The 144,179-nt window shown below is 39.8% G+C and overlaps 1 protein-coding gene across 1 annotated transcript; it reads left to right on the top strand.

The window, feature by feature from the left end:
* The first annotated feature begins 44,589 nt into the window (after positions 1-44,589).
* Positions 44,590-119,766, top strand: vstm2a (V-set and transmembrane domain containing 2A). Its single transcript, XM_070985953.1, has 5 exons — positions 44,590-45,314; positions 46,485-46,651; positions 99,966-100,016; positions 102,046-102,382; positions 117,270-119,766. The coding sequence occupies exons 1-5, from the start codon at positions 45,236-45,238 to the stop codon at positions 117,344-117,346; spliced, it is 711 nt and encodes a 236-aa protein (XP_070842054.1). The 5' UTR covers positions 44,590-45,235; the 3' UTR covers positions 117,347-119,766.
* The last annotated feature ends 24,413 nt before the right edge of the window (positions 119,767-144,179 follow it).

Raw genomic sequence — 144,179 nt, 5'->3', positions numbered from 1 at the left:
AACTATAAAAATGCAAAGTAACCAAGTACAGTCTTTGATTTGAGATTTAAGCATCCGTATGTGTTCAAGAATGCTGAAGAGTTAGCACTCTTAACATTTTTACCTCCCTTCACTTTAAATTATAAACAACCAAGTCTCAGAAAGGTTAACCCTGCAGTGTTGTATTTTCTAAATTATTTGATTCTACCCACACTTTCAGCAGAACAGACAAGAGATTTCTATCAATTCGTCTGAACTGAAAGATGCTCTCGACTCAATGCCAGAAGAAAAATCATCAGGTTTACATAGCGATCCACCGCAGCTGCTTTATGACCCTGTGGGAATTGTTTGCTTAAATTGTGTTATTGAATTTTATTGAATATTAACTTCTCACTTGTGGTTGAAAGGTTCCACAGGATAAAAAAAATGCACTTAAAAAAGAGCGAAGATCCTATGGAATGTTCCAGCTATGGAAACGAATCAATTTCAATCAAACTGATGTCAACCTGTACGCAAAGGTCTTATCAAGATGTCTGGACATGAACATGTCTGTTAAGTTTTAGAGTATTTAGGACCCAAAATACCACACTCAAACAGGAGACTGATGAAAGGTTAACAGTTTAATAGATATTCAAAGAATGTGCAATAGGTGAATCCAGGCAGAGAGTCCAGAGTAACTGAGACCAGGAAGTGACAGATCTAGTTTCTTTGGTGAGAGCAGACTGGCAGCTGAGCACAGACACACACACAAAAAGGAAGGTTAGGAACACAAGTAGCGGATAAAGCAAACTGACAAAAGGTACTTAGCAATTTTCTTGATCATTACCACACAGGTAGGCTAACGATTTGACGAATCCTGGCTGAAAACCTGGTGCTTAAATACTGTATAGGCAGAGGAGTCTTGATTGCTTGATTGAGCGAAGCTGTGCTCAGGAGGAGAAGAGGCTGGGCCCCACCTGTTGACCACGTCCCACAGTGACACAGACTCAGACCTGACAAACAGGGGACAGACAGACATGAGACAAAAGGAGAGGAATAGGAGCACAGCGAGGAAAAGCAGGGGAGACTGCAGATCCCCACAATATCATCCTTAGTTCACCCTGACCAAGCTGGCTTTATAAGTGACAGCTTCCTATGCTCCCTCTCTCACTTCCTTGCAAGCTTTTTCTAAGGATTTAGATGTAGAGATTTTCTTTGGAAAGAAAACTTAATACATTAATATTTACAATACACTTTTTCAATAACAGCAACATCCTCGTTAACCAAAATCACAATCTTTTCCTAAACTTAACCGAGTAGTTTTGTGTAAGATCTCACACTGTAATAAAATGAAATTCTGTGAAGACAAGAGAAGTTAGGAGAATCCAACACTCTGTCACGAGTAATGACAAAAAGGAACTTCAGAGAACTGATTAGTGCCCTTAACTGTTTGGCAGCATGTCTCATGTAAATTGTGTGTTTTATGTAGAATTTGCAGCCAAAAGTGCCAAATTACTGGACATACTTGACCAGCAGCTACACTTTCAGCTTTTGTTCTCAAATACATAACGAGCTCAGGCCCATATACACTCACTGAGGAACATACAATAATCTTGGCCAGAGATTGATTGTTGGAGATGCAGAGGAAACCAAAACCATCCAAAAAGACAGTGTGGAGAGCCTAGCAAATTTGATGAGTGGTCAAAAAGTTGACATCAGGATAGTGCTACATACCATCAACCTCCCCAGTATATACACAAGAGTCATCATCAGTTGTGATGGCACTGATGTCCTTGTGTTGCTCCTGCATTGCTGAAGTTGCAGCATATTTGGCTCAGCTTTGATCCTAATACACAAAGGCCATACAGGCAAAGATAGGTTTGTGCCAATCAATAAAATCTGGAGAAAAAAAAACAAAAAACTGGGGAATATTAAGATACCTCTGCCTCCGCCACCCCTTTCTTGTGAGTTCTCCCCTTGGGCTCTATTTTCGACTCCAGCGCAGGCGCGGCGCAAAGTCAGGTCCGCTGCGCCGATGGGGCGTGGCGGCGCAGACTTTGGTATTTTCGTGAGCTGCGCCGCCGGCGCATTTCCTCCTCCTTCTCATTTCAGTCCCACCCAGCGGCGCAACTCGGAAAGAGGGAGGGGGCAAGGCGTGGAGTGGGTTTGACACAGCCGAGTCAAATCTTCACCAATCACAGCAGCTCCTCGGCTCATCTTTAAGAATGCCGCTGGCGAGGCTCATGGCAAGTTTCCAGGAGACCGACGTCACTCATGTCTCCTGACATCCCTTTGTATTACTTTGCACACCCGTTTGTATATACTGTTTATTTTCTCAGTATATATATATATATATATATATATATATATATATATATATATATATATATATATATATATATATATATATATATATATATATATATATATATATATATAGTGTTCTATATTTTGTGGTATATTTTGTTTATATATTTATATTTTCAATATAAATATTTTGTTTTTATATTTGCTTTTTATATATATAGTTCTCTTTCTTTTCTTTCTTCTCTAATTTTATTCTAATTCTATTCTTGTAAGGAGCACTGCAACAAAAACAATTTCCCCTCGGAGATAAATAAAGAATTTCTGATTCTGATTCTGATGTCTAAATATGAGGTCCTTAGATGGTAAATCCTCGGCCTCCTCTTCATCCTCCTCAAAACAATGATGTACTCCATCGTTGCAGATAACGTTAAGCATTACAATGATAACATTTGTATTTGGAATGAAATGACGTGGGTAATAGCGGACAACGATCATCACTTACGTTTTTTCATGTGTCTGTCTCTCTCTGTCTCTCGAGTGCTCTGAGATAGATGCAGTATATATGCTCTGTAGGATGCCACGACTGTTTCTGGTTGGCACAGCGACGTTAACCGATTAGTTCGCATCCCTGTTTCACCTGTGTACATTCGGTCAGGGTGAGTGACCATTACGCGTGCCGAACGTGCTTGTATGTGCTGACTCAGACAGTTACATTGAATCGTCGCTGTTGCTAATTATTGATCGCAGTGTGCGTTCGATGACTGACCGAGCACTGCTGAAAACACCGTTAAAACCACGCTGCCGTCTTGTTGACGGTGTGATATATGGCGTCATCACGTTTTCAGTGGATAGCCGTGATTACCTAGCAGCCACACATCCAGAGGGGTGTCCCCCTGAAAGACTGTAGGGATGCTAGAATTCGCCGGATGAATGAGTCATGTGCCGACCCGGGGAAAGTGGCATATACGTTTGTCACCAGGCAATTTGAGTCACAGATCACCAGACATCCCTGTGTCACCTGTGTACATTCAGTCAGGTTGAGTGACCATTACGCGTGCCGAACGCACTTTCGATGTGGTCAGATGAGATACGGATCAAAATATACAAATTTAGGTCTGACTGTATGTGCTGACTCAGATAGTTGCATTGAATTGCGGCTGTTGCTAAAAATTGATCGCAGTGAAATGCCAGACACTGTGGAAACCTGACTGTGAGGTATTGGTGACGTGAGCGCACGACTCCGCCGGTTTACAAAAATCCACTTGCGCCGCCGGCGCACAGAGTTGACCAGGTCTGAGGTGGCGAGCTTTCAGCGCACTTTTACGCCGCCGGCGCAGACCGAAATGGTCGAAATATTCCAATACGCCGGCTCATTATGCCGACACCTCCCCCCTACTGCGCAGCAACGCCCATCCTGGCTCACCTCTGTACGCCTCGGTCTACCAAAATACCAAATGAGCCGTGCGCCTGCCTGCGCCGCTCGAAAATACCACTGCGCCGGCGTTGCAGCCTGCGCCGCGCTGGCGGCGGAGTCGAAAATAGAGCCCCTTGTGTCTATCATTGTTTATGTGAGTGAATATCCAGTTCTCCTTACTAGTCCTTTCCAGATTGTTGCACTCTCTAGCCTGATAACACGTCTCAGGCAATTCAGCTCTCAGTGCCTTGTTCTTTGCTGAAGATTTGCCTTGCCTTTTTCCGAGTGTCTAAACTGTGTTCTCCTTAAACAGGGAGAGCCCCTTGCCAGTGCCATCCAATTTTCCATGCACTCACAGTCTGTGAATATGATGAGAAGTTTTTTCAAAACAGTAAAATCAACTCCTTTAACCAAACTTTAGAGGCACTTGCAGAATTTTGATCAGTCATTGCCTGTAAGACAGACATTACACACTCATTTTGTATGGCCAGAAGATCAAGAAAGGGGATCAGTGTATAAGTCTGAAAGAGATGAGCTATGTACTGGCACCCAGCCTGCCTCTAGACTGTCTCAAAATGAAGATTCATTTAGGCAGTATGTACTTAGAGACATGTACCAAGCTGCTGTTGGTGCCACAGCCATCGCAAAAAAAAAAAAAAAAAAAAAAAAAAAAAAAAAAAAAAACAGCAACAGTGCTTTGGAGTCCTGTGGGTGAAGGCTGGAGGTTGATGGAGGGGGTCATGGAACCAGTGCTGTATGAAAAAGCAGTGCAAGATCTTACAGACTTTGATGGTAAGGACAAACAATGCAGTTAACAGAAGAAATGGCTTGAATTCAATGCATATTCTGTGCCTGAATCTAGAATTCTATGGAATTAGATCAGTCTCAGTACACACAAAAGGATTCACAAATTTCAAATTTCAGGATCTGTATATAATAAATCTCCTGCTATCTGTTTTTACACCGTGTGCGTGTGTGTGTGTGTGTGTGTGTGTGTGTGTGTGTGTGTGTGTGTGTGTGTGTGTGTGTGTGTGTGTGTGTTTATGTATGAAACAAATTGGCCTGACAGAAAGCCATGAATCTGTTTTTAAGCATCTTTGATTTATAAATGCTCAGACTTAAGCTATGTTTCTAAGGTGAAAAGTGAAGCTTTTGGCACCTTGTTGATGTGGGACTTGAAGTTTAGATAACATCAAGACTCATAAAATCAGATTTAATCCAGGGAGTTAATCTCCACAGATTTTGAAACAGTATCTCTCTTTCTGATTTAGGGCTGACTACTAGGATTTCAGTTTTGTCCTCATTTAAATAATTGATCATCCATTTATTTATTACCAAAAGTCAGTTAGTAATGCATAATGATGGAAACCTACATTGTGCTCTACACCTACCAATTACCAAGCGGCAATATGTATAGTGAGACCAGTAATGGGCCAAGACAGCTGCCTTTTGCAACCCTGAACATGATTTTTAAGACTGAACTCTCTCCCTTTGATGTATGTTGTAAACCAGCTTAACACACAGTCAGAAAGACCGACCAAACTGTTCAAGACAATTGATTGACATATCATGATCAATCATATCAAATGTTGCACTTAGGTCTAAGAGGACAGCTGTCTAAGAGGAGAGCAGTTTCAGTGCTGTGGTGTGTTCCAAAGCTTGCTCTAATATCTTACTGATAACAGGTTAGTGACTGCATTCCAATCTATGTTGGGTTCCTTTAATAATGGTTTTACAACAGCCTTTTTAAGGCATCTGGGAAGATGCTTCTTTGCAGAGATATATTTATAATTTTTAGGACATGACTTGAATGACTGCCTAACACCTGCTTTAAAAATTATGTAGGTACAGGGTCAACACATGAGGTGGATGAGTTAGACTCATTCGCAAGGTTTGTTAGGGTCATCTGTGTTTACATCAGCAGCAATGCTGTCTCGAATTCAGGTTATTTAATTATTAAAGAACGATGGAAGTTCTTCACAGTTTGATGCAGAGAACTGTGGATGACTGGGGGTAGCGTTGAGGAGAGAGTATTCTAGAGTTTCCAGCATTCTCTGTAATAATGTTGGAAAAGTAATCCTTTCTTGCCACGTGCATGACTTTGTTATAGACAGTCATGGCTTCTTTGTATATGTAGGGGGAACTAACTTAATTTGATGTTGCATTCGTTGATAAAATGACGGGGCACCACCTTCTTCAGCTAAGAGGGACGGCAGAAATTAACTGCTATAACGCTGATAAAATACTAACGGTAAACCAGTCTGATAATCTGAAGTGTAAACTCTAGATACAGGGATCATATATTCAGCTCAGAAGGACACCATCTAACCAGGACTTAAATCAGAATTTCATTTATTAAGCACAATTATGGGTAGTGAATAATGTATCATGAATGGTACGACAGAAGATATGAGCTGATATGACAGAACACAAAAGAAACTTATGGCCACGCAATGGCAAAACAAATTTGGTGATAGTGAGAAGTAGTTGAAAGGCAATAATAGGGATGCAAACATAAAGTTAAGGGATTAAACCAGTAGTTGAGAGAATTTGGATAAATTAGCAGTATCTTAACCTCACAGACCAACTCTTATTCAAACCCGCTTAGCATGCCTACTTGGTTGATGACGTCCTGGTAAGTTCTGCTCCGAACTAGCTCGAAGATGCCCAGGTGCTCGTCCGTGGCTCGATCTGCTCGGTGGTCCGGTGGAAGGCCCAGGCACACCAAGGTGGAGAGCTGATGTTAGACGGTGATGTCTCTCGAACTGGGTTCTACGGTGTCGGTTACAGATAAGGGACGGCTCCGGATGGTTGTTAACCCAGACCAAGGATCAACAGCTGGCTGCAGGGTTTTGGTTCGGTTGAGTCCGTGGAGGATTATTTTAGACTGATACAGTAGTAACAAAATTGATAGTCTCTTCGATGGCCGATCGAAAAGGGCCTACAAAATTATTATTATTTGACTAAAATTTACAGATACTAAAACAAAACGTGTGACTTAGAAAAATGAAAGTTTACGGCAAAACTATAGAAACACGTCTTCTGAAAAATCGAAGACGAGAAAAACTTAAAGAGCAAAACGACTGTACAAGACTAAGACAACTAAGAAGTAACAAACAAAACTAAAACATAATGTAACACAACTTAAACTAACTTAAAACAAAACTGAGTAACGCGCACTAAATTCATGCTGCAGCTGCAGACATTTAAATCTCGCTCCAGGGCGTGTCTAATGGGCAGGCCGTCGCTCACGTAGGATGGTTTGTGGCGCGCGATATAATCTCGCCTCATGGAGCTGGAATTAATTAATGATTCATATGAGGGGCTCATCTGCTTCTCACTATGGTCAATCACATATATTTTGAATGGACGATTTTCAATGGCATTCCAACTTTGTTCACAACATGGGCAATTAGGCAATTCCTATGAGTGGATGACAACATTAAACGATAATCATGGTAACACTTTATAATACTCATCCTAAAATGTATGATGACTCAAGGTATAACTAACACAAAATTAAGAAAGGCAGACTATATTTGCCCAAAATGATTATCACTATTACGGTTACTTATTAATAAATGTATCACGTCAAGTGTATTCAACTTGCCTGTTATGAACCTCTAGATGGCAGTATGGTTCCATGGTAAAAATTCAGACGAACTTTATAAAACATTTAAAATCACAACTTTGTCATTTTTCAAGTTAGGAAAAACTGGAAAAACATCAATATTATACATATTGTGGGTCCTATAAGGTGAAAACATCAAAATTTAAGTTCAACATAGAAGTTTGGTTATACTGGTGTATTAGGAAAAAGCACACAAACATACAGCAGAGTTTGCTTCAGGAATGTCTAGTTTACAACCCATCAGCATTATCTGATGTTTGTAGGTTCCTCTGGAGCCTGGCACCTTTCATTCGGACAGTTTTAATGTCCCGATCTCTCATGGGGTTTTCAGGAAAGAATTAGTCTTGCCATGAGAAACATAGAGAGGAGAAGGCAACCTTTGATGTTGAGGTGTCTGTGTCTCTGGCTTCCCCGAAAAGAAAACATGGAGATGTCTCTTGGCCAGACATCTTGTCTCTGAAATTAACACCTTCCCTGTAAACAGTTCAAATGGTCAATAGCTCTTGAAAGTTGGGATGCTTTACAACTCCATTTCTCCTGAAGGAATGCAGAGAGGGTAAGAGAGGGTCAGTTAGAGGCCAGTTCTGCTACATATATATTACAGTAAACTGTGAGCCCAGTTTTCCTTCATTGTGTTTCAGCTGCTCGACAGATTCTCTTACTCTCATCAACACTGTTATTGTTAAACCATGAGGAGATTCTGTCAGTCAACCCCTTTTTAACCTGTAGTGGAGCAACAGTATTTAAGGTAGATGACATGGTATTGTTGAAATAATCAACAATGTTATTTTAAGGGCTGTGTAATTCAAATAATAATGTAGTTGATGATACGATTCATAATATTATATGACTTAGCCTCAGCCTTTGCATCAAAGTCTCTCATTTGAACCAAAAATTCTCTTTTAGTCTTTGTTAAGATGAGGTCAGAATCAAGTGATAACTCTCTTGCATGATTGAAGAAGAAGAAGAAGAAGAAGAAGAAGAAGAAGAAGAAGAAGAAGAAGAAGAAGAAGATTTACTTTTATTGATCACTGCACACATGTTACAGGGAGGAGACTGCACACACGCCATGCATTGTGAAATTGTGACCCATCTTGGTCTGTCGTTCCTCCGCAGCAGACCAGGAGCGGTGGGCTGCCAGCCGCCAGCCAACGCCGGTGCCCGCGCCCGGGGACCCATCCTCTTTCGTCACCGTTGGTCAGGCAGGTTTTAGTGGGGGTTATTTAAGGAGGAAACCCCGGGTAAAGTTATATAATTTGTCCCCAGTGGGGGCAACCAGTTGCCCCACTGGGGACAAATAAAGTGATTGATTGATTGATTGATTGATTGATTGATTGATTGATTGATTGATTGATTGATTGATTGATTGATTGATTGAATTTAATCATGCATGACAGAAGACAATCACTTCACCTGTTGCCAGGTGCCAGGCAACTTTTTCACATTTGTTCTCTCCTCATTTTCTAATTCTCAACTGCAGACTGTGCAGATGTAAAGCTACATAATCACATTAAATTACATCCTCAAATCTACACTTATGTGATTGGCTGAGGTCAACGGAGCCATCTGATTTGGGGCAGCTGTGGCTCAGGAGGTTTTCTGCAAATCAGAAGGTCGGTGGTTCGATCCCTGGCTTCGGCAATCCACATGCTGAAGTATCCTTGGGCAAGATACTGAACCTCAAAACTGCCCCCTGATGCTGCGCCATCGGTGTGTGAATTCACATGTACGTCAGCTTGAATAAAAGCATCTGCCAAACTACTAATTGTAATTATAATCTGATTGAATACAGATAATTAATTTCCTGTAATGGATTTTTTTTTTATTCAAGTACCAGTACTTCAGAATTCAGCTTGTAATTGCCATCAGCTTACGTGAACAAATATAGGTACATTAACACTCTTCACTGCATTTCCACCTGGCTGACTGCTGTAGATTTAGTCATATTCCAGGAGTAACTGTGTGCTCTTGTACTTTGTATTAACATGCAAGATAAGCTGTCCAGATATGGATGGATTTCAATGACAGGTGTAAGAGGGGTCATGTTGACAGGAGCAATATTGTCTGGCAAATATTGGAGCTGTTTAGCATACACACTGTTGCTCTTGATTTCTTCTAGCATATCATTTCTTTGCATGAACTGAAGCAGTTTTAAGCAATTGTGTCATAATTTAAAACGTTGCAAACGAAACAAAATACCTTGGTGCAGTAGCAGGTTTAGAAGCTTTGTTGTTGCACTAACTTCACACTTTTACCACTACATGGTAACCTTAAAAAGAGTGTCAGTCTGTTGGATGTCATAACCATGGAGCCTTTGGGGGCCAGCAGTGACACTTTGAAACTGTGAAAAACATGACTACATATGTGTGCGCACACATTCATGCAAGCACATACATACATACAGTACACAAAATGGAAAATGCAAGATACTTAAGCAATCAAAGAAGGATTTTAAGGCTGCGTGGAAACAAGTTGTGAACACAACATCTGGGGCTCTATTTTCGACTCCGCCAGCGCGGCGCAGGCTGCGCCGCCGGCGCAGTGGTATTTTCGAGCGGCGCAGGTAGGCGCACGGCGCATTTGGTATTTTGGTAGACCGAGGCGTACAGAGGTGCGCCAGGATGGGCGTTGCGGCGCAGTAGGGGGGAGGTGTCGGCATAATGAGCCTGGAATTTTCGGCCATTTCGGTCTACGCCGGCGGCGTAAAAGTGCGCTGAAAGCTCGCCACCTCAGACCTGGTCAACTCTGTGCGCCGGCGGTGCAAGTGGATTTTTGTAAACCGGCGGAGTTGTGCGCTCACGTCACCAACACCTCACAGTCAGGTTTCCACAGTGTCTGGCATTTCACTGCGATCAATTATTAGCAACAGCCGCAATTCAATGCAACTATCTGAGTCAGCACATACAGTCAGACCTAAATTTATATATTTTGATCCGTATCTCATCTGACCACATCGAAAGCGCGTTCGGCACGCGTAATGGTCACTCAACCTGACTGAATGTACACAGGTGACACAGGGATGTCTGGTGATCTGTGACTCAAATTGCCTGGTGACAAACGTGTATGCCACTTTCCCCGGGTCGGCAGATGACTCGTTCATCCGGCGAATTCTAGCATCCCTACAGTCTTTCAGGGGGACACCCCTCTGGATGTGTGGCTGCTAGGTAATCACGGCTATCCACTGAAAACGTGATGACGCCATATATCACACCGTCAACAAGACGGCAGCGTGGTTTTAACGGTGTTTTCAGCAGTGCTCGGTCAGTCATCGAACGCACACTGCGATCAATAATTAGCAACAGCGACGATTCAATGTAACTGTCTGAGTCAGCACATACAAGCGCGTTCGGCACGCGTAATGGTCACTCACCCTGACCGAATGTACACAAGTGAAACAGGGATGCGAACTAATCGGTTAACGTTGCTGTGCCAACCAGAAACAGCCGTGGCATCCTACAGAGCCTATATACTGCATCTATCTCAGAGCACTGAGAGACAGAGAGAGACAGACACATGAAAAAACGTAAGTGATGATCGTTGTCCGCTATTACCCACGTCATTTCATTCCAAATACAAATGTTACCATTGTAATGCTTAACGTTATCTGCAATGATGGAGTACATCATTGCTTTGAGGAGGATGAAGAGGAGGCCGAGGATTTACCATCTAAGGACCTCATATTTAGACATCAGAATCAGAATCAGAAATTCTTTATTTATCTCCGAGGGGAAATTGTTTTTGTTGCAGTGCTCCTTACAAGAATAGAATTAGAATAAAATTAGAGAAGAAAGAAAAGAAAGAGAACTATATATATAAAAAGCAAATATAAAAACAAAATATACCACAAAATATAGAACACAATATAAAACAATGTATACATATATATATACTGAGAAAAATTAAACAGTATATACAAACGGGTGTGCAAAGTAATACAAAGGGATGTCAGGAGACATGAGTGACGTCAGTCTCATGGAAACTTGCCATGCGCCTCGCCAGCGGCGTTCTTAAAGGTGAGCTGCTGTGACTGATGAAGATTTGACTCGGCTGTGCCAAACCCACTCCACGCCTTGTCCCCTCCCTCTTTCCGAGTTGCGCCGCTGGGTGGGACTGAGATGAGAAGGAGGAGGAGATGTGCCGGCGGCGCAGCTCCCGAAAATACCAAAGTCTGCGCCGCCACGCCCCATTGGCGCAGCGGACCTGACTTTGCGCTGCGCCTGCGCCGCGCCAGCGGCGGAGTCGAAAATAGAGCCCCTGGTTCTTAAGCTACAAAATGCTCCACTATGTTCACCGGATGATCTCTAACTGTCTGCTGTTTTAGCTACTTTAAGCATGAGGTGTAGGTACTGTACATCACTTCAAGAGTTCCCTTTCACATGGTCACTTGATAAATCGGTATTATAAAAAAATATTGATTAAAGCTGCTTTGTGATGTGTGTGATTTATGTTTAACATCTTGCCATTTCTTACATGCAAAAGCTTCTGCAATATTACAGATTTTTTCAAGATTACATATTTTTTTCTTTTCTTAAGCATATGCACAGATTTTTTTTTAACTTTATATATTTATCTACTGTGCAACCATGCAAAACACTGTACTTAATTATCCATACCATAACATCTGCAATTTTCAATCATTTTTTATACTCCTTTTTGTATAGAATGTAGATTTATTTATTTACTATTTGTATGTTTTACTCTCCTCTATGTCTCTTTTTTTTATTCCTGCTGCTATTGCTGCTGTCTGTAACACCCTTATTTCTCCGGTGGGGAATTAATAAAGTTATATCTTATCTTATCTTATCTTATCTTATCTTATCTTATCTTATGCATCCATAATGGCTCCAGTGAAGCTAATTAAGACATAGTTACAGGCTGGCTGAATTGAGCAACAGTTTGTCATGGATTTTCTGTAATGTCCTGGAATTTTGTGAGTTCTATTCCTGACAGAGAATATCAGAAAAATTCATCATTTACATACTTTACAAGAATATTGTCAGAATACAATATGTTCCCACTAGTGCTGTCAATCGATTAAAATATTTGATTGCGATTAATCTCATAGTTAACATGTCATAGTTAACTCGCGATTAATTGCAAATTAATCACACATTTTTATCTATTCTAAATATCCCATTAATTATCATTTTAATACTGTTATCAGCATGGAAAAGTGGATAGGCTTGCTTTGTGCAAACGTTTTTTTATTGAAAACAGCAATGTGTAGTGTTATATTTCACACTAACATTCTCACTTTGAGCAGTCATTCACATTTGAATAAATCAAATCTCACACAATTTGACACTGTCAGTAAACAGATGACAAAAAAAAATAAATACTTGGTTACAAAAAAGCCCCTTCAACAACCCTTTCTAAGGGATCAAAACAGGGTGATACAAAATAAAGTTACAAAGTGCACATCGTTGTAAACTAGGACTCAGGCTATAGTGCAGTTAAACCATGGCTTAAACTTTCCTTTCTTAGGTTTCCTCTGAACATACAAGCAGTCAGACTATGATGCTCTTCTGTTTATTCACCAGAGGCTGATCAACGCAGCCTCTTATTTCTCTCCAGAAACAATGAACATTACTTGGCTATGGCTGCAGTAAGCTTGTTCTTAGTTGCGGTATCCATATGCCTCTGCCGAAAGCCATACATTGTCACCTGGTTTTGACAAGGAGGTGGTGCAGAATTCGCATTAGCCGTGTGTTTGGCGATCAAGTGGTATTTCAGACTGGATGTGCTGCGGTGATAATTTAGTTCACACCGACAACACACACAGATAACTTTGGTCTTGTCAGTTGACCCATCTGCCAACTTTTTGAAACTAAACTTTCCATTCAGAATCTTGTTTGCATCCATTCCAGCGTTTCGTGCTTGACATCCACACAAACTGGTAGCCACTCTTTGACAGCTAGCGAGCAGACAAGACCAAACACATGCGTGGGGCATGCCTATTGTTTTGTTTCCGGTTTACAATCGGATCCTGTAGTTTTTGTAACGTTACTAGCAGTGGCCACAGCTCATAAAAAAACTGCAAGTTCACTAGGTCACAAAGAACGTTAATCGCACGATAAAAAAATGACGCTGTTAAAATTGATTTGCGTTAACGCCTTAATAACGCAATATTTTTGACAGCACTAGTTCCCACTAATGGCAATGTATTGCCTTTCCCCATCACTATTCTCTGCTTTGAAAAGGACAGAAAACACCAATGAAACCAGGTGAAGATTGAGAAAGCACAAGGCTTGCATTTTCATTTCTTTTTTTTTTTTTTGACTTTTTAGCCAATTTTATGATAATATCATTTTGCCTGCTAAATGTGCATCGTATATGGACATTTCTAGCCACTTGTGTATCCACTTTCAATTGATTCCCTCTTTTATCCCTATTTGTATAATTTGATTGGATTTGATTTTGATTTGTTTGCTTTTTTACCTCCACCTTTGACTTTGTCCCCCCACCACCAATGTGGGAAACTCGAGCTAATCACTGCTAATTGTGAAGTTGACTATAAATACCACTATAAATACTGAGAATATGCATATAGATGGCGAAAGTGTAGAATATAAATAAACATGAATATAGCTTTTAATATTCATATATGTAAATATATAATAAACTCTGAAGATACTTTCTAAATACACGATGAGAGAAAACATTAACTTTCTGTGGTGCTCTTGTCAGTTTTTATTGAACTTGGACTGGAATTCATGCTGTGGTTGCATTGTGTTTTCCAGCAAATAGGTCCTACATAGAGTCATCCACAAGCGTCTATTTGCAAAAAAAAAAAAATAATAATAATATAATAATGTTTAATGTTGCAATGCTGAAACATGCCAACACAGCAGCTGACATGTCATAAACATTTAGAAATTTACTTTGGCTTGAATATCAACAATTGATGAGCTGAGGCAATGGAATGTTGGAAGTGTGCATGTGTGTTTATAGGCACTGGCAGACCAGTATCCTGTATATTATATCAAGACTGGACACACGATTTACACCCAGTACCAATATTCAGTGCAAATGCAACTTTTATAACAACCCATCACTGTCAAGAAGTACAGTTTTTCCCATTTCCTAAACTCAGCCAAGTGTTTTATTCATCTAAGCATAAGCATACCTTAAGGCTGCAGTAGGTAAGATTGAGAAGGGAGCAGACTTAGCCTGAAAATTTGAACCAACACAAGTTCCATGTCACTCCCCGTCCTTCTCTGCTGCACTCATGTCCTGCCTCCAAGCCCCTCCTCACTGCGGCTGCCGTAACAACCAGTAATGTTAGCCTTAGCATCAGAAACAGGCTAACTCTGCCCAGCCGCTACATCACAGTCGCTAACATACCGCACATGCTGCGGAGTGTTACTGTAATAATCACCATATTAGCTTTATGGTTATTTATTGTCTTAGCTGTAGATGCTGTTGTTGGCAGCGTGGGTATGGGCAATTTCTCCTTTCGGCAGCATGAGCAGAGGGAGGGGGCGGTTCGGCGTGTGTGAGTAGTGACTGACGGATGTCAGACACTCCCTCAGATGCTCCTCTGGCTCTGATTGGTTGTTTTGCTCCAGGCACCGCGCAGTAGGAGATGTAGGTGGGACCAATGGAGCCATTTTTTTTCACAGATTACACGACTGTTTCTCAATACCAAGTATGCCAAGTTTGGACTTATGAACTTGGCAGTTCGGACTTAGCAAGTTCGACCTGGTAGTACAGTCTCTCCAGGATGGGAGGACACAGGACGGTCATTCTGCAATTGGGATGGCAGCATACTTGATGACGTTAGCAGGACGACACATAGCAAATTTTAACATCCACCTTCCCACATAAAATAATCTTAAAACCACATTCCGTACTACTAAAACAGTAGTATTTCGAAACTTGTAACTTATAGTTGTGAGTCCTCTCCTCCGCCATCGTTGCTATGAAATGCATTCTGGGATATGTGGCTGCCTCAAGTCACCACCTGAATCATCCTTGATAAAATGGGAGGGGCAAGAACACATCCGGGTATTTGACTGTACTTGGTGAGATGCGGACTTTTGAATTGGAACAGTACTTGGACTGAGACCGATGACGTTTCTCAAGTACACAAGAACCCAAGTACAGAGAGGAACGCGTATTGAGAAAGGCCCCGTGCTTCATGTACTGCTGTCTGGGCATAGGGACAGTTTTTGCAAATATGACAAAAAAATTACTTTTATACAAGTTACCTACTGCAGCTATAACCATACTTCAATACATTATTTAAATGCATCTTTTCATTGAAAAGGTCTCCATTAAATGTTAGAAATATTTCTGAATGTAATCTAGGTTTTTGCTGAATTAAACATTGTGGCAGTAATGCTGGCATAATGATACTGGCATGCGTTATCCTGCCAAAAGCATGAGTGGTACTGAAAGAAACTAGATGTTCACGTTCATATTGTTTGAATTATTTTTGCTTTATTACTATATCTCTCAGATCTTGATTAATACACAGCTTTGGAAAACCATTGTTTTGTATTTCCCTGTATTGATTAAACACAAAAGCAAGTGGTAGATGCACCGCTGTCATTAGCAGTGAAACTCAGTTCCTGCCAAATATTAAGACTATCAGTGAACACACAGACACCCACACAAACAAACCCACACACAATACCATCAAGGTCCAACGATAGGAGAGAAGGAAACTCATTTCTCTCTGGTAAATATGAAATCTTGAATGTGTCACTCTGTCTTGTCAGCCGTCCAGCGCCTAGCATCTGCCGACGTTGTTTACATTACTCACATCTATCCTCCGTGACACAGCAGCCTGAGTGAAATAGGGGACATCATTTACATAATGTGTCATCTCATCTCAGCACTAAGACAGTCGTCGCCAATCTGGCAATCTGCATTTTATGAGATCCACTTTTCTGGCTCCAGCAGGCCAACTGGCTGGGAGGTTCCCTGACACAGACGAACACACACTACCGTACGACACAATAGTTCACCAGTAACAACACTGAGCATCAGCCGCATTTTTACCTTCTAAATTGGAGCATTTAGCTGAGTGGCTAAGACTGCATCAAGACAATGAATTTCTTGTTTTAATTAATTCAGCAAGCACATTAAAAAGTGTAAAAATCAGAGTTGAGCTAGCCAGGTAGCATGTGCAGCCGTGTTAAGGCTAAATAAAAGGTGACCTTTTTCTGTCATTGGCATTGTCGTTCTAATTAACAGCTGCTGACTGGCTGAATCCAGGAGTAGTTATTGAGCTTGCTTGGTTAAGAGGCAAGGGTCATGTGATTTGGCTGAAAGGTGAGGGGGCAGTGACTGCTGGCAACACCACTGTCATGAAGAACAAAGACAAAATGATATGATGTGAAAAAGTAATGAAAACATATTTTAATAATGAGATTTTAATGATTTCTTACATCACTTCACAAATTCTAGATTAACATATAGAATTATGTAATGTATTTTTCTTATATAATTACTTATTTATTATTTCATACTGAACACTTATGGGCTCTGAATATGGCAGGCTGTATGGTGAGCCAATCAATGAATGAGTATGTGTGTCTCCTTTCGCTCTGAGAGCTGCCAAGTCAAGGTGGTTCAGACACATGGTAAAGCTTCCCATGGGTACCTCACTTTGGAAGTGTTCCAGGAATGACCGGCTGACCTCAGGAAAGACCCTGGACAGGCTGGAGGGATTACATTTGGTCTGGGATCACTTGGGGATTTTCCATGAGGAATTTGAAAATGTTGAAGAAAAGAACATTTGAGCTGCTCTCTTGGTGCTATTACCACTTTGTCTCCGAATGGAATGGATGGGTCATGACAAACACTTGGCTTTAGAGTGCACATGTTGATTGCCTCACTTGCAAATGCACTGCTAAGTCAGACAAACATGCTAGTTTTGCTCATAAAAAAAGGAGATAATGTAATGAAAGATAAAAATGCATGATTCTGTGTGGAGGATGCAGTGAACAGCACTCGGTGGGAAGTGTGTGCATCTCTCCAGGCGCTGCTGTGTTTTTCTCTATCTGACACTGACATTGTGCACTGCAGTTTAAGCTGAGACCTTGGAGCGCCCAGGGCAGCGCCCCAAAACACAAGACACATAGCTCTGAGGAGTCACACGGCTGCCGCCAACCAAGCATTCAAAATAACAGAAAAAGACTCAGATGTGTTCAAAAACAGATCTCGTGTCAACACAGCCACACAGACTCTAAACCAGCTGATTAACAGCTGATCCATACAGTAATGCTGTAAAGCTTCGAACTGTTTCATGACATTTCCTGAAGCAGTTGTGGTGTAATTTTTATTTATTTATTTTTAAACAATGCACATATGGTGGCATACCACGTGTGAATAATGAGCATTTCAAGCTACTGCATGCACTGCAATTTTACACCTAGTTGCACATCTGTTCTAGAAAAGGTTCTAGAAAATTATCCAACCAAACAAGTCACCCAGAGAATCATTATTGCTCTTTTCCGTACCTCTCCCATTCTAAAATAACCCCTACAATGCTGTACTGATTGCGATTAACTGCCTCTCTTGTTTTAGAGAGAAGCATGTGCTTCCTCCAGTACATAACGAGTCACCATCTGCTTGATCCCAAATACCAGTGAGGAGTATCAGGGAAAGAATAACTTATGCGCAGAGGTGCCTGACCAACCAGTAGGAGTCACTAGAGCAGTGACGAGAACATGATTCCCCACTGGCTTCTCGCAGTTTTGTTTGTTGGGGTGACAAGCTGGAAGCAACACCTGTTGTTGTGGAGTGTTAAAAGTGGGAACATACTAAGAAGAGTAAATGTGAGCTGTATAAACATTTAAGGCTCTGTAGCTTTTACAGATGATAGACTCCAGCAACACAACACTAAGGCCTTTGAACTGGAGAAATTCTGTTTCAGACCACTTGCTTGAAACATTACACAAAGGCCCTAGTCACCTAGGCCCTCCTGGGGGCCTCAACAGCACATTTTGCTGGAAATTAGATTCTAGTCATCTATATTGTGGAATGTATTTTCATGTTTGAATGTTAAAGAGTGAGGAACAACACATAAAATGTGACCTACAGTGAACTGGCAGGTGTTCTGCTGCTGCTGCTGCTGTTATGCTCCATATTTGAAATGCCTCTTTTATGTCTTGTGTCCTTATTCATCCAATTGAAAATAAGTTCTGCTCTGAAACAGTCCTTAAAATTCATCACAACATCATAGGGCAGTTTGGACATTTGCTTGTCTGCTGCTATTATACAGATGATCTCAGTGTACAAACTGTGAATCTGACAGAAGAGCTCACCATTGTCAGCAGAGCACACAAAGTCAGTTAACCGTTAAATCATGGTGGAAGATTTAAATAATTAATGAAAATATCCACACTGTGCCAGCTGTGCCTAATATTAGTTTTGCAGGTGTGTGTGTGTGTGTGTGTGTGTGTGTGTGTGTGACCTGGTATTTATCACACTGTGGGGACAAAAATCGGTTTACACAGTCACATTGTGGGGACTCACCTGCCTTATGGGGGCAAAATGCAGGTCCCCTTAATGTAAATCATTAAATTTTAGGGTGCAGACTGAAGTTAGGGTTACGGGTTAGGTAAGTGATAAAAACACAGTGTGTGTGTGTGTGTGTGTGTGTGTGTGTGTGTGTGTGTGTGTGTGTGTGTGTGTGTGTGTGTGTGTGTCATTGAGTTGGTCTGTGTAATCTGTATGTGGCACTTCATTTTTATTCATTTTATTTTCTAACATTCATTTACTTCCTTTCTATTTATGTATTCACTTGTAGTTTTTGCCTGTACAACTATGTGATTAGCCTACTGGTCTAGTCGTATGTCAACATGTCAGGCTGGGTCAGGTCTAGAATTGATTTGTGATAACTGTGGGTAAGGGATCAGTTACAATCTGATCTTTGCCGCAGAACTAGAATCAAAGACAAAAAATGTCTTCCCATTTTGTAAATTTGTTCAAACACTGCATATATGCTGAAGAGGCGAAAGAAAATGCACATTGTTATATGTGCTTCTGTTTCAGTTTATAGCTTTTTTGTTCTGAAATGAATTTCCCACGCCACATTAAAATCAGTCACAGCGCAGAGGAAAGTTAAGGGATGTCTTGCATTACAGAGAGAGAGAGCAGCATGGATGTGCCAATACTAAATACAAAGCACTGTCATTAGTTTTAATGAGGAGATCCTGGAAGCTTTTTGTTTTGGAGATGGAAACATGTTGTCAATGCCAAAATGAAAAACAATGAACTGTCCAACTGTTTGATTTGTTTTTGTTTCAGCATTTTAAATCTTCCATATATTCAGGTATATGGGGTGAAAATCTGTGTCCGTTCATGTGTGGCTGATGATGGTTTTTTTTTTTTTTTTTTTTTTTTTCCCTGCACACTGCTCCTAACGTTCACTACCTGTCACATTCTGGAAGAATGACTGCAGGAACACAGATGAACAAATTGGTACCTCACCATGATAAACTACTTTGATGGATTATAACATGCATCTGACCTCATGAGTGAAATACACACAGTACCTTTCACCCCAAAACTGTGTTCATTAGATATTTTTTGTGTGAATCCAAGATCCCACAGCAGCCACTGTAGGCCTCTCACAGTAGCAATATGGGCCCCTTTAAACATCTGCATTGTCAATGAGGAGGGATTTTACCAGTAACCAAACCTCTCTCATCCCTCCAGATGAGTCCATTCATGACTCCATCTTTGCAGTTTCCACACTAGTAGTTATGCGAAAACAAATAAAGTCCATCCCCAGTGCCGCAAACAAAGTGATGATTACATTGTGGCTTTGACATTTGAGGCAGCCCCTTGCCAAGTCAGCCCAAAACTCATTGCTCACCCTGTTCATTACCTCCCATAATGACCCTATTCAGAGACAGCGGGGCCCAGCCTCGGCCCAGGGACCCGGCAATAATCCCCTGCATTAATTAGATGACCCCCAGAGACGGCTGCTGCTGCATTTGTGTGCACAATGACAGGCTCTCTGCTTATTGTTTATGGCTGGCTGTAAAGTGTCCAGCAGTGGGAGAGATGAGAGAGATCAGGGAGAGGAGAGGAAGTGGGTGGGGGTGGTCGGCAGGGGGCCAATCAGGCCAGAGTGAACAGCATTGATCTTTTCTTTCTGCCACAGTGATGGTTTGTGAAGTTGTGACAGCCAGTTTTGCTCTTTAAATAGAGTACTTATAATCATCACAGTACAGTACACAGTACATTCTTGTATTTTGTTGAATTTGGTTTTGTTTCCTCATGGTGTGGGGTCCCATAGGCCCTGCTGCTGTATGTTGAAAATATTTGCTAAAATCAACCTTTTGTTGTCCTGTTATTATATTTTTCTTTTCTTCCTGACCTCATTAAAATCTAATTTGCAGAAGTACTAAAGTGATCACTCTTCCCTTCCACTAAGGCTTGTACATTTTATTTAGGAGGGTAAATACAGAAATACCCATAAAGCATTCTTATAACACCAAATAAGGAAATATTTGTTAAATGGCCAGCATTTATACAGCACTTCACAATCCATCCCTCATTCATACACACACAGACAGCAGCCAGCTATCATGAAACACAGGCTGACCATCGGGAGCAGTAAGGGGTTCAGTTTCTTGCTCAACATCAGCACTGATCTGCAGTACATTGCACAATCAGAGTGGACTGAGTGTTTCTGCAGTTCCCACAACTCCAACACAGAGATACGTCTTCTCTCTGATTAAGGCATGTCAGTTTCAGGAGAGACATCCTCTCAGTTAAACTTTCCATGCACCATATTGATAGTTTAAGATGATCAGTTTAACAGTTTTGAACCCGGACCTTCTGTTTTTGGATTAAGTACCTCAAGAAAAATTAAGTTTGGCAAATTTAGTAGTGTACAGCTGTTATTTCAATGTGCAGCACAGACATCTAACAGATTTCTTTGACATTTCAGACATGTATTCCTGGATGAAAACTGCTCTAACACCGGTCACAGATATAGAGCATGTGGAATCCATTGTATTTAATCATGTTTCACATGTGGTGCCTCAGCAATGTAAGACCAATCAGCAGGGCACAGAAGCAGCACAGCTCAGCAGCCAACTTTGTAAAACGAGTGCAGATTTTTAATTGTGTTACCGTAGTTACATCACAGGAAGGTACCTGACAAAATGAAACCAGAAAAGAATATTGAATAATAGAATGATAGATTGGTTGGTTTTCAGGGAACACTGGAATATGCTGTCTGGAATATAAGAAAAGCACATCTCTTAGATATATAGTCAAATGTTACCCTAATGTAAAAAGAATCCAATTTTAAGAGCTAAATCATGGTGTGGTCTTTCAAGGAAAGAAAAAGGGAAACAAAATGATGGATTACAGCTGCAAGGCTCCCGTAAAAATAATACTGAACTGATATGGTAAAACCACATGCTGTATAATTCTGATTACTTCTGTTTCTGGCCCAGAGATTTGGATTTGGAACCATCTCTAATACCTAACACATCCTTGAAGAAAGGAATATAAGAGCATAGAAAATGGTAATTGGCCTCATTGACCAGCTTTAGTTGAGAAAAGTGCCTGAGGAGAAAGCGGATGTAAGATTTGTAAAACATGCATAACCCTTTTATTTTTGTGCACACCCTTAAGCAAAGAATGGCAAAATGTTTGCAGAAAAAGTGCAAATACATTTCAGGATTAAATGTGATAACAGTATGCACACTGAGCTGAATGATGCCCATTTAGTCAAAACTGTGCTGCTATAGATGGATTTCCTTTTAAAAAACATTTGAGGATCCATGCACGGTAGGCAGCTACAGAGCTCATGGCCAAAATGTCATTTTGCCTTGTATATGGACATTTTCAGTATTTAGAAATAGAGCAACTCCCAAGAAACCAGTGAAATTGCTGTTAAGAAGTGAAATCCAGGGGTCTGACCAAATCACTACATGCTAATAGCTAAGAATAGCTAATCAGAGCTGAAAGGGAGGTTTACATCTGGAGATAACGAACATTTTCCATCTGTTATTTTTGTGATTCATGAAGGTGCTGTTGCTCCATTGTCAGCAGTTGCCTCTTTCTTATTGCAGAAATTTAGTTACAGCTGAAACAAACACAGCGTACAGTGAATATCAACAAATTACAGTCTCAGATCTCATGATTTACTACCTGGGGCCTGAAATGAAAACTCATTAAAAATGTTGCTCAGTCTCAGTGATAATGTGCAAAAAATAAAAACAAGTAATCAAGGTTAAAGCAAAGGCCATCCCTTTTTAAAGATTAAAATTGGAAAACTAAACATCTTCCTTGAGTGCACACCTCACGCAATTATGTTTTGTTTTTGTGTTCATATTTGAATCATACCTGCATTTACAAGGTATTCACCCCTTCATGCAACATTACAAGTGCTTCATTTACTTCTCATTAGGGATCATCAGAGTGAAACACACACATTCACAGAGCCGCTCGCAAACACACACCCAAACACACACTTGCGACTCCGACATCCTCATAATTCACTACTTATGCTATCCATCAGTGCATTATCATGATAGGTGGCAAAGACTCATTGAAGCATTAATATGAAGCTGTGGACTTGCGAAACACTCAATGACATTTGGTGGTGCGTCCCAACATAATTGGATGTACTCAGAAATCCCTCTTCACAGGCTAATAAAGCACAGAACAGATTTTTGACACATTTTATGATTACATTAAGTGGAAAAAAATGCTTTATGGTTGCAGACTAAAGCCATTAATTGCTCAAGGTTTCACCTTGCAGAAATGAAGTCTTGCAGAGTTTAATGGGCCCAGATCTGCAAATGTTACAGCGGAATAAAATTGGAATGTAATTATTTTGGCCCAATTGAAATATGGCCAAATTATTCTGTTGAAATTAGGCAGTGATATTTGAGAGCCTGGAGAGGTATACAGCTGAGGCTGAGGATTATGATACGTGGCTGAAGTAAAACCAAGGTAGGCAACTGGCTCAACCCAAGACTTCTGTGTGCACCAGTCCCCCTTTTTGCATAAAACGCAGGAAGAATATCAAATTGAAATGATCTTTTTTTTTCTTTTTCTCACACGTATACTCCTTTTCAAAAAGCCAAGTCCATTAGAATATACCATTTGTTTGTCAAGCGTGGAAAAAACATTTATATGCCTCCTTTCATACCTAAAGTCCAGTTCAAGGTGTTCCATATGAATACTGAATCAAAAAGGAAACAAACAAATTGAAATGATGGAATTGAAGATAGGAGGGTGTCGGTTGTTTTCAGGGTTATAACAGGTGTATTCAAAATCTCTTCAGCAGCTTTGTCAGGCAGTGTGAGACTGATCAAGGACACATAGGGTTAAGGATGTGAAGCAACATGCACTCCCACAGTGTTCCCCAGCAGCAACCTGAAAGCACTTCTCAGTTTGCTTTCTCTTTAGAACTGTAGGCCGAGCACCTGTGCCTGGAAAAAAGGATAATACCAATAGAATTGAAAGTTGGATTAAATTATGTGAAGTGTAGCATTAATTAAAAAAAATCAGTCCCTGAATATAGATATATTCATATTTCTGTACCTTACAAATATATTATTTTAGATTATATTATTATATTTTATTAATATAAATCTGAGATGTAAATATATTTAGATAGATTAGAATTAAGATAAAATAGAGCTGCTACAGTGCAAATTAAAGATGAATGTGTGCAGTCATTCAGGAAAATAAAAAAAAATGTGCAAAGATGATGATACGCGATAGATTTATGATATAAGGATTTTCACAATAAATGATGCAAGAAAATACATGCATAATAATATGTAGGTGATGTTTTGTACCTGCTGTAAACCATCTTCACACCTGATATTCTGTAACTCTTTCAGTCTCTTGATTTGACACATCATGGTGGAGACACAACAATGCTCAAACATTAACCTCTATTTAAAGCCTCTCAAAAACTTTTACTTCTGTCTCCTTTCATTTTCTCTTTCATGAGCAAACAGTCCGACATTTCCCTGTGACATCAGAGACCCCCTGCAGCTCACCTGTCTGTGTGTCTCTGTGCTGCTCAAACTGCTGCTGGCAGGATTTTCCCGACAAAACGATTAATCAGTTGGAAAAACTGAGGCTAATTTACCTCATGCTGCATGTAAGGCAAATCATTTACATAATGACCGATGCAAACAAAACTCAGCTCCTGATCCAGTCATGAGAAAGAAGGGATGGCATGAGCTCAAGACAAATGTTTGGACTGATCACAGAACAGATAAGATGTCGCTGACACTTCAGAAAGCATTGGGGGCATTTTTACCTGATATAGTTGTTTGATGAAACAATACGATTGCTTTATGATAGTGATATAGTCCATAAAGTTGCCAGATCATCAAGTCAGGAATCCTCCATATTTCACTCTTGATCACACACTTTTTGCAGAAAACACACAAACCTGGCAGCTCTGCACAGAACTTATGATGATAAAATCTTTAGGGTTTGGTAAGAATATTGATCAGGACAATTCAGCAGCATCTTTACATTGGTACAGACATGTCGCCTGCGCCCATGACTGAACAGTCTGAGCTAAACTGGCAAAGCAAATGCACAAATATAGATGGCCAGCAATAACAGAGAATCTGCTGTCAGGAGTTTATCAAACTTCTCTGTTTTCTCATTCGGTTAAAAGTATCTTTCCAGCAGCTCAACACTTTTGTCCAGAGTAAGATTTTGTATGTTGATGGCAGAGCTGAGGGGAAACAAGGTGAGCGGCGCCTGTTCAGGCCTGAGTGAACTGACCAATTAGAGCAGCTTTGAGGAGGAGTGGAGCTGAAATGGAGCGTTTCAGACGGAGACAAAAGCGCCATTGTGACAATGGACAGTATGAGCATAAAAAATATCTCAAATAAAAGTAATAAAGTATGAAAATGAGCATGACATGGCCTCTTTAAATTTCCTTTATTATCTTCGCTAAAAGAAATAAGAAGGACAAACCTTCAGTGTCCTCAGTGGTAGCTATGGCCCTCATTCTGTGTTTCTTAGAAACCACATGGCTTTTTTACAATATTAATGCAACTTCACAAATAACTTCATGGCAGTTTGGGTACACTAATTATTAGCCAGTTATGCAATAATGCAATCAATATGTCAGCATTGGTAGTAATTAAAAGCCAATTTTCTGCCTTTCTTTTTCTTGCTGGTGGTAATGCCTGGGGTGTTCTGGTGTAATGGTTTAATTTCAGATTAATTTCCAGCCTGTAATTTTTTGGGGTACCAAACTGTTCACGTCTGTTGTCTGCTGCTATAAAATTACCACATTTTTGTATCCTCAGTGTATCAACACTGACATTTTGTTCAGTCTAGTATGTGTTCGGTACCATAGATCATTAGAGGAGCCAGACATTGTTATTACAGCTGCAGAGCCAGACCTGGGACTGTCTTTGTAAGAGGCTGAAAGATTAAGCTGTTCGTGATTATTTTTGGAAGATTCAAGTCAAACCAGGGAGGATTTAGACCATAAACTTAAGTACATGCCACATTCATCTGCCACAGTATGAGGAACAGACACCTCAGGCCCACCTTATCTGAAAACAACTTCCATTCCATAGATCCAACCTTTTAGTGCCAATGGCACATGGCCATCAGGATAACAATGATCAATTCAGCAGCCTAACCCGATGCTGCTGGAGATGGCTTATTGATGTCTTCACATCGCGTGTAGCAGAGATGGTGCTGCTGGTGATTTAATGACAGATTGACTCTCAGGTTGAAGCTGGATCCTTCCAGAATGCTAAGTGGTGCAGTTAACCTTTTCACGGCAGAGTTTGACTTTTTTTTTTTTTACATGCACAAAATTCTTAAAATAAATCTCAAAGTTCCAGAGGCAAAGATTCAGCATTAATGAAACAAGGCACTTTCCAGGGAGCATGGCAAAAGGACAGAAAGGCTGTGAAGGCAAGAAAGTCACTTACAGTAATTGCAGCATGAAGAAATTAACAGACGTTGGACTGGAATACCTCATGAAACTTACAGCTGGGCAGGTTGTTATTTTCTTAACAGCAATATTCTGTCATTGTCCTCCACTGTTTTAAGGTGAGTCACTGCCTGGTGTCATGAATCATCCTCACATGCCCACACACAGTACATACACATATACACTCATCAGCCTTGGATGTTGTAGGTCCAGAGCCACTTGTTTTAAAGTCAGTGCTGTGTGCTTATTATCGTGCCAGGCTCTTCTTACCAGGCTGTCCTCCCTCTAGTTTTGCCAGCATTCAATCACAAAACAAGGTCCCAATCTGCAATCTTGCAGGGCATAATTACCATGGCCCCTGTAACAATCAGTTTGAGATACAGTGGCTGAGAATATGTTGGACTGTCTCAGTGTGTGTAGGTGTGTGCTGATGAGTCTCAAGGACATAATGCTGCTTCTTGGTTAAACTTTAATTTGATAAAATGAAATGATGGGTTTATGTTAAATGTAATGTCACATTATTTGACAAAACTTTTCCAGAACCCTACAGCCTGAGCAGTTTTGCGCTTTGTAGCCTACAAAGGATTTACTTCACATATCACATAGACTGCTATGATCCATGGTGTGCTGCAGTGTTTGGCACTGATCGTTGATTTCCATTCATTTCCAAACAGTATGTCATCAACATACATGGTCCAGACCAAAAGACACTTTTGCCTTTTAGGTCTGATCCATTTGTTCATGTTTGGTTTTTCACACACAAAAAAACAAAAAAACAAGAGGAGTAAACATGGAATCATGTGGACTGAAGGCTAACTCATTGCTTGTACAGTTGACGGCTACATAGACCCATGTGTGGAAATCACAGTCTTTTTTTTTCTTTTTTTCAAGTACATCATATAGACACAGAATAACTAAGGTAGGTTTAGGGAAAATCGTGGTTTGGCTTTAAATAAGTTTGGGTATAATTATGGTCATGCATAAAAAAATAAAGACAGAAAATGCTAACTGTCAGTCCAAAACTGCAAATGTGCAGTGGTCTCCTGTTACCTGTTAGTTGCTACAGCCAATAGGGGGCGTTGTCACTTGAGGGTAAACAGATGTATTTGGCATGAAATGATCATTCCCACAGTGTCAAAGACTGACACTTTGTCACGCACCTCTGTGTCTCATACAGACACACAAGTAGCCTTTAGCATCTGTAGGAGATGCCCCAGGCTTTCAACTGGCATCAATGTAAACCCATCCACGGCAATATTAGACATTCATATAGACGATAAAAGTGACCATAAGTCTGTATGAGATGGAGACGGGCTTGACAAAGCATTGGAATTTGACACTCTGGGGATAAGAACAGGCTTGAAATGATCAATGTTGTCATTCTTTTTGGACAGTCTGGAAATCAGATTCTGGTGAGTGGCATCAAGCCATGCTGCACTTACCTGAGCCTTCAGCTCTTTGGTGTCAGGTGAGTCCTGATTACTCCACACGATGACAGCCAGATTGAATTTGCTTTGAATTTATTCTGCCTCATATTAATTAGATGACCTTAAAATAATGTCAGTGGAACAATGGCAGAGTTGTTCAGTTGAAATGTAAACTGTGACAAATCATGCTTTTATCAAGTCTGGGGGAAAAAAAGAACAGGGAAAAAAAAACAAAAACAATTTCATATTGAGTTTAAAACAAATTTCTACAAGTGTGTATGTTCAGATCAGATTTCACATTGTCCTGCTAGATGTATTTGGGTGCTGATGAAGTCAAGTAGAACAGGGAAAGTAATGTCTTGAAGGCAAGATGCTTTTGTAGACACAATGTGAATGCATTTAATCTTCAAACAGCAGTGGCTGAAGGTTTAACGGTGCATGATGTAAGGAGATAAAAAAGGGGGCTGCACTCGAGGCACAAATATTATTTTCAACTTTTTTTTTTTTTCAGTATATTAGAGGCAAGCTTTATACTGATGGGGAACAATGTCAACAACTGTTGTAGCATTTCAGTCATAATTACTGTTTCAAGCCTTGTATATGGAACATACCTGGTGAGCCTAACTCAGTGTGGAGTGACCTGTATTTTAGCATTTTTAGCATAATTAAATTAAATAATAATTCAGCCTGCTGGTGGTGATCTGTAAGGCGACTGACCTTTTTCTTTTGCTCTGCCCCTTTTAAGGTGGAGATGGAGGGTTCCTGATGCGTTTGTTACGCCAGATGACTTCTTGCCGTATACTGTCATGACTTTTGGAATGCATAATGCGCCAGCCACATTCCAGCGGTTGATGAATGTAGCGCTATCTGGTTTGTCTTTTTGTGAAGCCTATCTTGATGATTTGGTTGTTTGTTCGGATTCATGGGCCAAACATATGGATCATCTGCAGACAGTGTTTTCCCGTCTGAAAGACGCTAACTTGACAGTTAACCTGTTTAAGTGTGAGTTCGGGCAGGCCACTGTAACTTATCTTATGAAGGGGGGAGGTCAGGTTCGTCCTGTTCAGGCGAAGGTGGAGAGTATTCTAATGTTTCTAGTTCCAGCCACCCGAACTGAGCTCCGTCGTTACTTGGCCATGGTTGGTTATTATAGGGGCTTTTGTAACAATTTTTCTGCTCTAGCCTCTCCTTTGACTGACCTGCTGAGCCCGAAAGTCAGTTTCAAGTGGTCTGATGCCTGCCAGTTGGCTTTTGAGTGAACTAAGAGTTTGCTGTTGAGTGCTCCGGTTCTTGGCGGTAGATGCAGGTGACACCGGTGTGGGCACTGTCCTTTTGCAGGAGGAATCTGATGGGGTAGATCATCCAATTTCGTATTTTTTGAAGAAGTTGGACCGCCATCAGAAATGGTATTCCACAATCGAAAATGAAGCGCTGGCACTAGTTCTGTCGTTAGAGCACTTCGAAGTTTATGTTGGTTTGTCCAGTGTTCCTGTAGTCGTTTACACCGACCACAACCCTCTCGTCTTTCTGCATAGAATGCAAAATAAAAACAGGCGGTTGATGAGTTGGAGTTTACGGCTGCAGGCCTTTAATGTGGAAGCGCGACATGTCTGTGGCAAAGATAATGTTCTGGCTGACGCTTTGTCGCATCTATAGGCAGTTTACTGAACAATGTCTACAAAAAACTAACATCTTTGTATTCGCATTTGTCTTTCTTTTACAGGGCACATTGTCCAGTAACTTAGGGTGGGGGTGTTACGCGCTCCTCAGCCTGCTGGTGGTGATCTGTAAGGTGACTGACCTTTTTCATTTGCTCCGCCCCTTTTAAGGTGGAGACAGAGGGTTCCTGATTGGGGGCAGGTCTTAAAGGTGCTGTGGGACTGGTCTCACTCTCTCTCCTTCTTGGGAAGCAGCAGGAGCTGCAGCAGATTTAAGTTGTACTGCTTACGTTGTGTTCTGTTTGTTTTCTCTGATTGGTAAGTAGTCTTGTTTTCGTGGCTTTAGTGGTTATGTTCGTAGGGTAGAGGAAGGATCCTAGATCCGATGGCCCTGTGTGGGCTGGTCTGGAGCTCTTTCCTTCCTTTTGTTCAGTTTGGCTGGCCCATCAGTCTTTTTGTTTGGTTGAGGTTGTTGTTTTTTTGGTGGATTGGTTTATTTGTATTAATAAACTTATTTTTGTTGCTGCTGGTGGGGGAAAAAAAAAAACTCCTCATTTTATTATGTTAGACCTCTTTGGGTGAGCCATTTCTTTGGGGGTCGTAACAATAATAATAATGATAATAATACATTCAATGTAAAATATAATTCAATTGTATTACTACATAATACTTAAGTAGGTAATTCTCAGTGACTCAGAATTACTGAATTACTTGTAACTTTACCCAACTTTTGGTTATAGTTTATCATATGACACAAGTATGACATTGGGGACTGCTTTAGTTATAAATTCAATAAAATCTTCTTGGATTCTATGTATTTTACCAACCAAGTGCATGCATGCTATCCAAAGGTTCTTCAGATAAAGATGAAGAACTCGACAAACAGGAAAGTTTTGGACAATTGTTCAAAACCATGAATTTACATCAGCTGTAATTTTTTTCTTTTTTTTTTTGGAATCCTCACTTAATATTTGTGCATCTGTATGCTTAAAGAAACATTGTGGTCACATCAAATTATCTACAGTTGACTTACAGCTTGGCAATTAAAACACTTGGTCATTGTTAAACAGAAATCAGGGTTATGATTAAAGGGGTAGTCCAGTGATTTTAGATGTACATTTGGGTGAGTCAAATACCCTACCCTAACCCTAACCCTGACAGTCAGAGTCAAGAAACTGATATCTCTAAGAAACAAAAATGAAGCCAGAAGAGACAAAGAAATACTGACTTTCAGTTCCTAGTAATGTCTGGGTGAAGCTTCTACATTTCCCACGATAAAACTCTTTCATCAGCTCTTTCCTGCCTCCTAAATCCCAACTTCTTTCAAAACCCACACCTCCACTTTGCACTCAAGGCTTTCTGTTTTTTCTAAAGAAAAAAAATCTTTAGTACATGATGATGACTCATTGGGGTTACATCCTGTCTTAAATCTGAGTGCCCCTTGAATAAGAGGGTAAATGCCAATTGCAGGCCTGTGATGGGACATAAACTGCTCTTCTACAGTCCACTACCCTGTCCTCCAGACCCTTACTTTCCACTTATCTACGCACAGTAAGAATTAAGCCTTCCTGTGATACAGAGAGTGTTCAAGTATAATGGGGTATATAGGCATGCCATGCTATGATAGATACATAGAGATAAGGTTCATGATCAATGATGTGGTCCTTTAAGTCCTCTGTTTCCAGTTCTCGAGGGGAATATTTCCTACTAGTGACAATTCCTATACCAAAATTTAATGTGAGCCTATGACATCTGGATTAGCAGTGATGGGTAGTGTCCTTTGTACTGTACAGACTGATTAAGGTCTCTTTTACATAAAGAGAATCTTGCCTGGAGTGCATCTTTAACTTTTTGCCCGATCCACTGAATCCTTAGTTTTAATGGACAGCAGGGGAGGCAGTGTGTTCAGCCTGTATCTGCCGACAGTCTTCCATCTGTTTATCTGAAGCTGTGATAGATGGGCTGTGGAAATTTCCTCCCCCTTGTGTGGCTGCAATCAGTCTCCCCATCACCACTGATAACACAGCATGCCAAAAACACAACCTCGCAATGGCAGCAGGTCCTCACAACAAACTGGGTTAATGATGCAGGAGGACTGCGTGTCACCCTCTGGACTCACACAGGTCCAACCTCATGTTTGTCTGTCTATCACAAGAATTTGGTTCTCTTCCCCTGTTAGCCTGCAGGCGTGATAGAGGCAAACATTAGAGCTAGGTTACAGTAGAGGAAGCCTGCTAACTCTTTACTGGGGCACGGACATATCTGCTCACACAGTCACATACTTGGACTCAGAATATTTTAAAGGAAGTGAAAAAACATAACTAATGCAGATGCTTCCATAAAGAGCATTGAATGGTTTTGATGAGTATGGAAATGACATGAATTATATACTCTAGCCTTCACAGTCATCAGATCTCAACTCTGCTGAACACCTATGGGAGATTTTAGAGCAACTTGTGAGACAGTGCTCTCCACCACCATCATCAAACCACCAAATGAGGGATTCTTTTGACAGAATGGTGTTGATCTCTTCAGCAGAGTTCACAGACACAGAATCAGTGACAGGCAGCACTGAAGCTGTTCAGGAGGATCGAGGTGGAACAACACCTTCCAAGATGCTATATGTTGGGTTTTATTTTCATTTGGCACCCATCTGTACCTTCCACTAAATAAAAACCCGTTTCTGCCTCACATGACACTACTTGAGCAGACAATATTGCTTATGCTCAAATTATTTTTTTTTTACTAATTTAAGTTTTAGGTATACTGGAAATATATATGATTCTATATATTTTACACACGATAAGGAAAGACCGCAATGCCTCGAATGCTTTTTTTTTTTTTTACAGTACTATCTATTTTCGCTAGTTTTGCACCAGTTTCCAGCCTGTCAGGACACAAAAGCCCATAGTGCTTGCTTTTATTTTATTTTTACTTTATTTTTCTTCAGTGGTAAAATACTTTGATTTCAATTGTACTGCCTGGTTTCTGTTTTTCACTGCAATGTGCTAACACCAACACATAACTTTATTTTTTTTACCAAGCTCATATTTATGGTCCGAACATGGTCTCTCTGCATAGACGTCCTCCTGCAGAAGGACATTTGCTCTGTCTTTTTACTGCTTTTGTTCATCAGGAGAACACCTTCAACTAAAAGAGCTGCAGAGCACCAGACTTTAATAATGACTGATTTTTGTTGTGGACCTTTAGACAGTAAGAAACCTGTGAGCATTTATGAATGACTTAGTGTTCAACTATTTAGAACTGCAGACGTGATGGCTTGTTTGAAAGTGAAAACCTCAGGGACTATGTTAATGACCATAACCAGCATGACAGGACTGTTCTGCAGTCCACAAGTTGTTTGCATTAAAGTATTATAACTCATCTATGAAACAGTAAATGATTTATTAATCATTAATAAAGTCATTAGTTGAACCTTATACAGAAAACCATTTCTAACAAGCACTATTAGAAAGTCTACTACACACACACACACACACACACACACACACATATATATAAATATATATATATATACCTCTGGAGGCTCAAAAAAATATCTTCTCATCCTTCTAATATTGCTCCATATTATTTCATTAAACACACAGAAAGCTGGGGCCTTTGGTTTACAGCATGAAACTGTCAAAAAATTTAGTGGGCTTGCTGAAATTCACTGTGGTGAGGCAGGTAATTAGCATTAACAAAGAAACAGCGCCATGATTTTCATGCTGCTATCATTTACCTCATCACATGCATTGGCAGGGAGAAGCATAATGCCTGAAAGTGTCTCTCTAAGTTTGCTGAAGAGATTATTTATCATCATGGGTTGTAATTATACCTGGGGTTCAGCTCATTCAAACGGATTTGCCGTGGTGCTGATAGCATAAATGTTTGATGAGATGTTTTCATTGATGTGTGGCTGGCTTTGCATTATGTCCAGAGAGAGGCTACAGTTTCTCTCATCACTGATAGTGTTTGCCTCAACTCCTGTTGATAAGATCAAAGACTGGGGGAGAAGGCTTTTCACAATATACCGATTCCACAAATACTTCATTTGTCAATGGTCAGCTGTGTGAAAGAAGGAAAACCAGCTGCAAGTAGCATCATCATCATCACGACCACCTGAATCTGACGCCTGGCCAAAAAGAAGCTGTCCCAGCCATTGCATTCGAGGATAGTGTGATATATGTGTTCAGTGCTTTAGTATGGCCCTCAAAGGATGTTATAAAAATTGAAAGGGCCCTTGATAGGAAAAATGTTCCCACCCCTGTTATAGAGAAATAAAGGGACATTGGGCCTGATGTAAAAACTGCTCACATGAATAGATTTGTTCTTAAGTGGCACATATGTGTGTGATTCAGGAGAATTTGTGGCATTGAAAATTTTCTTGTATTTAGAATTCTCTCTTAGATGAAAGGGAAATTCATGAGTGGTCCAGCACAGAGTGGTCCAGCTTAACCTTTGTGTTTTGTTGACCACACTGCTGTATGAGAAAAAACTAATAAAAAGTAAATAGAAAAGGAAAAGACAACAGATACCTTTGCACTTATTATCGTCTTATTAAAACACAGTACTTAGAGGAGAATTGACACGGTAAAAGTCCTGAATTATCAAGGTGATAGAGAGAGAGGACCATGACCAGGACCCCAACCAGAGCTTAAGGCTTCAGAATTACAAAGCTTGACCCTGAATGAATTTGGATTATGAAAAATGTGCCAGAAACATAAAAGTACATTTTGAAAACTTTCCATTCATTTTCTGATCATATCTATGTGATGTGCACCATTGCTTGTTGGACCACAAAACCTCCTCTATATCACGAATACCTGGAAGGACAAACACATATAAAAGGCACGACATACCAATACCCTTAACACTGAGGAGAAGATGGAGCAAACACAGAGGGACTCCTGTTTTTATTGATTTTAATTACATTATAACCAAGAACATTGGACTCACCAAGGTGACTGCTGAAACATGGAGAAATCTCAACAATGGCAAAAGAAGAAAAGATAGACAGGATGTAAACAAGAGTGAACAACAGTCTGGACAGATTATCTCACTTTACCGTCATTGTTGGAAAACTGTGTGCGCACGGTAAATACTGTTGGTCAAATAGGAAGTTGGCTTGTCAACTGTTTACAGTGGACAGTTTGGGTAATAAGTTTATTGTTGGACTTTCTTTCTCGGCCAGTGTGACTGCTGTCTAGCCCTCCCCACAGACCTGGGCAATTACTTATTGTGAATTCAGTGTTATTACTGATAGACAAAAAGACTTATGTGACATATTGAAATTATCCATCTTGGGTCATCATCAGCCTTTGCATGTTTGAGTAGAAGGAGAAACTGAGTGGGTAGTGGGTTGAGATGTAGGATTTAAGCAGTTCTATATGACTTCATCACTGTAAACCAAAATAATAAATGGAGTGAGACATGATATTTCAGGATTAGAAAACACATCTGAGGCCCATGAATTTTAATACAGTCGCCTAGGATCCTTTTAGACCTAAGCACATTGCTCAGAGCACACATTCCTTGTTCCCTTGATAATCATGATGACCTGCTTGATCATTTATCAGCGACTGCTTTGCATCTTAGCCAGAGATCTTTTGCAAAGCCATGCAAACATGCAGAAAAGGGATGCACTTGACAGAAAAGATATGTTCAAGCATTTCTTTTTGAAAGTTAGACAAACTATAAAAGCCAGTCAATGTGAGTCAATGCACTTTTTATATTTTGAACAAAATTGCATGTGTGGAGTTGCTCAGTTAAATGTGGGTTAACTCATTCAGCATTCTATCTGTGATTGTAGGAAATGTGGTGAGGTGCTAAAATTTAAATCAAAACTGAGCATTACAGTTTGGATTCCAGTGCTTTTTCTATTTACTGACAAAGTGCACCATTACCATTTCACCCTTGACTTTTAAAGTTGCACATTATCATGAAGTTTTCTTTCATTACAGCATTGTTTCTTTTATTGCTATGCAAACATTCCATGGGAATTTTGCCATTTGAATCCTCAATAGAGTTTGTGACTTCTGGGTTGGTCGCCAGAAAAACAATGTTGGTGGACTTTGGTGTTTTTGACCAAAATTAAAGATACACTAATTAATTTTTATTAACAATAAGTCAAAAGAATGTACCTGTATAACATGTAATTATTACTCACTCTGCAGCTCAGCTGTGTGAAGCATTTTATCATTTTTATTTTAGTAGTATTTTACACCTCACAAAATGAATGGTTTTGTTCACTCTCACAGCTCAGGTAGCAGCAGCAGGCAGCTGACTCTCTGGAAAAAGCTCTTATAAAGCCACTGCACACTACCTGTCAGCGCAAAACTGCAGAAAACATAGTTAGAGACCAGATGGTGAACAAAGTGTAGCAGTTACCGATAAAGCCAGATATTTTTCTCTGGAGTTGGTGGAGATCAAAACAAAGCTAAAAAAGAGTAAAAAATGATAGATGAGAATGTTGTTCTGTAAATAAGTAACATGTCCACCACAACAACTTCATAAGATATGATTTAATAATATGATTATTAATATGTGATTTCAGCTTCTCCCACTGCCCCAAAGTGACAAAAAAAGAAAAGAAAAGAAAAAAACCTAAAACAAACATAGGCTGCTTTAAGCTTTTAAGCATCAGCTTCAGATGTTACTCTCTGACATGCCTTTTCTTTTTTTCTAATTATAGACATGGTTTCCACATCTAATGAGGCTTTTATTTATTTATTTATTTATTCAGCTGTTTGGTATTCCACTGCTTTGCCATCATGCCACATATGAATATACCTACTGACGGTAGCAGGAATGTGTAGTGAGTAGAACAATTGAAGTGATGGAGTCATGTGGTGCCTGGAAGCACTGACTCTGTCTTCAATATAAACCCTACCAATGTCCAGTTTGCACAGGAGACTAGTATTGACTAGTCAGGTAAGCTAAGATTTGTTATCGCCAGAGCCTCACAGGTTTAAGAAAAGTATTGATAAAGACCAGCAGACCAACAGTGGTTTTATGCTCTTGATAAAGGAACAGTCTACAGAAAATCTGTCTTGACTATCAAATGCACTAGCAATCCCTGTAGGGTTGACGGGTGGTTCTAAACTGTTTGTAGCACCGTGCATTGCCATGAATCTACAAGCATGTCAGTGTATGCTCGTGGCAAAATGGGAGTACTGTCTGACATTTTCACACTCAATCATTCTGCAAAGAGGACTGAACTAACTTTGACCTTACTGTAGGTAGTCATGCTTTGTTTTTGGCAGGTGGTGAGGCAGGCGAATACAAAGTTTGTTAGTGGTCTTTGTTCCACTAATGGGATATAAAGTGTAATCATCCATCCATCAACATATTTTTATGTGCATTTTGAAGTGACATTTAACTCACATTTAACTCAGCTATTTCCATTGTTGCCATCATCTTGGTTAATCCCATAATCGCAAGAACATGACTCGACTCACTTTGTTTCTTCTTCTTTGTCTTCTTTGAGATTTATTGGTGGCTGGCAAACAATTGGTTTTGTTCCCTTATTACAGCCATCTGTGGCCTACACTGCCAACTTCTGATTATGCCATGCGTAGCCTAGTTTATTCACTCCAAACCAGTTGAGGGAAAATGGTTGATCTGTTTTTTTCCCTTTTTTGCAACATTTCATAAGTTTGTTTCAAATTCGCTTAACAGTGCAATGGAAACACAGTTACTGAGCCACACTGTTGCACTGGGTGACATATTCCTTTATTACCATGAATATACTAATGGTAGCTTATTTTGACTTGTCCCACATACGCCATCCTGCTGCCCCAAATAATCACTAGGATTACTCCCCTGCTGAAATTAGCCTACAAACACTACAGACCTCCTTTGAGCAATGTTTGTAAAAAAAAAAAACCTACTCTAATCAGCTGTTTTTAATGATTTAATTAAATGGAATTCTTCTTTTTTTATGAACCTGTTTATTTCTGAGCTGTTTTGAAAGATTTACACCTTCAGCATCCTTAAAGTGTGCTGTGTTCTTTGATTGGCAGGTGTCAGCCTGTTACTGTCAACCTTGATGGTTTTTCATCCCACCCAGACTTCCTCCCTTCATGAACCCGTGGGTGAAATCCTGTGAAACCACAGACAGGATTTCTACAGTCTAAAGTTGCACTTATCTTGACTAAAGCCAACCACAGGTCAAATCCCTTGTGCCTGAGTGGTGCCATTTTGTAGCTGATCCTGACCTCTGGCCTGCCTTTTGAAAAGCATGAGAAAAAACAAAACAGCATTTCCCTACAGGGACAAATAAAGTGTTACATTCTATTAAAAGTTCATTGGCCTCTGTCAGACAACACAGACTCAACTCAACTATGCCTTTCATTAATGACATGAATTCTTGCAACATCAAAGGTAAAAAGACACCTCATACACCTCTCACACTGTTCACTGCTCATCACTGTTGATGATGGGAAGAACTGAATACCACCCAGCTTAAAAAAAGAAAAAAGAAAGATTAGAGCAGTGAAGCACAAAATAAGCAGTTCAAGTAAATTCAGATGAGCTCCACATTAGAATTATAGCTATTGCTCACTGCGCACTACAACGCTGGCTACTGGGGGCTTTGGGTCTTATTGACATGCTAGTTGTTCTCCACAACCAGATATTATAACCGTGAAACCTTGAGAAGCAAGATAACGAGAGATGAGACAGTTTAGTAGAAAGTATTATTATTGTGGCAGTCACATTAATGAACATTACTGAATGCAAAGGCAATTAATTACTGCTTGCATCATCACCCTGGAAAAAGTGTTTAATTATTTTTTGATGCACTCTGTTGCACTCAGCGAGCCTGGTAGAGTGTGCTCAGGCTGACAAAATGGATGCTGGCAGGGAACCAGCTAAACTGTGGTTTCACTGCCTAATGGCTATTGTACTGGCAGGGCAGATGGTATTTCTTGACAGTGGAGATGCATTGAGGTCGGCCGTAACAGAGGTGACATGGCTTTCTTTTAAAGGTTTTACTTTTTTCCAAATGATCAATGTCCGCAGCAGCTAAACATCAGCACCCCAAAATGTATAACACTGTAGCTATGGAAGCTCTTTCACAAACAGATTAAAAGCCTTTCCAAAAATGAACAAAAAGTCTCCCAAACAAGACACAAGCCAAGATTTTTAGAAATAATGAGGTCAGCTGTCCAAGTCTCCTCTATTTCCTGGAAGACACAAAAATTAAAGTCTGTAAAGTGCTTTATTTATTCGGTTAATTAGCCAATTATAGTGTCTGTAAAGCTTATTTCGTACCATAAAGGTCAATAAGGTTGAAGTCTTCCACACACTGAGAGGAAAAACAAATGTGGTGATAAAAGTAGTCAGATTTAAATAAACTGAATTTTTATGCATCCATCTATTACCTACCCACTTAATTGGGTCTGGGTCAGGGTGGAAGCAGGCTGAGCAAGGTAGTCCAGATGTCCCTCTCCTTAGCAACGTTTTCCTGCTCCTCCTGGCAGATCCCAAGGTGTTCGCAGGCCAGATAAGATATATAATCCTTTCAGTGTGTTCTGGATCTACCCCAGCGTCTCCTACCAGTTGGACATTCTCAGAAAACCTCCAAGGGGAGGTGCCCAAGAGGCATCCTGATTAAATGCCTGAACCACCTCAGCTGGCTCCTTGTAATGCAAAGGAACATTGGCTCTACTCCAAACTCCCTCTGGATGTCTGAGCTCCTCTCTCTGACTCGAGGTCAGCCACCATACAGAGGAAACTCATTTCAACCATGTGTATCTGCAACCTTATTCTTTGGGTCACTATCCAAAGCTCATGACTATAGGTGAGGGTTGCAGCTTAGATCAATGGGTAAATCAAAAGCTTTGCCTTCTGACTCAGCTCTCTCTGTTCCACAAAGTTCCAGTACAATGCCTGCATTACAGCTGATGCCACATCAATCGCCTGTCCATCTCATGCTACCTTTTACCATCATTCATGAACAAGACCCTGAGATACTTGAACTCCTTCGCTTAGGTAGCAACTCAACCCAGAAGGAGCAATACAACTATTTCAGCAGGGAACTGAGGCGTCAGATTTGGGGTGCTGATTCTCATCCCATCCACATCACACTTGGCTTCAAACCGCCCCAGTTTTTGAGGAAGATTATGGTTTGATGAAACCAGCAAAACCAAATCATCTGCAGAAAGCAGAGGTCCCCAATCCTGACACTCTAATTCGTCAGCTGTGTCTTCAGATATATTGTTGAATATACATGGTCAAATATGTTGAGTGTAAAAAAATAATGAAATCAGTGGGTTGGAATAATTTAGATACACATCAAGGGTTGGCTTTTAAAGGTAAAATGTAAACCACCAAAGATTCTAAAACCACCAAGTTCACCCCCAGATATACAGAGAACATGACCTCAGTGTGCGCAACATATAAAGTGTGGCCTTCAAAGATCTCAACATATGGCATTCCTTTCATTTCACACTGGCTGCTGCTGGTTAGCCAAATACACCACAATCTCCAATCTGGTTGTGTTGCAGTGTGGGTAATGTAGTTGTAGGTGTAGGTTCTGAATAAAAACAATGATATCTGCAGGTCCGCTGCTTTGTTGCAACTTGGACAATGCTAAACTGGTGGAGATATTCTTTTAAGGGTGGATTACCAACTGGGTAAGAATGGCAACTTCCCTGGGACCCAAGTCCCTCAGGGGCCCCAAAAGTTTCAAGTTTGCTATGTGATAATTAGTTTGTGATTTGATTGAATGTTAATTTGCTTTGTACTGCTGGTACCACTGAAAGAAAATGCAAAATGTTTCAGCAAGACTGATAGTATTTTTTATTACAAGAAGATCAAGAAGAATTCTTGATCACTCAGTTTGCAGGTCCTGTGTTACAGAAGTGCCACAGGATAAAATCTATTTTTAAGGTCTTTATTATTTGAGATTACAGTGTCCTTACAAGCTACAATTTCTTTCATACATTTGTGCTTTATTTACATAATGTACTGATCCATACAAAGCAGTGTTTGCTGCAGTGTTTTGTAGCTAGGCTGCCACACCTGATAAAAAAGCCCAAACATGACCTCTTTTAAGACCGTAAAGAAAAATCAACACAGTCTTAGGAAGAGTTGTGGTGTTTGAAGGGATCTTGGTGACTTACCACCTCCACCGAATAATTTTGAGTGTATGCAGTGCAAGAGAAGGAAGGTCAGCAGAGGCCCACTCCTTTTTGCCTTGGGGCTCTTTTGTGGGTTAATTTAGCTCTGGGTTTTATGGCTCTATAACAATGTGTCGCTACTTCTGCCTTTGCTCATGACAGAAAAGAGTCGTAATTCACACAGCTGCTAGATGTCCTTGTGAGCTAAACATAAATATGTCATATTCAGGCATTCAAACAAACAACTGATGCAGTTGTTTTTCTTCTTTAGTTAGAAAAAAACAATGTACAGATGAAAAGAGGGATTGAAGCAGGGAAACAGACATCGGGAACACTAACCAAATCAAGTGTTATCTGGAACACAGTGGCTCTGTTGTTATGGTTTGTTTGCTTATTACCCAATACTGAGTCACTCCTTTAATCAAACAAGTACAACATGTTGTATCAGAGTATTGGCATACAAAATGAGATTTACATGTGATGGTCGAGGAGAGGCTCTCTTGTTCTCACAGCAGGGCGGTCAGATTTTTATCTGTCAATCATTTCTTACATCATCCATAAATGATTTGATTTTCTGTAATAGTCACTGATTCTCCTGGAGGAGATTTACAGCTAATGAAATGTCAGGCTATGTACAGAGACGTGCGCAGACTCATTTAAAAGGTCCTTATGTATTCAAATTGATTTTGGCCTGTAACCTGTTCCAAAAAAAATTATGTTAAAAACTCAACAAAATATTCCAGTCACTTCAAACAAAACATCACAGTTACAACGCACAACCATTTTGTTGTCAAACGCAACATCAGGGTCAACAAACCCTCAAATATCACATGCTACTCCATTCAAACATATTCAGATTTTTTGGAGTGTGAAGAAGACGAACTCCATTTACTGGTGAATACCACAACAAGTTGGTTTTCTTTCTTTCTTTCTTTCTTTCTTTCTTTCTTTCTTTCTTTCTTTCTTTCTTTTTCCCCCAACATTTAGGTATTTGTTGTTCTCGACTTGTGTATTTGGAGGATTTTTCAGGCACTGAAACAAAATCAGTATCAAAAATTGTCAATTGTTGTATTTAAAGAAAACTAACTTTAATACTGTTAATGGCTAAATGATGAATGATTTCAGTGTTAACTTATAAAATCACAATATCAATATAATTAATTAATATTAGAGAAATCCAAATTTTTTCAAAATTTCTGTTGAATTACAACAGTGAGTCAATTAATCAATATTAACAAGAACAGCAGAGATACGATTTGTCTTCAATCACAATTCTTAAAAGAGAAAGTCATCTGTATGAAAGAGTGCTGTATTGAACTGATAAATAAGCAGATAATTCTCTTTTTACAACATCTGTTGAAATAAGAATGTGTGAAAAGCAAAATTAGCTACACTTTAATGAGTCAGATCACCAGATGAAATAAAATTACAATTCAGTGCAAATTCTTAGGTAAACATGGTGGACTTCATCTTGACGATGTCAGTGTCACTGTGCATTTGTGGTTGATGCTGAGGAGTCACTTGATTCCAAGGTGACTCCTGAAGTGCCCTCATTACACTGAGATGTGCCAGGCCTCTGTGAAGGAGGAGGAACCACTGGCTATCAGATGTCAACATCTGATTTCTCTGTTCCGATGACTTTGACATGACAAGAAGCAGACGCTGACCACACCATGGCCTTCATGTGCACACATAGCTCACAACATGACAAAACATGAGAGATAAACTGATGGGTTGTGATATATTATTAAGTTTTTATGGATTATTGGTAGAGTTTACATGTGTTTGAAAAAGAAAGAATTCGTAAAACTGGCCAAAAAATTCACATATTACTACTGTATAACGCTATTTGGCTTAATCCTTTAATGACATCTTTAATATATAATTTATTCATAAAATAATTATGTTCAGAATTAATGTATAAATTAGATTGAGAACATTTTTAAGGGACTCTGAAATTGATGTATTTTGAAGTTTGGTTTGACTTTTTGGGAAGCCTTTATATGGCCTGGTAGAGGATGTGGTAGAGCCTGTCTCCACACTTCCAGGTGTTGCTATTAAAAGGCAGCTCGCTAATCGAGTGTGTTCTGCCTCAAAAGAGTGCTGCAGTGATGGTTTATTTTTCAAGGCTGATGTGTATAATTCTGTCATTACATGTTCTCTGCTGCAAACACATCAATGTGGTAATGTGCTCTGGGTGCAGCCTCCCTGGCAGCAACTTATAAAGTAAAAGATTTGCTAATACATTGTAGGAAAAATATTAGAAATAAATATAAACTGTATATATATGTAAAATATATGACATTGATATTATAAATCTCATTCTGCACTCATGATTTTCACACTGAATTTATTAGATTTGAAGTCCTAGCTTATGTCCATAAAATGCTGATAACCAAAAACCTTAAGGTACCTACATTTCTTGTGTATTCCCTTTCAAAATGGCTCATCATGGAGTTACCTGATCTTCTAAGTGTTTCAGCGGTTGATAAATAATACCTGGAGGTGGTTTTTCCCTTAAAACCTCAACATTGATAGTTGCCTCTAGAGTTGTGAATATATTGGGTAAAGATTTGAAACCCAGTTTTTAAGGGACTTTAAAAAGTCTTTATAACCACATCACTTTGTTTTTTCTCCAGTTAGCTGGAAATTCGAATTGCTGACAAACGAGAATTAAAGGACAGATTCGCATTTTTTTCGAATGTATCTTACTGACATGCCAAGATAGACATTTAAAGGGTTACTGATTGCTTTTTGATTGATCCTCCTGTCCACACAAAGAGATCCCTCCCTATAGATTTTTCAACATAAATGACGGGAGATAAAATGGACTGTGCTTTTTTCCTGCAAAAATGAAGAAAAGTTGAGGTGAAGCTTATGATGCCTCTTTATGTTACTATCCCTCTGCCTCGCTTCAGCAAGAAAACACTTTCCATTCAATGACAAAAGGGGACTGTTGGACCTTGTGTGATCTCCACTTGAATGTTAGAATCAGACTGTGGATTTTGTCCCTCATTACACTGAAATTGATTTCGGAATTTATTTTTACTCAGTATAGACAAGAGGAGCAATTCCACTTACCAATAACTCTTTCAGTGTACATATGGCCATGGGGGTATTGCTTTAAGATAGACTCGAAAAAATGTGAACCCATCCTTCAAAATGCTGATCATGTAACCTTAATGCCTCACCAACCTTTCTTACATCTCATCCCTCATTGCTTCATCTTCATTTCCTGTCACATCTTAACTGTCCCGTCAAAATAAAGGCAGTAAATTCCCTTCTCAAAAATCCTTAAAAACAATAACTGATTGACAGTAAAAACTAGCACAAATCTATAGACAGACTGAAGATGGCTCTGGATTCTCATGAAGAATTTTAAAGAATTTTTAACTCTTCTTTCCTGCAATAGAACACATATCAGATATTGAGGAGGCACTGACAGTGGGAAAATGTAAGACTGGTGTTGCAACAGCTCTGAAACAAGAAAAAAATAAATAAAAATATAAATCATTCTCATGATTTGTTTATGTTTTCCAGTTTCAAAGTGTGACGTTGGAATCCAAGCTCTGTTTATACTATTAGTTCATTATTATTACGTTTTTCTCACTTTCAAAATAGTGCATCCAGGTGAGTCTTTGTGTTTTCTTTATACCAGCGAGATCACGATGTGTTATTTTAAGTGTTTCAAGGTGTAACTTTAATACTCAAAGTGCAGTGGTGAGTCTGCTGTGAACCAGATGACACCAGGGACCAGTGATTATCCAGCTGACTTTAGACCAGTCACTTTAATACCTCTGCCCACAGATGCTTGTGTTGATGGAAGAGAAAAGTGCCTGTCCCAAAAGGATGATCCCTGACTGGCCTCGAATCAGTTAAGAGCAAATATTAGGAGTGGCACAATTTGTGCCCATCGCAACAAAGGGCAAAGTGTTCTCAGTCTACCCAGGAGACTAATAATATTCCAGCAGGATCTCTTCTATCTTAATGACTCAGGACATGCTGTGCTTGCCCCCCCCCCCCCCCCCCCCCCCCCCCCGTTTGCTCCCATCTAATGCTACAATATTGTTTTATAGCTTCTAAGGCTGACTGCTGAGTGACTCTGACTGCATGAGTGTTGGACACTCCCACACTAAACACGCACACTTCTTTAAGCTCTGCAATATTATGCGTTTAAGAGGGGGACGTGTTCCATTCTGCTTGTGTCTCTTTTGTTCATAAGTAGCTTTGGAGAAGGGCCTTTAAACATCCGCCATAAAAAGTGCAGCATTAGAAGTAAATAGCAAACTCCACATCATTTGGCGCTCATTATACAGACATTTCAAAATAAAGATCTCTTATAAATATGCAGTCAGCCTCTGTGCGTTTGCCGCTGAAATGTGCGGCGCATTTTTAAATCAAGCGGTCAAGGTGACAGAGAGGGGCCGGATGAGGACTAGATTTGCAGAGGTGTGTAGTGTGTGTGGATGCCACAGTGATCCACGAGACTGACGTCTCTCCGGTAGCGCAGACGAAGACCGCAGCCCGGTTATTTTACAGACTTCAGTGCAGCCAAGCAGTCGACAGTCTCTCCTGCAGAGAGACAGAGGGGAATAAAAGAACTTCACCAACGACAGGCTGTAGTTTTGCAGCATGTTCCACCTTCGGCAATCTCCGTTTAAACACACTCGCCCAGCAACTGTTTGATTTTGCTGGTGTGTGGGCTTTTTTTTTTTTTTCTTTTTTTTTGGAGGGGGGGAGAGATTCGTCTTTTTCCCCTTTCGGCTGATGTAAAAAAATCAACCCCTCTAACATTGGAATGATGTGGACCTCTCATGATACTGTGGGATTTGTTTTCTTTGCCGGATTTTGTGTGCAATTCGGACTCTCCTTTGAAGGTAAGAATTGCATCTTTTCCTCACAGTGTATCTCGGTGTCATCGTGTCGGGCTCGCTGCCCTGCATGGTGGAAGCCGCTCGGTAGGAGAAAGTGTTAAAAGTGCGCAGCCTTTCTGGAAGAGCAAAGGCGGCTGTTTGGAGGAAAACAGGACATGTTTGAAGTGAGATGGATTGTGATAAAGCCAGAAAGGAAAAGCAAGCACGCGCTGGAAGATGAAGGTTGCGTTTTTAACCCCGTGATGACGAAAAATGCAACTGGTGATTGTTTGAAATCAAGTAATTTCACATCGTGTGGAGGACAGCGGGCGCCTTTTCCCTCCATCGCATTTTCTTTAGATCGGCTGTTAAAGAAATGGAACTTCTTTCAAGAGGCTCGTCGCTTAAAAAGTGAGCTGCAGATTTCAGCACCGCGGACAGCTGCTGCATGCGGCTGTCCGCGGTGCTGAAGCGACGGTCCACATTCCGTCCGCCCTGCTTCATCTCACTGAGGTTACACTTTCAAACTGCCCCTGTGCTCCTCTTCCTCCTTACAGCTGCCTTTCCAAATCACTGGTAAAGGCGCGTGAACCTAAAAATAGTCTGTAGTTTCTTGTGCAGAATTGAAATGGTGGTTTGCGATGAAAGTTTGCATGCACGAATATCCTCACTCTTCTTCCCATCGTCGCCACATCTCCCCTTCAGGCTATATTCCCTTTTTAGCCTCCCTCAAACCAAACTCATTCATTATTGCGTGTGCTTTTTTGTGTATGCCCCCATTCTGGCACAGTCAAGTTTATTTAGTATTTAATCGCGGTCACAAAGAGTGAGACAGCGGCGACACGAAAACGCAAAGGGAAATAGAGAAAACTCCCATAAAAAACTGAAACATCCGAATAATGTAGCCATGGCGCGAATGTGCGTTATGTAAATTCCCGATGAAGACGCGTCAGTATCTGTGAAGGGGGGAGCCCCCGCCATCTCCTTCAATTAAAACAAGAACGCACCTTTATCAAGCGCTTGCTTTCAGTAACACAGCTGCCGTGACCGCGTCCCCGCTCCACTCATGACTGCAGCCACAGGCACACCATTTAGGTGATTAATTCATGGGTATTTATTTGCGTGCAGAAATCACTCAGCTGTCTCCATCATTTCACCCCCCCACACACACTTCCTCCCTTCTCTCATCTGCAGGTCGCTTCACGGATCTGCCCTCCAACATGACGGTTAAAGAGGGACAAAACATAGAAATGGCGTGTGCTTTCCAGAGCGGAACCGCGTCTGTGTATTTGGAGATCCAGTGGTGGTTCGTGAAAGCGCCGGAACCCACTGACAGCGAGGAGGACGTAGATGCTGAAGAGGTACAAAGGACCTTTTTTCCCCCTTTCTTTTTTTTTTTCTTCCCCACCAAGAGCTGTGCGAGTTGTCTTTCAAGCACACCCACTCAAAGGAAATAAGAGTATCCAACAAGTATCCGCGCTATTACGCACTAGCGCCTTATGTCATCTTCATCGTGCTTGTGCAGCAGCCCTGGAGACAATGTCAGGCACTCATGGTAGAACTTTTTATTGGCCTATTTCATCCAAGGACCAACGAGTTATGACCTTCAAAAGAAGCCAGCTGCTGCCTGGAAGTGATCAGACACTTCCGGCGCAGTTAGTTGCTTTAAACTTTTTTTCTTAAATATATCTAAGTGGAATCCCTCTTATGAGTCGGAACCACTGTTAGATCTGTATCCACAAGCAGACAGATATCGTAAGAAATCATTGACTTTCAATGTCCATCAATTCTCCCTAAATGGTGGATGTGCAACTCAAAAGTATTTCATATTTGACTTGATAGTTCACGCCTGAATGTCCCTTCTGTCCCTCAAATAGCTAAAATAGTCCATCCAGACACTGAGCAGGGAGCAGTCCCATCAAGAAAAAATAAGAACATTAATCAAGGAGTTCTGTGGAAAAAAGAGCCCGTTCTGGATATTAATTGCATAATAAATGAAGTAAATGAGCCTGACTATTCATGAATGGATAAGAAGTGGCTGAATCAATGCAGCCAATGCATATTCTTGTATATTGCCTCATTAAACAGTGAATTGGAAGTGCTTTGGCATTTTGTTATGTGTTGCTGTTGCATTAGTGCAAGCTATGACAGCTTCCCTTGCCCCAAATAATGATTTGCTGCTTAGTGGATGAGAGCATCTAAATTTGTTTACCATTCAAATGGATGGAAATGACTTGCTTACATATTGTATGGTAGGTAGCTGCTTGTCAAGATTTGAAAGGGTTGGTGGATTGTCGTGACAGACATCAAACGGTGCTCTTTCTTTTTCTGTGACAAAGAGGAAGAGAGATATGATGTGTGTGTGTGTGTGTGTGTGTGTGTGTGTGTGTGTGTGTGTGTGTGTGTGTGTGTGTGAGAGAGAGAGAGAGAGAGAGAGAGAAACAGGGGGGTGGCTGGATATCCATGTGGCTTTAATTATTGTTCCATTGTTGCTGGGCTCTCATAGTGGCATCGGCCAGGCTTTGATGTGGATTTGATCCCACATGACTCTTGAATGTTGGGCTGAAGTGGCCTATTGATGCAGACATCACATTGTTACCCACATTTCTTATCAGGGAAGGCGGTTTGAAATGAAAGCTGCTGTGTGTGCGTGTGTCTGTGTTTGTCCTGCAGTGTTGCAGTTTGAATGGGAACTGAGTCAAGACTGTGTGAGGGATGCTACTTGGGAAACAGCTGGTCTCCTGGAAATTTACAGGAAATGAGTGCAATGTCTTCGAATGCAAATATTTATGCAAATATCAGCTGTCTGCATGAAAAGTAAGAATTGGACCTTTGAAATAATGACATGAAAAGAGGAACATCCAGAAAACAGACCGCAGTTTCTCATACAGCTAGCGCAGCAGAAGGAGAGTAAGTGTTGGGTGGATGGCTGGGATACTTTATCTTCAGCTCTGAAGATGAATATTCTACAGTGAGACTTTATTATTTCTGATGACTTCATTTAAAGATTTTCAGTTCAGTTCAGTATCAGAAAGAGAAATTTAGTCCTCACCGGAAAGACGACCCTATAGGTTGACCTTGCAAGTAGGTTATCGCAACCCATATTTACATTTATTGATAAGCGGCCAACTCTAGTGCCCGTAGTAATTATGATGGAACACATGTGGAAGTCAGGCGACGTAGTATAAAGAGCAAGAAAGTCTGCGTTGTTCACGTCCCGTGTGAAACTCAAAGTCAGCATTAACTTATTTTAACTTAAATGAAGTACTTAAGGTACATCATATATGTAACAGTAACATACTTATTTTAACCATAATCTTTTCTGATCCCAAGCAGGTGCTTTTGGTGCCTGAGCCTCAGCAAACTATAACCGTTTCACAACATTAATGATGTGACACTCCTAGCTATATCTACAGTTAAAAAGGGGGAAAAATAGTATATATAATATACAAGTAGAAATTGGATAAGTGAGTAAATTATACTTGATTTTTTCCTTTCACGCATGGCTCCATTTCCTTGTCTATGGGAAGTATCTGATATGACATAAATCATGCATATCCAGTATCCCTACAAAATTAGTAGAACCATGCAGCAATGAAAAATCTAACATGCTCCCATACAATCATGCTAAACGATCTATTCAGCTCTTTTCATTTAATGAAAATTTATGAACCTTTATTGATCACTCATGTCTTTGAAGTGTGCCCAGGTCCACTCAAGTATGAGAAAAACGCATATGTAAAAAGAAAATATATAAATAAATAAAAATGAAAAGAAAGAAATAGGTAAAAAGATACTTTACAAGACCTGCACCAACACATGAAGGAGGCACCGATGGAAGCTTTATCTGATACTAAGTCGATGAATCACTTTTTATTAAATTAACTGATGTCTTGAGTTTGCAGAACAAGACTGAATACCCTGTTGAGCATTAGCTCAAATATTCTGGAGATTAATACCCCAATAACCTTTATTCCCAAGCCTCTTTGAGATCCTTTGTGGAGGGGTCAGTTTCATCTGAAAACAACTCTTCAAACCTGGATATGAGGCTCTTAGTGTCTGGCTCTGATGACATTTAAAAAGCTGTTCATTAGGTTTATATATTTCAAAATTGGGAATATTAGTTTTGAAGTAATTCATTGTAGGTAGCAAAAACAAAAAGAAGTAGGATATCAATCTAAGTTTATGTCTGAGCTGAGAGAACGAGGTAAGATGTTATTAATATATAAATCAACCACAGTTACAGTCCTTCATCTCCTCCTAAACAAGACTGAGAACATTAAATCTTACCGTCATATATAGGTTTAATGATTTAAATATTGGGCTTTTGACTTGGTACAAAACCATTTAAAAATATTTGCATACACAAACACACAAATACTATGTCAATGCAAACATTGTCATGTATAATACATACACACACACAAACACATGCATTTACACAGTTGTTTTTTTTCTGATTCTGTTGCTTTATCTTGAATATAAGCATGTTTGAAATGTTTGTGTGTGAGTGTGTCTATCTCCATTTATATATATAATGGTTTTAACCAGAATTAAACACCTTCAGCTAGATGCCTTTTATATCTGTTTGAATTGTCTGTATTGTCCCTGCACATTTTCATCAGTTGGAAACATTTTAGGTGTCTTGAGCATCTTTTTATACACATTTCCCACCCAAATCTAGACATTTGGCATCTATGAAGACACTGAGACATTAGTAGGGTAATATCACAGTCTGGGTTAAAAGAAGCCAATGTTGACTACAGGGTAGTCAAACAGGAAGAAAATAGTGCTTTTGTTGGGGACTGTTTTCAGCAGCAGGTTAATCCACATTTGGTACTCCGGTGAGTGTTGACAGCAGCAGGAGTGGGATTAAGAATTCTTAGAATTTGCCCAGTTGACAGTACCAAACAGCTCCATGTAGTTTTTGTACATGATGAAGAACATAAGTGAATGAAATGTTTAACATATGACGTTTTCATTAAATCAGATTTGTAATGGGGGAAATGAATGTTCATAATGTTGCACTGTTTGTGCTCATTTCATAAAATTCTATGAGACTGCACTGGACATTAGAGAAAGAGAGAGAGAGAGAAACAAAACAAAACAAAACAAAACAAAAAAAACACCAAACATGTCAATACAGAAAGCTACTATTTGGCTCCAGCTTCCACAAGTGGTAAATTATTCTCCTCCCTGATTATAAATGACACACTGCCAGTTCATAATTATGCACAAACACAGAGAGACAGATACAAAATATTCACACCTCCATGACAAAGAGGATTCACGCTGCTGACGGGATTTGCTACACTTGTGATGTTGTTGATTCAAGTCAAAGATTAAAGATACACAGAGAGGAGGAGAGTGATGGTGGAGCGCGAGTGTGAGCTAAACATTTGCCGTTACAGACCATGAGCAGATTGCAGTGGAAGCAACGGGTCATCACTCTATATGCATTCTGACTGCAGATTTTTTACTACAAACTGAAGCCGTGTGGGGCTTGATTACACATGGTTACATAGTGTCTGATGTTCCGCTGTGTGCTCTGGGACCGTTTCTGGTGTTTTGGATTAGAATCCACAAGGTAGCTCTCAAAAGACAGAAAGAATATAATTTTGTGCACCATTATTTTATGGTTAAGATGTTAAGCCTTAGAGTGGGGATGTCATTTGTTCGAGGGCTTTCAGAGCCCCTCCGTCATTTAGAGAGCATGAGAAGCATCTTTGATGCTTGTCATATTTTAACTCAACTGTCCAAGATGACAGTGAGATGGATGAGGACTATAGTAAGAGGTGGAGGAACACTTTATTTTATGAGTTCTGTCTCTGCTGATCCAGTAAGCACTTCACTTCTTTTGGATGTTATAGGTCTGTTTTTGGTAACCTCCTGGAAGACAGAGATCCAGGTTGAGTTTTGCAATAACATGAAACTGTGGCATGTTATTGCAACACAACCTGGCATTGCCACACGACTCTTTTTCAATAACTCTTGTTGTGTAATGACTTTTGGCCCTTTTGCCTTCACCAGGCTGGCTTCTGTAGTTCTAGTTATCTTGTATACTCTATTAGTCAAGTCATCTGATTCATTGTCCAGTGGTTCCCAACTTTTTAATGTGACCCCAATTACTGTCTGCAAATATGTTAACTGGCAAAATATTTTTCAGTCAAGGAAGTGCTGCATTCTTGTACTGCTAGTGAGGTGGATGAATGGATGAATGAACTTACAGAAGTCAAGACTTTGACAGTGGTGATCAGTGTTCAGAGTCTAACAGATGGCTAGGTTTAGTCAACCAAAACGTTGCTTCCAATCAGGAAAAGATCATGATTTTAGTTAAATAAACAGTAAACATTTCCTGTATTGTACTTCAAGACATTGTTAATGTTCTGCAGTTTCTCCCTAACAGTGCTTGAGACCCCTCACATCATATGTTGTGTTGTAGACTGAATTTCCCATATAAAAGAGAAAATCTTTCCTCATTTGGTGCAATAATGCCTTATGGTTATTTACACATTATCATCAATACTGAAAATCAATACAACTTTAAATCCACAACCGACTTGACAGACAAACAAAATGACAACAATTTTTTCTGCTTTTTTTTTTTTTTTTTTGCATGTGTCTTACTGATGTCATTTGTCTTATGTCTTTGATTTTCTGTCAAACGATCATGTGGGTGTCACACTGTTCCCCGGCCGACTTGACGCCTGCAATGATAAACTGAATAGTTACGGCCAAAGATTGTAAATCCGTTGCTGGACATTGTCAACGTAGATCAACACCGTCTATTCAGCTGATCCTCAGGCCGCTGCCTATCGGACCACATATCAGTCAAGTGCGTAGGTGCTCCTGTATTCTCATACATAAAAGTCAGAGGTGAACACATGGTGGAGGTAATAAATACCTGAACGCTAAATACTAAGCACACCCTGAGGCTGTGGATTTCTGCTTTGCTGCTTTGACCTCCATCATAGAATCAGAAAGCATTGGCAGAACAGAACACAGCCTCCTGGGTAATGGTATTAGCTGAAGGCTATGTCACACATGGTGGACAAAGAGCCTCATTTCCATGTATTTCAATTTAAAAATACATTAGTGAATTCCCTCTTTGGTTTCAAACCCTAAATCCCTCTTATTTTGAAGAGGTGGATTCGATCCTTCTTGGGGTTTGATCTCTCTTTTTTATCCAGCTAATCCAACCACTATTGTTTGCCATAAGATCAATTTATTGAGTAAATCTTTACAACCCTGTCCACTGGTAATTCTATTTGGTGTGGGATTATGTTTGGATATAAGGGAAAAAAAAGGAGAAAAGCCGAGTTATATCTGTGAAGGTAACTCTTCTGATCCTTTCAGCCACTGCTTAGTGAGCTTGCAGACACATATTTATATTCCACCCTAACTTGAGAATAAATAGATGAAAAATAAAAACAGCTTAGAATCAATTTAAAGCTCTCTGTGAAGGGAAAAAGAATCGCTGCATATCTGGAATATCAGAAGAGCTACACCTTGACAGAATGAATTTCGAACCTGGATCAAGTAAAGGCACAAAGAATCAAAGATGATGCTGGAGACTTGACGCAGATGTGTGCTGTTTAAAAATTCATACTGCATTTCATTCCTGAAATACCGCCCGGAGTGCACGAATGGCTAGACTGCTGCTGGATTCATACCTGCATTTATCTGACCCAGGATATGCAAAAAGACGGCATGATGTGTCTGTAAAAGTGAGATGAATTAAAAAAAGGTAAGCAGACACGATGCGAGGCTGCCCTCGGCCAGGCCCGGCAGCGAAAATAGGTATCAGCTGAGGCCTGCGGTCAGAATACAAATACCCATTACATAAAACATCCACCGCTGCACTTTGACCAAAATGCACTCAAGCCACAGCAAGCTTTACCTCTCTTAACAAGTGAGTTTATAAATCCAGTGGGTGTAACAGCAAGGAAGCATAAAATCCATCGGCTGCTGTACTCTTTGAGTGACCTTACTGTCTGCCTCTCCGCCCCTCCATCACTGCTTGACTGCAGCTCGTGCAGCCTCCTCTGACACTCTTGCTGAGATAACTGCACCAGGAGTCAATATGATGCACCAGGCACAGGCCCGTTAACTGCTCTCATCAGGCCCGACGCCTGCCTATACACACACGTCTGTAATGATTGTAATGGTTTCCAAATGGTTTGCAGTGAATATGAGTTCTTCACAGGAGGTTGCTGTTTGTGTGTGTGAGCATGTACCCACACGTGAAAGCCTGCTGCTTTCATTTTAGATCAGCGGACTGTGGACCACTCGCTGTCAAGCCCCACTACAGTCATCAGGCATGGAGGGAAGGCTTCCTTTGAAATCACTAAAAGCTGCTGCATCATTGCATCGTGCTGCTGGAACACTGGCCTTGTGTTCCCACATTCTCACCATTTCTTTCAAAAAAAAAAAAAAAAAAATCATATTCAATGTTCAAACTCTAAAATAAAATGACCTTTGCTTCCCTCGGCTTTACACCTTCAGACCAGCCAGTTTGAATACAAATTTCTGATCAATAAAACTCTTTTGCAATATTAAAAAAATAGTCATCAAATTGCATGAAAATGACATTCACCAGAAATCACAATTAGTCTTCAAGTATAATGCCAAAGTGACTTCTAAATTAAGTCATGTTTTCATTTTTATTGAAGGGAAGAAAATTGGTTCGAAATGGGAGATTAATTATAAATGTTAGTCTCCAAACCTCTGAGTGGATGTCTGTGTTTGATTGAAGGCTGGCAAGGGCACGGAGAGCCACTGTAAACAAACTGGGAACCGTAGCGCACAAACCATGGACAGACAGCATTCAATTATCAGCAATAATTTTTAAGCTGTTACAACTGACCCAATTAGCTACAGCCTGTAAACTGAGCAGCAGACTGATGTCTGGCTGCAAGTGTGACTGTCAGTCAGACTGCAACAGAATGATGACATTTTATGCAAATATAGGTCAAAATAGAATGATTTTATTGCCTACATGCGAAGAAGCTCTCTATCTGGTATGCAGATGAGGAACCATCACTATGCTGATTAATGCATGGACACAGTGCTGCTATGAACCCCCCCCAAATTTAAAACATATATTTCCCCTTTGGGTAGTGACCACAGGAAATGTAATTTACAGAGAGCTGATCTCTGTGCTGGAGCAGGAAAACAAGCAAAAAAAGAAAAAAGACTAGTTTTTTAGCAAATGTTTCTAAAACAGTAGGGAATAGTGCATTTCTTGGGGACTATTTTCAATGGAGGATTAATCCACATTCGCTCTAGTGAGTATTGGGAGCAACAGGATGGTGTATATAGAATTGAGTCAAAATAAACTACAATGTGTGTATTCATGTTAATGAAGGAACATGACAGTCAGTACAGCAGCATGGCTTACTGATTTGAATAACAATGGAGCTCTATGGCACAGAGCGAAGCGATATATCCCATGCAGTTAGTTTGTACAGTATGTTTCGATCTTGGTCCTGATCCTTGGTTGCCAGCAAGCTCAGCAGAAGCCTGAAAACGTCCCATTCATCAGCATAAGGTGTGCTGGAGCAGGAGAACATCTAAAACATGCAGGGCAGGGGGCCCCAGGACCAAGACTGTAAAACACTTTGTGCCTTCCTGTGCTGGTCTGGGTCTTCTTGTGGTGAATAAGTGACAAAAAATATAGTGAGCGAATATGACTAAACTCATACTAAATAAATAAAATTGTTAAAAGTGTATTATTGCATGTTCACTTGGGAATAATGGACAAAGGCAACATTGGAAAAAGGTTATGTCAAAGGTTTGTAGTTAGAGGGCATTTATTCTGTCATGATGGCAATGAAGCAAGCGTGATGGAATACGACTGACTCTTCTGGTTTCAGAGAGAATGACAGATGGTGCTCTGTCAGCTGACTCCAAAATGCTATACTTCTCCATATTGATAAATCTGATTCAGATGCCTGTCTGCTTTTCGCTTCTTTTCTCTTCTTTGAAAACCAAAGCACTGGAATGACTCATTGGTCTGCCACGCAACACAAACATAATGCGTTTGGAAAGGTCGCAGAGAGAATTTTAACTCTTTAAGGACTGTACTTGTGTTTGGATTTGCACATTTTTAATTTGTCTTCCTTTTATGGCATTATGGTACTCCTCCAGACCTGCAATTTATGTGCTTTTTTGCACTGCAACAAAGCCTAATCTCACAAGAAGATAAATATGTTTAGAAAAGCATGTGTAATGATTAATAACTAAGGTTGCTATTTGTTGTTTTTCTATGTCTGCAAACCAAACCAGTCTCTTCTTCTGACCTCGCCTTTCTAACATGCTAAGAAAACCCTGATGTGGATCTTTAAATGGCTCTGTTGTGGGATCCAGGGCAGCTTCATGTGCTGCAGAGGAATGAGATGGTGGAGGGAGGGATGAAGGGACTGGCAGATGGAAAAAAACATATGGGAGGTGTGATGCAATAAGGATACAGAATGCCTCTGGGGAAATATCTGGAAGAGATTCATACATGCATGCAAAACCAACCCTCATTTACTGCCCCATGTGTATCTACACAGCTCTGTATACTGGCCAGACTATTTGCCATGAACAGAGTAGACTCACAAAGCTGGGACTTTGTTTCATTGAGGCAATCTGTCCATGCTTCGTATTCATGGTGAGGGTAGGACAGCTAGCAGTAACTAGTTAGCATAGTGACTCATCTCTTGAACAGTCATTTCATCTCATAACAATAGACTTTGAAACCCCTGAGGTTTTTATGCCTCGAACAGAGACAGGAATTATCGGACCATACGATTATTAATTATTGTAAGTACTGTTTCCTTAGTTATCTGTTTTTATTCTAATGCATTAAACACTCAAATCTGCATTAAGAGACAATACGGTTTAACTGGCACAGCACTGCTTTTATGCTTGAACAATGATCTTGATCAGCCTCCAAGCAGTAACTGGACTATGCACTTTGTGCTCAACATATATCTACCCTCTGATCCAGCAGGACGCCTTACACTGTAATCATATCATGTTACTTGTCTGGCTGCCAAGACTGAATCTATCTCCAGCTATCTTATATTTTAAGCCAAATAATTTTTATTACTATTATTATTACATACTCTTCATGGGATTCTGTTCTTGGCCCAGTCTCATATATTCAGCGCCTCGGGACAAGTCCACTTTGAGCAGTTTTCCCCTAAAGGAAGTAATTAAGTAAGTAAATCAAACTTTTTATATATAACACTTTTCAAAACCAGTCACAGAGAGGTGATCAAAGCATTTGAATAAATAGATACAACAAACATTGCACCTTAATTAAATTCTTCTGAGAATTTCATTCCATAATCTCAGGTCAGGGCAGAAAATGTGCAGTCACCATGAGTCTTGAACTTTGAGTGGGGCAGAATCAGAAGTCTGTGTTCTGTTGACCTAAGAGGTCTTGTGGAGCTATAAGGGTCAAATGTAAGGCCCACTCTGTGTTGTACCTTCAAAGAAAGGACAAAGCTTTTAAATTCAGTCAGCACCAGGGTAATAGAGAACTGTGAAGTCTTGGAATTGTGCAGCAGGATTGTGAACTCACTTACTATGGCTTCTTGCATTAAACAAGACCACAGTACATTAGTCAAGACACAGAGACAAAATAATGGATGGTTTCTTGGAGCTGTTGGAAAGAGAAGAAGGCATGCAGTTTGGAAATGTTTCTTAAATGAACACAACTGGTTTGAATGACTGCCTTGAGATGTTTTGCAAAGTTCAACTGGGAGTCAAAAATGATCCCTTGTTTTCTTGAAACCAACTTTGAGTTAGAAGCCGAGGGTCCTGCCTGAGACAGTACAAGAAATGTAAATATGAAACTGACATACTGTCTCCTTATACAGTTGTGTTAGCAAACTATTGTCCATTTACACAGAAGCATCCACATTTATTTGAGGTTTCTGGTGAAACAATGAAGTCTGTTTCTTCTTCTAGTGCCTTTTTGCATTTTCAGCGTCTGGCTTTAGCTGCTAAATGTCCCTCTATCTCTACTTGCTACTTGCTAACTTTGGTGCTGTTTGGCACTGAGCTGATAGTGTACAGTATGATGGGTTTATCAAACCTATCAACTGAAACAGTGAAGTTGTGGATTTGAAAACCAAAGCAATGAGAGAAATACTCCAAAACACATCTGTAGAGCTGAGAAGAGCTGCGGAGTTGGTGTTGGTTCTCTGTAGTTCTTCACAAGGTGATTTCCTTCCATTATTAATATGAATTACTGCAGCTTTTAAATATGTGACCCGCCACGAGAAAACCAGCAACAAATCCGCCCAGCGCAAGTTTTGTAAACAAGGAAAAATCAATCTTTTTTTGAAAAAGTGATTTTCGTTTTTTTGCAGAATATGTAAGTTGAAATCATGAAGAAGCCACTCTATGTTTCAAATCACAGTATTGGGGGCCTTAAAACCATTAACTTTGTATTTGAATTTGGGTTGTTTTGGGTGATGAAGTCCTCGTTGGGTGATGAAGACAATGAAGAATACGATGAAGAGTAGTAGTAGTGATGGCGGCGCGTGCGGACGCAGCGGCTCCTCTCTGTCCTGACAATGTGGTGTCTACATGTTTGTCTTCATCTGTGTGTTCGAGTGATTTTATGTTTTCGTTGCGCTTGTTTGTCCCAATGTGCACATACAGCCGTGGGACTCTTTTTGACATCGGCAACACAGCAATCTGCAAATTAAACCCGGCAAAGGCTAAGGAGTTACTCGACATTGGCCTACTCCGATGGCCCAACCCCCACTACTGCAGCGCACCCGCAGAGGAAGCGCCGCAGGCGCTACGAGAGGAGGCGGAAGTGGGGAAAGCACGGGGTATCCGGGCCAGGATAGCAGCAAATCCACACAAGCCAGCTATATCATCTATTGTACTCGCCAATGTACGCTCCTTGAACAAACAAGCTGGACTATATACACCTTCTGAGATCGACCCAGCAGACCGTGAGAGAGTGTTGTGTTTTGGTTTTTACGAAAACATGGCTCAATAACAGCATACTGGACTCCACCATCCAGCTGGACCGGCTAACATTCTACCGAGCAGACAGACCCGTGGCGGCGAGGTCTGTGTTTATATCAGGGATGTTGGTTTCAAGACGCTGTGGTGATTTGTGGACACTATTCACCCCTCATGGAGTTTATGATCATCAAGTGCGGGCCTCTGTTAATGTCCTGTACATATAGCAGCATTGACAATAAAGTTGACTTGACTTGACTCATTCAGCTCATTCAGCAACAGACTGATCCATCCCACTGCAGCAGAGTGACAGCATTGATTTTATTTAATATTAGAAATAAGTATCTACATTTGCTTCTTATAACTCTTAAGTATATTACCTTTCTTGTTTTTCATTTTTATTCAGGGGCTTTTTGTAACAAAAGAATTTCCACTTCTATAAATGAGATGCAATGAGCAGCAGTGTGTTACCTGACTCCCCTGGTAGGTGAGAATCTTTCAGGCTGGATTTCTCACTAAACTAGTTTGAGAAGTGCCTACATTCAAATGGCCACATCTTCTTCAAATATTTTCAGATTTCCATGTGCTAGACATCATTGGAAAGCTTAGAAACTACACTTTCAGAATCTGTAAATAACTCGCCCCTCGGGAGACTTGTTGCTGGTTTTCTCGTGGCTGGTCACATATCATCAGACCAAGAATGTGATCGTAATTTTGCTCTGTTTTAGTTTTCTTTTTTTTATTAGTTTTTGTTTACTTGTTTGCAGATCAAGTGTAAAAGCTTTCATGGGTGTCAAAGGCAGTCGATGTGGACATTTATTTTGGCCAAAAGTAAAAATAAAACTTCAGACCTCTCAAGACCACTTTGAAGACACCCGTTACTACAGATCATTGATTCTGACACATCTATCGAGTGCACATCAATCACTGCTGATTTCACATGTCTATATATTTACTGCAGCCACTATATTTACCAACAGCTTTTCCATAATCCGCCATATTCCTTTTGGTGCTTTAATCAGCAGCAGATAATGACCAGTGATGGCAGAAAAAGGGCTTATATACATCACAGTGGGACAGGAAATTAAACATGGATTAGGGAGATGGTTTATCCTTGCTGTTTGATAGCAGAGGCAGATTATAACACATGCGCAATGATGGAGGTGTTAAGGTTGGCTGTGACTTTAACACCGTGGAAATCAGCTTATTTACACTGACTATTTTCCTAACGTTGATCTGAATGCACAAGCTCTATTTTATATATTTTATTGCTGATATGGCCATGAGGATTATATTGAAAATAGGACCGACTTCTGTTGAATGGTGTAATGCTTGTATTCATTCAAAATATCAGCACTTCACTTTTACGGTGGCCAATGATTTTTCACACGTGTTTTCAACCTCCACTTTGATTCAAAAGTAATCCCTGAAGCTCCATCATATTCATTAATATAAATAAGTTTTAGAATGCTTTTTCTATGCTGCTTGTGGGAAATCTCAACATACTGAACAACGCTCACCCTTACAGGACACAGACTCGTTATTTTCTTCTTGAAGCGTGGAATTATATTTGTCCTCCTTGTACACAAGGGTGGAGAGTCCACTGTCACAGATACATGGTCGTAAACAGCAAAGTCACTTTATTGCTTTTGATGTCAGCACTGGTAGCCGCCATGCATGGGCTCCACCGCCAGACAAGAGGGGGGCTGGAACTCATATCTGCCACTGCAGATAATTCAATCAATGGATCCTTTGCTGTCACTGTTCTTCTTGACCCCACTGTTACACTGTCACCAAAAGGAAACTGAACCCATTTGGTGTCACAAAAGCAGTTGTCAGACTCAGAGAAGTACTTTTAAAATTGAATCAGAGGCTTCTCCAAATGCCTACAGATGATGCCTTTGATGTCAGCTCTGTTGGAATACTCTTCCATTGTTGGAAACATATGCAAGTTGCAGCCCTTTGCTTGCTCTGTCACTCTGTGCTGTACTATCTGGCACAGGAATATATTTTTTTCTGCACATAGGTTCTTTTTTTTGTTTTAGCAACTTCATTTTTATTGACATTTTCATGCCAAAAGAGGGGGCTGACAGAGCCAACATTATACTTGTTTCAGGAAAAGGGATTTTCAATTACATATGTAATGGGTTATGTCTTATAGGCACATACAAGAAATACATTTTATTTTAACATTTTAGATCTTTATCATATCATATGATCATAGACATTTACCTCATAGTCTTAAGGTAAAGGTCAATTTCTCAATACAGTTTCTTTCATTAACAGATGCAGTCCATTCTTCCTTCGTTGGAGGGTTTTGCTGGAGCCATTTGCATTTGATTGGCTTTCGTGCTTGAAGCCAGCTCCACTTAAAATCGATTTTTTAATCCTGTTAACATGTCCATGTAGTGGTTTTTAATGTATATGCCTGAGCATTTCCACCTTGGAACTGCAACCAATGACAGTCTCACAAACACAGAATCAGACAGCCAGGGTTCCGTATGTCACATATCTAAGGCATCAGTAAGGCCCACATAAGGGACCAATCCCGTCAGCATGTGGGATGGGGCTATGAAAAGAGGTGTATCAGAGGGGAAGCATGGTGCAGCTATGTAGCGGTCGTTTGCAAGCTGTTTCACTATTTTCAAAATGATGACTTCTGCTTTCTGTTGCAAAGTTGCAAAAGGAGCAATAATAATCTTTCATTTATCCAGTTGCCTTTTTCCAGAGCACTGTTTGCCATATAACTTATACTGAAGGCCAACACTCTTCCATCTATTTATCCTGGAGACACAGCGAGTATGAGCCAACATGTTGGTCAGCTAGAAAGTTTCTGGTGTGTTATTCATTGACTGTGTCCAACAAATCTGAAACATGCTAGATAATGTTAGCTAAAATTAGTAAGTGACAGTTTACAGGATGATCAAGATCAATGTAATCTGTGTAAATCAGTTTTAAACAACATTCTTCAATTATTGTCTCCAAGCTGGAGGAGTTATGAGCAGGTGTGCTTTGTAATTTTTGTTACCTGGTAACATTTGTGTGAGTCGCCTTTGGTAACTTTACTGTCAGCACAAGTTTTTCTTATTAAATTGGTGGTGTTTGTCGTGCCAGTGGCATGGCGGTGCTTCATGTTTTGCAGACTGTAAATGTAGGCATGCGGCTGTAGCAGTGAGGAGGGAGGGGCAAGCTGCACCTAGACAGAGAGAAAGTATCACTTGGAAAGATTGTTTTATGACAGCTATACAAATTTGTATCAAATTTCATACAGAATGTGAGAGGGTGTACCTGTGCAGTGGATCTGCATTGCTGTCTGATTCCGTCATTTGAAGACATTAAAAATAATACTGCTTCTTCTTTGTCTGTGGTAAAAATAATTCTCATACATATTTTTTACATTACACATACACATTTTGGATGCAGCAATGAATCACATCAGGCATGGCGATGCTGCTGCACTATTCTCTGGAGTTTAAAATTCTTAAGCAATTTGCACTTCGGGCCACACCACACAAACCATCTTAACTTATACATTTACCAACCATGCTGCTGTGGTTGACAAAAGGTCTAAATGTGTTCAATATTGACTTTGAGGCTTGTCAGACTGTATGAATTCCTGGTACCTCTGCAGTGTAAAATAGAAAGAAACGGAGCGCAAGCAGAGACACGTTATCAACTTACAGCAACCATTTGCATCACTCTCATGTTTTAATTTAGCCAGAAAGAAGCTGTCTGGGACAGTCCAAAATCAGCCTGTACATAAGGTCCCTTAGTTGAAAGTATTTTGACTATTGTTCCAGGGATCCATTAGTTTTCATTCCATTCATTCTAAGCTTGGAAGGTCTTCTTTTACATGTGCTGCTTGATATTCACTGAGTCATTTCCAACAGATGTTGCAGAGTCCTCATTAAGAACATGATTAATCTTTGCTGCACATGTTGTTGCAGTGATGCTCTTACTTAATATATTGAGGCTTTTAATAAATACTTGATCTATTATATATGAATATACAAAACGATATTCTATTATTATATTATACTAGTATCACATATATTATTTAACATGTATTATCTATTATAATACACATTATATAACTATATACTTTTATTCTCATCCTTATTCTTCTTTATTGTATATATTTTATGTTTATATGTATGTTGCTGCAATAAAAGCATTTCCCAAATTGGGATCAATAAAATAAAGTCTAAGTTTAAGTCTAAGTCTTGCTCAGCTGATGTATTTCTAATTATTAGGATTGTAATATAATATTATTGCTTGCCTTTTTGTGTGCCAGCAAAGACATAGAAGAAGAAGACCTATAGCAGTGTAAAGCAGTGTAAGTGCTACACAAAGGCGACTTGCTTGAACCTCCGAAAGGCTTAACCACAGAAGCCTCTTGGATGAGAGGAGAAACATCTTTTAGAACCTCAAGCAAGTCCAGTTGCCTTTGTATAGCATTTAAAAATACCACGAGCTGGATAAACGAGAATCTGGATTGAAACAAAAACAAAATTTGAACCACAGATCTATTTAGAATGTATAAATAGCCAGTCTGATATTATCACATGAATGATTAATCCTGTGTTTCAGAGTGCAGGGAGAGTGTATTTTTGCATTTTCGTTTTTGGAGGAAAAAACATCTGCTATCACACAATATCATGTCCTGCCCATTTTACCTGAGACAGATCTCTCTCTCTCTCTCTCTCTCTCTCTCTCTCTCTCTCTCTCTCTCTCTCTCTATCTATCTATCTATCTATCTATCTATCTATCTATATGTGTGTGTGTGTGTGTGTATGCATGTATGTATGTATGTATGTATGTATGTATGTATATGTAACATCACAAACATCAAAACAAAAAATTATTGCAAACTAGTCTTTACATTCAAAGCAGTGGTAGGACAATGTGCAAATGACGTGTGAACGCAGGCGATTCTTGTGACAGTGTCAAGGTTCCCGTTGGACTCACTGCTGACACTACAGCCCCATCAAAAATATACACAGACATGGCACGTACACTTTCACAACTTCGATAGATGCAAGTCAGATTTGACCCAGAGCAGCTTCAGTGAACAAATGTGTGGCACCTGTACAGAAAGTATATTCTTAAATATTTAGATTTTTGTGAATCTTGGGTCACGTTCGGAAAAGTCATCTATTTCAGGCTAAAATAATTACATTTACATTTTACATTTAATACTGTCCAATGTTCAAAGGGGTTAATCATATACTGCAAGATATCATATGATTATATAATTTGAACATTGTATTTTTTTCAAACTTGTGTTGTGCATAATAGCATTTCAACCTTTATTTTCCAAAGCGTGACCACGTCCTTAGCTGTATGTCATCCTCTTTATTTGAGTAACAACTTGAGTGACAATTAGAGAATAAACAAAATGAAGAAAATTTCTCTCACTTCTATCCGTTCCACATGCTCTGTCTTTTGTCTGAGATCGTGTTGGCTCTCTTTTCTCTATTTTAAGATGAATAATAAATAAGCCCACTGTATAGTGTAGAGTTAAAAATCATCGTATCAGAGAGCTCAAATGAAGACAATCATTTTTGCATAAGACTACAAAGAGTGTTTGGTCTTGAGGGTGTGGAACACAGGTGGAAGTTGGAGGGCAGGGCGACCATACTATATATAAGGAAGTCAGTATTTCTTTGAGTTTTACTCTAGATCATAATGGCAGGAAGTTATTGCCTGTGGAAGGGCGAAGGATGATTTGTTTCGGCTTACAGGGCTCATGGCCCATAATGCTTTCCCTGAGGAACTTAGATCTAATGTACTGGACTTTTATTGGCTGTTATGATTAATTTCACTAATTGCTTCCAGTCCCCTCATTCACCTACTTACATGCCCCGTACCAGATTTGAAATATGTACTGTATTGTTTCCCTTTTTTTTTTTTAGAAAGATTTACTTTTAACCATTTCCACTTCATTTTTTTTTTCTTGATAAAGGCCTAAAATGATATACCCACAGTAAAACAGCTGCTGAGCCACAGAGAATGGAGGCGTACAAGCTCACTGTTACAGGTTCCCGTGTGAAGATTTGAATTCTTTGCCCAAACCAAACAGACATCGTAGTCCACATAATTATCTCTGGCTTGTCTGGACAAGTTGGGACCACAGTGGAGCCAAAGACAAAATTTCCAACAATAGCTGAGTATATGTCTCAGTGACTCAACAATGAATTACCAAATGTTAGTGACAAGATGAAGTCATTACGAATAATTACCAATATCAGGGCAACAAATGAGCTGTCAGCTCCAGTTTCTGGACTTCTCAGTCTAGTTTGGTCACTTCTGTGGGTGTCACTGAAAACAAATACATGATTCAGACATGAAGAGAAAATAGACTCTGAACGTGCTTAATGGCATGTGACTTCTGATTTCAAAAGTCAGAAGTCAGTCAAATAACACACACACAGCTACAATCAGCAGAGCTCAGTGTTTTTAATGTGAATTAAGAATGTACAATGCCCATCAACAACTAAAGTGCAAAACATTTGCTACAGATTTCTTTCACAATCACCAGATTTTCACCTCTGCAGTGGTGGTGCAGAAGGTTGTTTCGAAAGTTGCAAATTTAATATTCAACTTTTCATCCATTTTAACCATATTTGTTTTGCTGTGGAGCATAAAACTTGACTGTTGCACATTTATTACTTTCATCTAATGATCAGATATTGAAGCCTGGTGGCCTAATGAACTGAAGTTTGGGACAAAGAGAGTTTTTCAGTCAAACTGATTTTGCACAGCCTCCATTCATACAACCTAATAAGTTATTATGGCACATTCATTTTCAAAACCTTCCTTATATTTTATGATAGACACTTGAAACCACCAGATCATGCGTTCTGCCCCACTGAGCTATTCAGACTGTTGAAGCTGCTGCTTCAATTTCAGTAGCTTTGTGTAGTTGGTGATTAGTAATTTGTTTGTGGCAAGTCAAATTTATCAAATGCACCATATCAACACAATACAAACTGACATTAAAAAAAAAAAAAGCCTTAAAACTAGATGTAAACTCAGGGCCACTCTTAATGATGTGGACTCAAGGTTGGGTAAAAATGCAGGCATTGCCTCCAGGCCCCTATCACTTCAATATACAATGTGCTTCAGTGGTGGATACAGTTTTACCAAACAAATTTGGAATGAATTAAATTACCATAGACTTCAAACTCCTTGCCCCCTGAAGATCTGGAACCCTGGGACAGATGTCCATTGGTCCATTGTTTGCCCAGTTTGTAATCCTGATGTAACAGTGGTTACTGGAGGCTTTCATGTTTCATGTAGTGTACTGTATCAATTCCAGCTCCCACACCATAAACCTCCAGTTTCTTTCTCCTGATATCAATAGGGGTAGCATGATATATTTGTAATTTTGTAAACCTTACTGATGATTTTCAGATTGCTGTGAAATACTGCAGTCAATACATCTTATTGCAAATACCATGAATCTCCGTTTTGGACTGACAACAGAATACAATGGCAGAATTTTTAGCTAATTATTTTCTGATTGATGTGATAGCTGCAGCAACAATGTTACAAAGGCTTTACAAGTTTAAGGTTGTCAGTTTGAGTACTTAGTTCAGCTGAGAAAAAGAAGAAAAAGAAATCTGCTGATCTGCAGCTAGAACAGAAGGTATTTGTCACTAGTTTGCTCATTGTGAAGCGATACATTTGGTCTTGTATTGACAGCTTAGACTATCATATTGTCAATGAGCTACCGGTGTCAAGCAGGATGTTTTCCACAATAAATGAAGCATCATGTTCACTACAGATGCTTGTCTAGAAACAAGACTCATATGTGTGGTGACACCGGCAGGCTGCAGGACCTGCTAGACTTCATTAAAGCAACCTACTGACAGTCAAGTGACAAAAAATAAAAAAAATAAAAAACATGTAGGGACTCTGCAGGAAGTGTGACTTCCTCAGGCAGCATCCTCATCAGTCAGCCCTGTCTGTCTGCTGGCATTAAGCTTACTAACCAGCATAATGTGGATGGACTGCTTAGACAAAGCAGCACAGGTGAACGGGACCAGTGTATCAGTTATTCCTCTTTGAAATTTGACATTGAGTACACTTGTTAATTTTTTATGTACACGTTTCAAATAGCTCATTTTCATTTCAATGTATATGTTTTATCAGTAGATGTAGTTAGAGTGGATTTACCTTCATTTGAATAAATACATTGCAAAGAACTTACAGGAAGATTTAGGGATTTTCTTATATCATTCATGTAAAATACTTCATAAAATAGAACAAATGACAATGACAAAGGACTCAGTAAAATAACTTGAGAAAAAAATGCTCAGACTTAGCATGTCAAATGCGGCCCATTCGACAAAATAATCAGGCACCATTGGGCCACCACTGAGCATCTGTGGCTGATTGCTGCGTTCAGCTTTGGCAGTGTGCTTGGCATAGTCTGCTGGCTGTAGCTGGCCCTTGTCATTGGTTATTTAGGCAAGTCCTTATGTTGAATCAGCATCAGAGGCAGCTTGTGAGAGACAGCTGTCTGACTGTCTGTTCAGGCGGTGACAAATGATAGAGAAAAACATAATAAATAAGTGGAGAAGCACAATTAATACAGCTTCTTCTACACACGAACTGTAATGCAGGTGCAGAACAAACCTCCATGTTGGCCGTTGCTGGCCGCTGGCTGTAGCGACTGCAGTACCTTCACATGTTCGCGTTTACTTAATGTGGAGAAGTTCTTTCAAGGAAATACCTGAAACTGCTCATACGCACAAAATAACTAAACTCTGACCAAAATAAGTGTGTAACTCACTCAGCTAATAAACAGTACCAGGGTGCAATATCCTTTTCAAAAAACTTCTAAGGAAATTAGCAACCTGTGAAATAAGCATATTGTGACACTGTATTTAATTTTCCAACATGAAGGTCTAAATAAATTATTCCAGTTCAGGTGAAGAAATACTGGTGGAAGAATACTGGGTCTGAAAATACAAAGGTTTTTAAATGGAGAATGAAAACTCCATCCACATTGCTAAAACCCCCAAAATCCCTGAAAAAAAAACAGACATGACCTCAGTGTCCTTGTTTGGTTGGTCGACTTGGTGTGCACTTGGGGAATGCACTTCTGAGAGATTTATTTTAGATAATTTTAAGCTTACTGTAACTACAGTGGTCAATGAAGCAAAGTATTATGTGTCAAAATGAACAAATGCAGGCAAAAATCATTTTCACCTGTGGTACCTTAGAGGACTAGAAGCACCTGAGCACATTAAAGAATGCGATTAGATGAAAGCGCTGTCGCTGCTGATGTGCAGCTGACATTGATGGGGTGGATTTCAGTGGTAAAAGACTGATGCTGACAGACAGGGAGACAGAACGAGCAGAGGCAGGTAATGAAGGAAAGAGTAAGAAAATACCAGAAGGGATTATTTCAGTCTGAAAGACGGTAAGAATGTTCTTGGAAAAAAAGAAGAGGAAAATTTCTGAAAATGTTAAAGGTTGGTGTATTATATGTGTGATAGTGCAGCGGTGTATCTACTCCACTGCAGATAGTTAAAGACGGATGAGAGAGAATGTGTGACCGTGTGTGTGTGTGTGTGTATGCGTGTGTGTGTGTGTGTGCACCAGGCAACACGGAGAGAGTGAAGCCGAGAAATGGGACTCCTATATCCAGGGATAATAGAGCTGTCACTGTGTTTTGACTCAGGGCATTGATTCAGCCTTTAATTGCTTTAGGCCTCCGCCTTCTGGATAGCAGTCCGAGGATATTAAATGTAATGTATTGTTGCACTAGAATAGTTATGACACTGATCACACACTGATATGTACTCATGTGTTGTCAGTGCCAATAATCCTTTTATCGATTGGGGCCACCTCCAAACAATTACAGTGATTGTTGAGGGGCATAACTCAGCGCTCTGTTTCCATCCAGCATTGGTATTTTATTGAGCCAAACTAATGATTTCCTGCATCCCTGCCCTCCTCTATTTTGAAAATGATTCTTTGTCCACAATGATTTTCAAAGGAACAGGCCTAGCATTTATTTTCAGGAAAAAGTCAGGATCAAATACCTCTGGTGCCTGAACCATTTGACCAAAAGACATTTCTATTTTCTTTCAATTCATTGTTTTTTCTCAGTTAGCTCTGCAATGATTCAGTTTGCTAAGGATCTACTAGTACATTTACGAACACAGTCTAAAAGTCGGCTTATGATTGAAATTAAATAGTTTGTCGTCCATGTCTAACGGCAAAAGAGGTTATACTTTCTCTGAATGTCTACACTCAAAGGCGGGGTGAAAATCCTACTGTCAGATTGTGGTGAGATGCAAAAGTCATTCAAATGTTCATTAAGGCGTACACATTAGGATAATCACTGCTTAGTCATTCACGGTGTTTCACTTGGTTGTGAATGTGAAAAGCAACTTCAGTACTTGTTCTAAGAATGAAAGCTTGAAAGACGAGCGTGAGTTCTCCTACTATCCCAGCTCCACACAGCTGGAGCGCCACACACTGTGTAGTCCGAGCATGCTTGTTGGATTGTTGGTTTGCCAAAGCTCTCAAAATTGTTGCATGTAGGCCTCACAAATCCAACCACAGGAAGGTGTAATGGGAGGGGGTTTCAGATGCTGTAATAATGACAAATACTTTGAATTACACCTTTAAACATTTTAATATTAGATTAAAGCTAAATAAAGGTGTAAGGTTTGCAATGTTGCTGTTTTCTAAGCATTTTTCCCATTGGAAATTTTCTATTTGAAAGTAAACTTTTGTGGATAGCAACTTTAATTTGAATAGTTTTTAAGATACATGATTTGTAACAGGCACAGTTGCTCAGAAAATGCTGTATGGGTTATTTTTAAAGGGAATGCAAAACAAAAGATTCTTGGTAAGATAGTACAATACATTTTTTTTTACTTTTACATTTCTACACGTCAGTAAAGATGAAAGGGGCAACAAGAACAGCTTAGATGTTGTTTAAGGCCATAATTTTTCCCTTTGCAGTCTTGCTGTTGCTTCAAGGCTCCATGTCAAGCTCAGTCAAACATCTGTTTATTGGATGCACAGAGATGAAATTATATTGATCTTCTTGTCTGACTGTGGGTATGATGGCAATCAATGTGTAATTCCCAAAATGTCAGTTTATTTTAAAGCTGTGCTAGGCCATGTCTCACTTTAGCAGCTTTAACTGACAGCTGGAGATGGCAGCTGGTGTTTTAAAATTCTTGATTAATTTTATTACCCAGAACTGTGAGGTTATTATATGTTCCCCTCTCACATTGTGTCTAGTGCCAATAGCCAGCATCAGAGTTTATTTTACATAAATGGGGTGAATCCACTGTGTACTAGGCTGGGGAGTAACTAGTTACATATAACAGTTTTATTTAATTAAATTACAAACTAAATATAATTGTAATCTGTTAATTACTGAGATGAAATATGTAATTACATCCCTGATTCCAAAAATGTTCTGGGTGCTGTGTAAAGCATAAATGTGATCATTTGCTGATTACCTTTTTCACATTTTTACATGTACATTTGAGAACAGCACAAAGACAATATATTTAATATGTGACACCATCATTTTCTATGATATATCTTTTGTAACTATCTGCTTATTCTCATTCCAAAAACACCTGTTTGGAACACGGTAGGTCAGCAAACAGGGGGCCGTCTCTATGTCAGGCTCCATTCATTGAACAGTATGCTCTCAGATTGTGCTCAACGTTGCTTTTGATTGGTTCTCTTGTTTGAATTTGCCTCTCATCTGCCAAGCAAATCAACGTGCATTGCTCTTGGCAACAGTCTGCCATGCCTGCGACCAGCCGAACACATCAAGGCAGGTGGCCATGTTGTTGGACAAGAAGGCCTTTCAGTGCATTACTGCACAGTGTAAAGCTTGTTAACCAAAATGCTCGATATATCTTTTTCTTCCAATGACTACAATGCAGCTTGATTTGATCAGCTGTTACAGTTGTATGTTTCAAACCAAGAGTAGACTGATCAGAGTGCTCTGCATATTGGCTTTATTTGTGTTTCATTAGCCTTGAACCTGTATAAATGTGTACTAGGACAAACCATGTGGCTTTTTGCAGGATGCAGGTGCTTGGAAAAAGAAAAAAATGTATATGTGGGAAATCAGCTAATGCTCCAATCAACTACAAGAATCTATGGTATATATTAGAACAAAAAATATTTTTTTGTTTATTAAGATTAAGGGATTTTTGTAGCCGTTGTGATGTCTGAGTGCTCATTCCTGTACAAAACTCTTTAGTACTGTTTTCATCATGCTGGAATGGATATTTTACAGTTCATAATTGCCCTACGCTGTTACAGGCTAATTGTTAACTGTAGTTAGCTAGGGTTAATGTAGCTTTCTAAATGAAGCTTCTTATTGGTTGTTGCACATTGTTTACAGTTACAGTGCCTAAAGACAGGAGGCAGAGAAGACGAAACTGAGGAAATGGAATCACATGGATAGACTGTTTGCAATGTATGTATCAGCTTTTTGACGTATTGGGTTGTAACATGCAGATTTTGTGACTAAGGCTTACCTGTAACATCCTTCTCTGCACAGATCCACACAGATATTTACATGTGTCACTGCAGAATTATTTAATTCTAGCCTAAGAAAGCTGTGGGACATCTCAGTAAACTAACAGAAAATGGGTGCAACCTTTTGAAATCTAGGAACATCAGTTAGGCAGGTCTAAAGTTCTCATCCACCAACCCATAATTCTGAAGTTTTATTCATGTTAGCAGCACACACAGATTGGTTGTGCTTTTTGTCAAGCGCACTTGACAATGTCATGACATGTGTGACTCCAACTGGTGGTTATTTCCAAAGGGACAAAACAGTAAAAAACATCTATTGATCCGTAGGTCTGGCCACTTGGTGACTGTAAACACAACATGGACACAATAGCACATCAGTAAATATGACAAACGTGTTAGCAAACAGTTATCTAGTCACACATCCAACACACATTAGCCTTCATAAGGTGTCATGTTTCTGGAGAATGTGTGCCCAGTGTTCACTCTCCCATTGGAGAGTGAATGCATTTAGCTCTGTGTGAAAAAAATATTGAATGTCTTTTAAGCTGCAAAAGCTGCTGTGTCTGTAGGTTGTCTAAAGTGAGTTTATCAGAGCATTTGGATGAGCTGTTAGATACAACATTGATGTGTGACAGCAGTGAGAGTGACCCAGATCAGTAAAGTTGGAACCATAAAACCATAAAATAGAATGAGCAAGAAGTTAAACATTTTGGTAGAGCTGAGGGGAGCTGTAGAGTCTGGTCATAATTCTTTTTTGGATTGGACCCCATTCACATTACACATAGTAATTGGATCCATTGTTAAAAATATTGCTGAATGCATCTTTAAGTGATTATATATACTAAAGCATATATGTTTGTGAGGGATGAAACCAGACCCAGCCTCTACGCCTTATTTCCAAAGGTTATTAAGCTATTTTGCATTTTTTGGGGTTTTTTTTACAACTGACTTACTTCCACTCAGAATGTCTGTGCATGACCCTGCATACAGTCTGCAGGGGCCAGAAAACCCCTAAACATGACAGTTAAATTGGTTAAAAGCTACATGGAGCTGCAGAGTTATTTCCAAGTGGGTTAGCAGCGGTGGCAGCCCTTCCATATTACAAGTATTTGATTTTATGTTAATATCAAAATATTGCTTAATGGAGTTTTAATATAATCCGAATGAACCTTGACTCAATAGGTCAAGGTCACTTCAATCACAGCCTGACACAGATCTCTGTATTTAATATCGCTGTAGTCATTATGTTTGCTTTTCATATTCCGGCAAGCCCGGATGGCCTCATTTAAAACCTATTTCATCCTGTGACACTGCCTCATCACCTGAGTCTTCACACTCATTCCACTCTAACTCCTCACACCTAATTTAAATGGCCACTTAAATCTTAACTCATCCTGTGGGTTTTTGTTTGAATTACCTTCAGTGTCTGTTTTTTCTTTCTTTCGTTCTTTTTTTTTTTTTTTTTTTTTTCTTACCTCTTTGTCTGGAGTAATAATGTTACCATGGCAAATGGAGTAACTGTCTAGGAAAACAGAGGGAGAGAACAAAAGAAGAGGACTGCTGTTGGTGTGGAGGGAAAGAGGAGTTGTCGCAAGCTTGTGCAACAGCTGGATTAACATTTAGACAATTTTCCATAGCATGCTTAAGGTGATAGAGCAGCAGCACTTTTGCATTCAGGGCCTGAAATTACACCCCCAGCGATGCTTTATTTAAGTATTATCTGTGGTCTCCACTTGCATAACCCCAGATGAGATGCCATATCACTGACATGTGTGCTGTCAAGGTGCTCCTGTGGTGGGGAACGTGACTGTAAATCACACAAACCACATGACATTGCATTCTGTATCTACGCAGAGAAAATTGAAGGAATAATTCAACGCAATAAGATAAGATAATACAATCACGTCCTCCAGACCTTGTTTATTCAAAACCACAATTGTGGCGAATGAGTCGTGGCTGGCTTATAGAAATTGAATACTCCCACACTGCAGGGCCCTATCAATCTCAGGTCAATGACAGTCTGAAGGCCAGCATAAACTTAAAGGAGGAAAGGAAGAAATTCTTTACATTACAAAGTGTGTGTGTGTGTGTGTGTGTGTGTGTGTGTGTGTGTGTGTGTGTGTGTGTGTGTGTGTGTGTGTATGTCTGTGGGTAGGGAAGGGGGGCAGGAATGACTGATTCAATATCCTCAGGTGGAAGCAGACAGAAAGCACTTTGGGTGAGTAAAGAAAGTCATTTCAAGCTGTCAATCAAAGAGAATCGCTGACATCTGCTCGAAGATGGAGGTATCAATCATTCAGAGTGCAGCAGGGTTTATACTGGTAATGCAGTGACATTAGACCCAAACTGAGGACTGATTACTGGGGATCGCTTTCTGTCCATGAGGGAATTACTATCAGTCTAGCTGCAGTCAACTTCTTCATTTTATTCAATTTCGTTGTTCCTGCTTTCAATTATCTGTAGCATTTTTTTTTTTTTTTTGTCTATGTAAAGATTCAGCATTATTACTGATCTACTCTCATCAAAACACATTACCTAAACTTATGAAAAAATACTCCGTTATTCATTGCCTCCACCCGCAACTGTTCCATACAGCTTTGCATGCAAGTCTCACATTTTACTTGATGTTTCAGTGCCTTTACTGTTATCTTACATGATCATCATTTTTGAACATCAGATTTCCAGAAAGTCAAGACAAAGTGAGGGTCTGCAGCCATGCTAGCAGCTCTGTGAGGCTGAACTAGGCACAGAGCTAAATGTTAAAATCAGCATGCTAACATAATGACAATCTCAATTCCAACATGCCGGTGTTAAGCAGGTACAATCTTGGTTTAGCATTTGCTAATTACCACAAAACACAGTGTACAGCTGAAGCTGATGGGGATGTCAGTGGACTTGCAGGGATGTGGTCATAAACCAAAGTATTGGACACATTTGGACATAGAAGTTTTGACCTCATGATGGTGCTAGACAAAAAAACAAGGTGATTATGGGGGGACACAAATGTCTGCTGCATGTTTCATGGCAATCCATCCCATTATTGTGAATGTTCACTCAAAACCTCAAATGTCAACCTCATGGTGGCACTACAGGGAAGGTCAGGGGATCATCAGCATCAGTAGAATACATAATCTGGAAACCATGGATGACCTTACAAAAATTCATGACAATCTGTCCAATAACTGTGAAGATATTTCACTGAAAGTCCAGCGTTATTCCTGAGTTCCTATCATCTATCAGTGATACAATGCCAACACCTTGCTCAGCATCTCTCCTGACTGGGTCCTGACAGTGTTGATAGTCAGTGATTATTACACTGGATGACATTAAGAGGTACCATGGGTGACTGTGGCTCAGGAGCAATTTAGCCAATTTCGCTTGCATTCAGTATCAAAGTGGCAAAAACAAGGGAAAACTTACATCACTCTATTTCCCTCAGAGCAAGGTTTTACGCAAGTCATTTTGAGACAAGACTTGGTTTGTAAAAGTCTATTGGCGGCCAAGCTGTTATCTTCTACTGCTCCCTGGATAATGACACAGGCAAAAAAAGAAGTTAGATGCTTCACCTTGCTCTTGCCTGATGATTCAAATCATCAGTGTTTAAGGAGACTATGTATGGTGGCACTGTGTCCTGATTTAAAAAAAAAAAAAAAAAAGTCTGTATAAGAGGGAAGTCCATTATTTTTGATTCATTAATTTCAATGAAGGAATTACAAGTTAAATAACTGTTTCATAATATATAGACATTATTATATACATTATTGCATGCAGTGATCAAGTAAATATTCTCTGATGAAATGCAATTAAAAACACTGAATAAACAGGCCAAACGTTGAATTCAATTAGAAAAACAAATGACATTTTCTGTCATTTGCACATAATAGCGCTAAACATCAGTATTATGATATGTATAGGACCCCTATAAGCACACAGAGGTCACTTGCATATTTGAAGCTCTTCTCTGCAGCATTTAGAGTTCCACCAGCACTGCTGTTGCACATTGTTTTCTACATTTTCCATATTTGTTTTTCCTTTTGTCCCAACAGTAACAAACAGATGCTGCCTTTAAATACTAGAATGTTTTTTATTAGGGTAATGATGTGTGCATGCACTTGAATAAGTCAGTGAAGTGGTAAATACAAATGGGAAAGCTGAATTTTATGATTCCCAAGATGCCAATGTACATCTTAGCCCATCAACTTCAGTTTCAAGCCTTTGCAAAACAGATGTTAATATTGCAGCACAAAGTAGACATTGCTTTGTATTTAAAAAGTCCCCATCAAAGCTTCTATTTTCAGTCCATTGTATTATTCTGCCTAAAATCTATTTTTGATTGATTAGTTCTATTTATGCCTTTCAAACTCAGAATAGATTTTTGTCTGAGGGACAGCCACAAGACAGTCTGAAATGGACAGAACACTGTCAAAATGTGACACAGCGAGAAAGGTGTTCAACGGGGTTGGAGGAAAATAACGTCAAAATAAAATAAAACCTGAAGTGTTGCTGGAACACACAGTGAAGTAAACAAACAAGAAGAGCTGGAGGATGGAAAACTGCAGCAAAGTTTTTGATTCTTTTGAAGTGAATGTTAGTTAATAAGGCTGTTTCCTGTTCAGAGATTAAGGTTCACTTTTGTTAAGATAAGGGTGCAGCATCAGATGACTGCTGACAAAATGATGGCGCTGCTGACAGTGCGAGGAAGGCAAACAACAACAACAGCAACACAAACCACAATCTATGTCAAGCTCTTTTCTCACTGTCCCCAAAAACAAAATTGCATTTGTATGAAACCATTGCCAAAAATAATCACTTCTGTTGCCATGTTAGTTTATGTTGTAGAGGTGAAGAGAATGGAGGGAAAGGAATAAACAAAGGAATAGCTTTTTAAAACACGAGTGAAAGCCTTAATGCCCAGGCAGCAGCCAACAATGTGTCATGGCAACATCATATTTTCATGAGGGCACTAAAAACCAGCACAAGTTGAGCTCTGACACTTTGGTTTTTCTTTGATTTGAGGGTGCTGAGGGAAAATAATGGAGAGTCCAAAAAGGGTTCATCCTCATGGGTATAAATTTTGTAAAATTCTTCCTATCAGATTTTAATGTAGTTTCTGTATGTGGGGGACAAGAGGGAATTCTGGCCTAATGCTGGCACTCGAACATTGCGACTGATCCTCAGGGGGGCATGAACATCCACAGAGCTACCACGACATGGCCCATGTTATCGAGAAGAGAAGTGACCCTGATTGTGGTGCCGTAGGGGAAAAGTCAGGGGAATCCCCAAAGTTATTAGGAATCACTCTGTGTGGAGCATAAAATGTCAAATATAAATGAATAAATAGATAAATCATGGACAGTAGCTGTTGAGATATCGTGCCCTGGACCAACATGTGGGACAAGCCAACAGACAGACTGGTGAAGCTGTCATATAAAAATGTCTTCCTTTAAAATTCAAAGGGAATCAGTATTTTCAGTCAGTCCCTTCCTGTCACAACTGCAAACATCTGCAATGCAGTTCATTTTTGCACAATTTATTTCTCTCCATCTGCTTTTCCGGCATCCACACCTAAAACGTCTCAGCTGACTGCTGTGATCGTTTACCTCATAAAATTGATTAAGACACTAATGCCTGCCTGTGAGAGAGTTGAAGAAGTTGTCCAAGGTTGCTCCTCAAATTGAAACACTATCCATTATCCACCAGCAACATGCAATTAAACTTTACAGATAGATGACTGTCAGGTTGATGGGCACAAGATTTGTGGGTTGAGGCTGTGGAGGCTCATCTCCTGTGATAGCTGAACTGCATGAAAGCTTTAATACTGGCAGTATAAGAGTGCATGCTCAGATTTATGAAAATGTTTTACAAATAATTTTTTAATGATGTAATAGAAGCCTGATATACTTTATCCACTGAGTTAATTCTTGCATGAGAAATCAAGCTCAGTTTTAGCTGTTTCACAATCCTTTTAAAGGAATGTGACATCTAAGTGCAATTTTTCCCCTCCATGCTTTCATTTCTCCCTTTTAACTTTGGGAAATTTTGTGATAACTATTTCATTACCTTCTGAAGTCAGGCATCTGAACTTCAAAGCTGATATGGATTCATGGCAAAGTATTCTGAAGAGACTCTCTGTCTCTGTCTCTGTCTCTCTGTCTCTGTCTCACACACACACGCACACAAACTTTTTATCTGATTAAAGAGGTCTGTTGCTTATAGAATCAAAGCACCGCTGGAGCACAGCCTCTCAATAATGCAGCACACACACACCTTCCTTGGCTATGGTTCACTCGAGCAAAAGTGAAAAGGTTTGACTCCAAAACCCCAAAGCAATTGTTAAATAACATTCATTTGAAGCACCTGCGGTATTATTGCTTTCATTTCCACTACGACTGACAAAATACAGCGCTGGTTTTCCACACCTCTGACACAACAACTCTATCTCCATAACTCCAAGCTTGTCAAGATATTAATATGTGACTCCCTGCTGTCAGCCAGTGCTAATCGCATGATAAAAATCATTCTGTTTTGAATAATAATTAAACCTGTGATTGAATATACCATCCATTAATACTCCTGATATGGAAATGACAAAAATGGAACCCCTGAATACATGATTGATGTGCCAATTAATTTCCATCAAATAAGACAATATCTTACATTGTTATTGTACTCTGCATAAGTAATAGCTATCTCATAATTCTAGCAATTATTCAGCATGGATGTGGAAAGAACACACGTCCCTGAAAATGACTGATGAGGCAAACTTCCTAGAGTTTTACATCACTTAAGTAGATCACAACAGAGGAATTATCCTCTGGTCTTTAAATGTAGCTTGAATGATTATTTTGATGCTGAAGGAAACTTAAAAAAGTGATGACTCTCATTTAAGTTGTGGAGTAATAAGGATATACATTTTTCTATGAATTCTAAGCATGTTTATTGGCGTGTAAAATATGTGAGTCATGTCTGTGTGCTCACATTTGACTGAGTTATGTCTCCGAAAAGGAGAAGAATTCTTTACACAAATTGCAGGAATCAGGTACTGAGGGTTTCAAAGTACCTTAATAACCTTCATGAGCTGTGCGTCACAGCCGCTGCTTGGAAAGCCAGACAAATCAGCCGGAAACACTACAATGACTATCTGTTATTTTTAGACCACCACCTCGCATGGAATCTTTACCTCATGTCTTTCCCTCCATGCCCCCCTTCAACTATCCCGCCCCACCATGGGGAAGCACGTCTCACAGTTTGACATCTGCTCTAGAGTCTGCTGTCTGATCATGAAACACACACATTAGAGAGAGACAGAGGTTTTTCTGCTGTCACTCATTGCATCCCCTCTGATTGGCAAACTGAAAGTTGGTCACTATTCACCCACTGATAGACATTAGTTTGTTCTAGTTTGTGTGTGTGGGGGGCGGTTGTATATATACATGCACATGGAGACTGAACACAAACACACTATGGCAGCGACACTATGTTATATTGTTATATAGCAAGTCATGGATGGCTGAGCAGCATAACAGACGCCACCTCATTCTTCATTCCAGTCCTGAAGCAGTGCCGCTGGCCACAGTTAACATACCTGGTCTAAACTCTGCCAGCACACACCACCTGATGACCACCCCTGGTCCCCAAAAACTGTTCCAGGTGCCAGCAGGTGAACTGAACAGCCCACACAGGTGTGACTAGTGTTGCCAGGTGTCAAACATCAAATAATCGGACAAGGTCTCCTGAATTATCATAGCTGAGGTGTGTGCCGCAGCCAGAAATGAGTCTGAAACTTATCTCAATTTATGGTAAAGTCAATTCACAATATATCCATGAGTCCAGCAGGTTCACCATGTAATCGAGGTATAACCGCAAACAGTGTTTTTTAGTCTGTACATTACATGTTATGAAACACTGCACGAAGAGTTGGCCCACGACATTGGATCATTTGTGCCATATCCAGGGGCAGCTTTCTGCAATACATTACTTAAGTTAATGTAAGATGAATATCAATGATGGTGATCACTGTCTGATGGCTGATATATTTGTTAAAAACTTGACAAATGTTGACAAATCTTGCCTTCAAAGTACATGCCTTCACACGATAGGTAGCAAGAGAGCGCTAGCTATCACTGCTATATCTTTGGCATAACATATTCTCTGTGGCAATATTAGCTTAACTTATGATTGGTTTGGACAGGACATTTTCTGATGAGCTTTATCAGGTGCGTGTTTGGTTTTGAACATGGTGCTTATAGTTTTAAGCATTACTGTGGTGGCTGTTCAAAATCTTTTTTTTAATAATGAGGTGTATTACTTTGTAATTAGGAAAAATAATACATTACTGAAGTACCTTACATTTATAATGTGTTACCCCAAAACTGTAAATCACAGCCCATAAAAGACTGAAAGGAAGTGTTAACTATGGATAGAATTACATATAATAAGGCTAAATCCAGGTCCATATCGGGGCCATCTATGGACCTGGAGGAAAAGTTAGCTTTAGTTAGCTCCTGACTGACACCTTGTTTTTGGTAACTTTGGTTAAAAACAAGTTTTATAAAAGATATACAACATGGAAATTTTGAAACACAATGACTGAAACAGAATGAGTATGAAATCCCACAGAGTTTGGGTACAGGTCTTGAAAAAAATGGGTGAATAGGATCCAAAATTTTAAACCTCATTCAAAACAGACCTGCTGTCCATAAATATATTTCCTTAGGTAAAAAAGAAAAGGACTCAGGGTCCAGAACCGAGAGGGACCCTAGGACAATTGGAACTGATCCCTAGGATTTTCAGACCCAGTCCAAAGTACAGCTGGTAAGGAAGCATAAGGATAATAAGTATAAGGAGATATTGACCTGCAGACCACAGATCTGCGAGACTACAACAGGATCCCACCTGCTCTGACTAGACTGATCTGATTTGACCAGGATGGACAAAAACTCTACAATTAAAAAATTAAATTAAATTAAACTCCTTCAGCTGTCAGTGAATTAAATTAAAATTGTTACTCCAGAGGGACATGGAGTGATGTGTTAAGAAATTAGACTAAATTTCTTTCAAGTACCATCCATATTTTAGTGGATAAACCATCCATCGTCTGTTATTTTACTGAATTCCCCGTAAGAAAAGATAGCTAAACATGTCCTGATGCACAAAAGTGAGCCTAACCACTGGCCACAGATCCTCCTACTGAACACCCCTTAGTGATGCATGACACTCCACATATGAGAAATGGGACACAATAAAACACAAGGCCTGGTTTTGTCCATACAAACTCACATTGTTGGATATGACAACTGCCAGGAAACCTCCTCAGAGAACAGAAAGTATTGAAAGAACACATTTTATGAGCAGAACAGAAAAAATATGATGTATGAAGCTACCTTAGAGGCAGATATTTTCAGTTTTTGTGGGAAATGATAGATGATTTGCCTCTCTCCTCCCTTTGGTACCCTTTTGCTGTGAAGCACGACACATCAACCTGGTTGGTAAACAGGGGCATGCTGTGTGCAGTATAGTGCAGTTGTAATTGATCAATTGTGAAATTATTTACACCTTTTGCATGTTGAAACAGCTAAAAAGGCACAAAAAATATTGGGATAAAAATGTGCCAGGCATTTCATCCTCACTTCTCTCAAGTTACTGTCAGGTATCAAATGCATCAGGGATGTTGCTATACAGTAGGTAATGCTACAGGACCCTGGAGGCACACTACCTTTTATGAATAGTGCCTTTGAAGGAGAGTTGGAGGGGTTTGTTTCATGAGACAAAATGGTTTGGTTAGAGATTTAAAAGTACCACAGAATATAGTATATTAAGTTAGAAAACAACAGAAAATCCTCAATAACTCCTTGTAAAAGTGAAGTGCCTGAACAGATCTTATTGAAGTTAAAGTAACATCAGTTTAGAATATGAACCTAATCAGCAATAATCTACCATGACTTTTGAGAGATGTGGTACTACATGAGAGTGACACTACAAATATATGATGATCTAAAAGACTATGATGCATTGCTGTAGATTAAACTACCCAACATCTGCAGCAGAAAAATGCAACATGCACATTAATGCAGATGTAAAATTTATCCAAAAACATCATATATGATAATAAAATGTTGACAGGGAGCATGTTGCTGCATAATAATTACCACTTTTTTGATAATTTAAGTACATTTTGCTGATAATACTTACATTATCTCACTTAAGTTAGGTTTTGAATACAGTACATGTAGTGGAGTATTTTCACAGTGTGGTATTTAGTATTTAAATAAAGGATTTGAAAGCTTCCTCCACCACTGCTACTTGTTGTTGAGAAACAAAGCTAATGGCCCTTTGAACAAATGCTGAGTTTGACTTGTGTGAAAGAAATTTTGCATATGTTGGCTCCTGGTTTGACCCTTTGTTAATGATTTCTTGTGATCATCATTCACTCGATAATTCCCAACACTGGTTGGATGCCTCAATGGGATGTGTCGTGTCAGCTTTGCTGCAGATGTGGCTGATGTTCAGACTTGTTTTCTCAGACCTGAGAAGCACAATTTGCATCTGAATTGCCAGTCGCACTAGCCACTAGCCAAACACATTGTGTGAGCATCGTTAAATCTCACGAGTTAAAAAACACTCACATACATGTTCATTGGTTTCAAAGTAATATTATGTTCAACACAAAGCAACTAGATTCTAGTATCTTTCAAATGCTTCTGTAAGACACCCATGGTTCAGCTCATCTCCATGTACACTGCTGAGATATATGTTTGCACTGATTGCAACAAAATCAAGGTCAGGTTCACTCCGTGCAATTCTACCCTTGATGCTCTGCTGGTGTGCTGTATGATGTCATGAATATTGGGCCTTGTTTAGATTTGCTGCTTTGGGAGGTTGTTTAAGAGGATTGGCTTTGTCTTGTTTTTGATGAAACAACTCTAATTATTGAATAGTTAAGGATAATGATAAAACTAAACTCTTTCAAGAACAACATTGTGTCCTTCTGGCCTGATACTGCCTGCTACATGACCTAAACATGGACAACACACAGATGCCCTATGTTTGCCAACTGTTGCAGACATTGTGGTTGAAGACTTCATTGGCTTTCTCTGAACAGAAATTAGCTTGGATGGTTAAATATCATGGATTATGGCCTATGATAGTATTCCTTATACTAAGTATGTGCATCTTTTTCTAAACTTAGATAGAACAGGTTTCTGAAGCTTTTAGAAGACCTTTCCACAATTTGTTTATTCATTTCTCTAAATTATTGAGGTTACAATTTGGTATTTACCAGACCCTGTTACAGTATCTACACTGACCTTGAGCTTCTATTTCAAGGTTCTAGGTACAGCTTAAGGTTCATTTGTCATTCAACAAAAGGTTTGCACAATGAAAGTTGTTGGCACACAAGGAAAACTATTTGCCACCACTGTCCATCTGTGACAGTGAGAATGTCATTGTTTGGCATTGAGTTTTTTCTCAGCAAACATTAAACCTCTACTGCCTAATTGAGGCACAAATGTACCCTCCTTAATAGTCTCACAAATCAGGCTGTGCATACATAATATGGAGTGCATTTTATAAAGATTAAGTGCAATTTGTGCTTTCCAGTGATTGCCATTTCTCTCATTTTAAGGCTATATTGTCCACATAGCCGTATTAAAAACACCCAAATGGTTTGAAGGGGTTACGAAAAGTTACAGTTCTCTGTCAAGTTCATACAATTTGTCATCTAGGTAAATATATCCTGGACAATATAAAACTTCTTGTACACTTCTCTGCTGACACATATACTCCTAATTGTCATTCAACTTGATTCGACACACTCGTTTGGCTGCATTTGTAATTGTGATCTAGTTATTTCAAAGACCTTTTTCATGTGCTGCTCCTATTATTGCACCACCCCTGTGGGTCTTTTTTTTAAACAGTCTCATACCATTACTGTACGCAGACTACAGCCATCTGTAGTGCTTTGAACAGAGACTATTCTTCTCCCAAAGTCTTGTGGGGTATGTTTTGAATCTTTTTAAGTTTTTGTGAACTCATTAGGAATCCATCCTGTGCACCTCAATGCGTTTGGAACATATTGTGCTAAGATCATCAGTAAGTGAGTCTGAAATACAAAGTGATTTCATTAGTTTTTTGCTCAACTGAGATTGTGACATACTTAAATATACATATTTAAAGAGAACAGAAGAGCTGATTGGATTCCTCATAGAAGCAGAAGCATTTGAAGTTGGAATGCTTGACATAAAGCTGTATTAGGTAAAACACTGATGTCAAAGTGATCCTCCTAAATCATAGTGGGGCTGGAAGAGAAAAGCTTCCTATTAATTGAGCTGCTGTTATTTCAGTCTTTTTGCTATTCCCCTTGTTGTCACTGATGTAAAAGTCTGTGAACAGGAAGCAAGAATTCTAAACCTAAAGGTTTCTTCTACCGTACAAACTGTAGCTGTGAGCAATGCACGGTCAAGATAACACTGGACACACCACTGGCTGATGTCATCTTTCAAAATTTCTGGTCATATCAGTTCAGTTTTTTTTAACTGTTGTCAGTAGGAGCTGTCAATGTACAAAATAGTCTAGTTGAGCTTTAAAAACTGGACTCAAGCTGTCACATTTCAGTGTCCTCCTCAAATGTCTCCTCTCGGCTCTCATTAGGCATTCCCATTGCGAGTAGTAAGTACTTTGTCATTCTGCTAGTCGTTGCCTTGAATTGACATTTCACTCAGTGTTTCTCATTTCATTCGGTATTCTTCGGAGACTGCCTTTGCCTATGTCCACTCATTTTCAGCCATGCCATTTCCACCTTTTTGTCTCCCTGGAAATGGATAAGCCTGCCAGAACAAAAATTAAACTGCCAAATCAATTAGGGCACCTCGAAGGTGCAGATTCATTTTCGTGGTTGTTCATCACGCCCTTTTCTTCGCTTGTCTGTTTTCATCCTTGGATTATGACTTGCACTTTAGCTATATGCCAAACAAGTTAGACATTTAAGTGGAGATGCTGAAATTGCAGAACCTTTTTACAGTTGCATTTGCAAATGACTTACAAAAAACAAAAACAAAAAAAGGGGCTGCTTCACACACACACACACACACACACACACACACACGTATCTATGTACCTATGTACGTATGTATGTATCTATCTAGATAGATACATACATACATCATATACACACATATCTATCTATCTATCTAGATAGATAGATAGATAGATAGATAGATAGATAGATAGATAGATAGATAGATAGATAGATAGATAGATAGAGTGGTTTGTTGCATTTCTAACACCGTAGCTTCAAGATGTTTCTCCTGCAGTGACAAAGCCAGAAATATTGTGATGGGTAACTTCTATGAATGGGCTTGCGATAAGCATCGAAGAAGCACACACTCAGTTATGTACCAATGATAAATGTTACTTGTTACTATTAGATGGCTCGATGGTGCAAGATATCAAGTTTTGGTCTTTAGGGATGCAAAAATGTCATCGCAGTGATCTGGCTTTGAAATGAAAGTAGTGATATGCAGTTGAGACGACTTGTCAGCATGAGTGTCCTGTTGATTTTTCATTCCCTTCATGGTGGAGAACAGGAATCAGCATTCTCCTCCTTCCTCTTATGTGCTGTGCACAGTCGGTCAATTCAGGAACTGTGGTTTGGTTCTGTAACTGCATAATATGCACTGGGCTTCTGCAAAGTGACTGCGTGGAAATGTAGCATAAAGAAAACATAAAGAAAACAGTTTATCCCGTCTATAGTAGTCACCACACTTGCTCAGTGTCTCACCCACAGCATCTCATTGGTTACAAGTCACGAGTAATGGCCGATCCACGTGAAAGCTTCTATATCTATGGTGTCACAGACAGGTAAAGAGAAACATATTTGGAGTTTCTCCAGTAAGTGAGCAAAGCTGATGGATTAAAAAATGCCTTTTCTCCTTATTAAAGTAACACTAGTGATTGTTCAACCAGTGAATATCTGGTCAGACCATAGCATATGGACAACCAACCAACCAAACAGAAGTAACCTGTATTATTACCGCATCATTAAATCACACTTTCCATTACCACCAGTAACCCCATGACCTCAAAAATTAAAACTTCAGAAAAGATATTTTGAAGTTCACTAACAATTGATGCCATGTTCATGATGGTGACAACAAACTACATATTTTGTCATTTAGTTTGGAGGAGTTGCTGGAGAGATAGAGAGGAACATTGTTCTGTGTTCCTGTATGATTTACTACTTTTCCTCTGTTCATACTTGTTTGAACATGACAGTTTTATCACTTACCGCTAAAGATTAGCTCTTTTTGGATCTAAATGATTTTGCTTATCTGCATTATCAAATGTATCTCTTTTTGAGATTTTTACCTTTTTTTTGACAGGCGACAGTGAATGTAAACAGGATATCTGAAGAGACAGAGGGGAATGTAACAAAGGTCCCCATCTGGAACCAGACATCGCAATTAGGTTTCTATACCCGACTATCCCTTTTCGGGGGTGGGGGGGTGGGGGGGTGGCTGGAGCCTATCCCAGCTGTCAACGGACGAGAGGCGGGGTACACCCTGAACCGGTCGACGCATAAACAACAAGCCACTACAATACAACTTCACAGCACTTTCTATTAACAACAATGACATCTTCATCCTTCTTCCTCTTCTCCTCTTTCTCTTATAGTAACAACTACAGTATAGGTAACGCTTTGCTTGACATGACACCTGTCACGAACATGAGGGAGTCTTTACGAATGTTTCCGACTGTTTTCATTAAGTGTCATTCGGGCAGTTATGAAACAAAGTTGACATTGTTTGAGATGTATTTGTTGTGACAACTTGACTTTAATAAAGACAACAACGTGTTTGTGATGACAAGTTGACCTTAACCACGACAACAATGTCATTGTTATGACAACTTGACATGAGCCAAGACAATATAACCTCTCATAAACATCCCATTGCATTATGAAACTTAAAGAATATCATGTATTATTACATTAAACTGTCATGTGTGGTTTGTTTTGACATTGGCTGTCATGAGACCACAACAATTGTGTCAGGAATATTTCTTGACCTTAACTACGGCGGTATAATTTGGACTAGTCATTAAAATGTCATTAAATTTTATTAAACTGTCAAAGGCTTTTGTAACAGTGTCATGAGTAATTTCCTTCACTTCGACTACAGTGTTAAAATTGGAACTTGTCATAAAGATGTCATTAAATCTTATAAGGCCAGTTTGATGACAGAAAATACATGAACTTTACCGAGGTGATTTTACTTAGTTTCCTGATGGACATATAGCTTTATTTGTTGTAGGTAGCTAACAGCTAACAGCGGCTAAATGTACCATGGTTCAGCAGCCTCTCACTGAACACAGCCAGACCTGGACCAAACACAGCCTCTGAGACCAACAGAGGCCATTTTGACAACAGGGAATACAGTAACGTTATAGAGGCGATTTACTGAGTTTCTTGATGGACTGATAGCTTTACTTTTTGCTAAAGCAAGATAACTGCTGCTAACTGCAGTTGCTATTAGCTGGTATACCTCCGGTAACAGATAGCACTCCTATTAAGATTAGCTGACTGAGCCTCAGGGTGCCATTAGCCAAACTTAGCCAGTGGCACGGTGGTAACACTGTCACAGCAAGAAGGTCCTGGGTTCAATTCCCGCTGTAGGTGCTGGGGGCGTGTCCTCCACCACCTTCGGTGCCTGCTCGAGGAAAGGGGCCCTTCTGCGTGGAGTTTGCATGTTCTCCCCGTGTTCACCTGGAGTATCCTCCATAAAAGAAACCCACTAAAACATGCAAGAAGATGACCACCTGACCAATGATGACGAAAGAAACTGGGTCCCCGGGTCCTGCTGTCGGCTGGCAGCCCACCGCTCCTGGTCTGCTGCGGAGGAACGACTTTCCAGGATGGGTCAAATGCAGAGAAAATAATTTCACTAAGCATGGCATGTGTGCAGTCTCCCCCCCGTAGCATGTGTGTGCAGTGATTAATAAAAGTATATCTTATTTTAGAACAACCTCCCTATTGTCAGACTGGCCTCCGTTTGTCTTGGAGGCTGTGTTTGGTCCCGGTTTGTACAGTAGTGCTATTTGATTCTGTGTATTTATGTGTTTCCTGTAAAAGCAGGAAACAAGGGAGAGACTTATCACAGCTAGGTGTTTTACTTTCCCTTGCCATCCAGTTGGCCAAGCTAACAGCGGCTACAGTTAGCAGCAGTAAATGGTTAGCTTACTTTAGCACCAAAGAAAGCTCTGTCTCCATCAGGAAACTCTGTAAATCACCTTGTGTTCCCTGTTGGGAACTGGCCATATAACATTTAATGACACTTTTACAAATTAAGTGTTATCGGATTATGCACATTTTGAAATACAAAATTACTGTGGCTGACAAGAATAAATGCATTGCAGATGCCAAAACATTTCCATGAGGAGAAACAAGTGGAAACTTCAGAAACAATGCAATTCAAAAACTAATACAAAAATCCAAAACAAACACAACAGTGGAAATATGCTGTAAATGACAAAATGGGCAGCAGAATGCCGAAACAAACACATGTAGAACAAACACACTGCATATTCTCCAAAAACAAATGCAACAGAAAAACGCTGTATAGCCAGTCAACTCAACGAAAGCTTCCCAGGCCTCTTGAGGGAGTGCTAAGTGGAACTGCTACGTTTTCGACCAGAGAAAGCGTGAGACCAGACGGTAGTGTTTGTTTTCAACACTGGAAGAGTAATGCTAAGGCCAAATGTAAAAAAGGAATGTGTACCTTTTTATGTTAAGTCACTTTTCTACTCCACTTTTCTTCCCACATCAAAAACAAACATGGTGAGAAAAGAGGACAAAGCTCTGATTTTTGACCTCAGCACTGCACAATGGGACTGATGGGTTTTTTTTTTTCCTCATTTCAACATTAATGCAGCTGCCAAAGTTTGCGTGGGTGTCATGAATAGCGCTGAGATGATAATAGTTATGCAGTTCATGTGACTTTATGGGACTCTAAGTGTCACTCTTTCAGACCATCTCGTACCTCTTCTTTTAGTTGTGCTTTGAGACCATTTCACAGTTTAATAAGAGCGCTACTTTGGTCTTTAATTCCTGTAACATTGGCTTGTCCAAGGATCATTTCCACGTCACTGGATAAAGTAATGGAGTAATTGTACACAATCCAAGCACTTTCATGTTTTCTACACGCACAATTGCAGGCTTTACATGTAATTAACATAGCTCTTGTCATAAACCAATGGGCTGTGAAGGGGATTAGTGTTTGCATGTGAATAGGACCCCTGTCAGCTGTGGGATGTAATTAGGGTTAACAACTAAGCTTAGACCCAAAACATCTTCAAGCGGGAGTCAGAAAGTATTGTAATTAGGAAGCACTTTTTAGGGTAGTACTGTGCAGCGTGCTACTGTGCTGTAAGCACTCTAACTTTACACCCACTATGGCCTCACTTTGTTCTTAAAGAGGGAGCACACTGTTACTGAGGGCCTCAGCTGGAGGAGAGATTGAATTTTAAATGATTGTAACATTCATAACTCATTATCAGATATGATTAAGTTGTCCTGGCTGTAATGGATCTCAACAGCACCAAACACCAAACACCAAACACCAAACACATCCATCATAATTGGAGATGTGTCATTGAGTATCAATACACTGTCAAAGTGTAGGTACATTACACATGCAGTCTTTTCTCCTAGATTTCATTGACCTGGAGGTTTGTTGATATGTATTTGGCCAGATGAAGGATGCATTGAACTGAGGCTGGATCATAGGAGTACTATGAGTTTAAAGAGTGCTACTGTGATTTTAAGTTGAGGAAAGAGCACATCAAATCCAACTTTATACAGTTCACAGGATTTTACATGGATGATTTCCCAGTTATTTTGAGGAGGTAAAAGACGTTCAGTCTCACAATGACAGAACAAGTGTAGCAAACCTAAACCGTTACAGGTTTAGAAGCAGAAATGGTAAGGTTCTCTTTGGTATACTGCTGCTATGACATGGAAGAAACAGCCTATTGCACTGACAGGTTTGCATTTTTTCCATACTGGCTGTGAAGTGATCCTGTGTACGCTGGAAAAACAGGAACAAAATCATTCCATGAAAAAATGCTTTCTAAACCTTAACTGAAACTAATACAAAGCTTCAGCAGTCTGTCCAAATCAAGTAGACAGACTGCGTGTCATAGTAGGATTCAGCCCAACATCCTACGAATAATGTCCATATGAGGTATTCCCTCACAATTTATGTCCAATGACACATTCAGTTGCAACGTAGGAAGAAGTGGGCCCATATGTAGTGGGGTGGAAAGTAAAGGTGTGAGTTTGATCCTACTGGCTGCAAACCTGAAATGAGCTTTTTTTGCAAATGGAGCTACATTCTTTGTGTAAGCTCACCTGAATATTTTCGTTGTCTAATCATAAGTTCTTGATGGGTGATTAAGATGGGTTTGATTGATCACAAGACAAAACACGCAAGGATCAGTCTGGATCAGCACAGGTAGTCACTGATCAGTCACATCCTAAGTTTGCATCAGCAACTCTGACAGAGCCACAAAACACTCTCACATACAGAGAATTTCATACTCAAGACTGTAGCCATGGGTTATACCCAATTGATACGCATCTGGCTGACTTTGATTGAATTTTAGAAAACATTTTTTAAACAAAATAAGGACTATGGAATTCGTCATGTTAGGAAGGAATTGCTTCATGGCCAGTATGAGAGCCCTGTCTCTCAGGATTATATTAATATACAACTAATAAGCAACAGCAAAAAACATTCAGAAGGAAGCATAATTCAGTTACAATTTGTGTTGACATAATGAGGATATGTTGTTAAATAATGTACCTGGCATGTCGCAAAACTGTTGATACTGAACCTATGTTTACTGACAATGTATTTCATTTGTTTTCCACCAAAATAGGCAATCTCGCATTACACTAGTCACTCATAGTAACTAAAACATTATTCATCATTTTTATGGTTATGTTTAGGCAATACAGTATGTACTGTTTTAAGATTAAAAAAACAAACAAAAAAACCTCAGCCTATCCTTTGAGACCACGTCAAACCCAACAGTCTTCATAGCAGCAGGCATAAAAAGGCTGTTGGAGTAAGAATTTGATGTCTTCCACAGTGTATTATGTATAATGTATATTTAAGATGGTGATCAGTTGTGCTTTCTGACAGACGGTCTCTTTCAAGATGATGAAATGTTTTGTATTTCAAGTTGGAGATTGTATATTTTAAAAGATGATGTAAGGATCCATGTCAATACTTCATGTTTAATTTTGTTGGTTTAGCAAGTCAGACTGCAAATCTTCAGTCAGTCAGTCAGTCAGTCAGTCAGTCAGTCACATATCTTTGGTGCTATAATAGAAAGATCATTCTGTTTTTATTATGACAGCTGTCACTGACAACACTTACTAGTAAAGTGAGACAAAATAGATAAACAGATACTGTTACGTGTTAAACACCATCAGTTTGTGATGTTCGATGTTTCAGAGGTTGCCTCATCTGCCTTGGCTTCAGCTCATGATATCCTACATCCCTCATCAACATCCTTCAAAGAAAGGCCGTGAACTCATTGCTTTCAGTCAAAGTGGGTGTATGTGCATATAATTGGCTCCGAAGTGGGAACACTTAGGTGTGGGTTATATTTGTCTTACGCAAAACATATCATCATATTGCTACATCAGATGCAGCTCCATTTTCTGCTGCTGTGGGTGGAGATACGGTTATCTCGACCTCTTCCATGATGGATTTCTCCTTGTGCCATTACTGAGCATCAGTGCAAATGGCGCCTCTACAAAGAAAGCCTCACTCTTTGATTCTGAGAGACTGACACCAAGACATGGTGTTTCAGATCTTTGAGACATTTTCTGCTATCAGACCCTATTGATGCTGCACTGGAAATAGGCTGGCATTATGTCACATTGTGCACATTTATCCAGTTATACAACAAGAGACACACCAGCTAATAAGAAAATGGATCCAGATGTGCAGGGAAAATAGCCAACAGCTGTTAATATGGTTGTTAAATTATTTAGGTACTTTAGGTACAGGAAACTCAATTTAGAATCAGAATGGAAACATACATTGGCAATGCGGAGGAATAGACTTGAGTTTGGGCTTGAGTCCAACTCAAGGCATGAATCTGATGACTTTATACAGTGCAAGGTGTTATTGGATGGACCTTTGTGGTCAGCCAAAACACAGAGGGCAACATTTAGGTCAGAAATTACAATTATTCTAGAGGAATAACAGTAATAATGTTGAGGAAAACCTGATCATTTTGTAAATTTGTAGCTATAAATGTTTTAGGCCTTAATTATTTCTGGACCTGTACTCTAATAACTGTCAGTCTGATTGAAATCTTTAAATGATGGAACATCTGGTGAAGGGCAAATAATGACTAGTTTTGCACAAGATGCAGGACTTCTTGATTCAGAACTTGACTCTGAACTTTAAAGCCAATTCTTAGTTGTGACTGAAATAAGAGCAAACTTGCTTTGTTCCACCTCTTCCAACACACACAACACACAGTGTACAATAAAGTCTAGAGAGGGATCACTAAGCCATGAACCACACTGTGGGCACTATTTTCGATTCCGCCGCGTTAACGTTAAGCATTACAATGATAACATTTGTATTTGGAATGAAATGACGTGGGTAATAGCGGACAACGATCATCACTTACGTTTTTTCATGTGTCTGTCTCTCTCTGTCTCTCGAGTGCTCTGAGATAGATGCAGTATATATGCTCTGTAGGATGCCACGGCTGCCCTGTGTCACCTGTGTACATTCGGTCAGGGTGAGTGAGCATTACGTGTGCCGAACGCGCTTGCAATGTGGTCAGATGAGATACTGATCAAAATATATAAATTTAGGTCTGACTGTATGTGCTGACTGATAGTTGCATTGAATCGTGGCTGTTGCTAATTATTGATCGCAGTGAAATGCCAGACACTGTGGAAACCAGACTGTGAGGTATTGGTGACGTGAGCTTACGACTCTGCCGGTTTACGAAAACCCACTTGCCCAGCGGTGCGCCACTGGCGCACAGAGTTGACCAGGCCTGGGGTGGCGAGCTTTTAGTGCACTTTTATGCCGCAGGCGTGGACCAAAATGGCACGAAAATCTAAATCCGCCGGCTGCTTATGCCGACATCTCCCCCTACTGCGCCGCAATGCCCATCCTGGCGTACCTCTGTGTGCCTCATTTTACCAAAATACCAAGTGCCCGCCCGCGCTGCACAAAAATACCACTGTGCGGGGACGAAAATAGTGGCGGGGATGAAAATAGAGCCCTGTATGTTTGAGCCAGACGAGCCCTTAACCACCTGTAAGGAAAATTCTAAAGAGCACTTTCACCATGTTCAACCGAACCATTTGTTTTTGCTCATGACTGATTCATAATCAATAGGTGATATGCATGGAGTGTGACTGGGCTTACAGTATTTGCCAGGTACATCAAAACAACCCCATGAATTACAAAATGAGGTCTGCATTTGTGCATGTTTCAGGCAAAGAGAGTGAGAAATGCATTAATGAAACAAGGTCAACACGGTGTTTAATGTCATGTCCGCTCCTCCAATGGCTGACAAATACAGTATCATTGCCACTTACCAATGATTTAGAAAAAAAATGTTGCTGAGTTCAATAAAATTCTATTAATAGAGCTGCCATGAACCAAACTGTTTCCAGCTCTGCTAGACAGTCACACTTCACAAAAATCTATTTATTCATTGGATTAATCTTTATGGAGGTTTCATATTGAAAGAAAACGTGACATGTACATAGATGTTTCAGCTGGAGTAGTCCATGCACTCGCAGAGGTGAGGAAGTCATCTGCTGTCAACTCTAGATGGTCCGAATGACTGTCAGTTACGCAAACTGTAAAAACTGTAATTTTCTGGGTGACCAAACAATGGCAAACTTTGAATCCAATGTCCCAAAAAATAAAGATCATAAAATGTATTTTAAATCAATTGATTGGATTTTTTTTTTTAACAGATGATAGCAAGACAATTGACACTACTATACTATGAAAAATACCTTTAAAGGTTACTGACAAGTTTTACTCTGCATGGACTTTTTTTCACAGTATACTCAAAGATATGCTCAAATAAATATGTCTTGAGACCAATTTTGATGCGTATTACATCACAGAGGCATTTAAATCAAATATCATTGCTTCCTGTCAAATTTAAAGGACAATTTCTTTTTAATGTGTATTTCAATAGCACCACTAAGCTGGCCCCATATTATGCAAACTGATGATGATAAGCTTTTCACTGCAGTATATAATGACATTTCCTCTGCCACCACATCTTAAGATTACAGGGTTTAATGTGTCAAATGAAGTGCACGACCTGAGTTTAACCTCCTCTGAGTGTTTGTGTTTGTAAAACTGATGATTGCTGGATAAAGTCATTTAAATATTTGGTCTTAATGTGTTTTCATTGGTCGTGGATGCCTATCATCCAGGGTCAGGGCTCTGACATGAGATCATATCCCATCACAGTAAGAGCTGTAATACAATCACAGCAACACAGGGTGGTCTAGTCTATACTTCAGTTTAAATGATGACCATTTTTCTTCATGTGACGTTAATTTAGTCTCAGCAACTCAATAAAGCTTTTTTGATGCACAATAATTGCGGAGCACATTTTACAAGAAGTCAATTTGAGATTTGCATGAAGAATGGCAGCGTTTCATGGTGGAAGGGTTTTGCAATAAAGAGACAAGCGATTGAAATTGAGATACTTGCGAGCGGCCACAGCTTTGGCTCAGAAGGCACTCATGCGACAGAAATGAAATATAAATGGGAAAATAATGGAGGTTTATTCCGACAGTGTCATTGAAAACTTTTACATTGCTGTCACAGGCTTGAAACTTACTTCTGCAAACAGGTACCCATTTAGATAAGAAAAAGTCATTCTTGACAAGTTGAAAAAGCTGCAAGAAATGCAAGAGAGTGATTATTCTCGACAAAAGGTTTGACACTAACATTGTTATCTGTTCTTTTTAAGGACACACAGCCACCATATCTTAGTGGCAGATAAATGTCTTTTACAGCGGATGATAAATGCTGGGATTCTGAATTGATATTGGACATTCATTATGTCACAATTACCTTAATTGCATTTGTACAGTGCTGGGTGACTAATGGGTTCACACTCATAAAATATATATATATATATATATTTTTTTTTTTAGTGCCTGCTAATTCAAACAGTCAATTTAGATGAAATACATTAAAATGTCTGAAAGGTAAAGGTGAAGCCAGAATGAATTTATTCTCAGTATGTGAACAAGGCCAGCACAGTCAGCTGACCTGGGGGCAGCGCTGAGAGATACTGTCTTGAAAACAAAAAAATATGATGAATACTGTCATTCCTTTTATCTTGCTTAACTGTTGGCTCTGTAAAATATTGCTGTGTGATTACACAGTGTGTGTCATGTCAACAATGCATGTACCTCTATAAGTCCGATGAACTTAATGATGACAAAATGACACGTATGAAAAATTCATGCATGTCATTTTTAAGTCTATGAATTGAGAATATGTTGATTGTTACAGTGCTGCACATTTTGCTAATATGCTGGATGTGTGTGAGCTCAGGAGCAGTTTCAGCTCCAAGTTTCCAAAGTTGGTAAATTAGTTTCTACAAAAAAACAAACATCAAACGCTTGACCCACTCCCTGTCTGCATATGCCAACAGCCACAGTGGTGGAAATGTCATTTCCACATGAAAATATAACTCTTGACACAGAGACAGTCATTACGGCTGAATAGCTGAACAGCATTTGGGTGTGATTACTGACAAGTTGAGCCAGGTGTGTTCCAGTCTGGGTCAGCTGGTGCTCATTGTCAGAAGATAAAATCCTAATGTGTGTGATATGAAGAGAGCCTAATCTTAAATCTTCAGATTCAGTCACTGCTAGTTGTTCTCATAAATGCTTTTTCACACATGTTTGATATTTGCGGCTGATGTTGGCAACTGATAAACTGCTTTACCTGAAGTTATCTTCGTTTTTGAAAATTCACTCACCTCCAGTTCCTTCTCTGTGCTTTACAGTCCTAAACACTTCTCTATTCAGGAGCTCACCCAAACTCTGCACTCGTTTCATCCCTTTTTGACCTTTTCCTTTTAAACACTCCAAGCTCCTGGTTGCTGGTTTCACCAGAACTCCTGAAGTTACTGACCAGCGGTCCAATGTGTTGTCCAGTGCACTGTGTTTACTCAGTCATAAGGTTTATGCTCCTTCTTGTCTGTCAAAGACTATAATATCTGTAGAAGTTGGTGGAAAAAGTCTTCATTTGTGTAGGCCAGTCTTTGTAGTTCAGTTGATCAGCTAGTAGCTAGCACTACCATCACTATGACAGCAACAACTTTCACTCAACAATACAGCGACATGTACACCTTTTGGCCACATACAGAGTTTCATTTAGGCTTGAAAATGAAAGAAAAACACTTTCATTGCCTCGATCATCAGGATACTGCACTTGTGTCTCTATGACATATCCCTCATGTATATATTTTGACCATCTTCAGAATGTTTTTGTAGTTTGTGACATGTAATATGATGATTTTTGTGATGTGTGCATCGAAAGAACAGAGAGTTGCATAGGATGAATCAATAGTAAGGATTTTGTCTCTTGTAACGTGTTTAAGGCACGTCCGGTCATTCCATGTACATGCAGTATCTGATCTTAACTAGGCTAATCTCACAATTCAGCATAAAGTTCAAACAGATATAAAACACTAACTATATCTCAACCGCATTCATTTCATAGGAAATATATTTCAGCCAGGAGAGACAAGTGAACGAAGAAAAGATAATTGTCTATGATGACAGATGATATGATGTGATATTTAAGTGTTGACAGAAAGTCTTTGGCGCTTTGACTCTACAGGGAGATTTTGTAATCGAGGGGTGTCTGCCCTGAGCAGAATCCCACCATGGAGTCCAGAGACTGGTCATAGTGCTGGCTGATGACTCTGCTGAGACTGAGGAAATGATGAAGCCGATGAGTTGGACTGGACAGGGACGGGATGATAGACATCACAGTGACAAGAACTACAAAAGGCAGAGAGAGGGAATCAAATTTAAAAAGAGAGCATCAAGATGAAGGTGTTACGCTGTGCCATTCGATAAATGTGCCCAGCTTATAACTCAATTAACAACCCCAGACAATGACAGCCAGGAATTCATGCACAAGCATGAGAGGAGCAAATGACAGGCTGGTATGAGAGATAAACTACAGGCCTGAGCATGCAGAAGAATAATCTTCCTGACCGAACCTTCACTTGAGCTTACATTTAGTATCATAAGTGTACTCACTCTGTAATCAAATAACTGCAATATTTGTGTGCTTTTACTTCATTACTCCTACAACATCTGCAAATGGCAACTACAGTATAGCTAAAGTTAGGCCAATAAAAACAGTAACCCCCAGGAAAAGACTTGATTATTTAATAATAAAACGGTTGACACTTCCTAGTCTGAAACAGGATATGAACTGGAGCTGGTGCTATTGAAGGCAAATATTTCTTTACCCATTGATCATGTGGCGTCTCACACCCTCCTTTTCACCACAGCATGTGAACACCTGAGCAACTGAGCATCACTGAATGGTAGATAGGACAGATCACAGTCAAGTGTGACCTGCCCAGTGCATCAGTAGGATGCCAAACACTTTTGTGTGTGTGTGTTTTTTTTGGCCAGGCATGCTTGCTGATCCAGGGCACGGGGTTCAGGATTCAACCACAGCTGTGATCACTCTGATTGTCTCACATAAATACACACACTCACAGTAATGAATGACTGCATAGGAATAAAAGAGTGCTATAACATAATGTATATAAGTTCTCTCTCTCTCTCTCTCTCTCTATATATATATATATATCTATCTATCTATCTAGATAGATAGATAGATAGATAGATATAGATATATCTATATATATATATATATATATGTGTGTGTGTGTGTATGTGTGTGTGTGTGTGTGTGTGTGTGTGTGTGTGTGTGTGTATAAAATAATATTATGTGCTATAAGTTCTCTTACTCTCTCTACTGTCAGTCATATATTTGGCCATGTTAGAGGCTGTGACAGTCATGGCCAGTCACATTCACTACTTTCACCCCCTTTCATCACTGGGCTCTCTCTGTCATGTTGCACTGACAGTTTGGGGATCCTGTGGAGAGTTTCCCTCAGAGGAAGGAGTTCTTTTTAAGTCAAAGTCATTTTTCTGGACATGTTGAAGATCCTAGTGTCATCATGTTTGCTGTGCATAGTAGGGTGGGATTTTATTCATCATTATGATCCGCACAATAACATCTGCAGTTAAATACCACCAAACTGCCATCACTGAGGTTAAAAATGCCGTCTATTTGTTTCTTATTTCAGTCACACTTATGCTTGTGTTGTAATTAAACATACAGAGCTTCAGGCGACACTTTGGCCAGACTCCTAAAACGGTGGTACACACAGGTTACCCAGTGTTTTGTATCATGGAGGTATGTATCATAGGAGGAAGGGTGTTTGTGTGCATTTGTGGTTGACTGGCAGGAACAGACAGCCCTGAGGGAGCTATTAGTAGAGAGAGAGATTTTAATTGATCTACGATTTTTCTGTGTGAGCTGTTTTCAATGTGTCCATCTTCTACATGCTTGTTGATTTGCAATAGAAGCCGTTCAGAGTAATTCATCAACACGACAAGTAACCACAGAGGTTTGTGGCTATTTTGCTACAGTCTGGTGCTTGTTGGTGCCCAAAGAGCCCAAATAGTCTGTCTGAGTCAGTATGCTACTCCCAGAGCAATGACAATGTAGATATTTTACTGTAGACCAAGTGTTTGCAATCAATAGCATGCAAATTGGGCAGTAATAGCAACGGGTGAGTTTCAAGCTGTTTTGCAGTCAGCCATGAGACTTAGGTGTACATGCTTTACAATGGTTCAAAGAAAGAATAAGGGGAGCTGTGATCGGCTCAATAGGCGCAAAATACAGGCAAATAATGTCACAAAGAACACAAAGAAGCTTGGACTTGCACTTGCTTTGGATTATAACATTTCAAGGTTGATGCTCTTCCTCAGTTTGCATCAAAAGGGGCTGCAAAGAAAAGGAGAAAGTATCAAAGTGACAAAACACTGCAGTAGTGAGATGTTCCCACACAGTGCTTAACAGTACACAGCAGCTGAAGAATTTATTATGGTTCACCTTTGATCAGTCAAAGCAGGATATAGCAGATGATGGCACATTCATCATGAACATCGTCATCAGAGCTAAGCTCCAACCAAAAAAATTCTATGTTCCTTAATGTCTTTTCATTAGACCCTCACTGCCTGCTAAACACATGTAGACTGTCAAACTCCATGTCCCTTATTTATGGCGATAAAAATATATCACCAAAATATAGTGGAAGCCGAGAAAAGTCTGCAGACATTATCAGGGTTATTTTCTCAGACCTGACAAAGCTCCTCCAGAGCCACAGAAGACAATAAACAAATGCTGAGTACAGTTCAGAGTTTGACACGTACACTCATCTTGATGTGTAGTTCCACTTTCACAAATTTAAAGTTCTATTAAGTTCTGTTTATATTCCCAGATGTTAACAAAGGCTAGTTACTCACCATTCCTAACTAACTAATCAATGGAGCAATGATCACATATTAGCGGTGTTTTGCTTTGAGAAATAATTCAGCTTTTTTAAGGCATTTCAAGAAGCCCATAGGATTTTCCATAATGAAATGTGTGAGCAGCAATTAAGCCTTTTTCCTCCAGCTTATTTGTCACTGTGACCATGTTTTCCTGAAAGCAGCAGCAGCAACATGTAGGCAAGAGTTAAGCATCTGTCCTCCAATGGAATTCTTACTTTATCCTCCTCAGGTGACATATATAGACTGCACACCCGGCCCATATAACTGCTGTGAAGTTTGTAAAAAGGAAGGCTGAAACTGATGACTTGAAACAGTCCAATGTCAAGAGTGAGGACAATTAATCCTGCCTCACCGTTAAAGACGTCTCCTTGATACAATAGTGAATGCCAGGTCCATCTGTGAAGTCAAGATGTAAGAGTCATGCATACATGCAGACAGAGAGAGCTATGGCTCCTAATTCTGCTCATTAATCACCTGTCTGCCGAACATCCTCCAGAGAAAAAGTGCCTGGCTCCTCCGAGGTAATTACAACACTTGAAGGAACGTCTCTGCTGCAAATGCTCATAAGTAGCCATCTTATCCCTCTCCTGCCCTTCCTTTTTTGTTTCAGCCGTGGAGCCAATAGCTCCCATGTCCTCTGGAGAAACTTCCTCCTCCACTCAAGCCTTTTCTGCTGCACTGCTCTTGCCGTTGCTCCTCTTCAGCTTTGTAGTCAGCAGACTTTTTTTCCGGGCGCACATCCATTTGGCATCCGATGTGGGATAAATAAATTATAGCCTCTAAAATCAATGCCCAGTCTACGTTGCAGGCTGTAGGCTTTAGTGCTTGCCACCATGCTAGAATTATGTCACTGGGGCCCAAACAGGGACATTTCATGAGCCCCTAAGCTATGCTGCTGTTCAGTATTTCTTGTTTTTTGAAATTGTCTTTAACTGAAGAGCTATTCCAGGCCTTCTGACATGTATTATTATATAGTTTTCATGGGTAATATTACTTTTACTGCGGAGACTGATGAGGTTTAGAGGCACAATTTGTCTTAGGAAGATGTTAGTTTGTCACATGGTATCCTGGTCTGAACCAGTTGTTCCTCGTGATTCACTGCAGCGTCTAGAAGATGTCTTTAATTTCTTTGCAGAACCACTCAAAGAGTCTAAAAATAAATCAAAAACTGTTGCAAAAGTGACATCTTTGTGCATTTATTTTTAAAAGCCGACCAGTAGCAATGCAGTCACTCAGTCTGAAAACTGTGTGTTGATGTTGGAATAAAAAATTTATAACGATCAGCAGATAGATGATGCTTTTTTGAAAGTTGTTGTAGTAATTGCATAGCTGGTTTTAGGAAGTCTGCGGCTAGACTTGCATAAAATACGTCTTTGAATGTGTCCTCACTGTGGCTCTTTGAGGGCTACACGGTACTCAGCTACTCTGTTACACTTTGATAATGCTTTCCTTCTCTTTCTGTTCCATTTTTGTGTTCCCAGATGGAGATGATACCAGAGCCTGATCCTGACGACGAGGGGACAAAAATAAGTGTAAGTTGAAGAACATCACTAGTTGCAGCCCACTGCTTCTCAAACGTGCTCCGTCGTGACCCAAGTTTGCAGCGTTTCATTCCAAGCAAGCACAACAGCAGCTGATTTCCCAGAATAATACACCTTCAAGCAGAGAAAGGACCTAATCAGTGAAATCAGTGGCAGTGTATTATTACTGTCAGAGTGGTTCCCTGCCTTTGCTCATGCCCCAGCAACCGTTCTGCCCCTTTTTCTTGCTGCTTTGTATGTGCTTTCTGTGCCCAGTGCACCACACAGCCTGTCTCTGAATGACTCCACTGGACTCATACAGTCAAAGAGTCATGGCCATGTAATCTAAATGCAATGTAATGCAATGTAAAGTGACTGGTCTGGGTTCAAGGTAACCCATAATCCAAATTTTGGATTATTGAAAATTGGGTCATCATTTCTACAAATTACAATAACATTGCACTCAGAGTAATAGCATAGATCTAGGTTTTCTTGATCATAACCATCATTTTCCTTTAAGAACACAGCAAAACTCTACTAGCAACCACAAACATTTCAACCGAACCATCTTGAATATATTCAGAATAAAATGGTTCTAGTGAAAGTTGCCATGCAGAGATTACAAGGATATCCGGGATCTCCAGCTTTAAAATCTCATGCTTTGTCAGCCTGCTGTTTACCCCAACCTTTCAATGACCTCTGAAAAAAACAAGAATGTAGCAGTCTGCAAACTGGAAAGGCATTGCCAGAGAACATAATTCAGGGCTTCAAAAGTATTTGGTAAAAAAATGTTGCTGCGCATAAGCATAAATTCTAGGAGACAGGTTTGACGTATGTCAGCAAAGATCTGCCATGGACCACTCAATATTTCCATCGGCCACACCAGTGCATCCAGTTAAGCTGTCCTGATTAAAATGGGCAGGTAACTGAGTTTGTTGTGCTGCTTTCAGGGCTGTACAGGCCACCATGGGACGCTTATTAATAAATGAACACAAGGCCAGTTGTAGATCACCGATAGTTTTCTATTCTGCGTCTTAATTCTTTACCATCATCTTCAGGAAAATAGATAGAAAAATATACTGTTGAAGAACGTTTATCTCATAGACAGTAATGCATTATATATTCTGTGTCCTCTAAATATGTGGCCTTGTTATTTGTTAATTTGTTGTGTCAGTTTATTGTACTTTGGCATTCACCACATCAGAAGTCACACTGGTCAGCAGCTGTGACACTTTACTTAGGTGTCTTGACCAGATGGAAAATAGCCCTATCCTAAAAAAAATGCCAAGATTAAATACAATTTTAAGTGACACTGCCAGTGTTGGCATAGGATCATATGTATATACAGGGAAAGAAGAGACATTTGTCAACCGTCAGAGATTTTTCTTAACTATATCTACCAAACATTAAACATTTCTAAATATATTCAGCCATTGTAAGCACCACTGCAGCAGGACTGCTTCTGCATTTCTGCTGCATCTTTGTGATTTTAAGTACCTTAATGTCTGCCAAAAACATACATTAGCGTCTAGCTATTTTATCTATAATCAGTTTCTCAGTTGACTGTCCAGAAATTCCAGAGTAAGAAGTAGTGATCCAGAATCAACTTAAAAATGACGTACATTGAAATTGCTATATAAACATACATGCACCCTTTATTTCAGTCCCTCTTAAGACACCACTAGCACGATTTTGTGTGCAAACCTGTAAGCAAAACATATTGGCTCGAGGGCCACTGGTGTAAAGAGGTAGTTAAGAGTCCTCAAGGGCTGTTGCAGTATTGAAGAAGAATCACTATTTTAGCCCAGCCCTGTCTAACAAAGAAATCTGTGCTTCAAACAATATATTTTATACCTGGAATTATCATTGCCACTTCTGTATATGAGTTCAAATTGGAGTGTGTTAGCGTCTAAATGTCACAGAATAATGGTCATGTAGCATGTTGTAGAATAAAGTGGCATGATGTGTCATGAAACCTTGTTGCATTCCATCATACCATGCACTGTTATGACACTGTGGTCTCTTTTAATTACTCTAACAGACAGTGAAAGTCCAGGGCAATGACATCTCACACAAGCTACAGATCTCCAGAGTCAGCAAGAGTGACGAAGGACTGTATGAGTGCCGGGTGACCAGAGCTAACTATGGAGAGATTGTGGAGTACAAAGCCCAGGCCTGGCTGAAGGTCAATGCCACAGCCAGGCCACGACGACCACTGCCACCCCCGAAGAAAAGCTCCCCGCTGCACCTGACGGACAAGAAGCCAAGAAAGACCAGCTCACCTCTGGGCCAGGACAACATGAGTTCAGACCAGAGGGTGGCCTCCACCTCGACTTCTCACACATCCTCCAATACAGCTAAACACAACCCTGGCTCAGGTAAGCCCCTGGGGGAGGGTTACATAATGAGGGTGCAACACAAAAAGACTCATCTGGCCAGAATTTTTACTACCAGCATAAAGTCTGGTCTGCAACCTTCCTGTCTGACGTATTCATGAGTCACCTACTTCAGTAAAAAGAAAAAGGTTGTTTGGTTCAGATTCAGAACAACCAAGTCAAGTGTAAAATTACGCTTTCAGAAAACAAACCTTCCCCCAAATTGTAACTATGTTTCACCTGCATCATTCAAGTTATAACTGAAACACTGATCAACACATTGAGCTCTATTTTCGATTCCGCTGGGCAAGTGGATTTTCGTAAACGGGTGGAGTCGTGCACTCATGTCACCAATACCTCACAGGCTGGTTTCCACAGTGTCTGGCATTTCACTGAGATCAATAATTAGCAACAACCATGATTCAATGCAACTATCTGGGTCAGCACATACAGTCAGACCTAAATTTATATATTTTGATCAGTATTTCATCGCAAGCGTGTTCGGCACACGTAATGGTCACTCAACCTGACTGAATGTTCACAGGTGAAACAGGGATGTCTGGTGATCTGTGACTCAAATTGCCTGGTGACAAACGTGTATGCCACTTTCCCCGGGTCGGCACATGACTCGTTCATCGTGGCGAATTCTAGCATCCCTACAGTCTTTCAGGGGGACACCCCTCTGGATGTGTGGCTGCTAGGTGATAACGGCTATCCACTGAAAACGTGGTTGATGACGCCATATATCACACTGTCAGCAAGATGGCAGTGTGGTTTTAACGGTGTTTCCAGCAGTGCTCGGTCAGTCATCAAACGCACACTGCGATCAATAATTAGCAACAGCGACGATTCAATGCAACTATCTGAGTCAGCACATACAAGCGCGTTCGGCACGCGTAATGGTCCCTCACCCTGACCGAATGTACACAGGTGAAACAGGGATGCGAACTAATCGGTTAACGTTGCTGTGCCAACCAGAAACAGCCGTGGCATCCTACAGAGCCTATATACTGCATCTATCTCAGAGCACTCGAGAGACAGAGAGAGACAGACACATGAAAAAACGTAAGTGATGATCGTTGTCCGCTATTACCCACGTCATTTCATTCCAAATACAAATGTTATCATAGTAATGCTTAACGTTATCTACAAAGATGGAGTACATCATTGCTTTGAGGAGGAGGAGGAGGAGGCCGAAGATTTACCATCTAAGGACCTCATATTTAGACATGAGTGACGTGTCTCCTCCTGGGAGAAGTTTGGGTGTCGGACACTTTCCAGCGCGGGCTCAGTCATCCCAAAACTTGCCATACGTCTCACCTTTAAAAACACCGCTGCCGAGGCGCTCCTCCTTCTGAGTTGCGCTGCTGGGTGGGACTGAGATGAGATGGGGGAGTAGATGCACCGGAAGCACAGTGCATGAAAATACCAAAGTCTGTGCCACCACGCCCATTGGTGAAGCGAATCTGACTTTGCACCGCGCCTGCACCATGCTGGCAGCGGAATCAAAAATAGAGCCCATTGGATCCAATGAGAGTGGAACCAGTATACAGATTTTGTGGTGAGTGTTTGATCTCACTGAACTGTTAAGGTTTTATAGAACAAGCAGGAAAAGTGTGATTTGAGAACCAGAATTAGTAGAAGCTAGCCAAGTAATCTGTCCCGGTCTTTAGTATTGATTAATTACCCTATCACCCTCCCTGAGACGTAAAGAGTAGCACAAGCTTTCATCTCTACTTGCACCAGGTAGCGGGAATGCACCATTTCTTACTAGCTTCCAATTCATAAAGCTGGTAGCCCCATCTGCCAGTTGACATTCTACCATGCTTAAGTCTTCCCGCACATGTTTGCAGAGCCCAGCAAGAGAAGCATGCATGCTGGAGAAGAGGAGAATGTCACTGTCAGCATGTCAGTGAATCGAAATGTGAGACCCCACTATTGAGCTGTGCTTGTTCCTGTCCATTATGCACAACTGCAAGCTGTTTAGAGGAACTATCCACCATACTACTACTACTACTACTACTACTACTAATAATAATAATAATAATAATAATAATAATAATAATAATAGTAATAATAATAATAAGCATTGATAAGCAAGTGACTAGGGTGATGCAGTGTTTCTTTCTGCTGAGGACCATAGCTAAAATTAAATCTTTTTTTCAGTCACCACAGATATTGAAGAAATCTGTGGTTTTATTTCATCTTGTTTTGAGCATTGCAATTACCTTCATTCCTGCGATCAGCTACAAGTCAATCTCCTTCCTCCAGCATACCCAAAATGCTGCTGCTCATCTTTTAACTAATTCTTCGAGATGAGAACACATTTTGCCCTTTCATGCTTCTCTTCACTGGCTGAGCGTTAAAATTGATTTTAAGACTTTACTTTTAATGTTTAAGGCACTACGTGGCCAGGCTCCCAACCACATTTTAGAAATTTTCATCCCCCATGAGCAGCTCCAGAGCTCCTCAGGCATGCCTCCTCTGGTGCTTCTTAAACTCACCTTATTATCGAGGGTCTTCTTGCTGCAGGCTTCTCAGTTGTAGAACTCCCTGCCCGAGCAGGCAAGCCCATATCAGTGGCATCTTTTTATACCATTATATTACATTATTTTCCACAATTATCTTGAATTTCTCTACTCCTTAATTATTATCTGTGGCTTGAATTTGAGTTTACTTATTTGTGTCCTCAAGTAGTCTGTCTATATGGCCCGGGGACACTGAGAATGTGGGGCTGAAAGCAACACATACATAGATTTTATCCAACATTGTCTCATTTTTCAACCCACAAAAAGTGACACCTTTAGAAAAATTTGATGAGCTATAATCACATAAAATGCTACACATACTGGCTTTAAGTTGTTATTATTTTTATTGAACTTTCATGAGATTTACTGCAGTATGGCTCTGCCATGGGAATCTGATACCCAGTCTGTAATTATACTCAGCAGATTGGAAAGAATATCAATGTTACCTTTGTCCTTCAGCAAGTGCAGTAAGGCTGAAATCCTCTCAAAGATGTGTGCAGTGTAATACCTATTGAGTTGTCTTGGTGAGTGCAAACATCATCAGCATTTGCAAGAAATGGAAAACGTGCAGACTGAGCCAGGGGAGGATGATTTAATCCTTCCATTGTGGTTGAGGTCAGCTGTGTTCCCAGTGGATTTCTTTGACGAACATGCACGAACATGAACAAAATTCACCCATTCAAGGAATCAGCAACCAGTCTGTGCAGTCATTCTCTGTTAAAGCCATCACCATCTCACATTAAACATTTCACTTTAATCATTTTGTAAGCCAAAGTGATGTGTAAGATTTTCTGGTGTAATAATGTGATCTACATTTTAAGAAAATGCAGCACTAGTTAATAAAATTACTGTAACATAATACATTTCGGCAACCTTTAAAAAGTCAGCACTTTAGCTTGATATCCCTCCAAAATAAAATGCTCCGAAATAAAGGAACTGTCAAGCAACAGAAGCAAGCATCCTGAATGAACAAACTGTCCAAGAAAGCCTTCGTGCTACAGCTCAAACATAACGTATGTATAATACATGATCTGTTTCCATATGCTGTGAGTCATATTAACACATTTATCCGGCTTAAACAGATGTAACTGTGGAAGCTTACAGCTAACAGTATTCAAAAAATCCATAAAACATCATGATCTCGGTTAAATACATAACATACATGCATTTAAATATTTAACCCTATAGCTTCAGGGCTATATGACCAACTGAATGAATTTTATCTGGATTTTGTTATCACCGATGATTAAAGAGGAGCTTAACACCAGTTAGGTTAGCTGGTTTAACAGTTGGGTGTTGTTTACATGTGCAAGATGTTGCTTTTCAGTTGGTTGTTGGTGTTAGGTTATTCTTTTCTAGTATCTATTACTACTATTTCTATTATCATTTTTATGCTGTTTGTACAAACAACTAAACTAAATGTGTTCTTCATCCTGAAAAGGAATTGGTCCTATTCTTCTGGATTGGTCAAGTTTCGGGACCTAAAACTACTTGATTAATGTTAGGGAATGATTGCGGTTATGATTAAAAGAAGCAACTGTTGGTAGATAAATGGGATACAAAGAGTGGTCTCAGGTCCCAAAAATCAGACACTTTACACACCAGTACAGCCACCTTGAACCCCTGCCCAAGAAGTTTTTTAGTATAACAACCTCACACTACTTCTGCCTCTATTACAAAGAGATTATTTTCATTACCTGAAGCTCACACTAGAGCAAATGATCAGTGCTGTCATTTTTCTAGTGAGGATGGTCTCAAACCATCAGTAAAAAGCTTAACCTAAACAATAACGTGCGACAAAATAACTGAACTGAAACTGTCACTGATGTGGCTGCATTATCATGCTAATTAGACAAAAATACATATTTGTAGTAATGATGCATCCTTTACTCATCATTTGTGATAAATAATTTACACATATGCAATGCATTCTTGTGTTTTTGTTTGTGCATGGAGTTGACTTTATGTGTGTGAGAACATTTTGCACATTGCACTTTTCCTCATATCTTTTTCATGCCTGCGTACTTAATCTGATAGAGGAATTCATTCTTGTATCTTCATGGTGTTCAACTTGTATAGCAGCAGCAACGTCCCTAAGTCTCAGCCAGTTCTTCCCCTTAGGTTTGTATATTCTCTCATTAACTCTTTGCATTATTTTCAGTTCTCTGACTATTAAACTATGTTATAATTGTCCTGCTCCTCCTAATCTATACGTGCCAATCATTTGCCACCTGGCCAGACACAAAGTCGGCCCTGCTCTGGGCTCAGATAGCCCTCTGTACCCTGAAGCAAACATAGAAAGATATTACTTGCCACTGAATAGAGGTAAAAAGTTGAATAATCCCCGGGGCTGCAGAGTTGGAGATTATGAGCAGCCAAATTATGCTGACAACTGTGTTGCAGTGAGTCCTCTGTGCGGTGTGTCTGACACTGATAAATGCCTCTCTGTGGCTGCTCAGGCAGCCTTAGCCACCTTCTCTAAGCAGCAGAGAGGTGTTACGGCTGAGGGCGACAGAGTTCTATTACTGCTGCGCTCAGGTTGGAGGCAGATGAGCAACAATAGGTAAATGGGCTGAGATGAAATTAAACCTGGGAGAGTGCCGATATTTTCCTTTTCCGCATTGCTGCATCTGTAAACAATGAGGCACTTTCCAGATGGGGGAAATGTGACGGTGGCTGGTGGAGCGGCTGCAGGAGCAGCAGCAGCAGAGTGGTTTGTTCACAGCTACTCCCCACCAGTGTGTCAGCTGTTGTTAGATCACAGCTCGGCCTCTATCGTTCCTGGCAGTGTTGTTCTCTCAAAGCTCAGAGGTGACCAGTGCTGAATGTGGAAAAAAAAAGGAAAGAAAAATGTCCCCTAAGCCAGACTTGTCCCTCCACCCCTGAGGCCAGCCTGGTTCCCGCATGAAAGAAAAACAAATATGGACTCAGCTTGATTGCATAAGCATTCATCCAAACAAAAAATCACTGACCTTGTTTTGAAGAACCACCATATTTTTTTAAACTGCCTTTCCTGCATATGTCTAAGGAAAGAACACCAGTGAGTCATCACTCCAGTAGGTGGTTAGGAACAGCAAGACTGCCGTTCACGGCTGCATTCATATTGCTCAAGCAGTCGCACGCAATGTCAATGTGTCATTTCAGGTTCATGTGGATGCTTCCATGGGTCCTTCCTTTCTCACAATTTTGTCTTTTGGGTGTTTGTAAATCTGGCAAACATCTCTGAATGCTCAGCATGTAAAGAGCCCTCTTCTGAGATCCACGGAAGCCTTGCAGTTATATGGCTAAATGTCTCCATGTCAACTGAGACTGCAGCAGTGACAGTTTATATCCACCAGTCACAGGCATTACTGTGCCTGTTCCAAAGAAACAACACAAGAATAGTACTAATATGGAGCCAAAGAGTAGTGCCAACAATTTCTATCACCAATATGTGTCCAAAATTAACTCAAAACTAGAAGTTGACCTAACAACAATCATGTCCGATTTCAGATATCAACCTGTGCTAAATACTATTTGTGAGTAACACTGAAAACTGACTTTGTACACCAGACTGGAGCAGATAATGGAGCTAATGTACCAATATTTTTGCCCATTTTAGATGTATGTGTTTCCAGCTAATAGGAATCAAGATGTCAAAACGCCAAGGAGCCCAAAAGGTGGCAAGGGGTCTTATTTTTAAGACTGTGTGCACTGTGCGCTCAAATTAGCATCAAGTTAATTTTTAAGTATGAAAGAAAGTGCATCTGGATAGTCTGTGAAGTTCCTCAGGGATCCATTCTTGGGTCTTCTCTGTTTAATAATAATGTTCCCATTTGCACAGATTACACAGTACAGTATGAACTGAAGTAAAAGGTTGCTGGGACAGTACTTGTGTTTTGATTTACTGTGCCTACAAATGCTAATGCTATTTTTTGATCATTACATTCAATGCATTCATTACATTTTGCTTGTACCCTCAAGACCCTCAATTGTGCTGTTACATTGGATGTTGTGTTTGCAACACTGGCTAGCAAACTGTGCATTAAGACAGTGTTAGTTGTAAATATGTGGATATGCTTTGAATTGTGCATTTCAAACACAACATCGTGCTATCTTTGATGTGATGAATATCTTCAAAGATAAGACACTATGTTCTTATCTGCTCATTATGTTCAGCTAACTTAACAAGCACCGTCACTACAAACTCTTGACACACATAATATGCAGACCACTTTTGTTGAAACCCACTTGTTGAAACTTCATCTCAAACATTTAAGGCTGAATTGTAGGCCATGTGTACAAAATGCTACACAGTCCTCTGTGTAACAAACAAAGCAAAATTAAAAAAAAAAAAAAGATATGCGTTTAATCGTCATGTTACAGTTTTATAGGAACATAACACACTTAAACTTCACTTCACTTAAAATAATGCTTCAGGTAAACAGAGCTAAAAACAAAGAGGAAAAGCCGACAATGTTGTCAGAGTTTGTAAGCTGTTTAGCTATATATTTTGTAAGATAACCGCTTATTCAACGATTTTGTAAGATAGTTATTTAACCAGTACGTGGTGGAGGAAGTATTCTGATTCAAAGGTTAAAGTACAAAAGAACCACAGTGTAAAAATATTCAACTAAGGCTAAAAGTCCTGCATTGAAAATATTTTTACATATTATTTTATACATGATCCTCATCATATGTTTTATGCCCAAAAACTTGGAATTTGACTAGAAACTAATGCTGTCAAATAAGTTTCATTTACATTCCATCGCTGTAATTTCCCAGGGAAACAGGTACACACTGGATGCTGATAAAGCTGAAACATTCATAGAATCAGTATGTGTTCGTGTCTGAGGAAGGAAACAGTGATAGTGAAAGAACAAAGATGAATAAAACTGTCCAATGGTGGGCCCCCACCTTAAGCTCCAATCAGCCGCATGTTTCTCATCTCAGTTATGGCTGTATGGTCTGGAAAATGGTCACAGTAATGTCGGCTGAAACACACAAATCTGCTGCTGTGATCCTTTCAAATGTGGTGGATGGTAATTTTGGAGCTTTTACATTGCACACCAGACTGTGTTATCACATTTACCCTCACCCACAGATGAACAGTCAAGCTGCAAGGTAATGACATCCAGTTGTATTTAACCAGTCAGTCAGCCACCAATCCAGCCATGGCTCATGCAGCCAGACTGTCTGTTAGAGTGTATCAGTCAACAAGCAAATCAGACAGCGAGTTTTATGACAGAGCCACCAGGCAAGTAAGCAAGCGAGTCAAAGAGACAGTCAGCTAGCCAGTCAGCCGGCCAGGGATCAGCGGGAATAGATGGAACTGGCACTAAGCCAGTTTGAGCTCCCTGTGGAGGTGCTGTGGTGATTCACTTCCCTGCCTCACTGAACCTGACTACCTTGCTGGCCTGGAATTGATATTCCACATCACCATTTCACCGAGCCAAAAACATTTTGGCAAAATGTTGAGTGTTGTGTTAGGTTAAGTAGGACAAAATGAAGAGTATTCATTGTGGGTCTATTCTCTCCCAGCATGCACCAAGAAAGCCTGAAAACATCTCTACTAGCTCAGACAGATACTCTTACTCATTATGCCTTCAGATAAGTCAGCATGCAGTCCCTCTGAATGTGGAGGAAAGCCAAGGAAGTACATAGAGAAAATGTAAACGCAAAGAAGCATCATGTCACAATTCTAAACCTTGAGACATCTCATAAATGTCCCACATCTCCAAATCATATCTGTCATGGAAATCTTTTCACCTAGTTCGTTTTTCTCTGAGCTTCTCCTCTTCAGCTGAATAACAGCATCAGAATTCTGCTGTAAATTAATCCAAAATGACTTCAGACATACATGTAATGATCTTGTCAAGCAAACTATGACAGGAAGTGGGTGGAGATGCTTTTAGCCACAGTGATGGATAAATGAAGGAATATAACCATTGCCTACTCTCTCTCTCTCTGTGTGTGTGTGTGTGTGTGTGTGTGTGTGTGTGTGTGTGTGTGTGTGTGTGTGTGTGTGTGTGTGTGTGTGTGTGTGTGTGTGTGTTTTCAGCTGCATTGCTTGATCCTCTTTTGTATTTTCTTCTTTGCTCAGCAATTAAAATGCATGGTAGTGTACAATAACAACAATACTTCACAAATGCTCTTCCTTTGTTGTTTTCTAAAGATAGCACAGGAACACAGAAGGTACCTTTACCTTTAGTAAGCTCGTCTGCAAAGCTAGTTTTGAAGCAAAAAACAGCTCACATAAAAGAATAGCTGAATGAGTGTATGTGATTTATAGGAGAATAATAGTTTTAGACATAGTTTTGCTGTGTATGTGAATGATTTAGATGCATTTTCAGTGCCAGGGAACAACCTCATATCAGAGGCATACTAATGGCCAGAGCGAGGTGTAACAGTCTAATAAGTGATATATAAGTATCAAAGAATCAGTTCAGAGATTTTCAGGCGATTAGGTTTATCTGTGACCCCATCACAGTAAAATCGAAGGGGGGAGAGACATGAGGGAGAGATTGAATGCGGTAAAAGGGACCAGAGCATGCAGGTGTTCTAATTGTGAATCAGTTAACGTAGTTTTGTTCGTGCACCAACGCAGCAGTCAGCAGTTGGAGCAGCAGTTGCGGTGACACACAGTTCATGGAGGAAATTAAAGTATTTAAAACACTGACGCAAACATGATTCACATAATTTTAAATTTAGTGTTATGAAATGATATCCTTATCTCCGATGTCCACTACAAATAAATGTCCATAATTTTCCCAATTTGTCGACAATTCGTCAATAAATGACACTCCTTATAACTCCAGAGCTTGCTTTTTTTCAGCCTCAAATTAATTGAGTGATAGCTGTCTGCTAATAATCCATTCAGCATGTTTTAAATGGGGTCAATTTGCCATAATGTAAACATATATGGGAGTGTGGCTGTCTCACACATCTGCTCTGAAAAGCTGGGACTGTGACAGTGATTCATTGTGAATATAGACTGCTACTGGTGTTGCAGCCAGGCCCCGCCCAGTGCACAACGGAGTTTTAAATGGGCTCAGCAGCACTACAGGGGAAAACTTGTACTCAAGAGAAACTACTAGCTACAGGCAGAGCCCGAAACATTTAAGAGATAGAGGATCAGTCCTTTGTTGTGATCCACTTCAGTTCTGGAAAAAATTCTATGATATTTGCATCATCAGACATTTTGCAGTCCCATGTCTATTAAGACGTTTTGTCACATCCCAGGCTAAAAAAACAGGGCCCAAGTTGTAGCCCACAGCCAAATGACTCCACTGCAACATTATACTCTCGGTTAATATCCCCAAAACATTATGGGAGCAGCAGTTACAAAATGTAGAGCATGATCATCCCCTGAATACACAGTAGGTAAGACTAAGAATAATAAAGGGAGATCTAAAATCTTCATGAATAACTGTTTTCATGTTACGCTCTATATAACATTATTTTATGTCCTGTGATGAAAACTTGTGAACATCACTGCAGAAAAGTCAGTTTTATAGTCAACAGTGGTTGATGGGGGCAGTGTGGAGAGGATGCAGCTGTCTTTACTTTGTTTGAGGATTGCCCACAGTGTCTTTGAAAACCTCCGCCGTAGTTCATTCCTATTTGTAATGATAGCTTTGCATTTATCATCAACTTATTTTGAAGTTAAAATGAAGGTGCACAGTAAAATTCACACATTACAGACAACATTCCTACTAAAACTTGGATCTATCATTCAGTTTGTGAGCATATTACTATTATCTCAAGTGTGCTCTGATTTGGTTTTACGTCAAAAGGCCACAATATGAGTGGTTGCAAAATGATTTAGAGGTTGGGAAAGAAGAGACAAAATATTACACAGAATCATAGCTTTTCTAACTTTTCTCAAATGTTTCCTTCTTGTGTAATGTGGAGTTTAACCTTGTCAAGCCTCTGAAGGCTAGTACTGTAAAATGAAATAGTGTCAGAATAAAGCACACTGACATATGTAACCTGTGATAAAGGGTCATTAGTAAACATTTCTTGGCCAGAACAGATACAACCCCAAAAGGTTAGGAACCAGTTCTAAAATATTCTGGATGAAGTGCTGGTTTGTCTACAACCAGTCTGACTGCTCATCTTTTTTCCCATTTTGTAGTTCACTGTGGCAATCTTGTTTTCCTCCAGATCTCTGCCATTACTTCTGCTTTGGTTTTTGACTTGGTCTATTAACAGCAATCTAATATATTGTCGAAAATAACATATCAGACTTGTAAGGGATAGAAAGATAAAGTTCTGGACTTATCTATCATTGTCACTGGTGTTTTCACAGTCTGCCGCCCAAGATCAAAAATGGCATTCCATGTCTGACCAAAATATCGACAAATAACTTTTAACTTCTCCTTGAAGGTGGCCAAAGTATGAAATGAGACACAATTGCTGCTCAAGGTAAACCTCAGAACAACCTGACACAGTTGTCCTGCACATGGCGTTCTGTATGACCTACAATGAATTACTTACAGCTTCAGAGACAACAGGACATTAAGCTGTCATCATGTTTTCATCTGTCTGCATGTAGACACATTCTTATGAAAATGAGCAACATTAGAGGACCTTTTTTTTTCACTGTTTGTGTTCTCTCAGACTACTAAACTGGAAAAAATTGCTATCCAAATACCAACTAAAGAAATACACCACAGCAACAGCAAATCAGTAATGAATGAATAGCAATCTCCCTGCTGTGTACAAGTGTGGCTTGATCACCAGATTCTAGAGGGAGACTAGCAGTGTTTAAAGTTTCTTCAATGGATTTTAAAAGTGCCCCTGAAAGACATCAAAGCAAAGAAATGACATAGCACAGCTGTGTGTCATGCACTGACCCATCATGTTGGGTTATACCCAAAATAAGAACATTTGAATTCAGGATCAATTTTAAACTCAAAGAAGTTTTAATTAATTTTAGTATGTCAAGGTTTTAAGGAAACATTTATTTTAACCATCAGCAATTAATATGTTTGAGGAGATCAAAAAACAGACCAAAAACAATTTCTGTTACTACTTTACTGCTTCCCTTCTCAGTCTGTGGCACAAAAAAAACATTCATCTTTTAAAACATATTGCAGAAATCCAACATTTTAAACATTTGTATTTAGTTTTTTGAACAGCTGGGCACTTGAGGTTTCATCAAACCAAATTCAAATTGTACATTTGGTGGGGACCATTTTTAGATGCGGATTAATCAAAATTTGGTGCTCTAGTGAGTATTTAGGGCAGCAGGACAGTGTATATGGGAAATGCCAAATGTTGGCAGTGTGTATGTTCATAGTAATAGAGGATTGTGTCAGTCAGTGCAACAGTGTGCCTCACTGATGGCTTCTAATAGATTTTGGACAGTGGAGCTCAGTGGCACAGAGGAATAAGATTTATCAGGTTTTTGACAAAATAAATTGTTGTTTTTTTTTGTGAATGTTGGCAATGACATATATCAAGATATAATAACAATAACATGAGAAATAAAGTCAGAAAATGACTCCCATGTGACTTCCCATCAAAACACAGAAAAAAGTGTGGAAAGTGTTACATAGCTTCATCACCTGAACACAGTATTGCCCTGAATATCTTAAATGTCTAAAAGACTTGAGAGAAAATACAAAATGTATGTTAATATGCTTGCATCCAGTTCATAAGACAAATGCAATCTACAAACACAGTGACCCAGACAGTAACTAATTTAACATGTACAGTCTGACTGTACGCACTGACTGGGTAATAACAATGCGTTTAACCTGTCTAGTACAACAACACCATTGTCCTTATGTACTGTATCCAATATAAAAATCAGCTGATCAAAAAATCATTCATCCAGGTGACTTTGCCACCAATGTGGCTGAAGAGATGAATCAACACTGGTGAAGTCAGTGCTGTTTTGTACCACTGATGGATTTCGTTAAGCCTTAACACATGGAGCAGGAGACGAAACACTAAATGGGCTTAGTAGAACACAATCCCAGCCAAGATTTGCAAAATCATCAACAAGTGCCAATTTGAGGTAGTCACTAATCATTTAGCCCCAGTGTGACTTTATCAACAGGTTATACACAGTAAAACACATTGTTCAGATATGAACAGATAAGGTTGTCAGCAGCATCCTTTTTTTTTTTTTTTTTTTTTTGTAATTGTCCCTTTTTGTCCATTCAGTCCATTTACAAAATTTGTCTCAAATGTCTCACCACTTCCTCGCAGCCTTGATAGATAAATCTTTATAAATACACTTTGAAATAATGTAAAAAAAAAAAAAAAAACAGGCCCCACTCAGATATTCAGCAAGGTCAATCCTCAATATCTTTTCATAATTTTCACCATCATTTAGTAGTGCAGTGCAGACAGATTGTAGCTTTGCATTTCAACTCCATTACATGGAGATATGCGACACCATGACTGTGCTTCAAAACAGTGTAAGATGTGGAGAATGGCATAGGTTAGCTTGGCAACTGCTTCGGGATCCTGGGATGCATAATTAAGTGGCTTTCAGTTTTTAAAGGGAATTTGACCCATTTAACTGTGGTTTTACTGTCGCTGAGTAGATTATTGTAAAATGCTTGATAATAGTGAATTAGTGCATGTTTTTTCCATGTATATTTGTATGTCTCTCTGCGTCTGTGTCTTGCTCTGCCTCCTAGCTGGAGGCTGATTAATTATTCTCTGTGTGAAGGGTGTTTTGGCCCGGAGTGATTGCTGCTCCACTGTGGCTCTCCTGTTCTCTAGATCTCCTCAAGCCAAATGAGATGTGGTGGGGAGGAATAAAGGGTCAAAGCCCTCCACCCCCCCCCCCTTCCTCTCTTCATCCCACAATCCCCAGCAGCCCAGACAACCCAGAGCTGGGCCGCAAGAAACAAAGTGTCCCCCTGGACGATTTTCTTCTTAGAACCATCAGCCAGTCTGACACTGGAATCTAGTCAATGTCAGTATGATTTAGTGAATATTTCATTTTCTATTTCCCATGTCCTGCCTTGTTTCACAAGATTACAACTTCGTGCGCCTCTTATTGCTCATTTCTCCCTGCTTTCAAGCTCTGTCTTTCTCACATCCTTTCCTCCTCTTTCTACTGAAGGAGTGAAGGAGGATAAGCTGTTTTTTGGCCATGGAGTTCTGCTGCATAGTATTGTATCGTTGTCATCTGTTATTTTGCTCGCATCAGTTCAGGTTTGATGTCCCCAAGACCCAGGTGAATCAAATAGTGAGCTGAGGAGGCTGTGTTCTAGTTTGCAGTTGTTAGTCATGTCAGATGCTCAGTAAACAGTCAGAGCTGCCCTGCCTACTGTGATGATGGCAGTTTGTCAGTGCCAAGGCGATGGTAGCTGTCCATGTAAATCCTTTCCACAACAGTCCGAAGACTGTTTACTGTAACACAATGTTTGCCATTGTTTTAAAAGCAATTTAATGACAAAGAAATAACCAAGATGTGTTTTAATGGGTTTTATGTATTAAACCGATGCATTTAAAGCCTGCTTTGCAGTCAAGCGGTGTGCACAGTCCTCATTGGTGACTGCAGCGATATGTACCAAATCTAATGGAGGAGAGGATGAAAAATGTAAACATGAAAACAAAAAAAGACACATTTTGTACCGCCTGATGAGGTATTGTGCACTTTATTGTGTCATGAGATAGAAAATACGTAAGGGTGTGAAGCCCTTCCAATCAAACAACAAAATTAATAGGATACAATTCACCTTTGCTTTCCAAAACTTTTAAAAGTCCCTGTTGGAAAATACTGTTAATCCCTTGTACAGTCTGACAACTCTATGGCTCTGGTTTGGTTAGATTTAGGCACAAAAATAACTTGATTAGGTTTAAGGGAAGATCATGGTTTGAGTTAAAATTAATAGTTAAGGTTAGGTGTCATGATGAAATACATTTGATCGGAAATAAATTGAGTAACTGTTAATGGATACAATAGCCAGACAAGAATGTCTCTCATTGCTACAAAAATCATATTAGCATATAAAAATCCAATATTTACATGAATCAGTCCAACTGACTGTTTTGAAATGGTTTCCCCATCACTTAATACAAAAAAAAAAAAAATCTATCTATCTATCTATCTATCTATCTATCTATCTATCTATCTATCTATCTATCTATCTATCTATCTATCTATCTAAATATTCTTATATTCTCTCATGCTAGTTGAGGGACTGTCTGGCCCTGACTGTTTCATGTACTCAAGCGTTTCTTGAAAGACTGAGACCATACATTTTAAAAGGTGTGACAAATCTTAAAACATGTTACGACGTATCGAAATATTGTCTAACCCAACAATTCTTTTTTAAAGTGTTGTGCTGGTCTATTCATTGAGCTATGGAAATCTGTGCTATGGTTAAATCCTTTGTTTCCTCTCTCCTCAGGTACAAGGATATCATCAAGCTATGGACTGGCTGTCCTCCTTCTGGTATGTGGTTTGGTGAGGGATGCCTTGTTGTAATTTGAAGAACTGACATGGTTTGCTCCCTGATCTCGCTCTCTCCACGTTTGCTCTCAGAGTGAACCAAAAAATTGCCTGTTTTATTTTTTCCCCCTCACCATGCGGACTACACAGTTGGCCCTCATTTCCCAGCCACTACTGCTCTTGTACCCAGCACATTGTCATTAGCCACTGTAAACACCAGTCACCTTTAAACCAGTTGGATTATCTTTTGTACAGACGTCGACACCATCTGAGGCACAACGCTCCGGTGTGAACGGACTGTGTATCTTGTTGGATAACTCTCATGGAAGAATGATTTTCTTATGGTTTCGCTGTTCCTGTTCATGTGTTCATTGCTCAGAAGTGAACAAGAAAAAAAGGAGAATCTACATTTGTGTAATATATATGATTCTAGATATATATCTGTTTTATTTGAAACACCTAGAATTACTGTATGTGCTGTATACATAGCTGACACTCTCCATATTGGCCATTGAACTTCATTGTGAATAGGCACTCCGGCCCTTTCAAAGAAGCAAAAGAAACTGAAGTACATGTTAATTTAGACTGTTAACATAAACCATCAGGTTAAAAAAAGGTTAAACTTCTCATTTTTCTTCAGCTGTATTGGCCATCCAAATTATCTGATGTGCATAATTTTACATCTTGTTAGTGATACATATACAGGTGTGCATGCTTATTAGTCTGAAGGCTTAAATGAGGGGAACATACGTTATTTGAGCTACGTAAGTCAACACTTGGAGTTCAGTGTTACAGTATGTTGAATTTAGCTTTATTTTAATGTGCTAGCTTTGGTGTGAAAAAAAAAAATAAATAAAATGTCCCTTGTCATTTTAATTTGTATTGCATCCTCAGTAGGAATAAAAAGGATGTCACAATTTATGAGTCATTCAAAATCTTGACATGTGACCATTGGATGATTAATTTTAATTGACCTGCGTTGTTTTTTAAATGGCATGCTTCAGTTGCTGTGCCCCTCCCTGGGATGTCTCATTATCACAGAAAGGTGAATGAGGACTCACCCACTTCGGATCATGAGTATTGCTAGTTCGTATTATGTTCATGTCAGCACACAAACACACAGATACAGATAGAAGTTTGAGTGGCTGGATGGTGACATGAGATGCAGTGCAACGTAGAGAGTAGGCTTGCTAATCATCAGCATTGTATATGATCCATGTTTGGGAGAAACAAGTTACTTTTGTTGAAATCCTCCGTCTTATATCTCACAGTAATATATTTTTAGCTTTATTTTCAGATGATATATCATAGAGATTTTTATCCGCGCAGAGCATTTATAAGCAAAACGCTTTGACAATCTGACACAAACACAAAGGTGTTTTTTGGTTTCATAGCGCAACAACTTCAGATCATTATCGTGATACAGTATAACCTCTAAAATAAATGGGATTCTTTAGTTGTTGTTGTTGTTGTTGTTAACTTTTGAGCTGAAAAGGAAATTGTGCACCATCCATCAGAAATGCAGATGTTCCAATTCAAACTGAAACATTTATGAATAATAAAGTAGTTGATTTATATCTCAAGAATCATACTGTAAGTGAATGTTATCCACCACAAGTATCATGCGGCCACAGTGCAGCAGTTGCCCTGCAATGAGATCAATATTTTATTTTGGTAGACACTGACTCCTAAGCACATTCTATTTTTTGCTCAGTTGATGCCCAAAATTTACACCAACTTAAGGAGACATTAAGCATGATTATGTAGTCCCTCATGTGCTGTATGATATAATCTAACATTCATACATAACATACAGATGTAATTGCCAATGATAATTGTGCTGTTTTGTTTTTTTGTTTTTCAAAGAGCAAAATACTCATGTCCCTTCAAGCTTTTATTCAGTTTTGTAGACAAAGTAAAAATCCCCCTCATATAATTGTACTGCATTTCCAAAGAACTGTGTGTGTGGGTGGGTGGGGGGGGGGACTTGTGGATTCAGCAGCACCGAGGTTCAAAGGCTGACAGAGTGTGTCATGCTTTGGGATCAGACCAGAGACATCTACTGATCAGCAGCTTCCAGCCTGGGTACAAGATGTATGGGCGATAGAGGGCAACCCTGTCTAATCCCTCAAGTTCCAAATAGCTTCAGGTTGTATTTGGACAGATAATCTAACTTCACCATGATATATATGCCACTTGGCTGTGACTGGGAATCGACTGCTGTGTTTTGAAATGAGACGTGTTATGTAATACGATTCAGAATGTTTAGTTTGCAGAAACGGTACACCTTATTTGAAGGTGTTGAGAATGGGATGTGGCTGTTGATTCTATTGGGAAAGTGCCACGGCACTTTGGAGAGCATGCACAGTTTGAGTGGACAGTTTGTCCAACCCTCATGTAAAAAGTTACAGATCTGTAAAACTTGTAAATGAAATAATCAGCATGTTAACATTTTTTTTTAAAAATCCATTTAAAAAGGCAGAGGCCAGTGATGTTCTGTACTTGTAACAATGGTGTCATGTACTCATATTCAAGTGTTAAAAAGTCCAAAGTGAATTTTCATCTCTTCAAAATGATCTTGGGTAAATTGTATTTGACAAAAAAAAAAAAAAATAATAAATAAATAAATAAATAAATCTATATATATTAAAAACATCTCCTTTATAAAGCTTTCATCCTAATCTAGGGGACTTGCCTGACTGTGGGTTCTTGCAACATAATGAATAACAAAGAAGGAGAGATTGGAATGATGATTGATTTGATATGATCGGAGTGATGAAACATGATGCTTGGTATCAAAAAAAACAAAAACAAAAAACATTTGGGTTGTGATGGAGGCTGAATTGCTTACAAGCAACAAGGTCTCTGTTGCCAAAGAGGTGAACAGTTCACAATGATGGCTAAAGCAGCAGTTCCTTCATCCAGGGATGTTATTTCAGAAACATCACACAAGTATTTTTTTCTGTTCTGTTTTATATGCCACCCTACTCATCCACTCTAGATGTATTTGTTTCTTCTATAATGTATTTCATTTCAATGCGGTCCTGTCTGTTTGTTGAGCTGTCAAAAATTCTGATGAATTATAGTTCTCTTTTCTTTGGTATTGTGTGAGGCTTCTGTACTGGAACATTGCAACAGTTTGTATTATAATGACGATATCAGAACAATATTTAAATAAACCATTTTCACAGATGAAATTCAAACACTGAGGGATTCCATCTATTTGGTTGGTAACATACTGAGCTACACAGCGAGTGAACCGGAGAGTGCTGACAACAGCAAAAACTGTCCCAGTTTCCAACTTGGGAGAGTTTCTTTTTTTGTGTGTGAGCTAAATCGCTTTTCATTTGATTGTACTACTAAATGTTACTCAAAATCAAGCCACCCTTCATTTATGCCACTACCCAGACATGGAGAAATGGAAAAAAACAGAATGGGATAACAGTCATATGAAACTAGAGAGCATTCCCTGAGTAAAATGCATGTGATTGCTGTGTGTCTACCCGCTGATTGGCATGATTTTTGGATGACTTTAAAAACTGAAAATTGATGTAATGTATTGGTTGAGTTACAGATTCTATGGGAAAGAATGGGAGCTTTAAAACAATTAAGCATTAGGCTTTAATGCATTCCACTGTATGACTTTGTCAGCGTGCAACAGTGTGTATTTATGGAGCTTCAAATACAGTGGGATTATATGGGCCCCCATAGACTTTAATGTGGTATATAACAAACAATGATGATAATTCCTGAACTGTAAAAGTCATAACAATGAGATTATGTACAAATAATCAGTGTGCAATACTACGCATAGCCAAATATCAGCACTGTTACACTGTATACAAATATATGAATGGGCCTCCACAGCCTTCGTGCATTACATAACTCATAAAATGTCATTAACTGTAAATGCCATGATAATAAAATTACATACAGTCTTGAATGCAATATATAAGTTTCATTAGCTCATAAACTGTAGATGTCATCATAATGAGGCAATGTATGGCTAATCAGTGTGCAATACTGAACATATTGAAATATCAGTTTATACAATAGAATTGCACAGGTGCTGTGTTATGAATACAATTAGACTGAATGGGCTTCCTTAGACTTGAATGCAATATATATATATAAGAATTTTGTGCAATTGGTCAGTGTACAACACTGAGCCTTTAGAAATGTAAATGCTTGCCCTGTGTACAATGAAATATGAGACTGTGTACAAGGATTGTATTAAAACATGAATAATTAATAAAGTAAATCAGTTATCATTATGAAAAGTAAAAGCACGCATGTACAAAGAATTTTACACAATTTGAAATATGAAATGTTCTCATTAAATGTGCAAATGTATGCACACTTGATGAAAAAGCTGGATGCTGCATAAAATTACTTATTTATTGATATATGAACATTTTGAACAGTTTTTTGACCTACTGGTGAGCAAAAAGCAAACAACAACAACAACAACAACAACAACAACAACAACAACCCCCCCACCCCCCCCCCCACCCCCCCAAAAAAAGGAAAAAAAAATCCAACATGTGCAGTGCAAACCCTGGAAACTATCTATCTGTAGGTTGAAATGGGCCTGTCAACTCTCATCATCCAGTCATCTCACTGAAAGACAAGATAGGGGAAAGGAAAATAAAGAGAGAGAAAATAAGATCCTCTTTGGAACAGTGGAGTGAATTTGGCAGCAGCGGCTCAGCTAATCAGGTTTGCTCAATCAGTGAATTCAGAATGCAAAGCAGGCAAAGTAGCAAAAGAGAGCGAAGGCAAGAGAGCTAGAGGAGCAACAATGCAAAATTAACCCTCTGCCCATGTTTGTTAATTCAGCAAGCAATGACACAGTTATTTATGTGGAGGCAAGAAGAGGGTGAAGCGCCAGCCTGCCTCTGGCACTCTAATCAGGCCAGTGGTCTGATTGCAGCACAAAGACAGAGGGACGGTGGAAATGATTATATTGTATGAATAAGTCTATTTAAATCTTGCATATTCAAATATCTTGTGCTGTGGCAGTGACAGTGAATCACAGATGGCCAAGATCTTTGTGTCTTCTTGTTTGCTCCTCTCAAGGAAAAAAAATAACACAGCGTGATACCCGAAGTTTACATTTTCAAATGCTCATGAAATATACATGCGTACATTGCCGAGACAGAACCCATGCTGAGTGAAAGAGCCACTGTGATTCCAGCCTTAATGCAGAGCACCCCACTGGTAGCACTGCATGTTACAGGTAATGTGTTCCCATGTGTTTCCTCACACCTCAAGGATGACATTGTACATCAAATAAAATGGGTAAGATCTAACCATGACAACACTGTCGGGGTGCAGTGGCCTAAAGGTTAGAGAAATGATTTGACTACAAATATCATGAAAAATAGGAAACAAGAAGTGCTGTCCCTCTGAACAACTCTGCTAAGCTTTATCTGCCTCAAATTCTAAAGTCTCACAAGTAGCCTCTTGGAGCTTATTATGCCCCCTGTACTCACTGATGAGCATGCTCAGGTTTGTTTTAATGTGAATTTTTACTGAGGAAGACAAAAGGTTATTTGGCACAAGGCCTGTTAGATAGCAAATATCTAAGAACAAGATCATCCTTTGAGGACCATGACTATTCAATTCTTAATGTAATGTGCTCTTGAGACCAAGCGTGGTACAGATGAATGGAAAGATAGACATCAAACATTATTGCCATTTGTAGAGCCCTGGGGCCTGTAGGGTAAAAAAATCAAATTTTACTGGTGAATTATCACGTGTGAATGTGTCCCTATTTATGATTATAAAGCACTTTTCTTTAAGAAACAGGAGCAAGAACAAACCACTCTGTAAACTTTACCCCAAACACCAAGGTTAAACAAAATCTATCATCTGCCCTTAGCAATGTGTGAAAAAGTTGTACGTACTGGCCAATTTGGATATCCCAGAAATGAATACAAATCTCCTGCATGCTTTCACAATTGCTGACCGGTACATCTGACTTAACAGGATGAAGGGTCCTCTGACACCATCTTATTGGTGCTATTGGGATCTGGTCGCTGGTAAAGTGCTAACAAGCAATTCTGCTCAAAGACATTTTAACAAAGGCAAAGCAATTGAAGGGCATTAAACTTTGCTAAAGTTTCTGCGGCTTGCCAATGTGTGTGTGTGTGTGTGTGTGAGAGAGAGAGAAAGAGAGAGTCTGTGTGTGAACAGTCCTGCATTATTTATTTGCACTCATTAAAAGTAATCAATTGAAACTGGCATTGATGTAAGGGTCTTTATTGGGCTTTCAAGAATCCGTCACTGTAATGTACCCTGTGACTTTCTAACCCTGCTTGATTGTTTTGTTCCACAAAACGCCCAAAGGAATGGAAATGTGTTTGTGCGAACCTATCAATGCTAAGCATCTGTCAATGCTGTGGGATTTATGCACCCCAAAGGTTTTGGAAGAAAAATCATATTGGCATATCAGCCAAAAATGTACTGCGGTGGGCTTAGGATGGCTGTCAATGACTGAATACAACAGCAACAACAACAGCCATGTCATTTTAAAGTGTGTGGATACAAAGCCCCAAGTTTAACCCAACATGAGAAGCAGTGTGAAGGCAGAATGGAAATGTGCTGCATTGCTATAAGTGAGTGGGTGTGCTTATTAAAAAAGGGAGCCCAAGAGAATTGGGTGTTGAATGTGTGTTGACAGAATGTGAAGCCTGCCTCATTAAACTCCAGAACCAGGGACAGACATGTACTGTTCTCCCAAGCACTTTTCTTACATGTAAACAAACAAATTAGCTCAATTCACTATCAGCCATTGAAATTAGAGATGTGTCGGTCGCGGACGAAACAGCTCCCACCCTGGGAACCGGAGCAAAGCCACTTTGTGTTTTTGCTCGACTTTTTTTCTGTTCAAGCTGCAAAGTGCACACACACACACCTGCACTAAGAAATGCTGAATTAAATATTTTTATTTGTACGAATTTGTGTCATTTATCAGATCAGACCCCCGTCCCCACCCCAACCCCCACCGCCGCCGCCAAAATCTCACTCTGAACTCAGTTCAAAACTTGAGAGCCCGGATTTTGGTGTTTAGCAATGCTAACATGACCAACAATGCTAACCATTGCACCGGCCGTTGGTCCATAGTTTGTTCAGTTTACGGTCACATCTCTCCACTATCTGCGAAAAGAAACTACTGAAGTGAAACGTCTGTGTTGTTGAAGTAAAGTCACCTGCGTAGTAAATATAAACTGCTGCTTAAATCGAATTTATGTGCATGATTGATTGAGTAAGAGAATGGATCGGGCTCCAATAACTTTTTAAAAGGTCGCAGTCCCAAAACATAATGCATGAATGTCCCTTCCATCCAGCAAGATTGACCTTCTCTTGTCAGAATACTATAAAATTCGCTAATCTTTCCTTTTATTGTGTCTGAGGATAACAAAGTGTCCTCCAGTTCAAATAACCCAAGCCATATTTTTTTTTATTTTGTTTTTCGTTAATGAGAGCATTTGTAATGCTCCGAATTTGTAAATATTGTATAAGTGTTTTCTGGAGATATTCTATTCTGACCTTAGATCAATAAAAGATTTTAACTGCATGTTCCGATTTAACAAATCTGTAATTGTATTATACCAGAGTTTGTCGATTGACATGTATTAACCAATGTGATTTGAGTGTTTGTCTGCAAGTCTGCATTTTGAAAATTCGTAGAGTGTATAGAGGTACAAGAAGTGATTCCATTTTTTTTTCTACAGTTTTCTCAAGTTTGCAGGGTATTGATTACAGAGAAGCATTCGTCCATATTTTTTATCTTTTCAAAGTGATTTATAAATAGGAGGGAGACGAGAGGCAGTGGTTCGAATGGTTTTGATTACATCCAAACCCACGTGGATTCCTGTCTCTCCATTGACCATGGGTATCCTTCATAAAAATACCCCCACTAAAAACATGCAAGAAGATCACCACCTGACCAATGATGATGACAAAGGAACTGGGCCCCGAGCGCCGGTCAGCTGGCAGCCCACCGCTCCTGGTCTGCCGCGGAGGAAGAAATGACCAAGGATGGGTCAAATGCGGAGAAAGAATTTCACATATGCATGGTATGTGCAGTTTCCCCCCCTAACTCTGCATGTTGTGTTCATTGTGACAGTAGAGGATGTTTCTTCTTCTTTCTTCATCTAATCAGGTTCCTTAATTGGGCTGCCCAGAAATAATATTGGAGGTTGGGTAGACCAAGACCTCCCATAGCTTCGGGCTTCATGAGAGTCATTAGGCTGATCCGAGGTTTTTTATTATTCCAAATTAATCTTGAGAGACAATTATTAATTGGTTTAAGAAATTCTACAGATAAATAACATGGAAGACATCTGGCATCTAGAAAAGAAAAATGAATCTTGGGAGAACATTCATTTTATTTATGTTTATTCTACCTAAGAGTGACAATGGCAGAGAAGACCACTTTAACAGCTCTGATTTAACCTTAAGTGTAAGGGGGGTATAATTTTCCTTAAATAATTTATCCAAATCTGGAGTAATAATTATACCCAAATACTTGAAGCCTTTTGGTGTAAAATTAAAAGCACAGGATGAAATAATTTTTTCAGTTGGTGTCATGTGTAAGAAAACAGCATTAGACTTTGTCTTGTATCCAGAATAGCTTCCAAATTCTTTAATTATATTTAGCAGGTGAGGTATAGAATTCTCAGGATTGGTGATATATAAAAGACTGTCATTTGCATATAAGGAAATTTTATGTTCGTTAGTGTCAAACTTTAAACCTTGGATATTAATGTTTCTTACACATGTTGCCAGTGGTTCAATCACCATTCAATAGCCATTTGTTATGACTGCGGCTTTAGGGCTGTTATAAATAGTTTTAATCCAATCAATAAAGTTACCACCCATTTTAAATTTACCCAGAACAGAAAAAAGAAAGCTCCACTCAACCCTGTCGAAAGCCTTCTCTGCATCTAAAGATAGCAAAAGAGAAGGCTTCTGCTGGTTGTTGATGCAATTTATTACATTCAGGGTTCTCCTTATGTTGTAAGCTGCATATCTCCCCTTTATAAAACGTGACTGGTCTGGGTTGATCAGTTTAGGTAGGATTGACTCCAGCCTCCTTGGTGATAATCTTATAGTCATGGTCCAGGAGACTTATAGGCCTGTATGATGAGCACTGCAGGGGGTCTTTACCACCTTTAAGTAGAACACTAATGTGAGCTAGGTTCATCGTTTGAGGGAGTATTTTTTTTATTTGTATGAATTTATGTGTCATTTATCAGATCAGACCCCCATCCCCACCCTAGATCTCACTCTGAACTCAAAGCTTGAGAGCCTGGTGTGTGTGTGTGTGTGTGTGTGTGTGTGTGTGTGTGTGTGTGTGTGTGTGTGTGTGTGTGTGTGTGTGTGTGTGTGTGTGTGTGTGCGTGCATGCGTGCATGTGTTGGGGTCTACAGTGTAGTGTTACATCTTTGATGCAAAGACGTTTGTATCCGCCATGCTGCAGTTCCAAATGTAAGTGCCATATGGAAGACCCCTCTAGCAAACTTCACCTTTCTCCTTCAAATCCTCACAGGTTTCCATAGGGGCATGAGTGAAGGAAGTGAACTCCATACTCAGAGGATGTGAAAGTGACACCCTGTTGTCATATCAGTTCAAGGTTGTTTTGGGGCATCTCAGGTACTGAAAACAAATCAGTGTCATGAATGTTGAAAGTGTGTGCAGTGATTAATAAAGTAAATCTTAATCTTAAAAAAGAAAAAGAAAAAGAAAAAAAAACAAAACAGGTCCCTTATCTTCTCACTGTGGTTGCCTTGTGAAGCTAAATACACTTTTAATATTAATTTTACATTTAAATGACAACAATGGGATTTTATGACAAACTCATGATATCTCAACTGTAAAGGTCCTTATAATAAAATTACATACATTTTTTTTGTCATTCGAGATGTCACATTATTTACTGTTTCATAGCAGAGAAATTCATCCATAATATATTTAGCCTAGCTTAGCAGAAAGAGTGGAAGCAGGGGGGAAACTATTAGCGTCTAATAAATTTACAAATGTGTGTAGTAGAACTGGCCTCTAACTGACCTTCTCCTCTCCTCTCTGCATTTCTCAGGACCAATGCAGTTGTAAAACAGACTAACTTTTAAGAATTATTTACCATCTGGAATGTCCACAAGTAGAGGTTATCCCATAAAAGGAAACAGGATGTCTGGGTCAGAGACATCTTACCAACGCTATTACTAAGAAGGGAAATTACCACCACCTTCACATCAAAGACTACCTTGCTCACAATGTTTGTCATGAGGGTCCTAAGGCTCCCTCATGATGGCCAGTAGGAAATACGGACAATAAAACTGGCCAGCAGAACAAAGGCCAGGCCTCAGAGTAATCCATAAACCAGATCATGCAGATGGGTTGTAAATTGGACAGCCCTGAAACAAACTGTTTGTAGATTTGGGTGCCTTGTTTTCTAGTATGCCAGGATAACTGAATCTCTATATTTGACTTGACTTTGGATGTTTTCACATTACTAAGCTCATAATCTGTATAATATCAATGCTTTTCCCGTATTTGTAGCTTATAAAATGACAAAGCTGTGATTTTTACTTTCTTACAAAATTTGTCTGACCACCATGGAGCCATCCTGCCATCTTAGAGTTCGTAGTGTTTAAGTTGATTGTGCTTTATGAGACATATCTTAATGTGGCAAGGAGGTGGTAAAAAGGACAGATACAACTCCTAATATTACTAGAGAGCTCGACAATGCCACCCTGGGAATTTCACCCAGGGAATTACTCCTGTGAGACACAAAGCACACAGGTTTGTGGTTACCAAGAGCACGAGACGTGGTTCCAAATTTAAAATACAATTTATTGAATATTCATATCTTCGAAAAACACAATACTAAAAACCATTCACACCAAAAGAGCACAAACCTAATCAGGGCTGAGGCCGAAGTGGATGGACGAAGGCTAGTGCAGGGGAGGGATCCACCAAACAAAAGAAGAAGCAGAAACTCAAATCACCAGGCACACGTGGCAGGCACACTCAGTGAAGAAAACCCACTCCCAGGGACACAGCAAGACAAGACGGGGAGGGAGGATGCCACCACCAGGACACCAGCACTGCCACCACTGGCCTACAGCAACTGAGAAGGAAGAGAATAAGGCTACGTTCCCACCAAACGCGATGAAACAAGATCGCGCTGCAAGATTATATACAAAGTCAATGTAAAGATGCGATGTGAAGCGTCATTTTGCCGGGCGACGCGATGGCCGCGATTGCGCGGCGCGATGGCCGCGATTGCGTGGCGCGATAGACGCGCTGGCCGCGAAAATCGCTCTCATCGCGTCGCGCCATCGCTTCATCGCTCGAGTTGAAATTATTGAACTTTTGCGGCGGATTCAGCGTTGAGATCGTCATCGACGTGCTGACGTACGGACGTGGTCGACGAGAGAATGAAATGGCGGAAGAAATGTTGTTGTTGGGCGGACTAGTGGCGCGACGCGATGACGCGTCAAGGGGTTTTTGTACCAGCGTCACAACTGGAGCGTCTGGCGCGACGCGATTTCATTTGAGGTGCGATTTGAGGCGTTTGGTGGGAACGTGGCCTAACACAGATTAATAAGATTGCACACACTTAAAAAAAAAAAAGAACCCAACAAAATCACCATTAATGGGCAGGTCCCAGATGTAAACCATATATCAAATAATGACTGCCCAATATAACTAGAAATAGAGAAAAATAAAGAAAACAAAACGAAACCAATTACCTTAATACAGGAAATGACTCAGGATTAACAAAATAAAACTACATAAATAAAATAAAAAAATAAATAAACCCAAGCGCAGTAACCAAGAAAAATAAAATAAAATAAAGTCAACCACTCATGCCACATAAAAGGACTCAGTCCTCAATAAATAAACGACTCGTTCTGGCCGTGGCGTGCGGCCAAACAATTTTGCGCAGAGGACGTGACGCCAATTCTCTGAGCGCCGCAGGACGCCGTACCGGCAGCAGCAGCGAGTATGCCCCGCTAACGCGGTGCACACAAAGCAGCAGCAGTCCGGTGAGGTGGTTACCAATAGCACCTGATCCAGAAAAACAACGTTACCATTTACTAAGTATATTAAAAGTGATACGGTTGCATGTTGCACACACATACCTTGTTAGCAGCAACAGACACTCACACACTGACCAGAGAGGGAGGAGGGGGCGAAAGGACTCCAGGCAGCCGCCAGCATTTACCTGTGACCACGTTAGAGTTAGCTACCTAGTAGCACCAACCACAACGCAAATACAGACATCCCAAGTCTCCCGGAAGTTCCGGGAGTCAGATAAAATATCCCGGATTTTGGACTATGCGAGGGAAGTTTTTTTTTTTTTAACAATGCGAGTGCGAAGTGCGAAGATAATACCTCGTGCATCATGCTCGGATTACTTGCGAAGGCACGAGAGAGAAGGGGAAGGAGGGGGCGGGGGGCACAGAGACTGTAGGCTACTTATGGAACCTGTGCATGCATTCTGCGAGAGCTCTGTTCCGACAGTGTTCAGCCTGAGCGGCTGGTTGGAAGAGAGCGCGCCGATTGGTTTGGTCAGCAAAATAAACCAATAAGCTTTCGGTGTGGGCGGGGTTCGGTTTATTTTCACCGACCGTAGTTATCACCACAGCCCCTAAAATTTCTATCACTCATTCAGCTCACGAAATGGCAGAGGGTGAATCCTCCAGTAAAAAAAGAAAATACAAAACTCATTTTACAGCGGAATATACGAAAGTATATCCATGTCTTGTTAAAGTGAAAAATGATGACACCGTGGCGAGGTGCACTGTGTGCAACAGTGACTTCAGCATTTCCCACGGCGAACTTAATGACTGTAAAAGACATGTCGAGGTATGCTAAGTTCATCACGCCATCACCTGTATTTTATTTAAGTAGGTTACAGTAGGCCTAAATGCTGTCATAAAAGTAGGCTGTAAAGACTTCTGTAAAGTATTGATAAATAGGTAGTTACTATAAATATAGGGATATCTAACTAGCCAGGTATCTATATCTAGCCCAGCTAAGCTTTAAAAAAAAAATGTCCAATTTAATATGTTGATAAATGTAGGCTAAATTAATTAATGGTAAATTAATGGTAGAAAATATGTAGAAATGATAGGCCTAATTATGTGATTTATTCTTTAGGGATCAAACCATATCAGGGAGGCTAAGTGCAGGGAAGGCTGCTCCAATATAGCTCAGTTCTTTTCTGGAGAAAAACAAAGTCCCACTGAGAAGGTCACTGCAGCTGAGGTGTATTTCACATCATTTGTTGTGGAACACAATGTGCCATTCAATGTCTGTAGGCACACTGGCAAGTTGTTCAGGAAGATGTTTCCAGATTCAGACATAGCTAAACATTATGCCTGCTCCTCCACCAAAGCCACAGCCATAATGAACCTGGCACTGGATCCTGAATGTTCAGAGGATATGTACAAACTAATCCGCACAGAAAAAAAGGCCATACAGTATTTTGGTTGACGAAAGCAATGACATCATGTGTGAGAAAGAATGTGCTATTTTAGCCAGGTACTACAGTGAAGCACAGGATAAGGTGGCCATTGGATTTATTGATATGCCAGTATGCAATGATGCCAAAGCTGAAAATATATTCAACTGCATTGCATCATCCATGGATGAGAAGGGCATTGAATGGTCCAACTGCATAGGATTCAGCAGTGACAACTGCAATGTCATGATTGGCAAAAACAACTCTGTCTTGTCAAGAGTGAAAGCACAGGCCCCTTACATATGTTGGCTGTCCTAGTCACTTGGTTAACATTTGTGCCAAAACTGCTGCTAAAGAGCTCTCAATGTCACCTGAAGAATTGATAATTGACATATACTACTACTTTGAGAAAAGTTCAAAAAGAAGAGAGGAGCTGAAAGAGTTTCAGGAGTTCTGTAATGTAGCCCAGCAGAGAGTACAGAAGCACTGCCCGACACGATGGCTTTCTTTGGGGAAAAGCTTGGACCATCTGCTAAACCAATGGCCTGCCTTCAGTTCTTATTTTCAATCACATAGTGAAAATCAGAAGTCCCGTGATATTGAGAAGAGGCTGACAGACCCCATGATGAAAATCTACACTTGCTTTCTCCACAATGCGACACAGTCTTTTGATAAATTTAATTTGATTTTTCAAAACAAGGCACCCATTCTCTTCAAATTAAATGACAGCGTTGAGGAGTTCCTGCATGACATTGGAAGCAGATTCATTGTGCCAAAGGTGTTGAGAGAGCAGAATGTGCAGGAGATAGATGTGAGCAACCCTGAAGTCCACTGTGCAGATGAAAACCTTTTTGTTGGGTTCTTGACAAGGAGACACTTAGTAAGTGAGGAAGAAATCCCTTCTGACAAGACAAAGCAATTCTTCAAAGATGCCAGATCCTTCTATGTCAGGAGCTTCCAAAAAGTAAAGGAAAAGTTCCCAATGAGAGACCAAATCTTGACAAATTTGTCAGTTGTTAATCCAGAGAGCCAAGATGATGTGACACCAGAGCAGATTTTGACTTTGGCAGAGAGATTCCCCAATGCTATGAAAGCAGATGCGAAAGAGCACCTACACTTGGAAGTGCTGGATTATACCTCAACCAATTTGGAGAAAGTCATTCCAAATTACAGGAATTTGTCAATTGATGAGTTCTGGGGGAAGCTATCAAAGGTCAAATCAGTTAGCACAGGTCAGGTCAGATTCAAAGAGCTCTGCCAACTAATGAAGCTGTTGCTGGTTCTGCCCAATTCCAATTGTGATGTGGAGAGAGCATTCAGTTTGGTGCGTCATATCAAAACAGAATTCAGATGTCAGATGTCCCACCAAACTCTTGTGAACCTGATGTCCTGCAAGATTAACAAATTCAATGACATTGATTGCCATGACCTTGAAGTTTCAGGGAAACTGCTTAAGTCTGCAAAGCAAGCAGCAAGTACATAAAATGAGAGCCTGAAGAAGTCCCTGGAAAAATAGGTGCAGGCTTGAAGATTGAAAGGACATTTGAAATGTTTAAAGAAACACTGTGTTGTTTTTGAGAAGTAACCGGTAGTTAATAAAAGCTGGTGAAAAGTTGTTGGCCTTCAGTGTGTATGTATGGAGCACGGGGCATGGGGCACGGGCGGGTCGATTGGGGGGGGGGGGGGTCGTTGGTTCGATAAGCATCTCCCTGAAATGAGTTTTTGGAACTTGGGATGTCTGCAAATAGAGATGACTTACCACCGCCAGATCACTTACCACCGCCAGATAATCACGGCGCACACAGGGAGCACGGAGCAGCACACAGTCACCCTACAGCACAACACACATGCCTTAGCATGACAATCAAACAAAATGACCAGCGTGGTGAGGCAGCGTACGGCCATACCTGTCAGGCACACAACCTCTGACCCGGAAGTGACACAGGCAACGATGGGAGCGCAGAGGAAGAGGCGGTGGGCGGACGACCGCTTTTATACCGGCACCCTCAATGCATAACGGAAGCCCCGGTGACCAAAACGTTCATCCTGCTACATTAAGGAGTAGTCATAATGGTGATAATCATTTCGGGCAAATGTAGTCTGCCTTTCTATAATTTCATTAATATGTTATGATAATTATCCCTTGAACATTCAGATACATATTACGATGAGTGTTAGAAATTGTTGTCTTGATTATTGTTGAAGATTGTTATCCACCCATAAGAGTTGCCTAATGCCTGTTATGAACAATGTTAAAATGCCATTAAAGAATCGTCCATTCAAGACGTACGTGATTGGCCACAGTGAGAAGCAGATGAGCCCCTCGTGTAAATCATTAGTTACTCCTCGCCTCATAAAACGAAATTGCGCTTCTACGAACCATCCCTCGTGAAGGACGGTCTAATGATTAAGCCGTGAGATTTAAAACGGCTGCAGACGCAGCGAGAAGGCAGTGCGCGTTACTCCGTTAGTTTTTGTTTCTTCTTGTGTAGTTGTCCTTTTTGTCTTCATGTTTTTGTTCCGTCGTTTTCTAAGTCTCTTGTACTGAGTTCATTCTTCAGAAGACGTATTTTTCTAGTTTACTCTCCTCGAAACTTTCATTTTACTCGCCACGCTAAGCCGCATGATTTGTTTTGTCTTTAGTAAATTCTCATCAAGTAATAATAATTTTGGAGACACTTTTCGACCGGCCATCGAAGAGGTTATCAATCTTATTATTGTTAAATCTAAAGTCTTGCTTCGCGGTTACCAACCAAGCTAAAGCCCTGCAGCCTGCTGCTAACCTGCTGGTCAGATAACCATCCAAAGCCGTTCCTCGCCTGTCACCGATACCGTCGAAATCCAGTTCCTGAATCATCACTGTTCAATATCAGCTCTCAACCTTGGTGTGTCTGGGTCTTCCACCGGACTGCCGAGCAGACGAGCCACGGACGGACACTGGAAGCATCTTCAGCTAGTTTGGAGCAGGCCTCTACAGGAACGTTGCTGACAAGTAGCATACATTAAGCGGGTTTGAATAAGAGTTGGTCTGTGAGGTTACGATACTGTCAATTTATACAGATTCACTCAACTATTTGTTTAATCCCTTAACTTTACATTCGCGTCCCTATTATCCCCTTACAACTGCTTCTCACTATCGCCAAACTTGTTTTGCCATTGTGTTGCCATAAGTTTCTTTTGTGTTATGTCATATCACCTCATATCTTCTGTCGTACCATTCATGATACATTATTCATTACCCATAATTGTGCTTAATAAATGAGATTCTGATTTAAGTCCTGGTTAGATGGTGTCCTTTTGAGCTGAATATATACGATCCCTGTATCCAGAGTTTACACTTCAGATTATCAGACTGGTTTACCGTTAGTTCATTCGTTAGTATTTTATCAGCGTTATAGCAGTTAATTTCTGCAGTCCTTCCCAGCTGAGGAAGGTGGTGCCCCGTCATTTTATCAACAAATGCAACATCAAATGAAGTTTGATTTATTTATTTACTTTTTGAAAAAAAGGAGAAAAATTAGTGCAGCAGAACAAGAAATATCATCTGTTTCATTCCACACCTTCTTCCTTGTCAAAAACTGATTCCTACATTACTAACAATGCAACATGACTGCCAACAGTTTGGCTGGAGGTTCGAGTATGTTACGCTAGTAGTGGCTAATGTAGCCTTGGGCCTCAAGCCTGCAGCAGGCTGCACCGCCGGCACAGTAGTATTTTCGACCGGCGCAGGCAGGCGCACGGCGCACTTGGTATTTTGGTAAACCAAGGCGTACAGAGGTGCACCAGGATGGGCATTGCGGCGCAGTAGGGGGGAGGTGTCGGCATAATGAGCCGGCGCATTGGAATTTTCGACCAAATTGGAAATCTCGCCACCTTAGACCTGGTCAACTCCGTGCGCCAGCGGCGCACCGCTGGGCAAGAGGATTTTTGTAAACCAGCGGAGTCGTGCGCTCATGTCACCAATACCTCACAGTCAGGTTTCCACAGTGTCTGGCATTTCACTGAGATTAATAGTTAGCAACAACCATGATTCAATGCAACTATCTGGGTCAGCACATACAGTCAGACCTAAATTTATATATTTTGATCAGTATTTCATCGCAAGCGTGTTCGGCACGCGTAATGGTCACTCAACCTGACTGAATGTTCACAGGTGAAACAGGGATGTCTGATGATCTGTGACTCAAATTGCCTGGTGACAAACGTATATGCCACTTTCCCCGGGTCGGCACATGACTCGTTCATCCGGCGAATTCTAGCATCCCTACAGTCTTTCAGGGGGACACCCCTCTGGATGTGTGGCTGCTAGGTGATAACAGCTATCCACTGAAAACGTGGTTGATGGCTCCATATATCACACCGTCAACAAGACGGCAGTGTGGTTTTAACAGTGTTTTCAGCAGTGCTCGGTCAGTCATCGAACGCACACTGGGATCAATAATTAGCAACAGCGACGATTCAATGCAATTATCTGAGTCAGCGCATACAGTCAGACCTAAATTTATATATTTTGATCAGCATCTAATCTAACGACACTGCACGCGTAATGGTCACTCACCCTGACCGAATGTACACAGGTGAAACAGGGATGCGAACTAATCGATTAACATCGCTGTGCCAACCAGAAACAGCATCCTACAGAGCATATATACTGCATCTGTCTCAGAGCACTCGAGAGACAGAGAGAGACAGACACATGAAAAAACGTAAGTGATGATCGTTGTCCGCTATTACCCACGTCATTTCATTCCAAATACAAATGCTATCATAGTAATACTTAACATTACCTACAAAGATGGAGTACATCATTGCTTTGAGGAGGATGAGGAGGAAGCCGAGGATTTACCATCTAAGGACCTCATATTTAGACATCAGAATCAGAATCAGAATCACAAATCCTTTATTTATCCCCCAGGGAAAATTGTTTTTCTTGCAGGGCTCCTTTTAAGAATAGAATTAGAATAAAATTAGAAAAGAGAGAGAACTATATATAAAAAGCAAATATAAAAACAAAATATTTATATTGAGAATATATATATATGTATATAAACAAAATATACCACAAAATTTAAAACTGAATATAAAACAACACGCGCACACACACACACACACACACACACACACACACACACACATAAATTGAGAAAAAATAAAAAGTATATACAAATGGGTGTGCAAAGTAATACAAACGCATGTCATGAGACATGAGTGAGAAGGGAGAAGTTTGGGCATCGGACAGTTTCCTGCACGGGCTCAGTCATCCTCGAAACTTGCCATGCACCTTGCCAGCGGCGTTCTTAAAGGTGAGGCGAGGAGCTGCTGTGATTGGTGAAAATTTGACACGGCTGTGTCAAACCCACTCCACGCCTTCTCCCCTCCCTATTTCCGAGTTGCGCCGCTGGGTGGGTCTGAGATGAGAAGGAGGAGATGCGCCGGCGGCGCAGTGCAAGAACATGCCAAAGTCTGCGCCGCCACGCCCCATCAGCGCAGCGGACCTGACTTTGCGCCTGCGCCTGCGCCGCGCCGGCGAAGTCGAAAATAGAGCCCGTAGTCTTCAGATACAAGCGACACTGACTCAAGTGACATCACTTAAGGACAAAGCTCCTCCTAGAGCCACAAAAGGATTTATACAACACCTGTAACCACAATGATGTGAGAAATCTGTAGAGGTCACCTTTGATGTAAAGTTTAACGGAACTTTTTTGCACAGCAACTGTAATTTGCTGTGATAACATAATGACAAGTTATTGAGGACTAACTTAAAAGTCCAGTGTTAAGTGTTTGACCAATTGACAGAAATGGGATATAATATCCATAGTTCTGTTTTCATTAGTGCATCATCACCTGAAAATCTGAAAATTCTAATAATATATTCATTACCTTAATATGAAACCTTTATATTTTTATTTGTATTTTATTGTATTTATTATCTACAGAGGGAGTTGGTCCTCTTCCATGGAGTGCCATGTTGCACCACCATGTTGCTATAGTAGCCCAGAATGGATCCATTCTTTTTTCTTTTTTGGTTTGTCCGGACAAACCAAAAAAGAAAAAAGAATCTCAAAAGAGTGACTTTAAGTATAATTAGTTACATGATATGACTGTACTTACATTTCCATAGTCACACCCTAGTTTTAGAAAAATGTGCCATTAAAATTGTGGTGATGTTACAGTTGCACCATTACAAGTGTTTTCTGTATGAAGTTTGAGCAGCTACATGTGTTGGCTACCCCAGAGGATTGCCCGTGAGTGTGGGTTGTGATATGGAGTAACTATATATATATATGTATCGTATTTCTATAATTGGCTATTTTTTCACTGAACTTTACTACTGCATTTTAAGAGGTAGTGCATGTTTTTTTCTACCATGGCCAAATACCTGATTTAGTAGCTTTAATGAAAGTAAACAATAATTTGTGTGTCTGCCCTGTGTTTCAGATCCAAAATTTGATGGGTTCTTCCTCAGTCCATGGTATATCCTTTCACCAAGTTTCGTGAATATCAGGCCAGTTGTTCTTCTGTAATCCTGTATATAAACAAACATGATCCCTACCTGTGTAACTAAAGCCCAAATGTTACACCTCCTGTGATTGAATGGCAAGCAACAGCAATTATTGTTCAAACATCTCCTCGTCATGTGGAGGGAGTGAGAGTAGTGCCAATCCCACTGATGGATCAGCAACCCGATCTGCAGCTTCTTGCAGCTCTTGGCTCACTAAGTGATGGAGAGTGGATTATCTAAGAGGCCCACACATTTATTATTCAAGAGTTCAGCAAACCAGGTATATAAAACAAGCATGAGAGAGTACATAACCTCTGTTTCAGACCTCCTTGCATTCGCTTCTTAAATAATTCACAATTGATTTGAAGATGCTACACATCACCTACACATCATTCAATAGTGTCATTCAGCATGGGGTACATTTTATTTTCCATTAACACCTCTTGTGCCTTGTTGTCAACCAGTGAGCACCTCAATACCCAGATAGCTCTCAAGTGTCATCTGAAGCAGTGTCAGATACTGATGAGTAGCAGTAATTAGCTATTAGTCTGTGCATATTCGTTAAAATGGACTGTTTGATGAGCAGTTTCCCAGAGATTCACACATGAACACGCATCTCTTTAGACAATCTAAACATCGATTAAACCATAATTCATTTTGTAAATATATTTCACAGGCTCACAGTCCATCTATGATATTTCATTCCAGATGTCGACCATTTATCAACATGCGTCCATATTTCCAATCTGAGCATATTAATTTGTTTACTGACTTTTGTTGGCACATCTTATTGCTGTAGATTAAGATGATAATAGGAATCGCTGTCAAAATGAAATACCAATTAAATGTAAGAAATCATCGCTGATATATAGAAATATATGGAGTTCTAAAATATGAGCTATATTTTTGAAGAAGTAGATGCTTCCTCTGTGATTTTCTTGCAGTTATTGTGGTCAGTATTTATTTGTTTAGCTTGCAAATTTATTATTTCTAATCTAATAGAAATAGGTTTAAATCAGAGGACAAAGCAATGTCATTGCTTTTTCATGTCATTTGCTTTGATTCTTTTTAGCATTGTATGTTTTGTGTGTCTTTGTTGTGATTTGGTGTGTTTTTGCAATGTTATCTGTCCTTGTTTTGTACACTATATAGCACCTTTTGCTTTTCTCTTCTTCCATCTTGATCAGGATATTGTATCTCAATGGGACAGTTCCGAGGACAAATAAAAATAAAGTAAAAAGAATGGTGCCCTGTTGTATAGAAATAATTTCATGACAACACCAAAGTGCCGATTATGGCACAGATGTTACAGCCCCCACATACTGTGGTTAATTGGTTCACACTAAATGATGACAAAATAACAGCAAAATCAACTGTTTATTGCTAAAGGACCAGACATGACTGAGCAATGTCAACAGCTAATATTCTAAATATAGTCTGCAGGCTAATTAGTTTGTTATACAGTTGAGCTTCTATTGTGATAAACAGTTAATACAGAAATGGCCTAAAATGAAAGTTAAACGCCAGCCTGGGGCTAAAAGTAATTCCTCACATATTATCCATATGCACCAGATTGTGAAGTGAGATGCACGTTACAGGGAAAATAAGAGATAAGAGAATGAAAAGAAGCCTTTTACTGAAGAAACATTAGAAGAGTGTGAAAAGGGGATTCATGATTCCTTAATTCAGACCTGCATTTAGCACAGATCCAATCATTTTAATTAAATGAAGAACAGAACAAATATGTAAAAATTGGAATGATTACATTTCAATGCAGCCTGACGTGTCAGATCAGCTGCAGTATCCAATAATACAGTAAATGTCCAATGAGAGTGTGGGAGTATCCAGTGAAATAAATCCCTGTGTGATGCTCTTATACATTAGCTCAGTCAAAGCCAGCTCCATATTTCCTTTTCCATTTATGTGTAGTAGTAGCACCTAGATTTCTTCTTCTCTTTTTCTCCTCAGCCAGGTCAAGCAATGGATACTGATACTTTGCTCAAAGACATGTAAAATAATAATAAGAATAAATGGATATGATTGAAAGATCCATGTTTGCTTGGGAAAAAAAGGTAAAGAAAACTTACTGCTGAAATTCTTGCCCACCAACACAATGATACTGAGGAAGCAGGGGTCTCAAACTCAGATTAATCAGTGCTCCCCTCTCCTGGTCTGGTTTGTCTACCAAGTTAACCTGTGTGTGTTGGGTGTGTATGGAGATAACATGGTCTCAGGTGCATTGCAGTCAATCAGTGCTGCTGGTCATAGCTATAGCATGTGCCCAGATTACCCATATGGTACAGTACAAGCAGGTATGCAGATACTGTAGTTCATAGCTTTTAAACACTACTACTACTACTACTACTAATAATAATAATAATAATAATAATACATGGAAATTTGTACTTTATTTATATTGATAGTCAGAAAATTCTGCAGCACAGAAAGTATTTACAGGAACCACAAGGAAGGATGAGGTGGGAAAACAGGAAATTATACAACTGCGACAAGAATCTCAGGATCTCAAATGTCCTTCACCATATCAGTGACCTGAAAATGAACCAACAAAAATAAACAGCCTGAACTGGATTGTTAGAAAAGCAAAAAGAGCTATCATTGTTAATGAACATATATATTTTATACCAATCGAACAGAATATGCGGAGCATTTACTGTATTTACTACCTTTGAATGCGTGAGTATTCATCGGCTGTATCAGCTCCATCTCCACCTGCTGCACTCTGAGATGCTGGACCTGCCCACTCACAGAAGTTGTCGTCCAGGAGCTGACTGCGCGATCAGCTGCTGCCTTCGTAAATCTGCACGATTCTGCTGCTAATCAATTGAGAACTGCACTGCACATTTGTAATGTGCCAATTTTTTATAGTTAATCTGACCCAGAATTTTTGGAGACTGATCAGACATGCAGTGGAATGCAAAAAGGATGAGCCTATGATGCAAGGCTTTTTCCACCAGCATACGTGTGGCTATTCAGAAAAAAAACACATGCCTTAAGAGCTGGACTAAAACATTGTATACTGGCTTCAAGCCTGCCCTTTTGAGAATATATATGAAAGTGATTTCACTGTGGATTCAAAAGACAAAAAGTGGAATGAGCGCTGTGTCATTATTATAAGGTGAACATGGATGAGAAGTAGCCCTTATAGATGAATCCAGTAATGCATGTGAGAGCTACTCAAGATCTATTATTTTGTTTGTAACACTTAATTAGAACAGCGTGAGTAGGGTTCATTTTTCTCCTGCTTTGCTCAGCTGCCTCTGCACACACATGCTGCTAAGATATAATTGGGGCCGTCATTTTGTGGTCGTGCAGCAAATGGCTACTTGAAGAACTCCCTCTCACTTTCTGGCTGCCTGTCTGTCTCCTCGAGTGTGGCCTATTGCACTCCCTCTTTATTCCGTTTAATCATTGACTTCATTTCAAAGATAGAAAGCTGACATTGGGAGAACCTTTCATTGCCATTCTGTGAATCTCATTGACTAGCATTGTAATAGATGTCATGTGGCAGGACAGACTGAATAGCTGTGGCTGAAAAAGACAGTAATATGTTTCTTTCTCTGTGCAGAGGCTGACTTATAGTGACTTCTGAAGCCATTTAGCCTGACACACATTAGCTGTACATGACTGTAATGGAACGTTTTTAATGATAAAAGTAGCAGCTTCATCACATCCAGTAAATTAATGAGTATTTGTATTTGGTATATGAGTATCTGTGTGAGTGTGAGTTGGTGTGTGTCTAACTATGATTGACTGTGTTGATATTGTATATTGATATTGCCAGGGACATGAGGCAGGCTGCTAAATTAGCAAAACAGAAGGCTGATACCATGGGAACATAATTAAGGATAATTCCAGCGTGATTTCTCTGCTCATTTTTTATTTTATTTTATTATTTTTTTTTTTTTTGCATCCATTCAGTTTCCAGCATGTGTGACAATTAAACACACAATGTTTGTCTAGTTATGTATTCAGTCCCATTCAATTCTTAATCGTCCAAACACTCTCTCCAATAAACTGTAATGTTACAATGGTGTATGTTTTTTCTGACTTAACTAATATTCATGACAGAAACCTTCACACACTCTATATTTTAAACAGTGGTTGTCCTCTTTTCAGAACCTTTTAGTTTTAGAAATGTTGAGTGCATCTCTTAATGGTGTTGAAGAATAGATTCCCAGTTTTTCAAGTATGTCGTCAAACAGCAGTCATATGCCCACATGAAGACTGAAACGGTCATCATTCCTCCTGTTCATACTGGCCATTGAGAAATCTATTCCTGCTGTTTTCAGTGGAAGTGATGGGGGACAAAACAGTTTACAATTCTTGTTCGACACAAAAATGTATTCTAAAGTTTAGTTAAAGCTTATGAGAGTTAGTTACAGCATTGGAGTCCAACGGAACAGGAGACTGTTACTGTAACTGGAGGGAAACTTCATTTGTGTCTCTCGGACTGCTGAAGCCTCTAAATAAACGTAAGAATAGAGGGATGAGTGTGGATTTTGTGCCGTTATGAAGGGCTGATAAGTCTGCTGTCATAGAGGAGAATGCAACAAGATATTCATTAAAACTGGGATAATCCTGCCATGCTTTAAAGCAGTGTTTCTCAACTGGTCTGGCTTCAGGACCCACCGTCACCCCTTAATGACAAGCCTCGAGATGAATAGACAGCACTCCGCTGCAAAAAAATAAATCCCCTTCAAAATAAAAGCACATGATTTTGTATTTATTTTTTATTTATATATTTTTTGGCAATTCTTTATTCAGAGGATAGTTGAGGAAAAAAAAAAAATCACCACAGAGAAATGGCCTTGCAGATACAGACAGCATTGAGAGACCATAATAAAAGAACAGCATGACTAAATTAACCCTTTCCTTCTCATTATCTTTTTTTTAATCCCCCCCCCCCCAGGTAAAGGCCCGTGGAAGCATACACAGTGTTACACTTGGTTGTACACATACAGTAATGAATGACAAAGTAGTTGTGTGAAGATTGCAAAAAAGACAACTATATGTTGTCTGTCTTTTCATATCTTTTCCTTTTTTTTTTTCTTTTTTTTTCAAAAATAACTTCAACTTTCAAACCAGCAACAATTCAGCCTTTGCTTTTTAAAATGTTTGTTTTCATTTTAGGCATTTTATGCCTCCTTAACATTCAATTCACTACATGTGGGGATGTTTTAAATCCTCTTTAATCTGATAATGTAACCCAGTAATTGTGAAACAAATTTGCAAGCCAGGTTAAAACTTTGTATTTTTAATTCATATGCAACTACAGTGCATTATGTTGGGATCAGACTATGCAAAACTAGTGAAGATGAAAAAAGATTTCGCTTTTAATGGAGTGCATGCACATCACCTGCCTCCCTCTGAATTCATGCGTTATAGTAAGTGTAGCAGAACCGGCCTTTAACTGACCCCTTCTTTCCCTCCTTTTCTGGTGATAATCAAGGGAAATGGAGGTGTAAACCCGCCAACCGATTGAATTATAGACCGTCTGGTTTACCTATAATGCAATCTGGTTTCGAAGAGAGACAGGAAGTCTGGTTCAGTAAACTACTTTACTCACACACTGAAGAAAGAGAGCCAAAAGGTCAGCGCCTATCTCTAAACCAGGATGTCCCCCTCTATGCTAATTACTTCCCCAATAGCCCGAGGACTCCATACAACAAGACTGCCTTAAGAGACAAATAGCAGGCCTCAGAGGAATCCACAGACATCAGCAAATGCTGATGGTCGTAAACCGGACATCCCTTGAAGCAACTAGTGACTCACGTTTGTGTGTTTTCCTCAACACTCCAAGATAACCAGACTTTTATGTTAAACTTAACTTTTCATGTTTTCGACTTACAGGACTCGGGGTACGCATAATATTGATGTTTTTCCCGTATCTCTGACCCGAAGTATGACCAAGTTGTGATTTTAACGGTTTTATAAAAGTTGTATGAATTGTCACCACAAACTATACTGCCACCCAGAGTTTCCTAACCGTCAGATTGAATATGCTTGACTTGGTACATTTATCGATAAGTAACCGTTATCGTGATAATCATTTTGACAAATATAATCTGCCTCTCTTTGTTATTACCTTTATTTTTGTATTAGTTATTCATTGAGTTATTATGCCTGTTGGGATAAAATTGTACCATGGTTGTCATTTAATGTTGTCACCCAACCATAGAAAGTATCTAATGCCTGCTGTGAACAATATTGAAATACCATCGAAATTTGTCATTGAAATTATATGTGATTGACCATAGTGAGAAGCAGATGAGCCCCTCGTATGATTCTTTGATTAGTTCAGCTCCATGAGGCGAGATTACACCGCGCGTCACAAAGAGTCTCCCGTGATTCGATGGCCTGCCTTTCGACACGCCCCGGAGCGACCTTTAAAAACTGCGTGTAGTGCGCGTTTCAATACAGAGTTATAGTAGATTTTATAGTAGAGTAGATTTGTAGTAGATTTTTAGTTTTGTTTTGTTCTTTTGTTCTGTTCCTTTGTTTTCTTTCACGTCTAGTTACTCTCAGCTGAATTCCTTTCTTTGCTTTTGTCTTAAGTTTTGCACAGTCGTTTTGCTCTTTAAGTTTTTCGTCTTCGAGCTACTCCAAGCCATTCCGAGTAGCGTAAATAATCTTCAGAAGACGTATTCTTATAATTTGCCGTAAACTTCAAAGTTAACTTCCTTTTTAGCCAAACGTTTTGTTTTGTTTTCATTAGTGAAATTAGGCAAGTAATACTAATTTTGTAGCCTTCTTCGACCGGCCATCGAAGAGACTCTTAATTTGTACTATCAGTCTAAAATAATCCGTCACGGACTCAACCGAACCAAACCCCGCGGCCAGCTGTTGATCCTTGGTCCGGTTCA

The sequence above is a fragment of the Chaetodon trifascialis genome, chromosome 18 (assembly GCF_039877785.1).
Source record: "Chaetodon trifascialis isolate fChaTrf1 chromosome 18, fChaTrf1.hap1, whole genome shotgun sequence".
Classification (NCBI taxonomy): Eukaryota; Metazoa; Chordata; class Actinopteri; order Chaetodontiformes; family Chaetodontidae; genus Chaetodon; species Chaetodon trifascialis.
Note: the sequence above shows the minus strand (reverse complement) of the source record. Positions and strands in the feature narration are given on the sequence as shown.

What these genes read in the sequence shown, in the direction of transcription:
- vstm2a (XM_070985953.1), top strand. Translation starts at nt 45,236, where the DNA reads ATGATGTGGACCTCTCATGATACTGTGGGATTTGTTTTCTTTGCCGGA. An exon ending in AGGACGTAGATGCTGAAGAG is followed by an intron (nt 46,652 to 99,965) that starts GTACAAAGGACC and finishes TTGTGTTCCCAG; the next exon opens with ATGGAGATGATACCAGAGCC. An exon ending in TAAACACAACCCTGGCTCAG is followed by an intron (nt 102,383 to 117,269) that starts GTAAGCCCCTGG and finishes CTCTCTCCTCAG; the next exon opens with GTACAAGGATATCATCAAGC.